This window comes from Molossus molossus, unplaced genomic scaffold (genome assembly GCF_014108415.1).
Source record: "Molossus molossus isolate mMolMol1 unplaced genomic scaffold, mMolMol1.p scaffold_m16_p_19, whole genome shotgun sequence".
Taxonomy (NCBI): Eukaryota; Metazoa; Chordata; class Mammalia; order Chiroptera; family Molossidae; genus Molossus; species Molossus molossus.
The window spans coordinates 20,761,302-20,904,605 of NW_023425354.1; the positions used below are offsets into that span (position 1 = coordinate 20,761,302).

General features: G+C 46.4%; 3 protein-coding genes across 9 annotated transcripts; 2 read left to right on the plus strand and 1 right to left on the minus strand.

The window, feature by feature from the left end:
• Positions 1–23,293: 23,293 nt before the first annotated feature.
• TRIM25 (tripartite motif containing 25) lies at positions 23,294–46,951 on the plus strand. Its single transcript, XM_036267840.1, has 10 exons — positions 23,294–23,934; positions 28,393–28,488; positions 31,336–31,569; positions 34,672–34,843; positions 36,362–36,427; positions 39,572–39,598; positions 39,925–40,005; positions 40,081–40,179; positions 40,830–41,493; positions 44,349–46,951. The coding sequence occupies exons 1-9, from the start codon at positions 23,341–23,343 to the stop codon at positions 41,360–41,362; spliced, it is 1,902 nt and encodes a 633-aa protein (XP_036123733.1). The 5' UTR covers positions 23,294–23,340; the 3' UTR covers positions 41,363–41,493; positions 44,349–46,951.
• A 14,744-nt stretch (positions 46,952–61,695) lies between these two features.
• Positions 61,696–90,747, minus strand: DGKE (diacylglycerol kinase epsilon). 7 transcript variants are annotated; one of them, XR_004960286.1, is made up of 14 exons: positions 90,682–90,744; positions 89,648–90,119; positions 83,113–83,272; positions 78,618–78,737; positions 75,802–75,945; positions 75,347–75,504; positions 74,458–74,509; positions 72,241–72,354; positions 70,807–70,878; positions 68,047–68,174; positions 67,712–67,823; positions 67,171–67,394; positions 64,196–64,314; positions 62,142–62,948 (listed from the first exon to the last, which is right to left on the minus strand). XR_004960286.1 is itself a non-coding variant. In XM_036268077.1 (13 exons), the coding sequence occupies exons 2-12, from the start codon at positions 90,100–90,102 to the stop codon at positions 67,215–67,217; spliced, it is 1,695 nt and encodes a 564-aa protein (XP_036123970.1). In that variant the 5' UTR covers positions 90,103–90,119; positions 90,682–90,744; the 3' UTR covers positions 61,696–62,130; positions 67,171–67,214. The 7 variants fall into 7 exon arrangements, 6 of the variants coding, with proteins under 6 accessions (XP_036123970.1, XP_036123968.1, XP_036123967.1 ...); XM_036268077.1 differs by lacking the exons at positions 62,142–62,948; positions 64,196–64,314 and adding an exon at positions 61,696–62,130; XM_036268075.1 differs by lacking the exon at positions 64,196–64,314 and having other exon boundaries at positions 62,143–62,948.
• Positions 90,748–106,333: 15,586 nt separating this feature from the next.
• Positions 106,334–118,820, plus strand: CUNH17orf67 (chromosome unknown C17orf67 homolog). Its single transcript, XM_036269423.1, has 4 exons — positions 106,334–106,422; positions 107,480–107,580; positions 116,440–116,576; positions 118,405–118,820. Exons 1-3 carry the CDS (start codon positions 106,368–106,370, stop codon positions 116,554–116,556), a joined length of 273 nt encoding a protein of 90 aa, XP_036125316.1. The 5' UTR covers positions 106,334–106,367; the 3' UTR covers positions 116,557–116,576; positions 118,405–118,820.
• The last annotated feature ends 24,484 nt before the right edge of the window (positions 118,821–143,304 follow it).

A 143,304-nucleotide genomic window follows, 5' to 3' on the forward strand; every position in this document is an offset into this window, starting at 1 on the left:
ATCAAAATAGATCCAGAGACATGGAGTAGGGAACAGACTGACAGACTTCAGAGGGAAGGGGGTTGGGGGTAGGGATGGGAAGAGATAAATCAAAGAACTTACATGCATATATGCACAATCAGCCCTGGCCAGTTTGGCTCAGCGGTTAGAGCATCGGCCTGCGGTCCAGAGAGACCCGGGTTCGGTTTCCACTAAGGGCACGTACCTCGGTACCTCGGTTGTAGTTTGTCCCCGACCCTGGTTGGGTCGTGCAGGTGGCAGCCACTCGATGTGTCCCTTCACATCAATGTTTCTCTCTCTCTTCCTCTCTTTCCCTTCCACTCTATCTGAACAAAAAATGGAAAAAATGTCCTCTGGTGAAGATTAAAAAAAACAAAAACACATATACACAATCAATGGACACAGACAATAGTTTGGGGAGGAGGATGGGAGTGGGGAGGAGGGGATCAATGGGAAAAAAAGAGGGGGACATAAATACTTCCAACAATTAAAAACATTTTTTTTTAGCCTGGCCTGTGTGGTTCAGTGGATTGAGAGCCATTCCATGGACTGAAAGATTCCTGGTCAGGGCTTGTGCCTGGGTTGCAGGCTTGATCCCCAGTAGAGGGCGTGCGGGAGGCAGCTGATTGATACTTCTCTCTCACATCCATGTTTCTATCTCTGCCTTCCTCTCTAAAAAAATCAATGAAAACATTAATAAATAAATAAATACTTTTAAAACAGCTTTATTGAGGTATAATTGATATGCCCAAAGCTGCACACGTTTAATGTATTCAGGCTGATGAGTTTGGACAGGTGAAACCATCAGCACAATCAAGAAAATAAACATCCATCACCTCCAGAAGTTTCCTCGAGCCTCGTTATGTTTCTGTGGTAAGAACACTTAACACTAGACCTACTGTCTCAACAAATTTTTTATGTACACAGCACGCACAGTACCGTGTTGTTAACTGTGCTGTACAGCAGATCTGGAACTTACTCATCCTGCATAACTGAAGTTCTATACCCACTGAACCACAGCTCCCCATTACCCTCCTGCATTCTGCAAACCACCATTCTCTGCGCTGGATTACTCTAGATGCCTGATACGAGTTGAATCATGCAGTATTGGTCCCTCTGTGACTGGCTGACTCCACTTAGCATGATGCCCTTTGGTTCATCCAGATGGTTGTGTATGACAGGATTTCTTCTTCTTTTTTAAGGCTGAACATTCTATTGTATATCTGTACTACATTTTTCTTTATCCATTCACCCACGGATGGGCATTTAGGCTGTTTCCTCATCTTGGCTATTGGAAGTAATCCCTCAGCGGCCGTGGTTACCACTGAATTCTGAACTGTTCTAGCTCTCCGACATTCAACTTTAAAAAGGCTCTGATCCTGGCTTAGTCGGTCCAGTATCCCACCAGATCCTTCCTCCCTTGTGAAAACTTCAAACTTCCCACCTCCCTTCGTCTCTCCTCTTTGCTGTCTTCATCTTGGACACTGTGCTGGTAACTTCATTACCAGTTAACTTTTGTTTTTTTAAGAATTTACCCCCCCCCCAAGATTTTTTCTTTTCTTTTATTATTATTATTTTTTCTTTATTGATTTTTATTTTATTTATTTTTTCATTGTGTGTTTTTTTATTTTTTAAATTTTTTATTAATTTAGTTTTGTTACAGATGTTTCTCCTTTTCCCCCCACTGATTCCCCCCATCCTTTCCCTCCCCACCCTGTCCCCAGCTTTGTTGTCCATGTCTATTGTTCATGCATATAAGTTCTGTGGTGTATCTCTCCCCCACCACCCCCTCTTCTAGGGATTGTCAGTCTGTAACCCACTTCCACGTCTCTGGGACTACCCCATTCCTCAGATCATGTGGTATTCGTCTTTTTCTGCTTGGCTTGTTTTGCTTAGGATAATACTTTACAGGTCCTTCCATGTCGTCTCAAAGGATAAGAGATCTTTCTTTCTTACAGCTGCATAGTACTCCATTGCACATATGTACCACTGCTTTTTTATCCATTTGTCTACTGATGGGCATTTGGGCTGTTTCCAGATCTTAGCTATTGTAAATAGTGCTGCTATGAACACGAGGGTACATATATTCTTTCTGATTGGTGTTTTAGGCTTCTTAGGGTATATTCCTAGAAGTGGGATCACTGGGTCAAATGGCAGTTCAATTCTTAATTTTTTGAGGTAACACCATAGTGTTTTCCACAGTGACTACACCAGTCTGCATTCCCACCAGCAGTGTACTAGAGTCCCCTTTTCTCCACACCCTCACCAGCACTTGTTGTTTGATGATTTGTTGATGGCAGCCATTCTGACAGGTGTAAGGTGATACCTCATTGTTGTTTTAATTTGCATCTCTCTGATGATTAGTGATGTTGTGCATTTCTTCACATGTCTCTTGGCCATTTGTATGTCCTGTTAGGAGAGGTGTCTATTTAGTTTCTCTGCCCATTTTTTAATTGGGTTCTTTGTCTTCCTTTTGTTGAGTTGTATGAGCACTCTATATATATTGGAAATTAACCCCTTATCTGATGTATCGTTGACAATTATGCTCTCCCATAGAGTGGGTTGTCTGTCCATTTTGGTGGTTGTTTCTTTTGCTGTGCAGAAGCTTTTGAGTTTGATGTAGTCCCATGTGTTCATTTTCTCCTTTGTTTCCGTTGTCTTAGGTGATGTTATCAGTGAAAATTCTGCTGCGTATGATGTCTGAAATTTTGTTGCCTACAGTTTCTTCTAGGATATTTATGGATTCATGAGTCACATTTAAGTCTTTTATCCATTTTGAGTTTATTCTTGTATATGGTGTAAGTTGATGGTCTGGTTTCATTTTTTTGCATGTAGCTGTCCAATTTTCCCAACAACATTTATTAAAGAGGCTGTCTACTCCACTGTATGCCCCCTTTGTCAAATATTAATTGAGCATATTGCCTTGGGTCCATTTCTGGGTTCTCTATTCTGTTCCATTGATCTATCTGCCTGTTCTTGTGCCAGTACCAGGCTGTTTTGATTACAGTAGCTTTGTAGTATAACCTGAAATCTGGGAATGTGATCCCTCCAACTTTGTTCTTCTTTTTCAAGATTGCTGTGGCTATTCAGGGTCTTTTTTGGTTCCATATGAACTTTTGAAGTATTTGTTCTAGTTCTGTGAAGTATATTGTTGGTATTTTGTCTTTATTGATTTTAGAGACAGAGAAGGGGAGAGGGAGAGAGAGAGAAACATTTATGAGAGAGAACATCAATTGGCCGCCTCCTGCATTCCCCACACTGGGGATGGGGCCCACAACCTGGGCGTGTGCCCTGACTGGGAATCGAACTGGTGACCTCCTGGTGCATGGGTCCATGCTCAACCACTGAGTCACACCGGCTGGGCAACAATTTACTTTAAAAACTTTTTTTCTTTATTGATTTGAGAGAGACAGAAACATTGATGAGAGAGAACATGGATTGGCCGTCTCCTTCATGCCCCCCACTGGGGATTGGGCCCACAACCTGGGCATGTGCCAGAACCAGGAATAGAACCAGAGACCTCTTGGTGCACGGGTCAATGCTCAACCACTGAGCCGCACCGCCGGGCCCAGTTAACCTCTTTTTAGCTACATCCAGACCTGGATTGGTTGGATCATTTGCTCTATTCCTTCAACTGTTCTGAAAGGATGATGCCACAGAAACTCTTCACAGGTGAAAGAATAATAACCCACTCAAAATGTGGGTACTATGTGTTTTCAACTTTTTAATTTATACCGAGAAGCAGTTGTTCCAGACTTCCTCCTTCAAGCTGTACCCTCCCCACGTCAGGCGTCCACAAAGATAAGGAAGACCGGCAGGAACACCCTTCCTTCCCTTCACAATAACAACTGCAGCGGATGTTTTTTCTGTTCTCAGCCGTGCTTGCAAACTAGATCCAATTAGGAGAGAGAAACCACAGTTATTCAAACAGGAAAAGCTTCAGGTGAAGAATTACTAAGTCTAACAAGGATTGGAGTGATGAGGGACTGGCTAGTAAGAAAGAAAGAAACTCTAAAAAATACAGCAATAGCTGATGGGAGGAGGAGCCACTACCCCCGGGGCTGAGATAACGCCCCCCGATACCTTCGCCTGAGCCGTGAGCAGACCTTGTTGGGAGCTCATGGCCATACCTCGCCAAGGGCTGGGAATTCACCGTGATGATGTATGGGCAGGACTTGCTGGGAACCTGCCATCTTTCAAACACTGACACATTTAAAGATTTTTTTTAATTGATTTTTTTTGAGAGAGAGAGGAAGGGGAGAGGGAGAGAGAGACACATTGATGAGCTGCCTGAAACCCAGTTGTGTGTCCTGACCCGGAATCAAACTGACAACCTTTCGGTGCACAGGACCATGCCCAACCAACTGAGCCACGCCAGCCAAGACCAAATGCTGACACATGGAATTATGTAGCATTTTATTTTTTAAATATGTTTTTATTGTTTTTTTAGGGGGAGAGAGAGAGATAGAAACATTGATGAGAGAGAGAAACATCCATCAGCTGCCCCCTGCATGCCCCCTACTGGGGATCGAGCCCACAACCTGGGCATGTGCCCTAATCAGGAATCAAACCAAAGACCTCTTGGTGCATGGGTTGACACTCAACCACTGAGCCATACTGGCCGGGCGAATTACATAGTATTTTAAAATGATATTTAGTAATATTGGCAAATATCTAATCAGAAAAGTCTTGCCCTGGCCAGTTTGGCTCAATGGTCAGAGCATCGACCCGCAGACCAAAGAGTTCCGGCTTCGATTCCGGCCATCTCGCATCGATGTCTCTCTCTCTCTCTCTCTCTCTCTCTCTCTCTCTCTCTTCTTCCCTCTCTATCTGAAGATAAATGGAAAAATATCCTCAGGTAAGGATAAAAAAAGAAAAGTCTCTAAGTATTGGGAAGTTGTCAGCTCACTAGAGCAGGCACAAGTCTTGCAATAGTCTAAGTTTTCCTTGAAGCATAATTTTTGCTTGAAGTTTTCCATTTGCAACCAACACTATCAGTTGTTCTTGAAGCAATAGGCTCCTTGTTCATTGTCAAGAAAAGGTCTGAATGACCACAGGTTTCCCGTCAGTAGTGATTTCAAGGGACAGAGATGTGCCACAAAAAATGCAGGCAGTGCAGCTCAAACACAACCATCCTACTATGCTGTGCAACAGGAGAGGTCCTGTAAGGGTCACATCATGATTTAGTAACAGTACTGTCACCGCTGCATCAAGGACATTCTTAAGTGCAGCTGGCTTTTTTCCCGACTGTGAGTGCCAGTCCCAGCGGCAGCACTGGCCGGGTTTGTGCTGGAGTGCAGCCACTCGTTGCTTTTGCAAACATCGATGCAGTGAAAAGAAATCACGTCTTAGTCGTCTGGACCTCCCACACCCCTGCAGATGTCTTCTTGACCTGCAGGAGTCCACAGATACACTTAGAGACTGTTGAGAGTGGAAAGAAAACGGATTTTAGAATCAGAGTTGAGTTCCCATCTGGGCTGGGAGACAGGGTGAATGGGCCTAACCCTTCCTCAGACTTACAATGAAAAGTCAAAATAGTGCTTGTAAAATATGACATTCAGAAAGTGTTAATTTGCTCTTTTTTATTATTATTATTTTTTTTATCCTCACCCGAGGATATTTTTCCATTTTTTGTACAGATAGAGTGGGAGGGAGAGAGAGGAAGGGAGAGAGAGAGAGAAACATCGATGTGAAGGGACACATCGAGTGGCTGCCACCCGCACGACCAACCAGGGCCGGGGACAAACTGCAACCGAAGTACGTGCCCTTAGCGGGAACCGAACCCGGGTCTCTCCGGACCGCAGGCCGACGCTCTAACCGCTGAGCCAAACTGGCCAGGGCAGAAAGTGTTAATTTGCTCTTAAGCCTCTAAGCAGACTCAAAAGAGGCTAATTAATAAACCAGGTCATTAACATTCAGGAAGAAAAATCACAATTAGCATGGGATAGTCTTCACCGTGGATTCATTTCACTTTGCAAAAATTTATATTGATTTATTCAAAAGGAATTTTGTATCCTGCTTGAAATGTTCACTCTAAAGTTTCACTGTCTTAAGTAAGAGTGGAGTTACTGTTAGCACCCGGCTCTTTAAACTATCCAGGTATGCTCTGACAGTGTTGCTCAGTGGTTAAGCATCGACCCACGCACCAAAAGGTCGCCAGTTCGATTCCCGCTCAGGGCACATGTCCAGGTTGTGGGCCCGATGACAGTGAGGGGCGTGCAGGAGGCGGCCAACTGATGTTCTCTCTCATCGATGGTTCCATCTCTCTCCCTATCCCTTCCTTTCTCTCTAAAATCAATAAAGAAAAAAATAATTAAAAAATGAAACGCATCCAGGTGTGCCCGTGGGAATGTGATGGTTGTGAGAAGGTCATCTCTCCTGTGGGCTGCTGGGCTCACGGGGAACATAAAGCTCTGGTCGAAGCCAGGAGTCCTCACTGGACTCTAAGCACCCAGCCTGTTGTCCCTGTAGGGCTATATGGTGTTAAAGCTGGAGCCACATTCAGAATAAAAAAGCCCAGTCTCCATTTCACTCGGAGACGACAGACCCAGGGGAAGTGAAGTAACAGAGACAGCCTGTGGTTAGAACATGGCTCTGGAGTCATGACCCAGGTGCAAGGTCTGCCTTTGTCTCTTCTTGTGCAGTTACCACTTTTTTATGTTCCTATTATGTGACGTGCTCGCTATCCTGCTCCAATTTCATCAGAGTTTGCATCCCCTTAATTTATTTTTCATTGGTTAGAAATGACTCATGTCATATTTCGTATTAGAGCTGCCGTGTTTAGACTTCCTCTAATTACATCTTTAGGTAGGAGGAAGCCAGCCTCCGAATTCTCATCAGTGATGCTTTTATTCTGGAATGGTTGGAGGTTTCTGCTCATGACGGCATCCATCCATTATCTCCAGACTCTTGTGTCTTATCCTAGTATTCAAGGGGTACAGCTTTTACCCCCAGGGCTCTGGCCACGACCCCCAGCTTCCAAGAGGTTATTAAGGAAATGACTCAGGGTTTTTGTTTATGTTTTTGTTTTCAGTCAACAGGAGAGAAAAAGCATTCAGAAATGAACCGGTGAGGGACTACAGGAAAATACAGTGAAACCCCAGAGAAATGCATTTGGGATGTAATGGAATTGGTGACCGGCCCTTGTCCTGTGCAGGACACTCTCCCAGACACTTCGTTAACTTTGCAGTAGTGCAACCCCACGTATTAAATGACTCAATCTGGGGGCACCATTCACAGGGTTTTACTACATGAAACGTAGTAATAAGTAATGTCTAATGTAAAAAACAAAAACAAAAACAAAATAACAAGCCCTGGTCAGATAGCTCATTTGGTTCGAGTGTCATCCCTCTAGACCAAGGCTGCAGGTTCGATCCCTGGCAGGGCACATACAAGAATCAACCAATGAATGCACAAATAAGTGGAGCAAGCTGACGTCTCTCTCTCTCTCAAGTCAATTTTTTATAAAAGAGTAAAGCGTTGAAAGGAAGTTCATCTAGCATTATCTTCTGTGAAATTATCCATGAACATGAAGACAAAATACAGACATTTTCAGATACAAGCGGAAGTGATTCGTTGTGAGAGGTCTGCACTAAGGACATGCTGACGTGACCGTGTGTCTCTAGGAAGGAATTCTTTTACTTTGAGAGGTAACTTTAAAACAAATGTAATTATATACAGTGATACTGAGAAAAGATAAACTGAGGCATATTACACTTTCGAAGAGCTTACGTAAGCAAACATTGATTCAAACCAGCCAGTACAGCCCTGGCCTGTTTGGCTCAGCGGTTGAAGCCTTGGCCTGCGGACCAGAGGGTCCTGGGTTTGGTTCCCGCTAGGGACACGTACCAAAAAAAAAAACTAAAAAAACAAAACAAAACAGCCAGTGCCACATCAGAAGTGGTTGGGGCTCTCTGGCAAGACCTAGGGGGAAGTCTTTTATTATTTAATTGGCCATAGCTTAAGCAGTTTTCCTATTTAGGAAAGCCTAGTGTGCTCTTTGTGATGATTGTTTTTCAGTTTTGCTTTCCTAACCTCGAGGTATTTACAGGAACTGACTCAGGTTTAGATTTTGGCTTGTTAACACTGGCTGCCCAATGTCAGAGTCACCTCAGCCTACTAACTTCCTTGTTTAAGGACTTTCACAATAGTGTGGGGTTTATTGTGTATGTATATGTAAAATAGACAACAACAATAGCAAATGAGATGGTGAATACAATTTTAATGTAATATTCTCCTATATTATATACATTAGTAATGCAATATTAATTCTAAATAGACCTGATAAGTTTGGGATGCACATTGTAATCCTAGAAGTGCTAGAAACATAATAAAAAGTATAGGTAAAAGGCCAATAAGAAGAAATAAAAATGAAATGTAGAGAATATATGATTAATCTAAAAGAAGACTGGAGCCCTGGCCTGTTTGGCTCAGCGGTTGGAGCATCGGCCTGCGGACCAGAGAGTCCCAGGTTCGGTTTCCGCTAGGGGCACGTACCAAGTAAATAAACAAACAAACAAATAAATAAAAGAAGACTGGAAAAGAGAAACACAGAAACAAAAACCAAAGACTGAGATGGTCAGACTCAACTATAAAAAAGCAAGTCCTGCTCTGGCCAGTTTGGCTCAGCGGTTAGAGCATTGGCCTGCGGTCTGGAGAGACCTGGGTTCGATTCCCGCTAAGGGCATGTACCTCGGTTGCAGTTTGTCCCCAGCCCTGGTTGGGTCGTGTGGGTGGCAACCACTCGATGTGTCCCTTTCACGTCGATGTTTCTCTCTCTCTCTCTCCCTCCCACCCTATCTGAACAAAATATCAAAAAATGTCCTCGGGTGAGAAAAAAAAAAAGCAAGTCCCAACTGTATTCAGTCTACAAGAGACACACTTAGACATAGACATGGAGAAGTGGAAGCAACAGGATAGAAAGCTACCCCAGAAACAGTAAGATGAGAAAGCTAGGTGGGCCCGGCTGGTGTGGCTCAGTGGGTTGAGCTTTGTCTCATGGACTGAGAGGTCCCAGTTCAATTCCTGGTCAGGGCCCAGTTTGCAGGCTCAATCCCCAGTAGGGGGCGTGCAGGAGGCAGCTGATTTTTATATCTCACATCAATATTTCTCTCCCTTCCTCTCTCTAAAAATAAATTAATAAAAACATATTTAAAAAAGCAAGTGTGACTATATTGCTATCAGACTAAGTAGATTTCAAGAAAAAAATTACTGAGATATATAAAGGGGGACTTTTCAGAATTTTAAAGGAAGTAAATATTTAAAAATATATAAAATCCTTAATGTGTATGTACTTGTATTAGTTTCTCAGGACCGCAGGCCGACGCTCTAACCGCTGAGCCAAACCGGCCAGGGCTACTTATATTAGTTTCTGAGGGTTTTCATAACAAAGTACCACAAACTAGGTGAAGAAAACAACCAAAGAAGTATTTTCTCACACTTCCCGTGGGTAGACGTCTGAATCAAGGTGTCAGAGCACATGCTCCCTCTAGAACCCACAGGAGGGACTCCCTTCTTGTCTCTTCCTGGCCTGTGGTCAGCCAGCCATCCTCAGTGGTCCTTGGCTTGCAGCGACTTCAATCTCTGTCTCCATAGTCACACGGTCTTCTCTCCTCGTGTGTGTTTGACCTCACAGAGCATTTTCCAAAGTCCCATTGAATTAGGGACTACCCCAATGACCTCATCTTAATTGATGATATCTGCTAAGACTCTGTTTCTGACGCAGGTCACATTCACAGGTACCGGGGTTAGGACTTCAACATGAATTTGGGGGGGATACACCAATGCAACCCATAAAACTACCTAAAAACAAAGCTTCACAATATATGAAGGAAAAAAGGGACAAATACAAAGTAAGACATAAGACAAATCCATTATCATATTGAAGAAATTAATATCTCCTGACAGAAGTTGGGAGAACAACTAAACAAAACTAAATGGGAAGGGTACAGAAGTTCTGAACCTTAATATAACTGGCATTTATACACTCAATTTCAATGTGCACTTTTTTTCAAGTGCACTAGGAATGGTCACTAAAATAGACCAAATGATGTCATAGAATATTTCAACGTATTTCAAAAGACAAGATATTAGATGGTAGAGCTGACTAAAATGAATTAAATGAGAAATCAATAACAATAAGGTATCCAGGAAAGCTCCAGATATTTGGAAATGAAGCTTACAAGTATATCCTTACAAGTACCTAATGTATCGAAGAAGAAATTACAAAAGAAATTAGAAAATAAGTGAAATGCTAATGAAAACACACAAATCAAAACTTGTGGAATACAAGTAAAGTAGTGCTTAAAGGGAAATGTATAGTTTTAAATACTTACATTAGAACAGAACCAAGTTTAACAATAATGATCTACTATTCCAACTAAAGCTTGAAAAAGAAGAACAAATTAAACCAAAAGTAAATGGAAGGAGATAATAGAAGAAATCAATGAAAAAAAGCAGACAAATGACAGAGAAAATTAAAGTCAATAGCTGGTTCTTCGAAAAAAACTAAAAAGTTAATAATCTATTAGGTACATTAGGTAGGAGAAAAAGAAATAAAACATGAATTACTTATACAGGGCATAAAAGGGCATTATTGCTACAGATTCCACTGACATTAAAAGTAATATGTTGGAATCTAAAAAACAATAAAACAAGCAAACAAAACAAAACAGAAACAGATTCATAGACACAGCAAACAAACTGATGGTTTCCAGATGGGAAGAGGTAGTGGGCCGGGTGAAGAGGTGAAGAAGATTAAGCATTAAACGTGGCCAGTAATAAAATGAGTCATCGGGATGTAATGCAAAGAAGGAGATATAATTGATAATATTGTAATAACTATGTATGATGACAGATGGGTACTAGACTTATAGTGGTGATCACTTTATAAGGTATATAAATGTACACCTGAAACTAATATAATATTGGATGTCAACTATAATTTAAAAACAAAATTTAAAAATGATTGCAGGAAGAGTTACTCCCAGGACCTGCAGGGTGCTGAAACACCAGAGAGGCCTGCACGACCCAGCAGGGACTGTGCTATCTAGTTACCCACGGGGCCCGTGGGGTGCCGAAGCACCAGAGAGGCCCGCGTGACCCAGCAGAGACTGTGCCATCCAGTTACCCGTGGGACAGGTGGGGTGCTGACGCACCAGAGAGGCCTGTGTAACCCAGCAGCTCATAACATAGGCATAGAGCCGGGTCCCCAAAGGGACTGTGCAATCCAGTTACCCGTGGGACCTGCAGGGTGCTGGGACACCCGGAAGGCCTGTGCGACCCAGGTGCACACAAGATAGCCATAGAGGATGTGAAAAACGGAGGCGGAGTAACTAGAAGCTACGCAGATGATCTCCCAGGACCAAATGGGAATTACAACTAACATAAAAACAAATCCTTGGAAAAAAGCAACAGAAAAACAGCAGGACAGGACCATATAACCAGGGACACTGGTAGGATCTGTGAAGGCATGAGAGGGTGGCGGGCTGGGAGCCCACGGACAGCAGCAGTCTTAGCTGTGAGCAGCACCCTTGGGGAATAAAGACCAAGCCTGCTCCACAGCGCAGAGCCAGGACAGAGCAATAAAATAGCCACAGCCACTCACCTGGGGGCTACGGCAGAGGGAGGGCAGACTGGGCTGGAACTCTGTGGGGACACGTGGGATTTGGAGGGCACTCAGAGTTTTTGCTGAGTTGTGGCGACAAAAAAATGATGGCCAGTGTGCTCCTTCCGCAAGCTGTGGGGAAAAGCAGCAGCTACCCCCCGCTCGGAGATTCAGCCTTTCCCAGGTAAGGCAACGAAATGCAAATTGAGGCTCATTAATAACCAGCATCTATCCCACTCTCTGGAAATCCTCTTATGCAGAATACCAGGGCTACATTCCAAGGCACTGAATAACAGACTTCTAGCCACCAAGAAAAAGCTAGAGGATAACTGAACCTTTCCTGGGCTTGCAAATCTACCCAGGAAAGTAAAACTTGACAGTGGTGTTTAACGTGGGCCCACCCAGGCTCATCCATACCCAGTAGAGGGAGCCACAAACAGCAGAACACCAACAACCACAGGGAAAATTTGGTAGGTTCCAAAACCCACTGAGATAGCTAAAATGGTGAAACAAAGAAACAAATCCCAAATGAAAGAACAAGAGAACTCTATTGAAGATGAGATAAATGAAATGCAGCTAAGCAAATTATCAGAGGTAGAGTTCAGAGCCACGATCTTGAGGAAGCTCAACAGCATGAGTAAGGACATCAGCACCATGAGTAAAGATATAGAAACATTGGAAACCAGCCAAGTGGAAATGAAGAATGACATAGCAGAAATAAAGAACACATTGGAAGGACCAACCAGCAGAGTGAGGAAGCTGAGGACCGGATCAGTGAATTAGAAGACAGGGTAGAAAAAAATCAACCAATCAGAAAACCAAAAGGACAAAACAATTAAAAAACAGGAAGACAGCTTAAGAGAACTGTGGGACAACTGGAAATGTAATAACATTTGCATCATAGGAGTCCCCAAAGAGGAAGAAAATGGGGAAGGGTTAGAGAATATGTTTGAAGAAATAGTGACAGAAAACTTTCCTAACTTGGGAAAGAAGAAGGCATTCAAGTTCAAGAAGCACAGAGAACCCCAAGTAAGAAGAACCCAAACAGGCCCACACCAAGACACATAGTAATTAAAATGCCAAAAATTAAAGACAAAAAGAGAATCCTAAAGGCAGCAAGAGATAAGCAACAGGTTACCTACAAAGGAAAACCCATAAGGCTCTCAGCTGACTTCTCAACAGAAACACTATAGGCCAGAAGGGAGTGGCATGAAGTAATCAAGGTCATGAAAACTAGGATCCGAATCCAAGACTACTCTATCCAGCAAGGCTATAATTCAAAATAGAAGGTCAAATAAAGAGCTTTCCAGACAAAAAAAGGCTAAGGGAATACATTAGCACCAAACCAGCACTGCAAGAAATGTTAAAAGGACTGCTGTAATTAGTAGAAGAAATAGGAAAAATATAACCACACTAAACAAAAATAGCAATAAATAAGTACATATTAATTATCACCTTAAATGTAAATGCTTTGAATGCTCCGATAAAAAGACACAGAGTAGCCCTGGCCGGTTTGGCTCAGCGGTTAGAGCGTCGGCCTGCGGTACAGAGAGACCCGGGTTCGGTTCCCGCTAAGGGCACGTACCTTGGTTGCAGTTTGTCCCCGGCCCTGGTCGGTCGTGCGGGTGGCAGCCACTCGATGTGTTCCTTTCACGTGGATGATTCTCTCTCTCTCTCTGTTCCTCTCTCTCCCTCCCACTCTACCTGAACAAAAAATGGAAAAATGTCCTCGGGTGAGGATAAAAAAAAAAAAAAAAAAAAAAGACACAGAGTAGCTGATTGGATAAGAAAGCATGACTCAGATATATGTTGTTTACAAGAAACCCACCTCACAACAAAAGACTCATATAGGTTGAAAGGGATGGAAAAAAGTCTTTCAAGCAAATGGAAAGCATAAAAAAGCTGGGGTAGCAATACTCATATGTGATAAAGTAGATTTCAAAATGAAGGCCATAACTAGAGACAAAGAAGACCACTACATAATATTGAAAGGATCTATCCAACAGGAAGATATAACCTTGGTAAACATATATGCACCCAATTTAGGAGCACCAACATATATTAAAAATCTTTTGGAGGACTTCAAAGGAGAAATCAACAGCAATACAATCATAGCGGGGGACTTCAATACCCCGCTGACATCACTGGATAGATCTTCTAGACAAAAAATTAACAAGGAAACACAGACTCTAAATGAAGCGCTATATCAAATGGATTTAATAGATATCTACAGAGAATTACACCCCGAAACTGCAGAATTCACATTCTTCTCAAGTGCACATGGGACATTCTCAAAGAGAGACCACATGTTAGGGCACAAACTAAGTCTCTACAAGTTCAAGAACACTGAAATCACATCCAGCATATTTTCAGATCACAATGGCATGCAACTAGAAATCATTTGCAAGAAAAACAGGCAAAGACATTTGAAAACATGGAGGCTAAAGAGCATGCTATTGAACAATAAAAGGGTTACCATGGAGATCAAGGAAACCAATGAAAATGAACACACAACAACACAAAATCTATGGGATGCAGCAAAAGCAGTTCTGAGAGGGAAGTTCGTAGCACTACAGGCCTACCTCAAGAAACAAAAAAAAATGTCTAATAGACTATCTAACCTCACAACTTAAAGAACTAGAAGGCAAACAAAAAGAAAACCCCAGAGCAAGTAGAAGAAAGGAAATAGTAAAGATCAGAGCAGAAACAAATGACATGGAGACCAAAAATACAATTCAAAGGATCAATGAAACAAAGGTTGGTTCTTTGAAAAGATAAACAAGATTGATGGACCCTTAACTAGACTCACCAAGAAACAAAGAGAGAGAACCCAAACACACAAAATCAGAAATAAAAGAGGAAAAATAATAACTGACACCACAGAAATACAAAGGATCGTGAACAAATATTATGAACAATTATACAGCAACAAATTCGACAATCTAAGCAAAATGGACAAATTTCTAGAAACACATAGTCTCCCAAAACTGAACCAGGAAAAGATAGAAAACTTGAACAGACCAGTAACAACAAAAGAAATTGAAGATGTAATCAAGACTCTCCCAGCAAACACAAGCCCAGGCCTGGACAGCTTCACGGGGGAATTTTACCCAACATCCAAAGAAGAACTAATACCCATTCTCCTCAAACTATTTCAAAAAATTCCAGAAGAAGGAAGACTTCCAAACTCGTTTTATGAGGCCAGCAGAATTCTAATTCCAAAATCAGAAGAAGACACTACAAAGAAAGAAAACAACAGGCCAATATCCCTGATGAACATAGATGCCAAAATCCTGAACAAAATACTAGCAAATCAAATCCAGCAATACATCAAAAAATTATTCACCATGACCAAGTGGGATTCATCCCAGGGATGCAAGTCTGGTACAATATTCGCAAATCAATAAATATGATACACCACATAAACAAAATGAAAGATAAAAATCATATGATCATGTCAATAGACGCTGAAAAAGCATTCGACAAAATCCAGCACCCATTTCTGATAAAAACGCTCAGCAATGTGGAAATACAGGGATCATATCTCAGCATAATAAAGGCCATATATGAAAGACCTACAGCCAACATCATACTCAATGGGCAAAATTTAAAAGCATTTCCCTTAAGAACAAGAACAAGACAAAGATGCCCACTTTTGCCACTCTTATTTAACATAGTACTGGAAGTCTTAGCCACAGCAATCAGACAGGAAGAAAAAATAAAAGGGATCCAAATGGGAAAGGAGGAAGTGAAACTGTCATTATTCGCAGATGACATACTATATGTAGAAAACCCCAAAGACTCCATAAAAATTTTACTATACTTAATAAATGAATTTGGCAAAGTAGCAGGATACAAAATTAACGTCAAGAAATCAATGGGGCCCTGGCCGGTTTGGCTCAGTGGTTGGAGCATCTGCCTGCGGTCCAGAGAGACCCGGGTTCCGTTCCCGCTAAGGGCGCGTACCTCGGTTGCAGTTTGTCCCTGGCCCTGGTTGGTCGTGTGGGTGGCAGCCACTCCATGTGTCCCTTTCACGTCAATGTTTCTCTCTCTCTCTCTCTCTCTCTCTCCCTCCCACTCTATCTGTACAAAAAATGGAAAAATGTCCTCGGGTGAGGATTAAAAAAAAAGAAAGAAAGAAAGAAAGAAATCAATGGGATTCTTATACACCAATGATGAACTCACAGAAAGAGAAACTGAAAAACAATCCCATTTACCATTGCAGCAAAATAATTAAGATACCTAGGAATAAACTTAACCAAAGAAATAAAGGACCTATTCACAGAAAACTACAGGTCATTGAAAAAAGAAATAGAGGAAGATATAAAAAAGTGGAAGCACATACCTTGTTCATGGATTGGAAGAATTAACATCATTAAGTTGTCCATATTACCCAAAGCAATCTATAGAGTCAATGAAATCCCCATCAAAATACCAATGTCATACTTCACAGAACTAGAACAAACATTTCATAAGTTCATATGGAACCAAAAAAGACCCTGAATAGCCACAGCAATCTTGAAAAAGAAGAACAAAGTTGGAGGGATCACATTACCACATTTCAGATTATACTACAAAGCCACTGTAATCAAAACAGCCTAGTACTGGCACAAGAACAGGCAGATAGATCAATGGAACAGAATAGAGAACCCAGAAATGGACCCAAAGCAATATGCTCAATTAATATTTGACAAAGGGGGCAAGAGCATACAGTGGAGTAAATAGCCTCTTTAATAAATGTTGTTGGGAAAATTGGACAGCTACATGCAAAAAAGTGAAACCAGACCATCAACTTACATCATTCACAAGAATAAACTCAAAATGGATAAAAGACTTAAATGTGACTCATGAATCCATAAAAATCCTAGAAGAAACTGTAGGCAACAAAATTTCAGACATCATACGCAGCAGAATTTTCACTGATAACATCACCTAAGGCAACAGAAACAAAGGAGAAAATGAACACATGGGACTACATCAAACTCAAAAGCTTCTGCACAGCAAAAGAAACAACCACCAAAATGGAAAGGCAACCCACTCTATGGGAGAGCATAATTGTTAACGATACATCAGATAAGGGGTTAATTTCCAATATATATAGAGTGTTCATACAACTCAACAAAAGGAAGACAAAGAACCCAATTAAAAAATGGGCAGAGGAACTAAATAGACACCTCTCCTAACAGGACATACAAATGGCTAAGAGACATATGAAGAAATGCTCAACATCACTAATCATCAGAGAGATGCAAATTAAAACAACAATGAGGTATCACCTCACACCTGTCAGAATGGCTGCCATCAACAAATCATCAAACAACAAGTGCTGGTGAGGGTGTGGAGAAAAGGGGACTCTAGTACACTGTTGGTGGGAATGCAGACTGGTGTAGCCACTGTGGAAAACACTATGGTGTTACCTCAAAAAATTAAGAATTGAACTGCCATTTGACTCAGTGATCCCACTTCTAGGAATATACCCTAAGAAGCCTGAGACACCAATCAGAAAGAATATATGTACTCTCGTGTTCATAGCAGCACTATTTACAATAGCTAAGATCTGGAAACAGCCCAAATGCCCATCAGTAGACAAATGGATAAAAAGCAGTGGTACATATGTGCAATGGAGTACTATGCAGCTGTAAGAAAGAAAGATCTCTTATCTTTTGAGATGACATGGAGGGACCTGTAAAGTATTATCCTAAGCAAAACAAGCCAAACAGAGAAAGACAAATATCACATGATCTCACTTATTTGTGGAATATAATGAACATAACAGTCTGAGGAATGGGGTAGACCCAGAGACGTGGAAGTGGGGTATAGACTGATAATCCCCAGAAGAGGGGGTGGTGGGGGAGAGATAAACCACAGAACTTATGTGCATGTATGCATGAACAGTGGACATGGACAACAAAGCTGGGGACAAGGCAGGGAGGGAGGGGGAGGGAGGAATCAGTGGGGGGAAAAGGAGAAACATCTGTAACAAAAATAAATTAATTAATAAAAAAAGAGAAAAAGAAAAAATAAATAAAAATGATACAGGAAGAAAAGAACGACCTCAGGCTGATGAATTTTTCATTTTCACCAGGAAATTTATTAATAGTGTCTTTTTTGGTTGTTATTTTTACAGATTTTTTTTCTTTTCATTTCTTTTTTTTTTTTTTTTTTTGATACGTGCCCCTAGTCAGTAGGGCCTAGCAGGAACTGAACCCCGGGACTCTCTGGTCTGCAGGCCGATGCTACAACCGCTGAGCCAAACCAGCCAGGGCCTATTTTTACTGATTTAATAACATAATATGATAAAAGGTTATTCTGAGGGGAAAAGACAGCAAAAATGGTAGAGTAAGGACCTCTGAAAATGTTGCCTCCATAAAAGAAAACGAACAAAAATGGTCAGGCTTGGCTTTTCGTAACTGGAAATTAGCAAAGACCTCGCAACAAGTTAAGGAATGCTTATCCAAGGAAAGTGGCTGAATTGGGGTAAGGACAGCAATCTCTGTGGTGGTTCTATTTCCACGACCCCAACCCCAGCTCATGGTAGTCTCGAAAACCAATAGTCTGCAAACAACTCTGAGACCTTAGAAAACACTGGGAAACATTGGTTTCTAAGCATTTAAGGAAATCTCTATCGGTCATTAACTGATCACGAGGCTAATGGAGCAGAGACTCTCATAGCAACATATGACAAAGAATACAGACTTCATGGATTTAAGTCAGAAAAGTCACTAAACAAACAAGAACAAAAAAAGCCACAAAAACTGATGTCCACTGTGCCACACTGTGTAATTTTATTTTATTTATTTTTTGTTAATCCTCACCTGATATTTTTCCACTGATATGTACATATATATGTATATATGTATATATATACACATATAATATAATTATTATTATTTTTTAATCCTCACCTGAGGATATTTTTACATTTATCTTCAGACAGAGTGGGAGGGAGAGAGAGAGTGCGCACGAGAGAAACATTGATGTAAGAGAGACACATCAACTGGTTGCCACCCACATGACCCCCACTGGGACCCGGGATAAACTGCAACCAAGGTGCATGCCCTTGGCCAGAATCAAACCCAGGACTTTTTGGTCTGCGGGCTGACACTCTAACCGCTGAGCCAAACTGGCCAGGGCTCCATTGATATTTTTAGATAGAGTGGAAGGGAGAGAGGGTGAGAGAGAGACACACACAGATGTGAGAGACACATATCGATTGGTTGCCTCCCTAATGACCCTTAACGGGGCTGGGCATCGAACCTGCTACCTAGGTACGTGCCCTTGACCGGGAATCAAACCTGAGACCCTTCAGTCTGCAGCTGACGCTCTAACTACTGAGCCAAACAGGCCAGGGCCACATTGTGTTATTTTAAATATCAGGTTTTGAACAAAAAAGAAATGATACATACAAAGAAACAAGAAAGAATGACCCATATGAGAAAAAAATCAACAGACATTGCTCCTGAGGAAATACAGGTATTGGACTTATAGACAAAAACTTTAAATCGGCTATTTAATTTATTTATTTAATCCTCCCCCGAGGACAATTCTCCATTTTTTGTTCAGGTAGAGTGGGAAGGAGAGAGAGGAAGAGAGAGAGAGAGGGAAACATCCATGTGAAAGGGACACATCGAGTGGCTGCCACCTGCACGACCAACCAGGACCAGGGACAAACTGCAACTGAGGTACATGCCCTTAGCAAGAACCGAACCCGGGTCTCTCTGGACTGCAGGCCGATGCTCTGTCGGCTGAGCCAAACTGGCCAAGGCTAAATCAGCTATTTTAAATACGTTCAAAGAACCTTACGGAACTATGTCCAAAGAAATAAAGGAAAGTCTGAGAATAATGTCTCTCTAAATAGAGAAGATCAGTAAGAAAATACAAATTATTATTTCTTAAAAAGAATCCAATATAAGTTCAGGAGTTGAAGTGTACAATAATCAAAATAAAAAACTCACTCAAGGGGTTTGACAGCAGATTTGAACAGGCAGAAGAACTAGTTGGTGAATCTGACTAGAGGTCAACGGAGATGATCCACTCTGTGAAACAGAAAGGAAAAACAACAAAGAAAATGAACTGAGCCTCAGAGACCTGTGGGACGCCAACAAGCATACCACCATACACATAATGAGAGTTCCTACAGGACAGGCGAGAGAGGGAGGGCAGAAAGAATACTTGAAGAAATAATAAAGGGATAAAAAAATGAGAAGTCAATAATAGAGAAGAACAGAAAAGATGTAAGGCAAAAATATATAGCAAATGGCAGATATAAATCCTACCTTATCAGTAATTTAATGTAAATGGATTAAATATTCCCATTAAAAGGCTAAGATAAGTAGAATGCATTAAAAATATGATCCAACTATATATAGATGGTTTGTAAGTGCCACACTTCAGATGCAAAGCCACAAATAGGTTGAAAATAAAAGGATGGAGCCCTGGCTGGAGTGGCTCCGTTGGTTGGGCGTCATCCCATGGACCCATAGGTGGTGGGCTGGATCCCTGGTAGAAGGTGTGCAGAAGGCAGCTGATCAATGTCTCGCTCTCACATTGATGTTTCTTTTTCTCTCTCTAAAAGTAAGCAAATAAAAATCTTAAGAAAATAGAAGGACTGCCCACATGGTGGGGCTCAGTGGTTGAGCATCATCCCACGCACCAAGAGGTCCTAGGTTTGATTCTCAGTCAGGGTACATGCCTGGGTTTCGGGCTTGATCCCCATTGGGGGTGTGCAGGAGGCAGACAATCAATGATTTTTACATCGATGTTTCTTTCTCTCTGTCCCTCTCCTTCCTGTCTCTCTAAAAAACCAATAAAAACATATATATAGGAAAAAACCAAAACAAAACATATATATAAAAAAAGAAAATACAAGGATGGGAAAAGAGATGCCATTCAAGCAGTAACCAATAACAAGATAGACCACATTCAGGTAATAAAACAAGTCTCCATACATTTTAAAAGATTGAAATAATACAAATAATATGCTTTAACCACAATGGAATGAATTTAGTCTACTAGGTCTTAGTAAATATCTACTACATGGAATTTGAAAAACATAAAGAATGCCCCTCCTAGTCATTTGTACTGTCTAAACAGTTCTTCTAGACTTATCTGGGAAACAGAATTCCACAAACATTAAAAAATAATAATACAATATAGTGCTTAGAATTTTAATAATGAAGCTGCATTTTAAAAATTCATAACATGCAGAAACAGACACAAAATGGAACAACTCATATTTCCTGTCAGCTTTTATTTTCATTAGATTCAGTTTTATAATTTTCCTTGATTTTAACCTTTGCAAAATTACAATCCCTAAGACCTTAAGTGCCTTTTAAAACTAAACAAAATGTTTCTGTATACACAAAAGTTAAGACTGCTGGATAATGCAGAATACTTGTCAAGAAAAATGATGACACAGAGTTTAACTTTACTCAGAGTTTCCTTGGTTCACAGGTGAACAAGTTGATAAAACTCTATGAAGCCTTAATTAGTATTTTTAGCATCCAGTGTTGGAACTAACAACCCATATTTTTAGCTTGTGCATCTATCTTTATCTATTAGGGCTAACGGTAATGCAACAGCTAACTTTCTGTGGATTCAGCTTCATTTTGCATGCCATGCAGGCCTGGTTGGATGAAACTTGAAACCAAAAGGTTTCGAGTTCAATTCTTGGTCAGGACACTTACCTAGGTTGTGGGTTCGGTACCCGGTCGGGATGAAACCAATCAATGTTTCTCTCTCTCTCTCTCTTCCTACTCTCTATAAAATAAACAAAAACAAAAACATATCCTCAGGTGAGGATTAAAAAAAAAAAGATATTGTTGAGCTTTTAGTTAAATCCGGAGCCATGATAGATGCAGTTTCAATCAACAACTCAACTCCTTTAAGTAGAACCATTGAGAGCTGCAGACTGGACACTGTCAAATAACTACTTAATATCAGTGCTAAATTCCAGCTGTTCTGCATGTGGTTATTTATTTAAGATCTGGAGTCCTGAAGCCACAACCACAGAGCTGATCAGGAAGAGAGAGCTGCAGAGGCAGGGGTTCACTTAGAGGTGGACTTTGAAGACTTCATGAAGCCCTTTCAGAAGAACATCACAAAGGAATCTCAAGCATTGGAAGCTGCTTTCCAGACATGATTGTGGGGGCTGGTTGGGCAGGCCATCTGGGAGGACAGGCTAAGCACTATTGGACAAGAGTTGTCCACAACTGGAATTTCTTCTTTCCACAAACATTCTGGCATGAGTCACCAGGCCACCTCACCCCAAGAACTAGGTCATAGGGGATTTTATGCTGTTTATTTCCAGGAAACTGCTCCATCCCTCCCCTTGAGAGGCAGCATTTTATAGTAGAAAATGCTTGCCCTCTGGAATCAAATAGCCTGGATGCCAATATCCATTGTCTTACGCAAGTTATTATTAAGTGTCTTCAAGCCTCAGTTTTCTCATCTATAATGAGATAATTATACCTAACCCATAAATTTGTTGTGAGAATTAAATGAAATACTATGCACAGATCTTAATTTCCTGCCCACCTCATCTTCTGTCGTCCTCCTCCCCATGCAAAACACAACAATGCAAATATGAAAAGGAGGCGGTGAGGCCTGGAGGAATAGATACAGGGCAATAAGGAATTAGAATGTTGAGCAATCCTGAGCTAGCATCCCAGTCTTACTTTGTATAAACTACGTGACCGTCTTCTGGAACATGGATATAAGGACTTCTGTCTTGTAAGGTTTAGAAAGGCTAGAAGAGATTATAAGAATGATAAGAGCTGACATAGGTGACTTGTCTAGCGCACAGCAGGTGCCCCGTAAGTGGCAGCTATTCCTTTTAGCAGTAGTCTAGGACACGGACCTTTTCCTCATTTTTTTCAGCTCACCCTGTCCCCAGTGCAAACTCCAGCTAACTTCTCTCTAAATACTGTCTTTCTTTTTGTCCCCCATCTCCTCTGTCCAACTCTTCTCTCCTGTGCACTCACGTTTCCTACTTCCTGGCCAGAGGGGGAAAACAGAGCTAGAAGAATGGAACTACATCTAAATAAACAATTTTGAAAAAAACGTTTAAGTGCCAACACTATTTTTGTGTGAGTATATGTGTGAGAGAAAAACCTTTGTTAAACCAGGACGCCACCAAACCCCAGTCAAGTAGAACTGGAAATTTTTTTTAAAAAATTGTTATATCGGGAGGGATGGAAAGTAAGTGCCCAGTTTCAGCATGAGGAGGTGGCTCTGGGCTCCACCTTCGGGGACCCAGCCGAAATGGAAAGCGCAGGATTAGGGACACGGAGGGAAGGATTAAAACAAAATAATAATAATAAAGGAAAAGGGGTAGTCGTTGAACTGCTCCTACGGTTATTTTTTAAAGTCCTGTCCTGATGAGCCTCCCTGGCGGATCCCTGGGGACTCGCGGTCCAGGTGAGTCCTCCAAGTCAGAACCTACTAGGTCCGGGCTGGACCCGGTTCTCCCGCCGCCGCTCGGGTTCCCATCCGCGGAGTGGCCGTGGGAGCCCCGAGTGGCCGCGAGGATAACCCGGGACCCGCCGCCACCCTCGGTCCCGACTCGGACCCGGGACCGCGGCTCCCCGGTCACGCCCAGCGCCGGCCCCGCCCCGCCCCGCCCCACGTGACTTCCCGGGGCCGCGGGCACCGCCCTCCCGCCGCTCAGTTTCGTTTCCTCGGCGATCGGGTAGCACGACCAGTCCGCGCACGACGGTGGGTCCCCGAGGAGCGCCATGGCGGACATGTCCCTGGCCGAAGAGCTGACCTGCTCCATCTGCCTGGAGCTCTTCAAGGTGCCGGTCACCACCCCGTGCGGCCACAACTTCTGCGGGTCGTGCCTGGGGGAGACGTGGACCGTCAAGGGCCCGCCGTACCAGTGTCCGCAGTGCCGCGCCGAGTTCCAGGAGCGGCCGCGGCTGCACAAGAACACGGTGCTGTGCACGGTGGTGGAGCAGTTCCAGCAGGCCGAGCTGGCCCGCGCCACGCCGCCCGACGACTGGACGCCGCCCGCCCGCGCCGCCAACCCCCGCCCCGCCGGCCAGGTGTCCTGCGACCACTGCCTGAAGGCGACCGCCGTCAAGACGTGCCTCGTGTGCATGGCCTCCTTCTGCGAGGAGCACCTGCGGCCGCACCTCGACAGCCCCGCCTTCCGGGACCACTCGCTGCAGCCGCCCGTCCACGACCTGTTGCACCGCAAGTGCCCCCAGCACAACCGGCTACGCGACTTCTTCTGCCCCGAGCACAGCGAGTGCATCTGTCACGTCTGCCTGGTGGAGCACAAGACCTGCTCGCCTGTGCCCCTGAGCCAGGCCAGCGCAGACCTGGAGGTAGGGGGTGGCGGAGGAAGGCGCAGAGGGGCGGCCTGAGCCTGCTGGGTTGTGCAGAGGGCGCCCCTGTGATCATCTGGGCGGAGGCATGAGCCTTGCAGAGCCTGAGATGGGGCAGAAGGAGCAGGTGATGTTGCTTGCCTTAAGCCTAGTACTTGTCTGATGGTGTTAATAGAGGGTTTCAAACGTCGAATATGAACCCTGGAGGTTCCCTCTGTTCCCTCGTTAAATCCTCACAACACCCAGGAAGTGGGTGTAATTACTTTCATTTTTCAGTTGAGGAGATGGACTTCCAGAGGAGTTAATTTAGCCTGAGTAACACAGTAAGTGGTCAACCAGGCATTGGGCTCTGACGATTTGACTCCACACGTTGCATTTCTCTCTGGGAACCAGCCTCATAACCAAGTCGACAGAGTCCAGAGCTGGGACGCTCCTGGAGGGTTGAGGTCATGTGAGCTAGAGTCTTGGAGAGCTGGAGAGTTCCAGGGACTAGGGAGGACCCCTAGAGGGGGAGAGCTGTGTGAGGGCGAAGAATTCTTGGATATGACCTGCAGGGAGAGCCAGCGCTCTGGCACCATAGCACCCTCCATCCTGGCTGTGTGATGAGCGGAATTTGGCCGCTGGGCCTAAGTCCTTATCAGTAAACTGAGGAGGTTGGGACTAGGTTGATTCCTAAGGGGCCTTCTGGGTCTGTGATGATTGCAGTGGTGTGGGGTTGTAACTTCCACCTGTAGACTTAAGGCAGAGGATGAAAATGTGTAATCAAACCATTTGTTATATATCAGTCCAAGCGCCAAAATGTACCCTGATGTCATTCTCAGCACTGTCATGGAGAACAAGGACTGTCTTTGTGTTGTCAAAGCGGATCTGAGGCCGGGGGAGGTTTTTAGTGGCACTAGGACCTGGGTGGCCTTGCATTTTTCTGGCCACAGCCCCTCCCCCACCTGGCCACCTTCTCCCAATCTGAGCTGGGTGTCTCTGGACTTCTTCCCGGAGTCTCAGAAGCCAGACTTTCAGGCATAGCCCGAGAGTTGACCTCTGACGTGCAACCATCTGAGGCCCAGCCACTTGGGTCTTCGGAGCCCTGCCCTGTTCCGTATCAGCTGTGGTTCAGGGCAAGTCACTGCAGTTCTCTGAGCCTCATCTGTAACATGGGGTTAGTAGCACTCCCTGCCAGCCCGCAGGGGTGGTGGGGAGGCTGCGGAGGGTGGAGCTGTGTGGGAAGCGCTTGGGAGGCAGGCCCCAGTGTGAGGAGTGGCAGGTTGATCTGCAGAGCTGGACGTTGAGACCTGTATTTGAATTCTGGCTCTGCTTCCTAGTTGGGAATCCTACAAGGGGATAATAATAATACTTATCACAGAAGGTTATTGGGAGGATTAAATGAAGCAACCTATACACAGTGTTTTACAGTGAATGCTCATCTGTTACTCCACCCAGGGAACAAGAGAGCTGGCTGGGCAGAGCTGCCCAGATATTTGCCTGGGGAGGGTGCCTGGGCCTGCCCCAGAAGACTGGGGCAGCCTGGCTCCTGCCAAAAGGTCCTTCTAGAAGTTATTATCCATGGAGGCAGAAGGCAAGTAGGAGCAGGAGGGCCCTTCTTAGCCTGTTTCTGAGCCACCGCTCACTCAGCCTCCAGGACCTGGAGCTGGAGTCTGCGTCCTGTTTGTGTGCCATACACATTTCACTGTTGTGTTTTTAATCCTCATCCGGGATACTTTTCCATTTATCTTCAGATAGAGTGGGAGGGGGAGAGAGAGAGACAGACAGACAGACATCGATATGAGAGAGAGACATCAATTGGTTGCCTCTCGCACGACCCCAACCAGGGCCGGGACCGAACCGCAACTGAGGTACGTGCCCTTGACAGGAATCGAACCCACGACTCTTTGGTCGGTGGGCCGACGCTCTAACCGCTGACGCAAACCGGCCAGGGCCACATTTCACTTTTGATTCTTGTAACAGGCCTTCTCCCCACCATCTCCCCCCTTTCCCCACTGCCCTGGCTGAGTCCTTGAGCCACTCTCCTTTGGCAGCCCTGGTGTTCTGCTTACTGCTGGTGGCCAGTGCCCGGCCTTGGACAGCTGGCTTGTCTCCATCACTGGTGTGGGGTAGACTCAGGACTCTGGTACCTCCCACGTGGAGGACCCAAGTCTGTAGTCTGTGAAGGGATCTTCAAAACTTGGAAAAGTTCTCTACTCTTGCCCTGGCCGGTTTGGCTCAGCAGTAACCTGCTCAGCAGTTAGAGCGTCGGCCTGCAGTCCAGAGAGACCCGGGTTCGGTTCCCACTAAAGGCATGTACCTTGGTTGCAGTTTGTCCCCGGCCCTGGTTGGGTCGTGCAGGTGGCAACCACTCATTGTGTCCCTTTCACGTCGATGTTTCTCTCTCTCTCTCCCTCCCACTCTCTCTGAACAAACAAACAAACAAGAAGTTCTCTACCCTTGGTTAGGGAATTGTTGTGGCTATTAAAGTCCTTGGACCACTTTCCTTTTATCTGGAGCCGTGTGGGCCCCTTTCTACCATCAGGGGACTATTATGCCTGTTTGATTAAAGGTAGATAAATGCTTTCAAAATACAGAGTTTGGGAGTTAACTACTAAGAATGGCTCTTCGAGGCAAAACAGTTGGTAGCCACCCACTCTCCGGCTAGGTGGGGCCTGCCTGGTCCTGGCCTTCAGTCTTTGGCCCAGTTTGTCTTGGCCACTCTTAGAGGCCGGGTCAAAGGACATTGTCACTGAGGTCGAGTCTGAAACATCATCAGTGACTTGGGCTTTCGGGGTCCAGTTAATGTGGCCTAGGACTCTGATTCTGCTCTTCCATGTGACTGCCACTGGGTTGTTCAAATCCTGATTCAAGGTCAGGTTTAGCCCCAAATACCTCTAGTGGCATGGGAGAGGCAGGAAAGAGGAAGGGAGGGTCAGAGTATGTTGAGCCATTTAATTAGGGGAAGTAAGTTTCTTTTTTTCTAGAAATTCCCAGTGGGCTCAATTTGGACGCATGTCTGTAACTGTATCACCAGTTAATAGCGACATAACCCAGGTCAAACCACTTAATTACTCAGTGCTTCAGTGCCCTCATCTGTAGAGGCAGGTGGCCCCAACTTCACGGGTTTGTTCTTAGCGTTAAGTAAGTTAATACAAGCAAAGCACTAGAGCAATGCCTGGCTCGTAGCAGGCACATAATGAACACTAACTGCTATTATTATGACGGTGGTAGCTAATTTCTTTCCCATTTCTTTCTTTTTTTTTTATCCTCACTCGAGGACATTTTCCCATTTTTTGTTCAGGTAGAGTGGGAGGGAGAGAAGAAGAAGAAGAGAGAGAGAGAGAGAGAGACATTGATGTGAAAGGGACACATAGAGTGGCTGCCACCCGCATAACCCAACCAGGGCTGGGGACAAACTGCAACTGAAGTACATGTCCTTAGTGGGAACTGAACCCCGGTCTCTCTGGACCGCAGGCCAATGCTCTAACCGCTGAGCCAAACCGGCCAGAGCTTCTTTCTCATTTCTGTGCCCCAGTGTTTCACCTGAGCACGGAAGTAGGGGCTCAGGTATTGATTAGGAAAATTTATAGAAATACTACGAGGTCTTGGATGATATTATCTTTCTTCGTGTGTAATTGACCTTTGTGTCTGGAGGGGGCTAGGGGCCTGGCAGTTCTGAACCACTGGAATTCAGTTTCAGGGACTGGGTTGACAGTGGGCTGGCCTGCTGCTGGTTTATTAAGCCTTAGGGTGTGGCCCTTGGCAGTCCCTGCCTGTGGGGCTTACCAGATGAGCCTTGGCCTCGGATTTCTGTGCCCCTGCCACCCTGAGGCTCCACAGAGGCTCTCCCAGCTGTGTTTCAGAATTGGCAGATGGATCTGGGCTCCGTAATCCGTCCCTGCCTGCTTTTCTGGTTGCTTGCAGCGGGAGGGTTGCTGTGAACGGCCTCATTTGCCGTTACTGAAGCAGCTGTCCAGTGTGTTCTGTCTCTGTGTGACCCTGGCCCCCTTGCAGCCCTCCTTGTCTCGACTTCATCAACTGTAAAATGAGTGCAGGGGGAAAAGCTCATAATCGTACAGGCTGACATTTACTTTGTCCTTACTAAGATCCGGGCACTGGGCTGAGGACTTCGGTTGTTTCAGTTACTCCTCCTATTGGCCCTGGGAGGTGGGGACAGTTGTATCTCTTGGGTTGGCAAAGGAGACCGAGGGGAGAGACAATCGGACAGCTGGGAATTAGGACTGGAACCCTGGTCTCTCTGTCTCCACATCCCGCATACGTAACTTCTTTACAGTACTGTTTCCCTAAAAGGATGAAGAGAGGTGGTAAATGTGAGAATGCTTTAAAAAGCTATAAGCAGGCAAGACTTGGGGTGGCGGAAACACCTGTGGGACAGACTCAGGTGGCGGTCCCTGGTGTTGGGGGCTGCTGGGGCCGGGGGAAGGTGTTCTCTCACCTGGTTTGTTTTCTCGGCAGGCCAAACTGAAGCATAAACTGACAGTCATGTACGGTCAGATCAACGGTGCATCGAGAGCGCTGGAGGATGTGAGAGCCAGGCAGCAGGATGTGCGGGTGAGTGACAGGCCTCTCCTCCACCAGCCCTGGCGCCTCCTCCCCTCCAGGCAGGACAGGCTCATGTGTGACCTCCACGAGGTCATGGTGGGTTCCTTCACAGTGTCAGAGTTAAATGTCAACCTTGTAAAACACGGGAGAAGCTATGTGCCCAGGAGGAAGCCTTCATAGACATAAACCAAAGACTAGCTACAAGCCCAACCTTGGGGAAGTCATGAAAAATTAGTGTTGAAAGGTAGTAAATTAGATAGTGATTATGATACAAGTGGGAGAAAAACGGGGAGCAAAAGGGTAAACCCACTGGAGTTGATCTCTTCGTAAAAAGGAAGTGCATTTGTTTTTGAGAGCTACCGTAACACATGGTAACAAACTTGGCTGACACCTACAGAAACGTGCTCTCACAGTCCTGGAGGCTGGACGTTCCTAATCCATGTGTCAGCAGGCCACACACCCTCCGAAGGCTCTAGGGAAGAATCCTCCCAGCCTCTTCCAGCTTTTGGTGGCTCAGGCACTCCTAGGCTTGTGGCTGCATCATTCCAATCTCTGCCTCTGTCTTCACATGGCCTCTTCCTCCCTTGGTGGCTTCTCTCTTTCTTTTTAGTCCTCAGGTGAGGACATTTTTCCATTTTTTGTACAGATAGAGTGGGAGGGGGAGAGAGAGAGAGAAACATCGATGTGAAAGGGACACATCGAGTGGCTGCCACCCGCACGACCAACCAGGGCCGGGGACAAACTGCAACTGAAGTGCGTGCCCTTAGTGGGAACTGAACCCGGGTCTCTCCGGACCGCAGGCCGACGCTCCAACCGCTGAGCCAAACCGGCCAGGGCTTCTCTCTTTCTCTAACAAGGACATTTGTCATTGGACTTAGGACATACCTGGCTAATCCAGGATGACCTCACCTCAAGAGTCCTACCTTAATTACATCTGTAAAGAATTTTTTTAAGTAGGAAGTATAGGAAGAGGGTAGTAGTGCAAGAATTAGAGTGGTAGCATTAGGGATGGTTTTTTGTCCCTAGTTTCCACAATTTTTATAAGGTTGCGTTGCATTTATGTCGAAAGAGGATTTGATTGTTAAATACCCTGTTCTGGAGCTGCAGCATCTTGTGGCAGCTGTGGCTTAATGAGACGAGATCTGGGTAAGAACACCAGCACGGTTGCATAGGAGCCTGTGATAAGTTGGTCCTGTCGGCAGATCTGTGAGCCTTAGAGTCTCTGCTCCACGTGATTATTCAGGGACTTGCAGTCTTTCCTTCATATTGCCTCACAGCTCCTTAGGGCGTTTTCCACATCTGTTTAGTTGAAACTGAGTCACTGTTCCATCTCTGTTCTAGCCTGCGAGAAGGGCAATAAGGAAGAAGAGTGGCCCATATGACTTCTGCTCATGCTGCCTTAGGAGCAGCTGAGTCACATGACCAAGCCTAACCACAGGGAGGCTGGGAAGTGTAGTCTGTGGCTGTGCAGACATGTGTCCATCTGAGACTCCAGGGGTGCTTTCTTACTGAGAATGAACACTGGGGCCATTGGTAGTCACACTGGCGAAGGCAGGATAAGTAGTTGGGTACAGAAATAGCTGAATTTCAGTCTTCCTGTGTACTGCCCCTCATGTATATATTTCTTTTTTTTTTTTTTTCCTTTATTGATTTTAAAGAGAGAGGAAGGGAGAGGGAGAGAGGGATAGAAACATCGATGAGAGAGAACATCTGTTGGCTGCCTCCTGCATGCCCCTCACTGGGGATGGGGCCCACAACCAGGGCATGTACCCTGACTGGGAATCGAACCAGCGACCTCTTGGTGCACAGGTTGACGCTCAACCACTGAGCCATACTGGCTGGGCCCATGTATATATTTTTGTCTGTCGTATTGATTTTGAGCTAGAGCAGTGCTGTGCAATAGAAATACACCGTGAGCCTTATTTGCAACTTTAAATTAATCTGCACAACATATGACATGAATTTTAATAATACATTTTATTTGACTCAGAACACCCCAAAATGATTATTTCAACATAGAACCCATGGAATGGATTACTGAGCTATTTCACAGTTTTTTTTTTGGACTGTGTGGAAGCCAAAGTGCGTTTTGCACTCACAGCACATCTGAATGTGGCCGAGCCTCGTTCCGCGCGCTCTGTCGCCATGTGCAGCGAGTCCAGTGCAGTTCCCGAGGCTGGTCGTCTCTAGAAATTTTCTAGAGCAGCTTCATATCCTCTCTTTAGGAAAAAAAATTACCCATGAGCTACTTCCCAGCTTAAGAAAGAAAAATATCACCAGTGCAATTGAAGCCCTCACTCTGCCCCCCTCCCTTTTATATCCCCTTCTCTCTTCCAGAGGTGACCATGGTCCTGCCTTTATTCATCTGTTTCCATGGGTTTCTTTATACCGCCATCACGCATGTGTGCATCCCTTTGGCAATCAGTACGACCATCCTGTTTGTTTCTAAGCTTTACATAAAGAGCACCCATGCTGTGTGTCTTCTTCTACAAGTTGTTTTTCCCTCATGGAGTTTATCCGTGCATTGCCCCAGTTCATTAATTTTTACTATTGTTTGATATTCCACCCTATGAATATTCAGACTGGACATTCAGTCTCCTGCCTCCAGGGTTTTGCTAATTCAAACAGTGCTGCTTGTGAATGTTCTTGTGTGCGTCTCTGGGGCAGGTGTCCGTGGATTTTTCTAGAGTGTATTCCTTGAGTTGAGTTGTTGGGTTGCCTTCAGATCCGCTAGACATTGTCAAATGGCCCCCAGCGCAGCCCTGCCCCTTCGTGTTCGACATCTCTCCAGCTCTTGGTCCCATGGGCGTAGCTTTGTGCCAGTCTGATTGATGCTCTTTTGTCTTGGCTTCTTAGGAGGCTGCACAAAGGAAGCTGGAACAGCTTAGACAAGAATACTTGGAAATGAAGGCTCTCATCGACGCCTCGGAAGCCAGCTCCACACGCAAGATAAAGGAAGAGGAGAAAAGGGTCAGCAGCAAGTTCGACACTATTTACCAGATCCTCCTCAAGAAGAAGAGTGAGATCCAGACCATGAAGGAGGAGATTGAAGTTGCCCTGACTCAGGGGGGCGAGTTTGAGTTTCTGGAGGTGGGTCTCGATGAGGACATTGTTGAACAGTCTTCTTGCCTAGAGTGGCGATGTTGATTGTGGGGGCAGTGGGACCTCAGGGAGTGGAATCTGAGAGGTCACTGAAAGCATCCCTGAGACACATGCTGTATTAGTTTTGTTTTTTTATATCCTCACCCTAGGACATTTTTGCATTCATCTTCAGACAGAGCAGGAGGAAGAAAGAGAGAGCAACATTAATGTGAGAGGGACACACCGACTGGTTGCCACCCACACAACCCCAACAGGGGCCGGGGACAAACTGCAACCGAGGTACGTGCCCTTAGTGGGAACCGAACCTGGGACTCTCTGGTCTGTGGGCCAATGCTCTAACCACTAAGCCAAACCAGCCAGGGCACTGTATTAGTTTTTTATGCTGTGTGACAACTTACCACAAACATAGTGGCTTAGAACATACATTTACTATCTCACACTGTCTGTGGCTCAGCAGTGTGGGCATGGCTTTGGAGGTTGTCTTCTTAGGGTCTCTTACAGGCTGTCCTCTGAGTGTTGGCAGGGCCACATTCCTTTTGGAGCTCAGATTGTGTTTACCAACAAGCAGGCTTACTTGGTTGTTGGTAAAATCCGGTTGCTTACTGTACAGGACCAAGGGCCCTGCTTTCTTGCTGGCTGTGCACTCACAGTTCCTAGAGGCTGCCACAGTTCCTTGCCACCTGGTCCTCTTCCAACTTGGCAGCTTACTTCTTTGGAATCAGCAGGGGAATTTCTCTCTCCAGGGAGACCCGGTCCCTCTTTTCAGGCTTTTACCTGATTAAGTCTGGCCCACCCAGGAGACTCATTTTTTTTTTTAATCCTCACCCTAGGATATTTTTTGCCCCATTTATCTTCAGATAAAGCAGGAGGGAGAGAGATAGAGAAAGAGAGAGGGAGAAATATCAATGTGAGAGAGACACATCGACTGGTTACCTCCCGTACAACCTCTACCAGGGTCGGGGACGAACCGCAACCGAGGTATGTGCCCTTGACTGGAATAGAACCCATGACAATTTGGTCTGCGGGCTGACGCTCTAACTGCTGAGACAAACTGGCCGGGGCGAGACTCATCTTTTTGATGAACCCAAAATCAAGATTTGGGCCCTAGCCCACCCAACGTGGCTTAGTGGATTGAGTGTCGTCCTGTGCACCGAAAGGTCACTGGTTCCATTCCTGGTCAGGGCACATACCTGGGTTTCAGGCTCAATCCCCAGTATGGGTGTACAGGAGGCAGCCGATTGATGTTTCTCTCTCACATTGATGTTTCTATCGCTCCCTTCCTCTCTAAAAAATCAGAAAAAACATATTAAAAAAAACCATCACTCCTGGCCAATTTGGTTCAGTGGTCGGAGCATTGGCCTATGGACCAAAGGGTTGTAGTTTGATTCCTGGTCAGGGGCACATACCTGGGTTGCAGGTTCGATCCTCAGCCCTGGTTGGGGTGTGGGAAGCAACTGATCAATGTGTGTGTCTCTTTCCCTCCCTTCCACTCTCTAAAAATCAATGGAAAAAATGTCCTTGGGTGGGGATTAACAAAAACAAAAACTCAACGGATTTGGGATCTTAATTACGTCTGAAAAATGTATTCAATTTTGCCATCTAATGTAATCTAATCACTGGAGTGACATCCTCTCATGTTCACCATCCTACTGGTTCTCAAGGGAGGGGACCATGTAGGGTGTGTACCCTGGGGAGGGGGTGGGAGTCTTGGGATCCATCTTAGAATTGGCCTGCGGCATACACCTCTGCTCTCTTTCCCCCATCCCTCCACATGGCCCTAGAAACGTCTTTCTAAAGCAGAGCCCAGCCACCCTTTCTGACTTCGTGGCCCACAGGCCCTTGAGGACCAGGCCCTGCCTTTGCCAGCAGCCTCATGTCTTGCCACCACCCCAGTCCATGCTTCTTGCTCTGATCGCAGCAGGACACTCACCTTCTCCAGACACACCGGGCACTGGATGGGAATGCCATGCTGACCTTCTCTGCCTGCTGAATCCTCTTCTTGCCAGGACAACTCTAGTTTCTTCCACGCTCCTTGACCCCTTTATTTCACCATCACCGGGAATCCAGAGCACATTCTGCCACCTCTGCTAACGCTCTTGACGACGTTGTTCTCGATGTGTTTGTTTCCATGCCTGTTTAGGCTGTCAGCTCCTTTCGGGTGTGGCCCTTCCTTTACTACCAACCCTACTTCCTGGCATGTCCAGCGCCTGGCAGAGTGCCTGGCACGCACTGGGTGTCTGGTGCGCCCATTGACTGGGTGACGTGCTGTGACCCCTCAAAGGCCCAGATTCCTTGTTCAGGTCCCTGGGAGGGTGCAGGAGTGACCGGTCCCTCCTAGGCTGGATGGCAGTAATTTCCTTCTCACCTGCGCATCCCAGCTTGTTGGAGTAGCTGCCTTGAGCTCTCCGAGAAGGCTCTGAGTCCACGTCTGGGCCTCTTGGTACTGTGTGCCCTGATTTTTGTCTCAAAGTTTGGGACATTCCATAAGACCCTTTAAAAAAATTAATATTGCTGAATTTAAAAAATTGATTTTAGAGAGACGGACTGAGAGAGAGAAAAACATCGATGTAAGAGAGAAACATTGATTAGTTGTGTGTTGTACACACCCTTACTGGGGATTGAACCCACAACCTTTCAGTGCTCGGGACGATGCTCCAACCAACTGAGCCACACCAGCCCGGGCCAGGCCCTTCCTTTTCCTCAGTGTGCCCTGGCTGAGTCCTCAGCCTTGAGACTTCCCCGTCTGTGTCTAGGACATGTGTTCAGGGCTGGTCCTGTGCCTCCTGTACTTCAGCCACAGCCGGGGGAGTGGGGAGAGCATTATCTATGGGGTCAGGAGACCTGGTCACTTGTCATTTCTAGACTTCAGTTTCCCCATCTGTCAGGGGGGCAACCTCTGAGGGTCCTTCCATTTCCAGATCGCTGTCTGAAAAGTGACCCTTGAATCCCCAGTGGCCTCTGGCCTGTAATTTGCGAAGGCTGGTTGGACTTCCCACCTGCGGGCACAGGGAAACTCCTCCGGGGTTCATAAGGCCCGAGCCAGGCCCTTACGTCCTGGAGCCTCTGCACTGACCCCCTGGCTTGTTCCAGAAAGCGGCAAAACTGCAAGCGGTCTCAACGAAGCCAGTCTACGTCCCCAAGGTGGAGCTGAACCACGAGCTGGTAAAGGGCGTCTGCCAGGGCGCTGCGGACCTCAAACACGAGCTGAAGCGGTGCCTCAGGCAGTCCCAGGAGAAGAAGCCCGAGGAGCCCGCTGACCCAGGTGACCGGCAGCAGCCCACCCTCACCATGCCCCACTGGGACCCCTGAAGCTGGATGGGTCCCCTCAGCATTTTGGGCTGCAAGAGAGGGTCTTGATCGCAAGCATTGGGACTTAGTTGCAGGGGTCCTGGCACATCTACCCTCCATTAGGAGGTACTGGGGAGTCTGCTTCATCCTAAAACATTTTGGGAGCTTGATGTTATGATGGGAGTTGCTGGGCAGCCCCTTTTGGTCTGTGATCTTGAGGCTGACTCAGATGGGTTTTGAATGGACTCTGGGTTGTCAGTGTATTTGGTGGAGGAATGGCTAGTTTGAGGGTCAGAGAAACCTGGAATTCCTCCTAGACGCCCCCTTTTCCTTCCCCCCGTATCCACATATCTCCTGACTCAGTCCACTGCTCCCATTCCGGCCACCACCGCCTGACCTCCGTTGCCATGGGCTGCGGCAGCGTCCTGCACGGTCCCTCTGCGCTCATCCTGCCGTGCCCAGCGAGAGCTTTCCAGGAGGCAGATCTGATGTCCGGGGGCCTTTCCCCTCACCCTCTTCAGGGGGTTTCCGTTGCTTTTAGATTACAGACTGGACCCTTGACCCTGGCCTACAAGCCCCTGCCTGGTCAGGCCCTGTTTCTCCAGCCCTGAAGTGTCCCCTCCTCCAGCGCATCTCTCTGTGTTCAGTTCTTCAACTATGCTAAGCCTCCTGCCACTGGGCCTTTGTACATGCTCTTTCCACTGCCTGGAAGCCTCAGAATCCACCGTCCTCACCAGTTAACACCCCCTACTCTTCGAAGATCAGTCAAAGCAGCACAGTCTCAGCAGCCTTCCCAGCACCACTCCCATTCCTCGGACCAGGTCCCAGGATCCTCGTCATCGCGCGGCCCTTTGCCCTCTGGCATCTGGCTCTTGCCATTCCCGGCTTCTCCCTTCCGGATCATGATCTCTGGGAGGGCGGGGCTGGGTCTGGTTTCCATCCACCTCTCTCCCCAGCGCCTGGCCCAGAGCCGGGCTCAGTGAGTCTCTGCTGTGGAACCCAGGGGGTGGGCTTGAGTTTCAGCGTGGCAAGCCAGATCTTTGCAGAAGGCAAAGTGGAGGAGGGCCCCGTGGAGGAGGGTAAAGCTGTTGATGAACTTGCCACCCTGTGACCTCAGTGCTCTCTGGTCGGTGGGACAGGGAGGGGTGAGAGGAAACGCGGAGGGGAGGAGCTCCCAGGCATCTCTCACCACGAGCAGGAGCCGCATCCCTGTGGTGCGCTGGAAGAAAGCGCAGAGAAGGTGGAAGTCAGAGCTGGGTACTGGCGGGAAAAGACTCGGCCCCAGCTATGTTGTAGGCCAGAGAAAAGAGGGAACCCCCAAACTGGTCCTCCCATGAGTCGGTTCTAGTCAGTAAAGGAGGGGATGGCGAGAGTGGGTGGGACGTGCACATGGCTATCTTCGTAAACCCACTGCCTGCCCGCCTGTGGCAAAGCTGGCTCTTGGGGTGGTTTGGAGGAGGCACATAAATGAACACCTTCTTCCTTGGCACAGGGGACTCTGCAGAGTATGTCAAGGCGCCCACGCTGAAACTCCCACGCCCTGGGAAGAAGGTCGTGAGTAAGTAGTCCCGTGTCCCTATGGAAGCAGCGTGGCTGTGGCTGACCCGGGGCTCCAGCAGAGAATCTTGCAGGTGTCGCCGCTCCTCCAGATGGGCACAGACCCTCCCAAGTCACTGCAGGGCTTGAGTGGAAGTTGAAGGGACTGTGGCAGGAGCTCTGCTGGGTACCTGTGCTATCTGGCCCACGAGCGTTAGGTATTTGAGCTGCCTGGAACAGCAGGATTAGACACTCGAGCTGCCTGGAACAGCAGGATTAGACACTCGAGCTGCCTGGAACAGCAGGATTAGACACTCGAGCTGCCTGGAGCAGCAGGATTAGACACTCGAGCTGCCTGCAGCAGCAGGATTAGACACTCGAGCTGCCTGGAACAGCAGGATTAGACGTTCGAGCTGCCTGGAGCAGCAGGATTAGACACTCGAGCTGCCTGGAACAGCAGGATTAGACACTCGAGCTGCCTGGAGCAGCAGGATTAGACACTCGAGCTGCCTGGAACAGCAGGATTAGACACTCGAGCTGCCTGGAGCAGCAGGATTAGACACTCGAGCTGCCTGCAGCGGCAGGATTAGACACTCGAGCTGCCTGGAGCGGCAGGATTAGACACTCGAGCTGCCTGGAACAGCAGGATTAGACACTCGAGCTGCCTGGAGCGGCAGGATTAGACACTCGAGCTGCCTGCAACGGCAGGATTAGACACTCGAGCTGCCTGCAGCGGCAGGATTAGACACTCGAGCTGCCTGGAACAGTAGGATTAGACACTCGAGCTGCCTGGAACAGTAGGATTAGACACTCGAGCTGCCTGCAACAGCAGGAGTAGACACTCGAGCTGCCTGGAACAGTAGGATTAGACACTCGAGCTGCCTGGAGCGGCAGGATTAGACACTCGAGCTGCCTGGAACAGTAGGATTAGACACTCGAGCTGCCTGGAGCGGCAGGATTAGACACTCGAGCTGCCTGGAACAGTAGGATTAGACACTCGAGCTGCCTGCAACGGCAGGATTAGACACTCGAGCTGCCTGGAACAGTAGGATTAGACACTCGAGCTGCCTGGAACAGTAGGATTAGACACTCGAGCTGCCTGCAGCAGCAGGATTAGACACTCGAGCTGCCTGGAACAGCAGGATTAGACACTCGAGCTGCCTGGAACAGCAGGATTAGACACTCGAGCTGCCTGCAGCGGCAGGATTAGACACTCGAGCTGCCTGGAACAGCAGGATTAGACACTCGAGCTGCCTGCAGCGGCAGGATTAGACACTCTAGCTGCCTGGAGCAGCAGGATTAGACACTCGAGCTGCCTGGAACAGCAGGATTAGACACTCGAGCTGCCTGCAGCGGCAGGATTAGACACTCGAGCTGCCTGCAACGGCAGGATTAGACACTCGAGCTGCCTGCAGCGGCAGGATTAGACACTCGAGCTGCCTGCAACGGCAGGATTAGACACTCGAGCTGCCTGCAACAGCAGGAGTAGACACTCGAGCTGCCTGGAGCGGCAGGATTAGACACTCGAGCTGCCTGCAACGGCAGGATTAGACACTCGAGCTGCCTGGAGCGGCAGGATTAGACACTCGAGCTGCCTGCAGCGGCAGGATTAGACACTCGAGCTGCCTGCAACGGCAGGATTAGACACTCGAGCTGCCTGCAACGGCAGGATTAGACACTCGAGCTGCCTGGAACAGCAGGAGTAGACACTCGAGCTGCCTGCAGCGGCAGGATTAGACACTCGAGCTGCCTGGAACAGCAGGAGTAGACACTCGAGCTGCCTGGAACAGCAGGATTAGACACTCGAGCTGCCTGGAACAGCAGGAGTAGACACTCGAGCTGCCTGGAGCGGCAGGATTAGACACTCGAGCTGCCTGCAGCAGCAGGATTAGACACTCGAGCTGCCTGCAGCGGCAGGATTAGACACTCGAGCTGCCTGGAGCGGCAGGATTAGACACTCGAGCTGCCTGCAACAGCAGGATTAGACACTCGAGCTGCCTGGAACAGTAGGATTAGACACTCGAGCTGCCTGAACAGCAGGATTAGACACTCGAGCTGCCTGGAACAGTAGGATTAGACACTCGAGCTGCCTGGAACAGCAGGATTAGACACTCGAGCTGCCTGGAGCAGCAGGATTAGACACTCGAGCTGCCTGGAACAGCAGGATTAGACACTCGAGCTGCCTGGAGCAGCAGGATTAGACACTCGAGCTGCCTGCAGCAGCAGGATTAGACACTCGAGCTGCCTGGAACAGTAGGATTAGACACTCGAGCTGCCTGGAACAGCAGGATTAGACACTCGAGCTGCCTGAACAGCAGGATTAGACACTCGAGCTGCCTGGAACAGTAGGATTAGACACTCGAGCTGCCTGGAACAGTAGGATTAGACACTCGAGCTGCCTGCAACAGCAGGATTCCCAAAGCTGGCTTGTCTTGGTAAATATGTACTGACACCGTTCTGACACTTGGGCGGAACCCCCTGGGGGAGAGGGCAAGGTCCCAGAGGAGCAGAGGCTAACCCTTCTCAGAGGTGGCCTTGAGCCGTCCCGGCGCTTCCCCACCTCTTCATGATTGCCCTGCTCTCCCCTCACCCAGCCCGGTAGGAAATGTTTTTCCTAATTGCTCCCACCGATGAAATTTTATTATTATTATTATTATTATTATTTTGGGATGTGCCCCTAGCAAGAACCGAACCCGGGACTCTCTGGTCCGCAGGCTGACGCTCCAACCATTGAGCCAAACCAGCCAGAGCGCACTGATGAAATTTTAATATCACAGATATATGGTGTATATGTTTATATACTGTACTTTTTTACATAAAAAGAGATTTAAAAAATTTTTTTCTTTATTGATTTTAGAGAGAGAGGAAGGGAGAGGGAGAGATAGAAACGTCGATGAGAGAACATTGATTGGCCGCCTCCTGCATGCCCCCCATTGGGGATCTGGCCCACAATCTGGGCATGTGCCCTGACTGGGAATCGAACTGGCGACCTCTTGGTGCGTGGGTCGACCCTCAACCTCTGAACCACATCGGCCGGGCAAAGCATCCTATTTTTATTGGTATGGGTCACATTCATGCCAGTAAATGTTAGTATGTCATTGTGTTGAAAGTGTCATTGTGTTGTGCTTTGCAATGTTTTAATTGTGGATTTTTTTTTTTTTTTCAGAAGAAGAAAAGAAATCCAAGAAACCTGGTAAGTTAGACATCCCTTTCCTGATTGTTTCTTGTGACTTCCTGAGCACAGAACTAAGTGCTGGCGTGAGGGCCGCGCTGCCCCATCGGGGTTCGGCGATGGGGCCTCAGCTCTCGGGCTGCATTCTGTAGTAGCCGGCAGGCCTGAGGTTGGAGGGGAGGACAGGTGTAAACGAATCAGATGAGCGTAGCCCTGTCTGGACTCACCTGTGTTGCCCTGGCTGTCCAGGTGTGTGTCTGTAGAAATAACTCTTGAAAATCAGCTTGGAAAGGAGTAGAGGTCACTCTGTGTTGTGTCTCCAACACATGTTCCTTCTTCGTCCCTAGCCACTGCTGTCTCATCCAACAAGTTCTCCGCCTCTGAGGAACTGGAAAAGTTATCGGATTTAGAACAAGCTCTCTCAGAGGGTGAGTTATTGTGGGCAAGGGGCAGCGGGGTGTCCACTCTGAGTTTGTTCTGAAGATGGCTGTTTGCTCACCCAGCTGCAGCCAAAGCCACCACCACGAAGCCGAACTCGGCGTCTCTCAAGGCCAAGGTGCTGGAGAACTTCTTGGCCAAGTCCAGACCAGAGCTCCTAGAGTGTGAGTAGCACCTGCAGGCAGCGGCTGTTGCCAAGACACCACCGGCCCCACTGCCGGCTCTCGCTCTGGTTTTCCTTCGGACTCCCTGCTGTCCCAAGCCTTTCCCTGCTCGTCTGCCCCGTCCCACCCCACCTCTCCTGCGTTACAGAGAAGAGAGGCGCTCCAGAAGGGGCTCCCGCATTCTCGTCGTCATCTCACTTGAATCTCTACCCTCTCCTTTTCCGTGTGCTTCCCCAAGGCCAGGTCCTCGGCCAGGACTCAGTCTGACCCCTCTTGCTCTCTCTGGAACTTTGGGTTCTCAGTGAGACCTCAGTTATAGATGGATGAATAGATAGGTGTATGGATGGAAGGAAGGATGAACTGATGGATGGATGGATGAATCGATGGATAGATGGATGCATGGCTGGATGGGTGGCTATGTGGAGGGATGCATGGATGGATGGACAGATGGATGGATGGAAGGAAGATGGACTGATGAATGGATGGATGGATAGATGGATGGATGCATGGGTAAATAAATGGATAGATGGGTAGATGGATGGAGAGGGGGATGGATAAAACAAATGAATAATGCTACCAGTTGAGGAAAGGTTTTAAAGTGAGCTCCTTGGACTCCTTATAATTGATTACTTGGGCTAATGCTTTTTTAGATGCTGTGAAGGTCATCCTGGACTACAACACTGCCTACAGCAAGGTGGCCCTGTCGGAAAACTACACTGTAGCCTCTGTGGCTGACACACACCAGAACTACCGGCCGCATCCCCAGAGGTTCACATACTGTTCTCAGGTGCTGGGCTTGCACTGCTACAAGAAAGGGATCCACTACTGGGAGGTGGAGCTGCAGAAGAACAACTTTTGTGGGATGGGCATCTGCTATGGCAGCATGGCGCGGCAGGGCCCCGAGAGCCGGCTGGGCCGCAACAGCGCCTCCTGGTGTGTGGAGTGGTTCAACACCAAGATCTCCTGCTGGCACAACAATGTGGAGAAAACCCTGCCCCCGACGAAGGCCACACGGGTTGGTGTGCTTCTCAACTGTGACCACGGCTTCGTTATTTTCTTTGCGGTTACTGCCGAGAAGGTCCACGTGATGTATAAGTACAAGGAGGACTTTACCGAAGCTCTGTACCCGGCCTTCTGGGTGTTCTCTGCAGGTGCCACCATCTCCATCTGCTCCACCAAGTAGTCAGCCACGGCCACTGTGGCCGACTGCCTGCGGAGTGCCTGGACTCCAGGGAAAATGCTGAAGGGGGGCTCTCAGAGAGCTTCCCCGAGAGTCCCGGGGCTGACAGGACGGCGGGGTGGGGGTGATGGAAGGTGAGAGGGCGGGGAGATGGGATAGGGGAGGGATTTGGCCAGGGAAAGGTGTTTTAGGCAAGGAAGCGTTTCTGCCTCCTTTTGCCCATGGAGGCAGGATAGCCCCCTCCCCTTGTTCTGCTAGAGACCCAGGCTGCCGGGTGCCTGGCAGGGCTCTGTGGGTAACGTCATTACTGCCCCTTTCCTCTTGGAGAACATTGCTAGATATTGCAGGTGCCTTCCCAGGCCCCTCGGCGGGTGTCCGTGCTCCCTTCAGATCGCGGGGTTTGGATTACTCTCTAGAGGGCTATTCAACTCTAGAGAGCAGCGACTTTCACAATTTTTCCTCTCGCCCTGGCCGGTTTGGCTCAGCGGTTAGAACGTCGGCCTGCAGTTCAGAGAGACCCGGGTTCAGTTCCCGCTAAGGGCACGTACCTAGGTTGCGGTTTGTACCTGGCCCTGGTTGGGTCGTGTGGGTGGCAGCCACTCGATGTGTGCCTTTCACGTCGATGTTTCTCTCTCTCTCTCTCCCTCTCTATCTGAACAAAAAAATGGAAAAAATGCCCTCGGGTGAGGATAAAAAAAATTTAAAAAAATGTTTTTTTTCATCTCATGGCACACAAGAACTAATTGCTGAAATTCTACAGCACACCAAAAAATATATTTTTTGCTGATCTGATAAAAAAAAAAGTATAATTTTGATTCATTCATACCAAACGGTTATTGTTGTGTTGGCTGTTGTCATTTTTTAATTTGACAGTCTAAGGGAAAAGAGGTCAGTGCCCCTGGCTAAATAGTCAAATATTGCTTGTTTTTTGTTTAATTAAAAATATGTTTTTATTGATTTGAGAGAGTGAAACATTGATTGATTGCCTCCTGCACGCCCCCTACTGGGGATCTAGCCCACAACCCAGGCATGTGCCCCAACTGAGAATGGACCTGGTACCTCTTGGTGCATGGGATGATGCCCAACCACTGCGCCACACTGGCCAGGGCAGGTATTGCATGTTTTAAAAATTCTTGCAGCACACCTGTTAAAACCGCTGCTATAGATGGAAAAAAAATTCCAAGTTGTTCAATTTCAGTATTATTCACCCTCCCTCCCCACCAGTATCCACCTGTGAGGACTCAGGATGAATACTCAGATTCCTGGTTATTTTCTGTGCTTGAGGGAAGCCATCCAAGGCAGGTCTCCACCCAGACCAGAGTTTTCCAAAAAATTGGGTCCTCATCCTCCACTGGAAAATAGCCTCATCTTTCTGTCCTCATCACCCCATTGAGATATTTTGTTGTTAATCCTCACTTGAGGATATTTTTTCCATTGATTTTTTACAGAGAGTGAGGTGTGGGGAGAGAGAGAGTGAAACATTGATGTGAGAGAGACACATTCATTGGTTGCCTCCAGCATGCACTCCTGACCAGGCTGGGAATCAAACCTGCAACTCAGGGATGTGCCCTTAACCGTGAATCGAACCCATGACCCTTTGGTGTGCCTGCTGACTCTCTGGAGCCACACCAGCCAGGGCCCTATTGATATTGTTTAAATGTTTAATCCAATGTTTTCTTTTTTCCTTTCTTTTTTTCTTTATTGATTTTAGAGAAAGAGGAAGGGAGAGGGGGAGAGAGAGAGAAACATTGATGAGAGAACATCGATTGGCTGCCTCCTGCATGCCCCCTACTGGGGATTTGGCCCACAAATTGGGCATGTGCCTTAACCAGGAATCAGACTGGTGGCCTCTTAGTGCATGGGTCGATGCTCAGCCACTGAGCCACACCGGCCGGGTATCCAACGTTTCCTTCAGACTTCAGACCATGATCTGAATCAGCCTATGTCGGATTTCTGATGCAGGGTCTAGGTGATCCAGGTCCCCTGTGAAAGGAAACCTCTCCTGTTCCCAAGTAGTATGAAAGGCATCTCCTGGCTGCAGCCACAAACCTTGCTGGATGCCTTCTTTCCGCAGCCCTGGCTTTGGGGCGAGGCATTCCATGGAGCAAGGAATCCTGACCTAGTTGCCAGTAGGGTGGTGGCTTTGCTCTTGTTAGAGTATCTTGCCTTCTTATTGGTAACTCAGTGATAGCTGCCTCTCCCCAGGATTGTGGGATACTGGACTGGTTGGAGTAGACGCCAGTGTGGCCAGAAAGTTGAGAGGATGGCTAAGCCCCACATCTGAAGCCTGCGATCACACGACAGGTTGGGTGAGGCAGCCTCAGGGACCATACTAGGTCACCTACAGCCAAAAGCACCTAGTAGGTCCCACGGGAAAGAGCCCAGCCACAGGCGGCTGACCACCGCAGGCTCTTGCATGAGTCAGAGGCCTGTCACTGGCCCTCGCCCCTTTTGCTGTCTTCTTTGTTTGAGCCAATTCCAGATGGAATTGACCAGACTAGGGCCCAGGAAGACATTAGGGATCGGCGAGCGGACAAGCTACAGGACTCGAGCACAAGGGACTGTTTTCCCTGCAGTGTTCTGGGCAGTGAAAATAACCCCGGTCCACGAAGGGGCGGCGGCAAATGGATGGCCGGAATTCCCGAGCTCTCTGTATCCTGATGGCAGGATGTAAGTGGAAGAAATTTCACCTCTCGTGTGAAATAAGTCCTGCTCTGGGTTTGCCCAAGAGAGGAGCTCTTTGTGGTATGAAAACGGTCACTGCTGGGGACTTGGGGATATTTGAGAACTTTGAGGCATCTCTGGATTCCTAGTGCTGGAATTCCAGGACACTAGTCAGGCTCAGAGACTCGGTGTCCCAGATGCGTTGATTGGTGTCAACTCCCAGCAAGGACTTCCACTTCCCTGGGAGAGAGGTCATCTTCGTAGGGAAGACCTCCCTGCAGTGGTTGACATGTGTTTATTAAATGTTTTCTTCCCTTGCTACCAGGAAGAAAAGTTCTTTGGTGATTCTTCTCTGCTTTTGGAGATGGCCCAAAGCATCTTCATTGACCTGAAAAAGTAGCCTTGTCTGAAGCCAAGTCATCCTTGGGAAAGAGCTGGGCTTCGAGGAGAATGCCAAAGATGAGCCCCAGGGTCCTACTGCGGCTCTTCTCTGCAGAAAAGGGGGCAACAAGAGGGTGCTTCCCTGGCAATCAGCAGCTCAGGAGAGGGGAGCATGAGCCCCTCTGTTCAGAAGAGAGGCAAGTAGGTAACCCCAGCTCTGTGCAAGGTGCGTTGGAGATGTAAACGGAGGCGCACACCCTTGCTCTCTCGAACCTTACATTCCCTTGCCTTGTAGGGCTGCTGCCTAACCCTGGAGCCCTAGGGTTGGAGGAAACTTTGCATTCATCCGACTCCTCACTTTGCAGAATAAGTCAAATGGGGAGATATGGATGACTTTGCTTACCGTTCTTGCCAACCTATCATTGAGGAGATGCCTCTTGCCTGCCCCCTGGTACCCTGGGGAAGTGTCAGAAATTCCCAGAAACCAACAAAAATATCATCGCAGACCTGGGTATCAGGGACTGTCTCAGTCACTGGCATGGTAGCAAAGGTCAGGGTGAAGTTTTTGTACTATTGAAGACTGGTTGGCTGGTTTCTCTTTCATGACTCAGAAATGGACTTGTGATCTACAACTGCGATGTTATCTCTTACCTTATGCTGCCCTCCATTGATTTTAATTAATTAGAAGTATCTGAGCTATTGTTTCTTGAGCCTATTTATTTTAGAGTTGATTCTTTAGGAGATAATCAGGGCTGTAGACATGGATCTTTAGAAACCTGTGAGAAATAGGAGGACTAAAGCTGGCTGACTCACCTTAGAAGCTTGGAATGTAGTAGAACAGTGTTTGGTGTTCTTTCTCGCATCTCGGGGTGTACAGACGATGTTACTTACCTGCCGTGCTGGGGTGAGAGAATGAGGTGCCCAGGGGCCTCTGGCTGCCCAGGCCCCACCCAGCTGCTCCCGGGGGTTGAGATTTCAGCAGATGGGTAGCCCATTAGAAGCTGGCCTTGGACGAGAGTTCTCGATAAAGAATTCTCAGCCCGGTAGGATGTCCGTCTGGGCTTTGCTTCAGGATGATCCGAGCATGGGTGTACGGAGAAGGAGTCAGGGTAGGAATGAAAGAGTGAGCCACAAGCAGGTCATCAGTGACACAGTGATGGATATGACCGTTCCTTAAAATATTCTTCCTACTGATGCATGTTTTGAAAATTTTCAAAATAAAACGATTTAAAAATGAAACCAAACACAGCTGAGGTCAAGGATGGGCCCTGCTGGGTGGGTTTTATCCTTGTTTGCAGAGGGGTAGGAGTTGTGGGTTTGAGTTTGTTATGTCAGGTCATCCCCCTTCTCCATGGGGCATCTGTTCCAAGACCCCCAGTGAAGGCTTATAATCAAGGATTGTACTGAACTGTATGGATACCGTGTTTTTTTCCTCTATGTACATACTTATGATAAAATTTAGTTTATAAAATTAGGTACAGTAGGAGATTAACAATGACAACTAATAATGAAGTAGAACAGTTATAACAATATACTGTAATAAAGTCACGTGACTGGGGTCGCTCTCCTGTAACTGAGGCTTCTGAGTACCTGATGGGCGGGGGTGCCGGGCCAGGGGACGTTCGCTTACTCAGGTAGATGGAGCGGGACAGATTTCCCCACGCTACTCAGAACTGCGCGCAGTTGAAAATGTATGAATTGGTTCTTTCTGGAATTTTTCATTTACTGTTTCTGGACGACCACTGACCAGGAGACACTGAAACGGTGGAAAATGAAACCACAATAAAAGGGGACTATTGTAATACAGAGTCTGACTGGCCCTCGCCCCGGGTTTCCAAAGGGAGGTTCCAAGTCCTCGGCCTTTCCCCTGGAGAAGTCATGACTGTTCTTCACTAGCCCCGTGGTCAGACCGGAGTCTGTGCCAGGAGGTGAGGTGACCCAGGGTGGGGGCTGGTTATCAGAAAGAGCAACCGTGAGATCAGAGAGTTTGGACTGGAGCCAGCGTGGCCTCTGTGTCGCAAGAGGGGCTGGAGAGGAACTCAATCAGTTATGCCTTTGGCAGGAATCCCTGAAAACAGCCTCCGGACACAAGCTCTGCGGAACACAGCGATGAGCCAGGAGGCGGCGCACGCCGATGCCACAGGGAGGGGCGCAGAAGGTCCGCATGGGGTCCCTCTGACGCTGCGCTCTGTCTCTTCATCTGGCTGCTCTCGGTTTGCATCTTTATAGGAAAACAGTAATCATAAGTGGAGCGCTTCTCTGAGCTCTGATTTCTAGTGCATCCCCGAACCTGAAGGAGGTCATGTGCTACAGAATGGATGTTTGTGTAGCCCCAAAATTCATATGTTGAAACCTACCCCTCAGTGTGATGGTATTGGAGGTGATTAGGTCATGAGGGTACAGCCCTTATAAGAGACCCCACGAGCCCCCTGGCCCTCTGCCCTGTGAGGGCACAAGAAGACAGCTCCTTCCGAGACTGAGTCCGCCAGCCCCTGGATCTTGGACTTCCAGCCTCAGAACTGTGAGGAATAAATGTTTGTTGTTTAACCACCCAGTCTGTGCAGTCTGTGTTTCTGGTTTTGTTTTCTCTTTATTGATTTTAGAGAGAGAGGAAGTGAGAGGGTGAGAGAGATAGAAACATCGATGAGAGAGAACATCGACTGGCCGCCTCCTGCATGCCCCCCGCTGGGGATCGGGCCCACAGCCTGGGCATGTGCCCCGACCAGGAATCGAACCAGCGACCTCTTGGTGCATGGGTCAGCGCTCAACCACTGAGCCACGCCGGCCGGGCTGTGGTGTTTTTGTTATAGCAGCTCAGACTCAGAAATCATGGGAACCTTCTGGATTTGTGGCCTTTGCCGAAGTGTAGGTGGCCCGGAAACCACTCACGTGTGGCTGGTGTCGGAAGTGAAGGCAGTCTGGTTGGGACTGTCCTTCCGCCTGCAGAGCCTGACCGACTCCAGTGGTTAACCCCAGGGTGACCGTGTCCCAGTGTCCCAGTGTGCCGCTGCTGTCAGACAGGGGGTGGGACTTGCCGACTTTGAATAAGCCCTTCCCAAGCCACCTGCCGGAACAGAACACACTGTTCTTAGAGGAGCTTCCCATGTTTTCTACCCCCCCCCCCCAGTTTTTCCTTCCTCACTGCCCCCAAACACACTCGGTATGTCAGTGATAGGCTTGTCCTCTCATTCAGAGATGCCACTTAAATTGTCATGGGATACTCTTCTGTTCCAATAGAAAGTTCTGGCCAGTAACTGTGGACCCCTCAGTGGAAGTACACCAAGCCCCGAGGGTGCGTGTGTGTGCGGCTGGTTCTCAGCTCACCTGTGTTCTGCAGGGACCCCGACTGATACTGGATTCTCTCATGGGTCTCACATCTGTCTTCTTGCCAATTCCCAGGTCTTGAAAATGCCATTGAATCTGGAATAATTGACCCTGGAGCAGCAGTATACCTGAGTTTTATTGTGGAGTAATATTTTTTTTCATCCTCATCTGAGGACATTTTTGCATTTATCTTCAGATAAAGAGGGAGGAAGAGAGAGAGAAACATCGATGTGAGAGAGACACATTGACTGGTTGCCACCCACACGACCACAACCAGGGCCGAGGACAAACTGCAACTGGGGTACGTGCCCTTAGTGGGAACCAAACCTGGGACTCTGGTCCGCGGGCTGACGCTCTAACCGCTGAGCCAAACCGGCCAGGTCTTGCGGATCAATCTTAATACATAAACTATAAGCAGGTCTAAAAGGCAGGACTCAGAGAGAGGGGGAGGGAAGGGATAGTAATATACTAAGAAAGTGTAGTTCAGAGGAGGTAATTTGGGTGAAAATGCCTCATGACCAATGGTTTCCCCTGCCTGTCTTGTGTGACAAGATTTTCTGTACCAACCAGTTGTTTCCAAAGTTCAGGCACTTGAGTTTTTTCACTTTTTACCATGTGCTCCTGGATTTTCTTGAGTGAAAACACGTAGATGGGGCACGTCTCCCCCCAGTGGGGCCGTAAGAAGTTCCTGATGGAGCGTCCTCGCCTCTCCTGCTGGGCAGCCCTGGCCCGTCCGTCTGAAGTTTGCCGATGAGATGCTGATGTGCGGGCCACGTGCCTCCAGGCTGCTAGGACGTCCAGTGTGTGCTCCCTTCGGGGGCTGCCGGTGTCGAGAAGTCATGGGACGTCCAGGCCCACTGGCTTCTGAAGAGTCTTGGAGTCTGGATACTTGAATCTCATCCTATAATTAAAAAAATATATATCTATTTCTTTCTGTCTATCTCTGTCTATCTATCTATCTATCTATCTATCTATCTATCTATCTATCTATCTATCTATCTCTCTGTGTGTGCATGTGTGTTAGTGATTTTAGAGAGAGGAAGGGAGACAGAGAAAAACATCAATCAGTTGCCTCCTGCACGCACCCCAACCAGGGCAATCTGGGCACATACCCTGACTGGGAATCGAACCAACAACCTTTTGGTGCAGGGGAAGGCGCTCAACCAAACAAGCCACACCGACCAGGGCTCCTCCTAGATTTCTGAGGGGTCCTCGTGACTGACTTGGTGGGTAGACACAAAAGTAGGATTCTAGGTCCCTTTCAGGTGGTTGGCTCTGGAGGGCTTTCCCGGAAGGTTGATGCTCTAACACCGCGTCTATGGATGGAATGTGAGTGTAGGATGTGAGAACCTGCTTCAGGATAACTAGCTCTCCACCAGTAGCCACACACCGTTTCTAAACATTACCATTAGTGACCAATGATGCATTTAAAAATTTTTTTTTAATAATTTTTCTTGATTGATTTTAGAGAGAGAGGAAGGGAGAGGGAGAGAGAGAGAGACGTTGATGAGAGAGAACATTGATTGGCCGCCTCCTGCATGCCCCCACTGGGGATCAGGCCCACAACCTGGGCATGTGTCCTCACTGGGAATCGAACTAGGGACCTCTTAGTGCGGGGGTCGATGCCCAGCCACTGAGCCACACCGGCTGGGTTTCCATGGCACCATTAATCATCAGTTCAGCTGATTAAAGCATCCTTGAAGGCCCGGCATTTGTGCTCATCTCACCTGTGTTTTCCACAAGGGTCCCGTGACCTTGAAGGATCCCATTCCAACTCAGCTTTCTCAGAGCTTTCCACGACAAGAGAGATTTCTCACTCTTCTTGTGCCCTGAACCCTGGCTTATCCTCACTGGGTCCCTGGCAGCAATACCATTGTGCCCACACCCAGGCTAGTCCTCCCTCTCAGGTCACACGCAAAAAGCAGCTCTTTGCCCGATGAGCATAGTTGATTCCAGGACAGTGCACAGGACCTCTGCCGCTCCCCTGCACCGATAACGCCACCTCCCTTCAACAAGAGCTAATCCAGCTGCTGGAAGTTGTAACTTCCTGCCCAGCCTTGACACCAGTTCTTCCAGGCAGCACGTGCCCAGGCCAGTCCCGCGGGGGCTGGGAGCCCAGTGGAGAGATGGCCAGGATTCTGAATGCTCTTCTGTCATCCTGAGGTTTGCTCACCACCAGGATGCCCTCCTTGCTGGCTGGATTGGCCCGCTCTGGGCCCGGACCTCAGTGTTTCAGAGCCTTGATGGCTGGAAGCAGGGTCAAATGTCCATTCTAAAATCACCTGAAAAACAGGTTCGACAGCTAAGATACTTTCCTTGTCTGGGGCCAGAGAGTCTGGGTGAACTCTGATCATCGATGAAATAATCCAAGTGCAAACACTTCAGAATGGGTTGCTTAGTGGTTATCAGATATGCGGGCATGGAGTTGTTCTTTGTCCTCCATCATTTATGTTTAATGTCCGTAGGATCAGTGGTGGTGTCTCTTCTTTCGTTTCTGATGTTAGTAATTTGTGTTCTCTCTCTCTCTCTCTCTCTCTCTCTCTCTCTCTCTCTCTCTCTCCCTCTCTCTTTCTCTCTCCCCCCCCCCCCCCGGGCTAGGGGCTAATTGATTTTATTTTTATGTTTTCAAAGAATCAGCTTTTGGTTCCATTGGTTTTCTCTATTGATTTCCTGTTTTCAGATTCACTGATTTCAGCTCTACTTCTTTTTGCTTCTTTTGCTTGCTCCCTTTGGATTTAATTTGCCTCCTTTTACTAGTTTCCTAAAGTGAGAACTTAGATGATAGATTTTAGATCTTCTTTTTTAATAAATGCATTCTATGCTACAAATTTTCGTCTAAGCCCTGTGTTCACTGCATCCCACAAATTTTTTTAATTGCTTTTTTTTTTTAGAGAGAGAGAAAAGGAGAGGGAGAGGGAGAGAGAGAAACATCTTGCCTTCCACACACACAAGAACCTGGGATAAAACCCGCAACCTGGGCATGTGCCCTGACTGGGAATCAAATCAGTGAGATCTTGGTGTATGGGTCGATGCTCAACCACCTAGCATCCAGCCGGGCATCTTTTTTTTTTTTTAAATATGCTTTTATTGATTTTAAAGAGAGAGGAAAAGAGAGGGAGACACACACACACACACACACACACATTGATGTGAGAGAGAAACATCGATGGGTTGCCTCCTGCCCGAACCCCTACCAGGGATGGAGCCTAAAACCTGGGATGTACCCTGATGGAGAATTGAACCCATGACCTTTCAGTACACAAGACATCACTGAACCCACTGAGCCACACTGGCCAGAGCTTGAGATTTCTCCTCTGACCCATGTGTTATTTAAAAGCGTGATGTTTAATCTCCACATTTTGGGTGGAGGGATTGTCCAGTCATCGGTTACTGATTACTAGTTTAATTCCACTGTGCTCTGAGAGCAGACGTATGGTTTCGATTCTTTTAAATCTGTTAAGGTGTGTTTTGTGGCCTGGAATGTGGTCTATCTTGGTGTATGTTTCACGTGTTCAGGAAGAATGTGTATTCTGCTGTTGTTGGATGAAGTAGTCTATAGAAGTCAATTACATCTAGTCCATTGAGGGTGGTGTTGAATTCAGCTAGGTCCTTGCTAATATGTCCATTTCGGACAGAACGGTGTTGAAGTCCCCAACAATGACAGTTTTGCCTCACATAGTTTGACACTGTTAATAGGTGCACACACATTAAGAAATGTTATATCTTCTTAGGAAATTGATCCCTTACTCATTATGTAAAGCTTTTCTTCATCTCTGATAACTTCTCTGCTTTGGGGCCTGTTCTCTTTGAAACTAACATAGCATAATGTTAGCATGGTATATTTTTCTCCATCCACTTACTTTTATTTTATTTATTTATTTATTTATCTTCACTCGAGGACGTTTTTCCATTTATCTTCAGATAGAGTGGGAAGGGGAGAGAGAGAGACATCACCTGGTTGCATGGCCCCAACCAGGGCCGAGGACCAAACCCCAACTGAGGTACGTGCCCTTGGCCAGAATCAAACCCAAGACTCTTTGATCCGAGGGCTGATGCTCTAACCGCTGAGCAAAACAGGCCAGGGCTCCATCCATTTACTTTTCTTTTTTTTTTTTATCCTCACCCGAGGACATTTTTCCAATTTTTGTACAGATAGAGTAGGAGGGAGAGAGAGAGAGAGAAACATCGACGTGAAAGGAACACATCGAGTGGCTGCCACTCGCATGACCAACCAGGGCCGGGGACAAACTGCAACCAAAGTACGCGCCCTTAGCGGGAACCGAACCCGGGTCTCTCTGGACCGCAGGCCAACGCTCTAACCGCTGAGCCAAACCGGTCAGGGCCATCCATTTACTTTTAATTTATGTGCATCTTTATATTTAAAGTGGGCTTCTTATAAAAAACATATAGCTAGGTCTTGTTTTATGATTCACTCTGACAATCTCTGTGTTTTAATTGGTACATTTAGACCATTGATGTTCAAAGTGATTATTGATAGAGTTGGAATTATAGCTACCATATTTATTAGTGTTTTTTATTTGTCACCCTCATTCTGTTTCTATTTTTGTCTTCCATTCTTTTTCTGTTTGATTTTTGTTGTGGTGTTAATTTGTATGATTCCATTTTCTCTCCTTTCTTAGTTTATTTTATATATATATATATATATATATATACATATATACATATATATATACATACATGCATATATATGCTTATATATAAGCATATATAATAAAATATATTATTATTAGTAGTAGTATTTTGAACAAACTGTTATGTGAGGTGAATTAAGAATAAGAAAAATTAAAAATTTTAAACCTCACTTATTCCTTCTTCAATATTCCTTATTTTATGTAGATCTGAGCTTCTGACCTATATTATTTTCCTTCTCTCTAAAGAATCTTTAAAACATTGCTTGAAAGGGAGGTCTATTGGCAACAATTCCTCTTGATTTTTTTTTGTCTGAGAAAGCTTCTATTTTTCCTTTACTTTTGAAGTATAATTTCACAGGGTAAAGAATTCTAAGATGCTGTTTCTCTTGGTGCAACTCTAAAAATTTGACTCCTTCTTTTCTTCCTTGTATGGTTTCCAGGGAGAAATTGGGTGTAATTCCTATCTTTGTTCCTCTGTAGAGAAAGTGTTATTTTCCTCTGGCTTCTTTCTAGATTTTTGCTTTATTATTTTTCTTTTCTTTTTTTCTTTTTTTTTTTTGTAGTTTGAAAATGATAGGCCTAGGTGTAGTTTCTTGGACATTTATCATGCTGATGTTCTCTGAATTTCTGGATCTGTGTTTGGTATCTGATATTAACTTGGGAAAAATTCTCACTCTTTATTCTTTTTTTTTTTTTTATCCTCACCCAAGGACATTTTTCCATTTTTTGTTTAGATAGAGTGGGAGGGATAGAGAGAGAGAGAAACATCGATGTGAAAGGGACACATTGAGTGGCCGCCACCCGCACGACCCAACCAGGGCCGGGGACAAACTGCTACCAAGGCACGCGCCCTTAGTGGGAACCGAACCCGGGTCTCTCTGGACCGCAGGCCGACGCTCCAACCGCTGAGCCAAACCGGCCAGGGCTCTCAGTCTTTATTCTTTCAAATAGTTCTGTTCCTCTCTCTTTTTCTTCTCCTTCTGGTATTCCCATTAGGCGTATGTTATACATTTTGTAGCTATACCACAGTCCTTGGATATTCGGTTCTATTTGTTTTTTCTGTCTTTGATCTCTTTGCTTCTCAGTTTTTGGGGATTCTATTAAAACTAAACTAGAGCTATACCCTCGAGCTCAGGGATTTTTTTCCCTCATTCTTTATTTCTGTTACAGTGTATTTAACCTCTAGCATTCCTTGGATTTCCCTCTCTCTGCTTACATTTCCCGTCTGTTCCTGCATGCTGTCTGCTCTCAGCATCAGCTGTCCTGCCATGTCTGGTTCTGGTGCTTGCTCGGACTCTTCATGTTGTGTGTTTTGCCTTTGGTATGCCTTGTGGCTTCTCTAGCTGGTCAGACGTGACGTGCTGGCGAAAGGAGCTGCTGGAAGTGGCCTTTGGTAATGTGGTTGAGAGGTGTGGGGAGAGAGGGTGCTCTGTAGTCCTTGGTTGGTCTCAGTCCTTTGGCATCCTGTGCTTCAGGAGTGGGGCCTCCACAGTGTTTCAGCCTTTCTGCTCCCCTCCCCACGTGGGGCAGGCTGGTCAGAGTGGGCTGGGATGGCGCCCTTCCTCTCCCCCGGTCCATCAGGCTCTGATAAACCCAGCAAGCTAGGCTCTGGTTAACCAGTTTCTCCTGGAGGCAGGCCTTGCTAAGAACAGACGGCTCCGGGGTTTCTCCAAATGGCTTCTTTTCTCCTCCCCCAGCCGGAAGCTTGAGGGGATTTCCCCCGGATACTTACTGTGGGAACCTGGCTGAGCTCTTGGAGGTAAATCTCACAATATGATGGGGGCTGCCATCAGGGGCTCCCCCTGGGGTTTTCCTTTTTAAATTTCTTTTCTTTATTGGTGTTTTTTTTTTTTTTTTTTTTTTTTTTAGAGAGAGATGAAGGGAGGGGAAGAGAACATTGATTAGCTGCCTCCTGCACGGCCCCCACTGGGGATCCAGCCCACAACCTGGGCGTGTGTCCTGACCGGGAATCGAACCCGCGACCTCTTGGTGCATGGGTCCACGCTCAACCACTGAGCCACACCGGCCAGGCTCCCCCTGGAGTTTTCACTTCTCAGAGTCATTCACAAGGAGCCTCAGCAATTCGCCCATCACACTTCAGGAGTTCCTACTCTGCCTGTGGTTCCAGGAGTGGCTTCAGCTCGCCTCTCAGGTGAATCTCCGCTCTGGGAGGCTGTGATTTCCTGGGTTTGTATGTCTGTTTCTCCAGTCTTGGGAGCAGCAGTTTGCCCTGTGTCCTCCTTCTTACATATCCAAGAAGAGTTGTCGATTTTTCAGTCTGTTCAGCTTTTTGCTTACTGCTTGGATGGAGTGGCAACTTCCAAGCTTCTGTGCTCAGCTGGAAACTGTTATCCATGATTTCATTTTCATCCAGTTCAAACCGCTGCTCGTTTCTTTTATTTAATAAATAATTACTTATTTATTTTCTTTTTCAATTACGGTTTAGATTCAATATTATTTTATTTTAGTTTCAGGTGTACAGCATAATGGTTAGACAATTACGTAATTTATGAAGTGATCCATCCCCCTGATCATTTCATACCTGCCTGGCACAGTCCACGGTTATTACAACATCACTGACTATATTCCCTGTGTTGTACTTTACATCCCCAGCCGGCGGTTATCTAGAAGTGTTGTTTAGTTTTCACATATTTGGGGTTTTTCCAGATGTCTTTCTATTGTTGGTTTTAAATTTAATTCCATTGTGGTCTGAAAATATACCTTGCATGGTATGAACTGTTTTAAGTTTATCAAGTTTTGTTCTATGACTCAGAATGTGATCGAGCTTGGAAAATATTATACATGCTCTTGAAAAAAGGTGTATGCCGCTGTTACTAGGTGAAGCGTTCTGTAAACGCCAACTGGTCACGTTGGTTGATAGTGTTGTTCAAGGCCTTTACACCTTGACTGATTTGTGTCCAGTTGGATCCATTATTGTGAGAAGGGTGTTTAAATTTTTGACCAAAACGGTGGAGGGTATTTATTTCCCCTTGAAGTTTTACCTGTCTTTGTTTAATGTGATTTGAAGCTCTTTTATTATTAAATGCATAAAAATACTTAAGGGTATTTATGTCCTTTTGGCAAATTGATCTCTTTATCATTATGAAGTGACTCTTTTTAGCCCTGGTATTGTTCTTTACTCTGAAAATGACTTTGTCTGATATTACTATAAACATACTAGTTTTCTTTTGATTGATGTTACCATGACATACCTCTTTGTCCATCCTTTGGCTTTTAACCAGTGTCATTATATATTTAAAATGTATTTTTTAATAGTCATCATATTTTGGGTCTTGCTCTTTTATGCAGTCTAACGATCTGTTTTTGAATCGGTGTGTTTAGACCATTTACATTTAATGTACCTGGAGGGGGTGAGAACAGCCCTCCTCAGGATGTGTGCTTTGGCGTGTATATTATTTTGAGCTGAGGTATTTGAGACCCTGCTGGTTTGTGAGAAACTTTTACATCTCCCTTAAAGAATTTAAATTCGGGGACTTGCCCTAATAACATTTTATGACCTAGTTATAGGGCAGGGCAAACATCTAATCACTGAACATTTGCTCATCTTATCTTCCTGTGAATGACCTTCCACCCCTTGAAGTCCCAAGGTATCTGCCTCATCCTTACCCTGGATTGCCGAATATACCTCATTTTAACTTTCTGTCTCTGCACCTGTCATGTATATGGGGTCTCTGACTCGCATGTACATGGGGTTCCCAGATGTTCATAGGAAATTACATTTGGTTATTTTTTCTTGTCAATCTGTCTCATGCCAATTTGATTATTAGACAAGCTGAAAAAAAAAACAACCTAGAAAAGTAGAGGAAAATGTCTTCTTCTTTCGCATAACTAAGCATGTAGAATAATAATCCTGTGGTAATATTTGGAGGGAAAAAGCCATAATTCTCAAACCATTTTTTTTCTCCTTGAGCACTTACATACTAGTTTCAGGTTGGCCAGCATTTATGTTCATTTACCGTTGCTCTGTGAAGTTACTGTTGTTCTACTCTTGAGGATAAGGGAATGTTCATATGAAACAAAGCTGGTCTGCTTACGATTTTACATATATTTCTCTCCATGGAAAAAAGTCAAGGACATACAAAACAGCATTTGAACTTCAATACCCATATCCATGAATAATACTGGATTAGTCACCACCTGATGCTAGTGGGACCACCAGATATAATAATCCTTGAAAAGACACAAGTAGTATCACTTGTTTAGAGAACAGAAACTCAGTTCTTGTTTTTAAATTTTTTTCTTTATTGATTTTAGAGAGAGAGGAAGGGAGAGGGAGGGAGATGGAGAAATATCAATGAGAGAGAACATTGATTGGCCGCCTCCTGCATGCCCCCCACTGGGGATCGGGTCCACAACCTGGGCATGTGCCATGACCGGGAATTGAACCGGTGACCTCTTGGTGCCTGGGTCGACACTCAACCACTGAGCCACACCAGCATGGCAGAAACTCAATTTTTAAAATAGCAAACCAAATAAACGCTTCTTTCACATAAGTTGCTTCTTTAAGAAAAAAAATCTTGAACACTTCCCCCCCCCCCCCCCCCTTATGGCCCATCTGTAAGAAGTGATGCCTCTTTATACCTAATGGAAAGGCTGAATGCAATTTGTGCTGTTTCATTTTTGGAAAGTTTTAAAATATAAATATAAATTTATCACTGATGTAGGAAGTGCCAATTATCTTTAGTTAGAAATAGGTATCAGCAATGTAATCTTAAAAAAAATTCTGTGAAACTGCCCTGGCTGGTTTGGCTCAGCAGTTAGAGCGTAGGTCTGCAGACCAAAGGGTCACGGGTTCGATTCCAGTTAAGAACACGTACCGTGGTTACAGTTTGTTCTAGAGGCAGCCAATGGATGTGTCTCTCTCATGTCGCTGTCTCTCTCTCTCCCCCTCAGTCCCTCCCACTCTATCTGAAGATAAATGGAAAAATATCCTTGGGCGAGGATTAAAAAAAAAAAAAAAATCTATGAAACGTAAACTACAAGCTTCTGCATTTATTTCCCTGTTGTGGGTTTCCACACAATTTTGATCTATTCTAGGAGAAGCCCTTTGCTCTATTAACAGAAGCCCCACCTTTTAGGTGGCGTGGTTTCTGTTTTGCTTTTCTATTCCTTAATGATTCAAAATGAGATACATTATGTCTAACTGCTTGATGTGCATCAAGTCAGATTTCGTCAGCTTCTTCTAACAATAACACACAGTGACCTTTCATCTGTCACCTCTCTGGAAGGTAGCCAATAACCAGAAATGAAACATAGCAGTACCGGGCACCATTGCACACTATCAGGAAACAGCAGTCTCTACCATGGGCAAACGGAGAGAATACTGGAAGTGATTATGCCCAGCCTTTGGGCAAGGTGGAGACTAAAAGAAGGTGCAGAGTAGATGCTGAAATTCTCTTCCAGTTATCTCTTCTCTTGTGTATTATTATTTTTTTAATCCTCACTGAGGATATTTTTTCTATTTATCCCAGATAGAGTGGGAGGGAGAGAGAGGTCGAGAAAGACAGACAGAGAGAGAAACATCGACTTTAGAGGGACACACTGACTGGTCACTTCCCGCATGACCTCAACCAGGGCCGGGGATGAACCCCAACCAAGGTATGTGTCCTTGGCCGGAATTGAACATGCAACTCATTGGTCTGTGGGCCGATGTTGTACCACTGAAACAAACTGGCCAGGGCTCCTGTGTATTTAAAATTTTTTTTTTCCTTTTTCCACGAGGCAGTTCTGTCTCCTGCACTGCCAATCATGCCCCAGTGTTCCTTAACAAAGTAACAATATTTAACAAAAACCCCCACCAACTTGCTTAGTCTGATGTAGCTCTAGGTCCTGCCTCCCCAGGTCTCGGATCATCTTCTGTTGCTGTGCTTGGGATGACTGCTCCGCTGCGCACCTTGTCCTATCGCCCCTCTTCCCCAGGGTTGGCACATGCAGACCCAGGGAAGGACCCCACCTTTGTAAGCAGAGGACTGGGAAAGACCAAAGAAAGAGGCTGGCCACCCGAGTCTGGTAATAGAGTTACTTAAGGGAAACTTACATGCAAGGCACATCTTGGGCAGCTAGAAAATGAAATGGATCCTGGTGTTACTTGGCAGGTGCCAAGGAATAGGATAAAAGGAGGGCACAGTCGCTGGTACTGATACGTGAATGCTACCAGGTACAGAAAATTATGTGCTTGACGAGATGAGGCATCATGCCTCTTCCAGAAGCCAGCATGTAGTGGGGAGGGGTGTTGATTTATGTCAGAATAAACTTCGATTATGGTCAGACAGTCTCTAAGGGCAACTTTGCAGGCGAACAATCTCTGTTCTGCCCGGGGTCCAGCTTGAGGGTCCAGCAACGGTCACGTCACAGAACAGTCTCTCCTCCACAGCTTTTCAAACCATCTGTGGTGAAGAATCAGGTGTTTTGTTTCATTTTTATATTTTAAAAAGTCCAATACATCATGTATTGATATTTTTATAAAACACAATAGAAGAAAATGATACAAAATACAAGCCACGTTTTACTGTGATTAGATTCAGTGGTTGACTGTCAAAATAGCTATACTAATTCCTAAACTCTTACTCTCAATTTTGTACTTATTTCCTGTGGATGGAAAACAAACAGTTCCTGGGCCATACTTGGAGTGGGGCAGCTGTAAAGGATAAACAAAAACCCAAGCCCAGCGGAGACTCCGATTGGTTGCTGGTCAATCGATGGGCTCCCTGGGACCAATCAGCCACAAGGGAGGAGCGATCACATGGTATAAACACGCCCCTTCAGCAGAGTCTTTGGTTGGGGGCACCTCCCAGAGGATGGGGCAGGAGCCCTGGCCCGTTTTGCTCAGCGGTTACAGCGCCTGTACCTGGGTTTGCAGGTCTGGAGGCAACCAAGCGATGTGTCGCTCTCTCTCCCCCCTCCTCTCTCCCTTCCACTCTATGTAAAAATCATGGAAAGATATCCTGGGGTGAGGATTAACAACAGCAAAAAAGACAGAGAATGGGGCCATATAGGCAGGCATGCTCCAGGAGCACACAGCTTTGCTGTTTGCCTGGCTTCCCTTTGAACGCAGCAAGTAATTTATTCAGGTAATTTATTCAGACTGCTGAGTGCCGTCCCCACCCATTTGCTGGAGACTGGAGGCAGAGCAAGTTTCCATCACACACATGCAAGAAGTGCTCATTAATCAAATATCAAATGCGAGGACGAACAAGGTTAGCTCTCCGCCTTCAAGAGCTCAGTGTTCAGAGCTTTCACAGACTTTACTTTTCTCTCTACTCACATGAGAAAAATGCCGTTCCTGTTTCCTAGTCCCAAACCCTACTGAAAAATTAAATTCTTCGCAGGCGCTGTGTAACAGGTTCAGCCCATCAAAATCTCTGAATTCCTCACACAAGTAATTTATCTTTGCATGTATATGATCAGTTTCCTTGTGTGGGGCGTCCCCTTGAGGGCTGTATGACAAACCCTGGCATTCCTAGTGCCCAGCTCTGTATCATGTCTGCCTGTATTCAACATGGTTTTCTCCTACTGTGAGTGGTGGTTGTGCTGCTGGTGAAAAAGCCCCAGGGATGAGGCTTTGGGATCAACATCTAGTTCCTAGTTACCAGTCTGTAAAATGGGGTTAATAATGCCCACCTCACAGAACTGTACTTGCTATGAGACAAAAGAAGCATCTGACGCACACCCAAGTGCTCACTAAATGTGTGTTAAAGCTGCTTAAGAAGTCAAAACAAACAAACAAACAAACAAGAAAACCCCAAGCAAATAAAAAAAGAAGTCAGAACACGGAATTGTTAGGGGTTGCTTAGGTAACAAGAGAGCCTTCCTTGTGAACTTGAGTGGGTATCACAGCCAAGTAAGATAATTTATGTTTAGAATTTTTGATCAAGAAAAGGCACAGTATGCCTGGCATCATTTAAAAAATAAAGCAGGAAAGTGAGCAGTGATTTTTTATGTTATTTTACAAAATTTGTAGAAACAGACTTCTGGATAAAGATGACCGAGTGAAGCTGGACCACAGAATCTCCTTCCTCTAATACCCAATGAAATGAATTAAAAATTTTATATGCTGCAAAATGTTAGGTGAAATCCAGATCACAGCTGATAAAACCAAAATGATTTATACAAATTCAAATGGAAGGAAATGCACATTTTTGCCAGGTGTATGAAAATGCTTTCATTTCCCCTGCCCCCCAACTATAATCATCATATAACCCTGTGGGGAGACTACAGGTAATCAGTTGTGGCCAACCAGTATTTAAAAATTAGATGACAGGAGTCCAAGTTTCTGTCTTTTCTAGGAAAATGAGTTCTGTTCACACTGTCCCTGATTTCCTGCCATCAGCGGCTCTCTGGTTTTACACGGTCCCCCACACTCCTACCTTGGCCACCTGCCCTGTTATCTTAGCATTTGAGTTTGCAACCCCTAGTGGGCATTAACTCCACGTTTATAAAGGAAATTGAGGTTCGTGCAGAACAAGTAACTTGTCCAATGTTAAATAATGGCAGAGGCTGGGTTTTTAACCTGGATATTTCAAATACATTCTTTCCACTGTACTGACAGAACATGAGATGAAATCGCGTCATTTATTTCATTCCACTTCTCTGCTGTGCCAGGAGCCAGTCTGTAAGCATGTAAATGTATGCCTCTCCTGTGTGTTACTCAGGTGGATACACATGCTGTCCTCCCAGGCTACAAGAGCCATACAAAATAAAATTTTCTGTCCCGTCCAAAAGTATCTGACCCAAAATTTGCCACATATTGTTTGTCCAAGGACTGTCTTCTGTGAAACTGACTCAAAGCTACTTATTTTTTCATTGTCGTGTCCAAAACAAGATCATATATATTTTAAATATATTTTTATTGATTTTAGAGGGGAAGGGGAGGGAGAGAAACATTGTGAGACAGAGAAACATCGATCAGCTGCCTCCTCCTGCACAACCCTTTCTGGGGACGATCCCTGACCGGAATGTAACTGACACAGACCATGCTCAACCAACTGGGCCACACTGGCTAGGGCACGATCATACTTTTATTTTTATTGACTTTTTAGAGAGAGGGGGAGGGAGAGATAGAAACATCAATGTGAGAGAGAAACATGGATCAGCCGCCTCTTGCATGTCCCCTAATGGGGATCAAGCTTGAAACCTGGGCATGTGCCCTGGCTGGGAATGGAACCGGGACCTCTCAGTCCATGGGACGACGCTCATTCCACTGAGCCACACCGGCCAGGCAGACCATACTTTTTCATTGCTGCACTTTCAGTTTTATTAAAAAACAAGCAAACACCTTCAACATATCAAACACTTTAATTCACATTTCTGTCTGTGGGCAATGACCACAATATAGACCCAACACAACAAAAGCAATGAATACAGAGTAATTAAGTGGTAGGTACCCGGTATGGTGGCCAGAGCGGGAGAAAGAGAGGCCAGCTGGCCGCATAGCTGGAGCCTTACCGGTGTCCTGGGTACTGTGAACTCAGATCTGGTTCTGTCAGTTCTCCTGCAAGAGTATCAAGGCCAAGGACCCCGGCTGCTCTGAACTTGCTTAAAACCGAATTACACGAGTGCCAATTGCCCGCAGGGCTCACTTAAGCAGATCAATGTCAAGAGAAAGACTCTTGCCAGAGCCCAGAACTGGAGTAATGAGAACAAATGTCCTTATGAGTCAGTGTCATCCAACTGCACAAAGGCCCTTTCTTCCTCCGCATCTGATCTGGATGCCAGCTTGCCTGGGCAATGCTGGGGGAACAAGAAAGGCAACCTAACTTTCCAACTCTCTCAACATTCCGTGACAGTCATCAGAAAGTACCGCGTGGTGACACTTCCTAGACCATAGTTGATCTGGTAGGCGCGCCCTGCTGACACGGCCCTTCAGTGGCCAGGCGGCCGGGGCGTCCTTGCACACTGAGGAAGTGCCCCTCGTCTAAGACACACTCCAACTTCCGTGTGAGAGGGTGACGTCTGCTTTCCCTAGAACCCTGGAATGTGCCTTCCTGAGGCCTGCCAGCCGCCCTGGCACAGTCAGGGCCACGGGGAGCGTGCTGAGCATTTGCACGGCTGAGATGGATGCACCGGCGTTTCTGAGCCGCAGTGAGATGGGAAAGCGCGGACAGCGGCCGAGCAGTGCTGTCCCACCTGACAGACGCTCTGAACCTGCGACATACCCGGCGACCGTATTCTGAGCAGCAACCGACACCGAAATATTATTCTCACCAAAAACATGAGGTTTCTGAATACGTGAAAACCAGTAGAAAATTAACCAGGTAACAGTCATTAGAGCAATGGCCACCAAACCCTTTGGAAAATAGTGGGATCTTTTATCCTTCTGTTGAGAAGGACGTTGTCCCCGGAACTCCTCTGGGCGGCATGGGCGGCAGTGGCTGCGGTGATGCGGGAGCCCCAGGGCGTGGCGTCCACCCCAGTCCTCAGAGACCCGAGGGCCAGGGGCCAAAGCCTGCGGCTCCACGTGAGAACCGGAGGCCACCAGTTTTTGTGACAAGAGTTTAGAAAAATATGTCAGTTTGGACAGGATACAAGCAAGTTTTCCCATGGACTTTCTGTAAAAGAAACATTTGTGGGGAGGAGGGCAGTTAGTGTAGTGAAGAAACAATTTTCTTTTTCTTCAGATAGAGTGGGAGGGAGGGAGGGAGAGAGAGAAACATTGATGTGAAAGAGACACATTGACTGGTTGCCTCCCGCACAACCTGGACCAGAGACGGGGACGAACTGCAACCGAGGTATGTGGCCTTGACCGGAATCGAACCCGCAGCTCTTTGGTCCATGGGCCGACATTCCAACCGTTGAGCCAAACCAGCCAGGGCAGAACAAACAATTTTAAGAACATCCAATTAATTCAATTTTTCTGCATGGTATCCATCTGGCAGAAGCCCCAGGTGAGCACATGCGTACAGGCCAATAGCTTTAAACTGTGTGTTCATCAGAAGCGCCCCAAAGGCTGGTGGACAAAGCCCGAGATGCCCATGTCCCATCTGCAGACACACTGGTTCATGAAGTCAAGGGTGCTGGGCTTAGGCGCCCAAGCTGCCCACGAGCTCCCAGCTGGTTCTGAGGCTGCAGACAGCCTGCATTCTCCTTCTCTCACACACAGGAAATGGGCCTTACAAGGAAAATTTGAGAAAGGCAGGGGCACACTTTGAGAAAGCAAAACCAAAACAGACGCTTCCTTTTTGTTGCTGAGAAAACGCCTTCATTCAGATTGGGAGAGAGTAACAACTACTTTTTCTTTTACAATTTCTAGATTTTTAAAATCAATCTACCCACATTCCATTTTCCATAATTCGGTAGAGTTAAAAAAGTTCTGAATATAAAGTGCTGGTTCTTGCTTCCATATGATCATTTCAAGGGAAAACCACACAAAACTGCCACCCATTCTACTGAGCTTTTCAGCTGAACAAGTACAGATTATGTATTTGGATCCACATGAATCTGTAAATTAATATAACCTTCAAAGTTTTCTAGTTAGTGCCAATTTAAAATTCCTTTATGTTCGTTAAATACAATTTTACTTTGTGTTGCAAACGCAGACTCTCTTTTTGACATGCTGGTAGTGCTCATTTTCACAGTGCAAAGAGGACTTCACAATTTCTGAGTCACAGCATATTTTACAACTCTAAGTAGGCAAACATATTTTAAAATGCAAATACTATACATGTTCCTGACACACCTTAAAAAGTAAAAATAAATACTTCTGACTATAAAACTTTTATAAACATTAGTGACATTAAGGGTTCACATCTAATTGTTGCAGAAAACCTAAAACAAACTTAAGGTCACATAATCTTACCATTAGACAACCTGTATTATAAAACACAAGTCAGCTGGATTTTTACTGAATGCAACCAAGCATGGAAGTGATCACGGTTTACTTATAGAAGTGCTGCCAGGTATTCGGTATTGAAGCCACTACATTTATCAGGAGTTAGGAATGCATGAGGACAGTAAAAGAGGAGAAAAATCAGAACAGACATGGAGATATGCTTTACTTCATATATTTCTTCCTGAGAATATAGAAGCTATTATTAAAAAAAAAAATCAAGACAATTTCAAATGCAACGTGGAAATTTGGGGGCAAATTATCTTTTGTAAAGTGTAGAATTTCTGGTAATGTAAACAATTGCTACCCTAATATATAACTTGCAAACATGAGTCTTATAAATTATAATTATTTTAAACTAGGCACATGTCTATATATTTGAAATGCTGGGAAAATGTGCCAAAAACGTGAATTTTGGCCCAGCCATTGTGGCTCAGTGGACTGGGCATCGTCCCATGGACTGAGAAGTCCCGGTTTGAATCCCAGTCGGGGCACATGCCCAGGATGCTGGCTCCGTCCCCGGTGGGGGGTGTGCAGGAGGCAGCCGATCGATGTATTTCTATCCCATCGATGTTTCTATCTATCTCTCCCTTCCTCTCTCTAAATAAATCAATAAAGACATTAAAAAAAACCCCACATAAAACAGTGAATTTTGCTAAAATGTTTTATAATATGGTATTTTCAAATAACTTTCTTAAATAAATATTAAGTCTGAATGAGTAAATAAGGCAACAGAAAAATTTTACTAAGGGTCAGTAGAGAAAAATAAAACCTCACTAGTTTATGAAAACTGAAAATCCAATTTGTTTAAATAAATGAGTGCGCTGTATATAAACCTGTTATAAATTCAATGTAGTATTATGGTAAGAGTTCAGTTTTAACAATAAAAAAAACTACATAGCTATTTTGATTATTTTAATTCTGGTATCCCAAATTAACCACATACTTTGATTCTATAATTAGCACTATGAATTATAGATAAAATAATCTAAAGCAAAATGAATTTAACAGTATACAAGGGTGGGAAAAAGTAGGTTTATAGCTGTTTGTATGGAAAATAATACAATAAATTAATAAATAATAATACAAAAAGCTTCCACATACTCAACTGTAAACCTACTTTTGCCAACCAGTATTTGTAAAAGGTGGTATCTGTAACAATTCTGACCATGAATTAAAGAATAAAACTCATTATACTCAAAACATGATCAGCCATAGAGAAAATCCATACACTCTGTCATCACTGTCCAGGTGTATGAACATTGTGAGAACAGACCTGCTCACAAACCTCTCTCAGTACTAGCATTTAGCATTTCCTGTCGAGATGGGGAAGAGTTTAATTTAAGCAGAACGGAAGTATTTTATATATTGTCCTGACTACTGTATACAGTCCTAGGTTATTCCTGGGCCTGCAGGTGACTGAAATGGAAGTTTACAGCAATTCACGAATGACAGATTCATAACAGATCCTTAAGGAGAGCTAATATTGTTTTGAGGGATACATTTTAATCTTTCAGAGATTAATGTTATATAAGACCAGCAAGCACACAAACAGGCCATTTGTTAAAAAACACCAGGGTAGAGGCCCAATGAGTCTGCTTAACCCCTGCACGGAGGGAGCAGTTTAGTTAACAACAGAAGAGCACCCCCTAATGGGTAACCACGAGACTAGCCCTTCAGTAAGTGTTTGGCAATTGAGGGTCAAATAAAACGACGAAACAAGACGAGTAGTTATCCAAAAGTATTTGCCAGTGTTTTCACCCCCCCTTTAAATTGAGGAATGTTTCTGAAGAACACCTGTTAGGATAATTAAATTATAGGATTTTATTAGTCAATAGGCTACATGTCTATCTAATTATGACTAGAATTTATGTGATTAATTTATTAAATAAAACCGTATCTTTTAAACACTAAACTTAACAGGTTACTACAATAAAGAAAATAAATAAGTAAAAAAATATATCTCTCTCATTCTAAAATAAATATGATAGAAACATTTTAGCAGAGGATTTTGTCACTTCCCCAAAGGGAAATTCTGTTAAGTACTTTGGCTATAAAAGACTACTGTATTCAAACTACTAGACCACTGACTTTTTACAACTTATCAGCCATTATCAAACTGTTTTTGTGAAATTAATATGACTAGTAAATTTTCTTTAGTACATTTTTTGAATTGCTGACATTTTCTTTTAAATCGAAAGAGAAGTTGGTGAACTGTCCAGCTTGGAAGCCATAACTCTCAATCCGAAGGACCTGAGTGTTCGTTGTTGCCAGCTCACCATGTGGCCATCTGGGTTCTAAACAAGATGCTGGATCCCAGCAGCCTGACATGGTCATTACCAGGGTTACCAAACAACAATCGGGGGGTCTGAAAATGCTCCTAAAATAAACATCATTAATACAAATTTTCGGTATTGTCTTTCTTTTACATTTCTCTTTTTAGGGTTTCCTGGAAAGAAATATTTCTGGATCCACTTGGTGCTGGGCTGTAGGAAATCTTAGGAGAAGCATGCTGCAGGAGGGTGCCTGGCATTAACCACACTGGTTGGAAACTAACCATCTCCCTTCAAAAAAAAGTTAATATTTAAAAATTCAAATGGAAGTGATTTTCCCACCCACACCTTGTTGGATGTATACTATGTCCATCAAACATGTGGTTCAAGAATGAGGGGCGCCCTTCAGTGTGAGCCTCACTCTCATACATAAAGCAAAAAAACAAACAAAACACTTCACTTTCATGTAAAGTTCTGTGACTTTTTAAAACAAGTACTATATGATCAAAATGTTTTGCTAAAACACAAAAGACAAAACAGGCATTAGTAAACAACTGGAAGTTTGGCTGTTTTTTGGAATGCTATTTACAGAAATATATACTTATTCTACTGGTGAAATAAAGACTAAAATGTTGATAGAGAATTTCTACTTTTGGATGAACATGTATTTACTTGTTTGTGAGAACTCTATTGCAAGTTTTCATTTCCTCATCCAACTACTCAGTATCCTTTATGTCCTCTTGATCCGAAGTACTGGAGACGTCATCATCCGTTTGTTCTCCGGAGAAATATAACATCAACGCATGTGTCTTGTGAGTGATGGTGACAGTGCAGGGCCCTTGGGCCCACGGCTCCCCATCCACCTGCATTGGCATCATCGAGCACTTTAAAATCAGCTGGTGTTAAGGAACAAAGAATGAGAAAAGTCAGTCCCCAAAAGTTGAGAAAGGTCTTCCTTAATAACATCACTCCTTTACCTCTCCTTAGGGACATTTCTTAGCATTTCATTCTGAGCAAATTAATCTGAATTGTTGAATGCTTTATTTCTTCAACTGGATTGAGTGCCTCATTTCCTCCCACCCGAGCCCCTGGGAAGCTGATCTGCAGCACGGGCTGTAAACCACTGTTTAAGGAAAGCTAGGGTGCAGATTTCCCTACAGATCAAGGGCTTAGAGATGCTTGGGCCGATGGGCCTGCTGGAGCCGTCACCCACCCGCACTGTATGTGCCTGTCCTATTCGGAAAGGGTTTGCCAGTTTCACTTGGATCTGAGCGCAGTGGAAAGACCCATATACTCCAACGACTTCCAGTAAACCATCATCATGCCTAAAATGAGAAAAAGGAAATATGGATTATACGGTGCAATAAAATAAAATCAGTCCCGTTAGGACAGTTATTTCTTTTAACATAGGTAGACCATCAACTTATTAAATATTTATATTAATGAGGTATACAAAAAAGGAAATCAGAGAAAAAAGTGATTATAAAGAACAATAGACTGCTCAAAAGTAGAAAACAGTGACATAGAACAGATCTCAAATGTACATACCTGGCCAGGGGGTAAGTCTCGTCTCCCATCCCTTCCCACAGTCTGCAGCCGCCTCCCCAGTAGCCAATGTTCAGAACTATAATACCTTCCAAATTAGGCAGTTCTACTCGCTCGCCGTCCAGTTCTAGCTTTAAAGAAATCCAAGCAGTTAGTTACTACAGGGCACAAGATTTGAAGACACGTCCACTTAGAATTCACGTCTATTTTCATGTACACGTGATGTGAGATACACATGCAAGACCACTTCCTCACTCAAGGTGATCTGGCCTTTCCCGCCTGTTCAATGTTTATTACGATAAACAAATGACAACAAATAAATCCCCCCCAAGGTCAACAATTACATCCTTTTTTTTTTTTTTTTTAATCCTCACCCGAGGACATTTTTCCATTTTTTGTTCAGGTAGAGTGGGAGGGAGAGAGAGGAACAGAGAGAGAGAGAGAAACATCGACGTGAAGGGACACATCGAGTGGCTGCCACCCACACGACCGACCAGGGCCGGGGACAAACTGCAACCGAAGTACGTATCCTTAGCGGGAACCGAACCCGGGTCTCTCAGGACCGCAGACCGACGCTCTAACCGCTGAGCCAAACTGGCCAGGGCACATCCTTTTTGTTAAACCCCGTTGTTTTTTCAGGCCTCTTTACGTTGCCGTTTGAGCGGCTCCCTCCTTTGCTGAAATACGCTCTCCCTTTGCTGTCTGGGAACCAGACTGCTTCTCTGGGTTTCCCGTCATGACTGAGAGCTCCTCTCCTGCCCATGCTGACCGCTTCCTAACCATTTACTAACTTCCTTTCTCTTCCCATCTACAGACTCTGAGGAAAATCTCGGCCACTTTCACACCAGTGGCTATCTCTGTGCTGACAGCTCGGTTCTGCTGGTCCAGGAAAGTGAACTGGGCCAGATCTGTGTGTCCAAATTGTCCATGCAACACTTCCAATGGACTGTGGCACCTAAACGCCCATGTACAAAACTGAATTAAGGATCTTCTCTGCAACCCCCTACCCATCGACTTTCCCGAGAAGAGTAGCATCAACCTCTGAGTTGCTTAAACCAGGAACCAGGGAGTTCTCTTTGACTTCTCTGCCTTTACCCTCCATATCCAACTAATCACTAAAGACAGCTGATGCTACTTCTAATCCTCTAGATTATCTAATCCTCTCCATCATTCCTGGTGGTTTCCTAGTCCAGCACCATTTAACTTTCCTTTCCTTACTCATTTCTCACAGAGCAGTTGGATTGACACATGAAATGCAAATATGTTGCCCGGCTGGTATGGCTCAGTGGTTGAGCGTTGACCCATGCACCAAGAGGTCTCCAGTTTGATTCCCAGTCAGGGCACATGCCCAGGTTGTGGGCTTGATCTCCAGTGGGGGGCATGCAGGAGGCAGTCGACTGATGTTTCTCTCTCATCAATGTTTCTATCTCTTTTCCTCTCTTCCTTCCTCTCTCTCTAAAAATCAGTAAAATAAAATGCAAATATGTCATCCCCCAAACACAACCCTTCAATGGCGTGCCTTAGTGCTCATGATGAAATCCAAGTTTCTTAACAGGCCAATAGGACCCCTCTGTGATTTGGCCTCTGTCCATGTCTCCAGCCTCAGCTCGTGTCACTTTCCCTTCTGCAAGCCATGCTGCAGCTTGAACTCACTAGAATATGCCATGTTCTCTCTTGCCGCTGGGCCTTGCATATGCTGTTCTTAGCCCAGAACAATTTTCACCTCCTTCTTTACTTAGCTAACTCTTACTTAATTTTCAGATTCCAGTTTGTCACTTCCTCCAGAGAGACTTCTTTGTTACAGTCACTTTCCCTAGACAGTTTTGCCAGGTCCTGGGTAATGTATCTCTTATTTATTCCCATGAGATAGCATGCTTTCCTTATCACATACCTTCTCATATTGTATTTCGATGTGGTTTAAATGTCTTTCTTCTCTACCAAGACTTCTACCAAGACTATAACTTCAAACAAGCGATGTATCATTGTATCCCCAGTTCCTAGGACAGTGCCTGGCATTTTGTAGGAGGCTTCACAAATATTTTTGTATAAATATATATCAGACAAAAAAATAAAAGGCTACCTCCCATGCTTTACTCTACCAATGCTATCAAAGCCCAAGACAAAGGAAATATGACAAAGCAGAAGGAAGCTTTTTAAATGGACAATCTTGCCATTCTTCTGTGCCATAGCTACTAACTGTGAGTCTTTTTTACTTATTTTGCTAGTTCTAGGTTTTTCTGTTTTAATGTGTTTGTCAGTGCTATTGACCATTATAAATTCTTTTTGTAAACAAGCAAGGAATATATACTAGACTTTGCCATATTATGATGTCAGAAATATTGTAGCCGTAAGCAATCGTTAATATCCTATTTTTACTGCTTAGACATTTTTACTTTGTAAGAGAGATGTATCACCACCATAACAGGAATTAAACTAGGGTTTAAGTCTCCTCTGAGAGTCCACGATGAGTCAGGCACTGTGTCAGATACCTTCACACCAGTCAGCATGGATGAATGGAAACTGTTCAGCATACGAATTAAACAGACTCTGGAGTTATACAAACCCGATTCAAATCCCAATTATGTGTGTTTTGGACAAATTACTTAATTTAGTGAGATAATGTATATAAAGCAGTTAGTAAAGTATCTGACACACAATAAGTATGCCATATGTGTTGTTAGCAAAATGTGTGAATTAAATTCAGCATTTCTGTTAAAAAAAAATGTTCATAATCCAGAGACCACCTAAACTTTAAAAGCTTACCTCAACTTTTTTATTCAAATCTTTACATTCTTGCACTAAACAATCTTTGGTTCCATAGAATAAGTAAACAGCCTATGAGAAATGAACAGAAAATATGATATTAAAGCAATCTAACGACCTGTAAGCAAGAAAAAGACACAGTACCAAAGCTCCCTGACACGAGTGCTGGGCTGTTTCCCTAAAGTAGACTGACCCTGTGGGAAGAAGGGCAACCATTACTTTTGAGTTTAGCCTGTTTTTCAGGCAGGATATGGGATAGAGGTGGTTTGTACCTAAATGGTGTTTTCTCCCAATTTATCAAAAAAGCTACATTTTATAAAGAAACATATATTAAAATTAGAAAATGCCACCTTTTTCTAGAACTTCAGATCACTTAAGGATAAATCTAGTGAACATTTTATAATCACCTTTGAATATAAATAGGTTGATTGGAAGCACTGAAAATGTTGTTAATTACCAATTATATAAACAGCAATACTTACTGCCTTAGTACCTACATTAATAAGAGGAAACTATTTGTGAATTTGAAATAGTTGTAAAATAGAACCAGGAACAAAACTGTTTTGCATTTATTTTTCACATTCTACTCCTCAATGACTAACAGTCATGAATCACCTGCACTAAAAACCAGAGCCATGATCTTGGATAAAAGCCGTGGAATAGCCTTGGCCAGTTTGGCTCAGTGGTTAGAGCATCGGCCTGCTGTCCAGAGAGATCCAGGTTCTGTTCCCACTAAGGGCATGTATCTCGGTTGCAGTTTGTCCCTGGCCTTGGTTGGGTCGTGCGGGTGGCAGCCACTTGATGTGTGCCTTTCACGTCGATGTTTCTCTCTCTCTCCCTCCCTCCCACTCTATCTGAACAAAAAATGAAAAAAATGTCCTTGGGTGAGGATATAAAAAAAAAAAGCCATGGTAGAGCCCTGGCCAGTTTGGCTCAGCGGCTAGAGCGTTGGCCTGCGGACCAGAGAGTCCTGGGTTCAGTTCCCGCTAGGGGCATGTACCAAAAAAAAAAAAAAAAAAAGCCATGGTATACACATGGCTCCTTCTCTGACCTTACCTGCTTTTTCGAGTTTTTTCAAGCCAATGGAATCTATTTTTCCACTGACTTGACCAAAAATGTATCCTGCCTAAAATTTCTTTCCAATATCAGTTGCTATTTAAGTAAGATAAGCTATTGTATATTCCACTTAGTTGCCCTCTAAGCAAATATGCTATAAAACACGCCAACTTTAAATAAAACATTTTGCCATAGTTATAAAATACTTTAATAAAACACACCTAAGTATCTACTTTGACAGTCTTCCACAAAACAGAGCAGGTCAGTGTTTCCCTAAGTTAGTTTTGTCTGAGTCTGAAAGGGTGTTAGATATAATGGAACTATAGATATTTACTGTACCTTCAGTCTAAGCAGGAAATGTTATTTTATCCAACACACCTTATTAAGAATTCTGCTAGAAAACAGAGATGGCGACTTCTCACGATGAGCATGAAAATTGAGAGCCATGAGAGCGTCAGGTCCCACAGAAAAATAGTTGTTCATTGTGAACTCCTGTGGAAAAGGATGACAATAAGCAACAGATTCTTCTTCAGTCTAAGCCTGTGTCATGTATTCAATACGCAAATCTTAGTCTTTATGTTCATTGTGACAATTTAGTACTTTCTGCGTTTACTCTCCACATAGAGCTGTTTGATGCTATCTAGTGACGTTTCCAGAAATAAACCTTCAGTTCAAAGGCTGATACGTATAGATATGAGTCTCTCCCTTTCCGTCTCTGTTCAGTATGCTGCATCGCAGATCTTATCATCTGGAATAGCTCTGCTTTGCACCTGGGCTTTCCACCCGTGTTCCTAGTACATCTGCTTTTATAGTCTCAACCCAGGCTACTGGGACCCCCCTGGTTGATCTGACCTCCCGGCCCAGCCTGGATTCCTCAAACTACATCCCCAGCTCTGTCTTGTTCCTGAGTAATAAGCCTGAATGTCCAACTTCTTGTTCAATGCACCACAGCCTCAAGGCTCAAAATCTAACTCATTTTCTTCCTACTCAAACACGAAACTCTATTTTTCTTACCTTATGTCATTTCCACACCTCCAGTCATAAAACTAGAAACCTGGAAGTAACATGTATTTCCTGTCTTCCCCTAATACCAACCAGGTGCCAAGTCTTGAGCAGTTCTACCCCTAAAATGCCTGAACTATCCTCATCCTAACATCCCCCTTGTTTTGCCCTCGTGCAGGTTTCTACAGTTTTCGCACGAGCTCCAGAGCACCTCTACACCCTCACTTCCCAAACTTTATTCATGAAGAAGGAATGATGGTAAATCGCTAGAACATAATCGATTTTCTGGGATTCCTCCCTTGAAAATGTGACGTTTGATTCTGAAACACATACCAGGGCATACATGGTCCCCAAATGTACTAAGTAGGCAAGAGGCTGAAATCCCAGTGTTCATCTTTCAACTTCCCCCGTCTGAGGGCTGTCTCTGGATGGGCAGTGACTGCCTGCACAGCTGCCCCGGCCTTACTGGCTGCCGTCTGTGGCTCTGAGCTCTTCTACACGCAGCAAGAGGTGGAGCCGCTCCATTCAGAGCTGCATCTCCTGTGTCAAAACCAAGGATGTGCTCGTCTGAAGCAACGTAAGCCCTCTTTTGTGCGATTTGCTTTAGCAGTGGTGTCTTATGTTCCGCGCTCCTGGACCAAAACTCAAGTTGCCTTAAGCGTTACCAGGTCGTCATTGTGATGCTGAATCTGAAGGTCAGCCAAAGCCATTCCACCAGCCTTAAAATCAGGATTGTTTACATCCAAATTGGTCAATGGCTCTGCATTGTTAGCTGCATTGTTGGCATTTTTGTATTATCAGGAACTGAGTCCTTGTATTTTTTAGCATTCTCTCCCATTCAAGTCTAACAGCTAAACCAAGAAGCCAGCCAACTGCTTCTTGTTGATCTTGAATCTTGAAAAGATAGTTAACATCTGTAAGATACTGTTCAAAGAGCTTGGGCCAGTCGCTGCTGTGGATGTTTCTTAAATTACCTCTGTCTTCAGTCTTGTAGTGTTTGGTTTTCTGGTCTTCCAGCCAAACAATAAAGTTTCTAAATTCTGTTTCACCTTTGCAGTGAAGCCAGCAGGGTTGCGTGGGAACGTGGTCCCGGCTTCTCGCCGTCCCCAGGCTTTGGCGGGGAGAGGAGAGGCGAGAAGCTGCATGCGGCGCAGGCACTGGCGATGTGGTGAGAGCCAGAGCATCTTTTAAAAATGCAGATCTGCGCTCTCTGTATGATTTGCTAGTTGCTAACCATGATTTGTACCCTCTAGTCTCTATTTCTTTTGCCTGGAAAGTCCTGATCCTTTCTTTGTTGATCTAAATTGTATTTACCTCTTAAGGACCAACTCACATGTGACCGCCCCTGAAATCCTCCAGCCTGATCTCCCAGGCCGAACTGGGCACCCCCCTGCGCTGGCTCTCCCACGGCTCTGTACGGTCCAACCTGAGAGTCGTGCTCAGCTCCGAGTCCCGGGGTGTCTCTGCTGCTCCATGACAGCTCGCTCAGGAGGAGCGCCGCGTCCCAGTGCCCACCATGGTGCCGTGTCTCGTACTGGGAGGCACTCCCTCATGTTCCCCGGAACACTCCCAGCTGAAGCCCTGAAAACGTACCTTGGGTTTTCTCAGGTTGTAGTATCCTTTATTTGTTACTTGGACTTTCCATCTAAAAAAACAAGTTAAAAAATTCATTATTTCTAAATTAACTATAATTATTACCAATCAACTCTGGATACCTGGGAGATGAGGGCCTTCTAGTAAAATAACATTTGAAAAAATAAGCACATCTAAGTGAGTATGTACATTTTGAGATCAGTATTCAGCCTAACTTATGACTTCAGTCCTTTTTTTTTTTTTTTTTTTATCCTCGCCTGAGGACATTTTTCCATTTTTGGTCAGATAGAGTGGGAGGGAGAGAGAGAGAAACGACGGCGCGAAAGGGACACATCCAGTGGTTGCCACCTGCATGACTCAACCAGGGCTGGGGACAAACTGCAACTGAGGTACATAGCTTAGAGGGAACTGAACCCAGGTCTCTCTCGACCTCAGGCCGACGCTCTAACCACTGAGCCAAACCGGCCAGGGCTGACTTCAGTCCTTATATAACAAGAAAATAATACAGCAACAAAATAAAGCATGAGCATCAATGTATAAGTACAACTCACACAGTCTTTCACTTTTTTTTCTTTATTGACTTTAGAGAGAGAGGAAGAGAGAGGGAGAGAGATAGAAACATCGAAGAGAGAGAACATCGATTGGCAGCCTCCAGCATGCCCTCCACTGGGGACTGGGCCCACAACCTAGGCATGTGCCCTAACCGGGAATTGAACTGGCAACCTCTTGGTGCATGGGTCGACGCTCAACCAGTGAGCCACACTAGCCGGGCTAGTCTTTCACTTTTCAATTACATTTAACTTTATAACTTACAAAAGACTTCATTTATAAACCAAACAATATTCTCAAAGCTCAAAAATCTACTTTTTTTTTGGAAAGTGTAACTTACCTGTCCAGTTTAATTCCTTCTGCTTCCATCACATTTCTTAAAACCTGTGCGACTGGGATTTCTCCCGCATAACTTGTGCCCCAGCCCAACGTATTGGAGAGGTCATTGCCTGTTCCCAGAGGCAAGATGGCAACTTGTGGAATGTATTTTTCTTGTCCCTAGAATATGGAAGATAGAGTTTAAATTTTTCTCTTCTATTTGTATGGTAATAGCATTTGCTAACACTTAGAGACCAAAGCAATGAAGATATAAATATAGTAACTGTATGTTGTTTTGCTAAAGTTTATGCTAACTGCTTAATCATAATATTTCAAATTGGTAATGTCTTCTCATCTTCATCTGAATAACAAAAAATAGAACCAAAAATATTGTGTACTTATCTTAGAAATGCTTCTGTGAAAGGCAAGTGGTCAGCCTAACTTATGACTTGTAACTTAGGTCTTAAAGGCTGATACCTTAATCTTCATTTCATCGACTGCATCCAGGACCCAGCCCACAGTCCCATCCCCTCCACAAACAAGTACTCGAGCTGAGTAACAAGGAAGAAGAGTACAAAGTTGCAGGGCTTTGATAGGGGGAGTTTTTGTTATATCAAACACCTAGAAATGAAAGAAAAGAAAACAACTGTTTTTATCCCATACTGTCCTCCATTTGTGAGCATGACTTCCCTCTAGATGGCACAGACACGGCTAAATTACAAAACTGGCTGCTGTGCATTTATCTGTAACAACATGCCAGGCTCTATGTCAGACCTTTTTTTTCTATACATCCTTTTTACTTAAAAAAATTAATTTATTTTCCTATTACAGTTGGCATACATTATATTAGTTTCAGGTGTACAACATAGTGATTAGACATATATAACTTACAAAGTGATCATCCTTGTAAGTCCAGTACCCTCCTGACACCATACAGTTTTTACGATATTATTGACTATATTCCCTATGCTGTACTTTACACCCTGATGACTATTTTGTAACTACCAATCTGTACTTCTTAATCCCCTCACCTTCTTCACCTAGTTCTCCCAACTCCCCTCCCATCTGGTGGCCAACAATTTGTTCTCTGTATCTATGAGTTTGTAATTCTGTTTAGTTTGTTTATTTTGTTCTTTAGATTCCACATACAAGTGAAATCATATGGTATTTGCCTTACTCTGTCTGACCTATTTCACTCAGCACAATACCCTCTAGGTCCATCCATGTTGTTGCAGATGGCAGGATTTCACTCTTTTCTATGGCTGAGTCATATTCCATTGTACATGTGCACCACTTCTTAATCCACTCATCTATTGATGGGCACATAGGTTACTTCCATATCTTGGCTATTGTACATAATGCAGCAATGAACATTTGGATGAATATATCTTTTCAAATTAGTGTTTTGAATTTCTTTGGATAAATACCCAGAAGTGGAATCATGCCAGACTCTTTATATTCACTGTTGCTCATCCTGGCACCGACCCCAAAAAGCATGAGTAAGCTTCATTCTATTGACCAGGAAATCGAGGCAGAGCAAAGGTAAATAACTTGCCTATGATTACCTGATAATTAAGTGCTGACATACAAATGCTGTCCTATAGTCTATCTATTCTACAACTCTCCCTCCTCTCCATTCACTTGAAACCAGAATGTGCTAAGTACACCTTTAACTAGTGCTTCATATTTTATTCTGAATTTTTAAGAACCTCACTAGTGCAAGTTAGTACACATTTCTGGTAAGTAATTTTGTGATATGCATAAAATGACAAAGACGCAGGATCCTTCATATCTATAATTCTGTAAATGATCTAGGAAAATATTTTAAAAGATGAAAATATCATATAAAGGTATTCAACATGGTGCTATTTATAACTGTACAGCCTCAGAGACAAACTCAACCTCCAACAGCAGGAGACTGGATAAACATATATGATATATCCATTTGATTAATTATCTTAGTCAATACATATATAATTATGAGGACTATGTTACAACATGGAAAATATACCTTTAAGTAAAGAAAACTATGCAAATCTGTATTTAAAGTACTGTTATAGTCATGTTAACATGTAATGCATAGGCAATTCATGGAAAGAACACAGACAAATGAAAACATCTCATGTATTTTTGTGAAGAAACTACAGGTGATTTACTCTTTCCATTTTTTACTTTTATAATTTAAAGTTGTATAACGTTGAAATGGAAAAATACATATCAGAAGGAAAAAAGTTTGTGCATTTCTGATTGTTGCACAATGAGTTGTTTAGCTTTTCGAAGCAGAAGCTGCTGGCATGTAACCTCAATCTCAATGGCGCAGTCCTTTTAGCCTTATTTTAAAGTTGAGGTATAATTTATATATTATGAAATTCACCCATTTCGAGTGAACATTTCACTGATTTTTAGGAAGTTTACTGAATTGTGCAACTACCACCATAATGCAGTTTAAAACCTTTGTGGCTCCACCCTGGCTGGTTTGGCTCAGCGATTACAGGGTCAGCCTGCAGTCCAGAGAGACCCGGGTTTGGTTCCCGCTAAGGGCATGTACCTCAGTTGCAGTCTGTCCCCGGCCCTGGTTGGTCGTGTGGGTGACAGCCATTCAATGTGTCCCTTTCACATCGATGTTTCTCTCTCTCTCCCTCCCACTCTATATGAACAAATAAATGTCCTCGGGTGAGAATAAAAAAAAACCCCACAAAAAACCTTTGTGGCTCCAGTAAGACCCTGGTATCCATGTGTAGACACTCCTGATTTCCTACCTCAGGCGACAGTATAGAAATCTATACTGTTTCTATAGCTTTTCTGGGCAGATCACATACATCAAATCATACGATATGGGCCCCTTGCATCTGGCTTCTTGGACAGTTGGGTTGTTTCTACTTTTTGGCTATAATGCTATGAATATTTGCATAAAAGCCTTTGTGAAACATGTTTTCATTTTTACTATACAGGTTGTATAGTAAATATATGTTTACTTTTTTTAAGAAACTACCAAACTGGGGGTTGGGGGGGAAGGGAGCCAAGGGATGGACATTTTGTCATTTTTTTTCCCTTTGAATAAATGTCACTTTTTGAGGCAAAAAAAGAAAAAGAAACTGCCAAACTGTTATCTAATGTGGTTGCACCATTTTCTATCCTCATCATGAGTTCCTCTTTCTCAATATATTCGAATGGTTTGAAACTTTTATAATTATTCTTCTTTCCTATAATCAGGTGATTTAAAGTATTAATAACCATTACAATTTAGGGAAAATGAAAAGACTAACACAGAAAGAAAGTTTTCTCTTGGTTACCTGGACTGGGTTTAGAAGAATCCTGAATTCTCCCAACAGCCCTTCTCCCATGTTGGTCCCACTACGAGAGTTGGCCAGGATTATCAACGGAGTCCACTGCTTTCCAAGCTTATAGGCTAGCTACAAAATTAAGGTGAATGAAAAAGGTTAAATATCTCAAAACTGGTGAGCAATAAATCTTTCATTTCTTTTTTCCCCCTTTTCATTGAATTTATTGGGGTGACACTGGTTACAAACCTATACAGGTTTCAGGTGTACAATTCCACAACACATCATCTGTATACTGTATGGTGTGTTCACCACCCCAAGTCAAGTCTCCTTCCACCTCCATTTATCAATTTTTCATTTCTTTAAAAAAAATTTTTTTTTATTAATTTATTTTTGTTACAGATGTTTCTCCTTTTTTTTCCCCATTGACAGCCTCTTCCCCATCCCCTCCACCCCATACCCGGCTTTGTTGTCGGTGTCCATTGGTTATACGTACATGCATATAAGTTCTGTGGTTTATCTCTTCCCTCCCCTCACCACCCCCTCTTCTGAGGGTTGTCAGTCTGTACCCTACTTCCATGTCTCTGGGTCTACCCAATTCCTCAGACTGTTATGTTCATTATATTCCACAAATAAGTGAGATCATGTGATATTTGTCTTTCTCTGCTTGGCTTGTTTCGCTTAGGATAATACTTTCCAGGTCCCTCCATGTCATCTCAAAGGATAAGAGATCTTTCTTTCTTACAGCTGCATAGTACTCCATTGTGTACATGTACCACAACTTTTTTATCCATTTGTCTACTGATGGACACTTGGGCTGTTTCCAGATCTTAGCTATTATAAATAGTGCTGCTATAAAAATGGGGGTACATATATATATTTTTTTATCCTCACCTGAGGACATTTTCCCATTTTTTGTTCAGATAGAGTGGGAGGGAGAGAGAAAGATCGATGTGAAAGGGACACATCAAGTGATTGCCACCCGCACGACCCAAGCAGGGCCGGGGACAAACTGCAACTGAGGTATGTGCCCTTAGTGGGAACTAAACCTGGGTCTCTCTGGACCGTAGGCCGACACTCTAATCGCTGAGCCAAACTGGCCAGGGCCGTATATTCTTTCTGATGGGTGTTTCAGGCTTCTTAGGGTATATTCCTAGAAGTGGGATCACTGGATCAAATGGCAGTTCAATTTTTAATTTTTTTGGGTAACACCATAGTGTTTTCCATAGTGGTTGCACCAGTCTGCGTTCCCACCAGGAGTGTACTAGACTTCCCTTTTCTCCACACCCTCACCAACACTTATTGTTTGATGATTTGTTGATGCAGCCATTCTGATAGGTGTGAGGTGATACCTCATTGTTGTTTTAATTTGCATCTCTCTGATGATTAGTGATGTTGAGCATTTCTTCATATGTTTCTTGGCCGTTTGTATATCCTGTTTGGAGAGGTGTCTGTTTAGCTCCTCTGCCCATTTTTTAATTGGGTTCTTTGTCTTCCTTTTGTTGAGTTGTATGAGCACTCTATACATTTTGGAAATTAACCCCTTATCTGATATATCATTGACAATTATGCTCTCCCAGTGGGTTGCCTTTCCATTTTGATGATTGTTTCTTCTGCTGTGCAGAAGCTTTTGTTTGGTGTAGTCCCATGTGTTCATTTTTCCCTTTGTTTGTTGCCTTAGGTGATGTTATCAGTGAAAATTCTGCTGCGTATGATGTCTGAAATTTTGTTGCCTACATTGCCTTCTAGGATTTTTATGGATTCACATTAAAGTCTTTTATCCATTTTGAGTTTATTCTTGTGTATTGTGTAAGTGGATGGTCTAGTTTCATTTTTTTTTGCATGCAGCTGTCCAATTTTCCCAACAACATTTACTAAAGAGGCTATCTTTACTCCATTGTATGCTCTTGCCTCCTTTGTCAAATATTAATTGAGCATAATGTCTTGGGTCCATTTCTGGGTTCTCTGTTCTGTTCCATTGGTCCATATGCCTGTTCTTGTGCCAGTACCAGGCTGTTTTGTTTACAGTAGCTTTGTAGTATAACCTGAAATCTGGTGATGTGATCCCTCCAACTTTGTTCTTCTTTTTCAAGATTGCTGTGGCTATTCAGGGTCTTTTTTGGTTCCATATGAACTTTTGAAGTATTTGTTCTAGTTCTGTGAAATATGTTGTTGGTATTTTGATGGGGATTGCATTGAATCTATAGATTGCTTTGGGTAATATGGACATTTTAATGATGTTAATTCTTCCAATCCATGAACAAAGTATGTGCTTACACTTTTTTATATCTTCCTCTATTTCTTTTTTCAATAATTTTTCATTTATTGATAACAATAGTGCTGGAATTTGCTGAGAGAAAAACAACTATCCCAGTAAATCAATACAATATAAAAATCAAAGACTTCTAAGAATGGAAAGGGACCTTAGAGATGAACAAATTTAACTTCCACTTAATGTACAATTCTCTTCTACTTTATTCTAGCTAAGTCCTCCAGCCTATGCTTGGATACTTATATGACAAGGAACTCACTAATAAGGCAGCCCATTCTGCTAAATCAAATTATTAGAAAGTTTTGAGTTAAATTGACAAATATTTTTCAATAACTTTTATTCATTGTTCTAATTTTGCTTTCTGAAGCAATTAGAAATACTTTTATTTGTTTTTCCAAATAATTCCCATGCTCAAACACCTGAGACACAATATCTTTTACTAGTTTTGTCTCCTGGACAATACATTTCAAATTCTTTCAACCATTCGTAGAATGGACATTGACTTTTTCTGCTCTTTTACCTTGACTGTCCTTTTCTGGATGTAGTCTAATATATTTTAGTTTGCAAGTCCCTCCCTGCCCCAAATGGGGTACTCAGAAATAGATTCAAGAATCCAGCCTTGTACAAAGCCCAAGGTCAAATGAAATTAATATTTTTGTAAGTGAACAGTTTCTTTCCTCTCCCCCGCTCCTTGTGGATGTAAACACTAATGGAGTTGTTCTGTGGTTTTTCTTAGTGATTCTACCCTTTTGTGATCTCAGATTAAATTCAGATATATACATAGGGGTTGTATGTTTACTTATTTATTTTTAAAACAAGACTTTATTGTTTTTTTGTTTTTGGTACATGCCCCTAGCGGGAACCGAACCTGGGACTCTCTGGTCCACAGGCCGATGCTTCAACCGCTGAGCCAAACCAGCCAGGGCCATTTACTTATTTTTATTATAATAAAAAAAAATCCTCATCCAAGAATATATATATATATATATATATATATATATTATATATTTAATTCCAGGGAGAGAGAGGAAAGGAGAAGGGGAGAGAGAAAAAAAGAAACACATTGATATGAGAGAAAAATGTTGATTAGTTGCCTCCCGTATGTGCCCCGACGTGGGATTGAACTCCATAACCTAGGTATGTGCCCTGACCAGGAATTGAACCTGTGACCCTCCGATGATGTACAGGAGATGCTCCAACCAAATGAGCCACACTGGCCAGGGATAGGGGTTGTACACTTAAAAATATGTATCATGCCCTGGCTGGTGTGGCTCAGTTGGTTGAGCACCGTCCCATGCACCAAGAGGTCACCAACCAGTTCAATTCCTGATCAGAGCACATGCCTGGGTTGTAGGCTGGATCCTTAGGAGGGGGCATGCAGGAGGCAGCAGATCAATGCTTCTCTCTCTCCCTCTCCCTTCTCTCTAAAAAAAATAAATAAATAAAAATATATTAAAAAAATATGTATCACAACATTACACGTTTTTAAATTTTAAAATGCCTCTTTTGCAGGGATATTGACAAAGATGACATTTAAGATGTAAAATCCTAACTTGGAAAAGACACAATTTAATTTTAAAATAAAATGGTTCAATTATTTTGGCATATTCAAGTAGAAAATAAATACAAAATTTTACGTTATTCCTTGAGAGCTACATAAAGACTGAGAAATAAATTTACATCCATTTTCATATACAAGCATACTGCAAAGTATTGTCAACAGCTTTAATGTTCAACATTATCTGTGGGACCATATAATGTGCAATGTAAACGCATCTCTAGGCATCCTATCGAAAGTTCCAAATGGAAAGTTCTTTTAGAACAATGTGTGAGGAAATCTATGTTTTCTCTTCACTGACAACAATCATGTACCCCAAACCTGGCTGTTTGTCAGAATCCTCTTGAGGACCTTAAAAAAATATAGATTCCTGGGACCTACCTACTAATTAAAACATGGTGATGGAGGTGGGTTCAAGAACCTGTATTTTTAAAAAGCTTCCCAAGTGATTCAGAAGCAGGAAGTGATTTAGAAACCACTAATATAACATTTCCAATTTCCTTTTAGACATGAAAGAACTCGAGAGCCAAAATTTGTGGCACACCTCTAGGAACTGGGTAGGGTTGTATGGTTTACCATAATGATTCTTCTTACATACACACCGCTGTAACTGTCACTCACTGACCTGAACAACTTCCTGAAAATCAATTACAGAAGGACAAGTAAACTCTGATTACCATTGCATAATCTGTTTTTTTGTCTTTACGCATCTGATTAATAGAGGTTAAATAACTTGGTGGAATGATGAGGTTTTTGAATTCTCCAAAATCACACTTTTCATTCTTTAAGCTGTTTTTCATGCACTCATCATGGACAGTTTTCTGACACCAAATGCACCTGAGGGACGGAAGGAACAGAGAGAGTAATGCATTTAAAACCATAATCTTCCTGATCTTCAGACCAAAAAATTAAAACGGTAACTTCATCACTATTGAGCATTAAATCTGGCAAGCAAAATATTTATAATTGTATCTGAATAGGAACAGAGCAATGAAGTTTGAACATACTTGGCAGTTTAATGGTGGTTCTTAAAAGATGGTCTAGGGCCCCAGATCCCTTCAGGGCATCTGTGAGGTTAAAATCATTTTAATAATGCAATGTTATTTTATCCTCATTCTCTCAAAAGTGTACAATGGCGTTTTCCAGATGCTGTATGACATGTGCTACATAAATAAACTGAATGCAGAAGCAGATAGGAAAATCTGAGCTGGCTTCTCAGCCAAAGAGATATACCAAAAATATAAAACTGTCACTCTTCTCATTAGATTTTCATTTATTTTATTTTGATTAAAATACAGTATTTATGTTACCACGATCGATCTTTTAAAAATGAATATTTAAATAAGTTCTCAGTTTTAATTTATATCATGGTAAATATCAATAGATATGACCCACGTAAACAAAAGCTGATCTAGAACAATGGCTCTGTGTATTATTTATTTGTGCTTTGGTTGAATTAGGTTTGTGAGGCCTAAAGTCCTTACTGATTAAATGCCCCACTGCCCTGGTCCTTGAAGCATTCCTCAGGGTCCAATTTGAAAACATCTGTGAATACTAGTCAATATAGTAAAAGAGTCCATTTCTAATCGGCAGTTAGCACAAAACTAATCTAATGTTTGCATCTGAAATACAGACAGAAGACGAGTACGTTCAGATCTGCCTCCCGTCTGGGTGCTGAAAGCAGCAGGGAGTAGTGCTGGTACAGGCCCTGGGTCTCTACCTTTAGTCAGCTCCCTGGTTAACCTCTCACAGACAAGGCAGCTCTGACCACACAACAAAAGCAGGCAGGCTGAACAGAACGGTCCTAGTTAAATGAGTAAGCGAAAGAAAAGAGGATAATTACTCTTTCACCCCAAGATCAACAATCTTGGCCTTCTATTTTAAGATTGTTTTTTTCCGGTTGGATGTTCAAATTTATCAAGGTAATTACTGCTATTCACTAATGAAGGAAGAGTTATCTGCATGATCTGTTAAAGAGAAAACTGCAAAATAACTTGCAAGATAACCTTTGTTGATACTTGCTTTCAAACTAAAAAAGATGGTTTATGTGGCGGATGGTACCTCCGCCCACTGCTCTACTATTAACTTTAAAATAGTGTGCTATCATTGAAAATAATCTGAAAGGATACTCACTGATTTATTTCACAGTGGTTTCCTCTGGGAATACAAGTGGGACTGAGGGATGACAACATTCACTTTTTACTCTATATTCTTTTGTAAATTGCTTGAGTTTCTAAAAACCAGAATATATTCATGAACTACTTGTATAAAATTTTAAATTGTATTTAAAATGAGATAATATCAATTTAGGCTTGAGAAAGACATAAAATAAAACTCATTCAGAGATAGTTACTCTTAACTTTTTGATCTACTTACTCTTGGTTTTACAGTGCATAAATGTTTGGTTTTCAGGTTAGGGATATGATGTATAAATATCTGGATAGGACTGCTTTCTTCCCACAATATATCATGAATATGGCCTATACTATTAAGCATTTTTTAAAAACATGGTTTGCAAAGAATGAATAATATCATAAGGATATACCATAATTTACTTAACCCTTTTCTGTTTTTCTTCTCCAAAACACTTAGATAGTTTATTGTCCTAAGTATAAAAACATAATGAGCAACCTTAAACATAAATGAGACTATTTTTCTGGACTCATAGAAATCAAGTTACTAAATTGCTGGCTATGTATTTTCCTAAGGTTCTTGCTATGTCTGTCCAGTATGCTTATCAGTGCATGAAGGTATCCACCATATCTAACACTGGCTAATATTGCTCATTAAGACTTAACACTTTTTTTTGATAATTTGATAGAACAAAAAGTATTTGTTTTCATTTGGATGCCTCTGATCATCAGGTGAAGTTGAATTTTTTTTTGGGGGGGGGTCTTCTTTTGTGAATTGATTTATGTCCTTTATTTTAATAAGTATATGCACTTTTTATTTATGCAAGATATCAACCTCTTTCCTGTCATATTTACTGCAAACTAGTTTCAGTTTTCTTTCAAAGTTATTTTTAAATGTACTTATTTTTTGATAGACGGATCTATACTTCCCTTTGTGGTTTATTCAATGCTTTTATGCTGTGAAGCCCTATACTTCTGCCACCTACTTTTGTGAATAAGTTTTATTGGAAAACAGCTATACAATTCATTTATGTATGTCCATGGCTGGCTTTATTCTATGATGGATAGTAGAGTTAGGTAATTATGACAGACCATATGGCCTGCAAAACCTAAAATAACTTAGTTTTGGCTCCTTACAGAAAAAGTTTGCCTACTTTTGTTCTAGATGATTTGCTATCGTTCACTGTTTCAGATAATTAGTAAAATGCATAAACACATACCAACAGAGCACAGACATATAAAATTGAAGATCAAAGCTGAGACTAAAGCTGCCAATGTAATTACCTTCTAAGAGTCAGAAGCTTTGTTTTATGAATCACAGTGTGTGTGGGGGGAGCTGGGGAGTGGAGTGGGAGATAATGAGGAAAGGCTTATAAATAAAGAGGCACCTTACCTTTTCCTAACGAGACAAAGCACTATAAGGAACAAAGGTTTATTTGATAAATGTGATGACTATTTAAAAATATAACCAAATTTCCTATTTTAGTTTAGAGAGAAGTGAGAAGACAAAAAGGAAGTAAGAGAAGGGAGTGATAGCATGCTGGGTGCAGAAATACCTTGTGGTCGTTGGGAGTAGAGGCAAGAAAACACACAAAAAAGAAAAATGTCTGCAGGAAAGTAAGAATCTAGCACAGTGTGTGGCATAAAACTGATGCTTACTATGTGAAAACTAAGTAATGACTGATCGAGCATAAACTAAAGGGCCTTTGTCACTTATCTGCAGAGTTCAACTGGGCTGCAGGCTTCAAAATCTGGTTTCACTTGTCATTACCGCCCTTTGAAATGCTAACTTGCTGTACAGTCTTCATAGTTCATTTAAAATCTCAGATTTCCCAAGAATAGGAGCCCCCACCACCACCACAGTGCTTGATAAAATCCAGGGACAGAGAGAGACAGTCTGGCCTGTGTTTAAAAGCTCTACATAGATATTTATCTTGTTTCTCTTTCTAAAATATTTCATTCCCACAGAAGGTCACAGCTGACTGTAATCCTGAATAAAATGACTGGCTAAAATAAATCAGAACAGTGCAGAATACATACCACTTCAGGACACTGTGCTCTTTTCTCCTAGGAATAATAAACCCTTCCTCAATTACACAGAGACAATTTCAATCAGGATGAAGGGTTCTAGCATGCCTGGAACAGACTGCTCAGTACTAGTAAGAACAAGCTAAAGAGGAAAAGGAGATCTATCAGCATAAACATTCACTGTGCTCAGGGGGGTGGGGAGGGGACACAGGCTTAAGGATAGAGGCTCATGTTTAAAAAGCTACATAAATATAGCGGTGGTTCTCCAACTTTAGAATTACCTGCAGGGCCTGTTAAAACCAAGATTGCGGGTCCCCAGCCCACTTTTCTGATTCAGTGGGTCTAAGGTTGCCAGGAAAAATAGAAGGTGCTCAGTTAAATTTGAATTTCAGATAAATAATTTTTTGGTATGTTCCAAATGCAGCAAAAATTTTTGTTTTAATTTGTTCCCTAAATCTGGCAACCCTAGAATTTGCATTTCCAACAAGTTTCTAAGTGCTGCTACTGCTGGTGGTTCTGGGGACTTTGAGAACCACTGAGAAACAGGATATTATGTCATCAACAAGAGGGAAAAATTTGGGGGCAGAGGTGAGCGGAAGATCAGGCAAGGGATCCTGGAGGAAAGGGCTCGAGGTGAGTCTTTGAGGATGCATGGAAGCTAACCAGGAGCAGGATGCTTAAGACAGAGAGGAAAGCCTGTAGGAGAAAAAGGGCAGAATGAAAAGGACAGCCTGCCTGACGTTCCTAGTACATAAAAGTTTAAGGTAGGTGGTGCCAGGTGAGACTTAAAGGACAGGCAGGGTGCAGAGAGCATGAAGGACTATGTTCAGCACTCTGAATTTACACTGAAACACCATCAGTGTATATGATGGGAACAATGGAAGGGTATTAAGCAGAGCAGGTGCTCCGTCTGCTATGAATTTCTAGAAAGATCACGTGGGTGGAGGATCAGCGCACTATGTTTGTGAAGGAGTATATGAAACACAGTTAAGATACTTATGGAAGCCATTTTTATCTAATTCTGCACAGACACAAAGAAGGGAAGGAAATAAAACTATGCTAGATTCATGTCTTCTTTTCAATGAATCCCAACTCCTGAAGACTAAAACTTACCTACAGAGAGAACTACACAATTTAAAGACATTGGGCCTGCCCTGGACGGTTTGGCTCAGCGGTTACAGCGTCGGCCTGCAGTCCAGAGAGACCTGGGTTTGGTTCCCGCTAAGGGCGCGTACCTCGGCTGCAGTTTATCCCCGGCCCTGGTTGGTCGTGCAGGTGGCAGCCGCAGGTGGCAGCCACTCGATGTGTCCCTTTCACATTGATGTTTCTCTCTCTCTCTCTCTCTCTTCCTCCCACTCTATCTGAACAAAAAATAGAAAAATGTCCTCGGGTGAGGATAAAAATAAATAAATAAATAAATAAAAGACATTGGGCCCAGTTGGTGTGGCTCAGTGGTTGAGTGTCAACCCACGTACCCATAGGTTGCTGGTTTGATTCCCAGTCAGGGCACATGCCCAAGGTGTGGGCCCGGTCCCCAGCGGGGGGCATGCAGAAGGCAGCCAGTCTATGTTCTCTCTCATTGATGTTTCTTTCTTTTTTTTCCCTCACCTGAGGACATTTTTTCCATTTTTTGTTCAGATAGAGTGGGAGGGAGAGAGAGGAAGAGAGAGAGAGAGAAACATTGATGTGAAAGGGACACATCGAGTGGCTGCCACCTGCACGACCAACCAGGGCCGGGGACAAACTGCAACAGAGATACATGCCCTTAGCGGGAACCGAACCCAGGTCTCTGGACCGCAGGCTGATGCTCTAACCGCTGAGCCAAACCAGCCAGGGCTCTCATTGATGTTTCTATCTCTCTCTACCTCTCCCTTTAAAAATCAATAAAGAAAAACAAAAACAACAACAACAACAACAACAACAAATAAAGACATTGGTAACCTTGCTCTCTTGGATGCGAACAGGACAACGTGTAAATTTCAAAGAATCCCAGTAAAAATGAATAGTATCAAAACTCTGTGGTTGTTTAAAATATATTGTTTTAGGAAAGTTTTCTTAAGTCTATATCTAATGGGTAAAACTACTTAAAAATAGGTGTTGACCTAACAATGCTCACACTAATTTTTAAAAAAGGATTTTTAAATAAGGAAAAGTCACTTGCTATTTAGTGCTAACTTCCTGTATCAGTTCTTAAACAGGTTTAGGGGCCTTTCTACTTGTCAGAAATAAAACCCATTACAATGAAGATATCCAGATTTAAGGCTGAGACAAGGCTATCTATTAATATCATTCCTAACCCTGTCCAGGGGGTTAGAATTCTATTTTATCACTGAGCACAATTCTCTCAACTGTAAAATGAGTTAGGAATAGATGATCTGCAAAGCAGTATCACCTCCCCCCTTTCTAACCAATCTCTAACATGACCTTTACTTGTTTTCAGATAACATTTAAGAAGATAAATATGTTGTTCAGTGTCTATTTAAAAGCCATTAAAAGTCACTTTTCTAAGATGCTACCTGACGGGAAAGACCACTGACAAAAGGAGTATATTTTTAAGTGTCACATGTCACTATAGCATAGATGCCTATATTTGAAGAAGTACTTAAAGTGCTGCTTTGGAATGACAATTGTCTTCCTTGTACATTCGTAATACAACACTGAGAATGAATCAGTTTTGTGACTCTAGGGAAAAGTTAGCTTGTTCATACTTCCTTTTTTTCTTACATAAAATGTAGATAGTAGCACAAGCGCTAAACTATAACACACAGTGGCCATGAAGTACGCTGTAGAGACCTCTGGATGAAAGCTGAGAGCCCACACAGTGGCAGATGAAAAGGCAGCTTGGCTGAGGAGTGAGGCTGGCATCATCTCAGCATAGGACTACTGCAAAGCTGCCCTGCTTGTACAATACCAGGAATGTTTATCAGCTTGTTTCCTCCGAGCGGGCACTGCAGGCCATTTGCAGAGATCAAAGCAGGCCTCTACGCTCATGCCCTGAAATCCTGACTCCTACCGCACATCGCGGGACGGCCAGGACCCACAACCACCATACCTGTAGTCACAAAGCTTAGGCTGACTGCCGCACTGCTGCTTGCAGACCGCACAGAGGCTGCACAGGGGGACGTTGCCCCGGATCCAGTGGTGAGGCATGGCGTCCAGGGCCCTGCCGTCACTCTTGAGCATGATCTCCTTGCACTGGAAGCGCTTGTCGGCCTTCTTGAGGCAGCCCTCGTCCACGCGCAGCCCGCAGCAGTCGCAGAAGGCGCCCTGCAGGATGTGCTGCGCGCACACGCAGCAGTACGTGGGGTGGCCGAACAGGTCCGTGTAGTGCCACCCGTGCTTGCTCTTGCGGAAGATGTCCCTGCGGTGCAGCTGCCGGCGCGACCGCTGGAGGCTGCACCAGAAGGTGATGAACACGGGCAGCAGCACGGAGCACAGCGTCCACAGCACCAGGTGCCCGTCCGCAAACAGGCCCGAGGAGGGCGCCGGCCGCTTCTCTCCGTCCATCTTCCCAAGGATGATGCCTAACCAGAGAGACAGACGGGTCCACCTCGGGCTCGGGCTCGCCGTGCCCACCGCTCCCTCCTTCCAGCTTTCAGGGCACACCAAGGGCGTGGCCTGCCCAGGTGGCGCCCCTCTCCCCAAGGAGGGGCGCGCGCACCGTCGCCGCCGCGGCCGGACCCAGAGCGGAGCGCCGGCCCTCCCGGCCCGCGGACCTGTCGCGCTGAGGGGGCGGTGCCCGCGCGGTCACGCGCGGTCCCCTACCTCCTCCTCCCCCTCGTGGCCTCCTCCTCACCTCGCCCGCACAGGGCAGGGCGCAGGAAATATTTACTGCCTGTCCTCCGCGGGGAGCCGGGGCTCCGGCGCGATGGCGCACGTGGGCCGCGCGGCGCCAGCGGGCAGCCGTAACCGTTATCCCACGCCCGGCCCTCTCCTCCCGGCCGCCGGGTCGCCCACAGCAGCGTCCAGACGCTCCCCGCCCGGCTCGGCCCCCGCCCGCCGCCGCCGTGCGGCCTGCGCCCCGCGCCCCCACCCCTTCTCCAGGCCTGGACCTCGGCCTCCGCCCCTCCCGCCCCTGGGCCCTACCTCACGCGGGGCGGAGGCGCGGTTTCGGGGTCAAGCCTCCGTCCGCCTTTCCGCCCTCGCGCGGCCGCACGCAGGAGCCCGATTCCCGGCCGGCCGGGGGTGCCGACGTCAGTGGAGAGCCCCGGACAGTCCGCACGCACTCGGAGTAGCGTGGGCAGGGGCCGCGGGCCGGCAGCGCGAGCCCTGGGGCGGGGCGGGGCGGAGGTGTGAGGTGGTTGCCAAGGCCTACAGGCCTGAGGGGGCGGGGCCTTGGGAAGAGGGTGGGGCTGGCTAGAAGGGGCGGGTCCCCGAGGGCGTGCCTTAGGGAGAACGTTGGGCGGAGTAACAAGAAGGTGGGGTCATTCCAGAGGGTGGATGATTGGGCCATATTAAGTCTGCAACCATATAAAGTCTTAGTAAGAGTTAAGCTTATCTATGACTTTCAACCTTCCTTCCTCCTCACTGTCTGGGGGAGGCGGGAACTGGCACAGTTTTGAATGTTGGGAGTTCTGAAAGTGCTAAGCCCTGGTAAAATGGGGTAACCCAAGTCAAAAACTGAGAGATGTCACCTGAGCTCTTGCTAGTTATTTATTAAACTCATACTGACAGAAGGCTTACTATGTGCCAAGCCCTGTGTAAGGAGCTCCATCTCTCACAGAGTGCCAGGCCTTTTGAAACATGCCTAAAAGAAGCATTTATTAGCCCTGTTTATAAAGGCCAGTTTCCACCTCTGCACTTGCTGGGCACCGTGCTGTGTTTACCATCCCCACTTTACAGATGAGCAGAACCAAGGCACAGAGTGGTTGAGAGACATGCTTGATGTCACAAAGTCAGTGAGTGTTGGGACTGAGATCGCTTTATTTTAATTTGGTCCCCCAAGTTACCTTCCATCTAAATTGAGCCATCAAAGAGACACTCTTTCTTATTTTGTTATTTCTCTAAGAAATTTGCCCCAGTGATCTTGTTAACAGGCAGCTTCTGATTCCCTTTCTTGGGGAAAAGGCCTGAGGGTCGGCATTTCTAACAAGTGATGCTGGTTTTGCTGGTAAAGTATGTAACAATATAGATTGCAAAGATCGAGGGGCAAGTGTGATGAAATGAGAAAAGTGTTAGATGGCATGGTAAGACCTGGGATCCGGTGCCAGCCCTCAGCTGTCTCTGTTCTCTTGGGCTTGTAGTTCGCCTCTCTGGGCCTCAGGTTCTTCATCCGTAGCATGGGAGGACCGAATGAGATCTCTGAAGCCTCTCTTCTTCTTCTTTTTTTTATCCTCACCCGAGGACATTTTTCTTTTCTTTTCTTTTTTTTTTGCATTATCTTCAGATAGAGCAGGAGAGAGGAAGGAAGAGAGAGAGAGAAACATTGATGTGAGAGAGATACATAAAGTGGCTACCACCCACACAACCCCAACCGGGGCCAGGGACAAACTGCAACTGAGGTATGTGCCCTTAGCGGGAACCGAACCCAGTACTCTCTGGTCCGTGGGCCGACGCTCTAACAGCTGAGCCAAACCGGCCAGGGCTGAAGCCTCTCTTCTGATAGCCTGCACTGTATATGGAAATGTTATTGTCTTTTATGAATTCTAATTGAGGGCAGAGTCCTTAAATTAGTTTGGATTTGAAAATATAACGAAAGAATTTATCTTTTAAAAGTGAGAATAGCCCTGGCCGGTTTGGCTCAGCGGTTAGAGCGTCCACCTGCGGTCAGGAGAGACCTGGGTTCGGTTCCCGCTAAGGGCACGTACTTCGGTTGCAGTTTGTCCCCGGCCCTGGTTGGTTGTGCGGGTGGCAGCCACTCGATGTGTCCCTTTCACGTCGATGTTTCTCTCTCTCTCTCTTCCTCTCTCCCCCTCCCACTCTATCTGTACAAAAAATTGAAAAATGTCCTTGGGTGAGGATAAAAAAATAAATAAAAGTGAGAATAGCCCAGGCCGGTTTGGGTCAGCGGTAAAATGTCGGCCTGCGGTCCAGAGAGACCCGGGTTCGGTTCCCACTAAGGGCATGTACCTCGGTTGCAGTTTGTCCCCGGCCCTGGTTGGGTCGTGTGGGTGGCAACCACTCGATGTGTCCCTTTCACGTCGATGTTTCTCTCTCTCTCTTTCCCACTGTATCTGAACAAAATATCGAAAAATGTCCTTGGGTGAGGATTAAAAAAAAAAAAAAGTGAGATTAAAGCCCGGCTGGTGTGGCTCAGTGGATTGAGCGTCATCCCATGGACTGAGAGGTCCCATTTCCATTCCCCAGTCAGGGCACATGCCTGGAGCTTGTGGGCTCATTTCCTAGTAGGGGGCGTGCAAGGAGGCAGCCGATTGATGTTTCTCTCTCACATTGATGTTCCTATCTCTCTCTCCTTTCCTCTCGCTCTAAAAAATAAATCAATAAAAACATATATATTTAAAAAAAATTTTTTTTTATCCTCACCCGAGGACATTTTTGCATTTATCTTCAGATAGAGCGGGACAGAGAGACGGAGGAAGAGAGAGAGAGAAACATCCATGTGAGAGAGACAGACTGAGTGGTTGCCACCCACACGACCCCACCTGGGGCTGGGGACAAACTTCTACTGAGGTACATGCCCTTAGCAGGAACTGAACCCAGGACTCTCTGGTCCATGGGCCGATGCTCCAACCACTGTGCAAAACTGGCCAGGGCTAAAAACATATTTAAAAAAAAAAAAAAAATGAGATTAAAGAAAATTCCGGTTATAGAACATTTGCAAAATACAGAAAAGTAAAAAGGAAGAAAAAGTAGTCATCCATCTCTCACCCCAAAGACAACCTATGTTTGAACATTTTGGCCTATTTTCTTCCATTGTTTTTTATGAAAAAATTGGTTTACTTTTTGTATATGTAATTTTGATTATATGGTAGATATAGTCTCTGCCTGGCTATTTTTTTTTTTTTTTATCCTCACCCGAGGACATTTTTCCATTTTTTGTTCAGATAGAGTGGGAGGGAGGGAGAGAGAGAGAGAGGAACATCGATATGAAAGGGACACATTGAGTGGCTGCTACCCACACGACCCAACCAGGGCCAGGGACAAACTGCAACTGAGGTACGTGCCCTTAGCGGGAACCGAACCTGGGTCTCTCTGGACTGCAGGCTGATGCTCCAACCACTGAGCCAAACCGGCCAGGGCTCTGCCTGACTATTTTTAAAATTTAACATTTCAAAGGAACTTTTACATGTTTTATAAATTTATCTTTAATGGTTGCATAACATTCCATTCTATGATAGTTCACAGTATGTGTAATCCCACCTCTATTGTTGGCTAATATTTTACTGTTATATATAACTCCTCTGTTTAGGGTTTTCCCCTTAGATTCTCACATTTCACTAAAGGATATGAAAAGTTTAAAGCTTATGGAAAAGTTTTTTTTTTTTTAACAATACTAGTCTCTCTTTGCTAAGTGAAAATCATCAGGAAAATTTATCTGTATAGGGACAGATTAATAGATACTACTACATCTGGGGACAACACTCCACTGAAGGCAATACTAATAATAATTATTATTATTATAGTCAACCTGTGTTGTCTACTCAGTAGATCCTAGGCATTGTGCAAAGTTTAGCATCCTCATTTTACCGTGAGAGGGGACTTGCCCCAGACAGCCAGGAGTCAGCTGAGTTGGGGCGTTGAACCCAGTCAGTCTGATGCCAAACCCTGTGATCCTCTTAACCCAGGCAGGTATCTGAAGGTGGTCTTTGGCCACCTGCATCAGCATCATCTAACTAGGTCTTAAGCAGGTCTCCTGAATTAGAATCGTAGTGGAGCTAGGAATCTATTTGCCTTCTGAACAGTTCCCCCACATAGTTCTTTCATGTATTTATTAAGATTTTTTGAGGGGGGGTTAACTGGTGAAATATATCACACATCCAATAGATTTTATAAAGCATATGCACAGTTAAAAAATAATAAAATAAGCCTGTGGACCCACCACGAAGATGAACCTATACTGGACACTGGGAGAGCAGGACGAGGAGGGGACAGGACGGAGGGCAGCCTGGTAGGAGTGGGCTGGGAGGAGACGGTGGGTGCCCTGGGTGCCGCCTGCTGCAGGGGCCGCTGAGGAACCCTGGCTCGGGGAAGAGACAGCACACAGCAGGAAGGGGTCTGGAGAACCGGGCGTGACAGCCAGGCCCATCAGCCAGGAGGGGGTCATCTCAGGCAGCTGCTGCCACTCCGACTATGAAGACTCTGGCTCCAATTCAAAGGAAACCTTGCTCAGAAAAACACAACTGCACACAGACTCTCACGCACCGCCGCCACGGGGTCCTGACTGTGAACATGCTCAGAGCCCCAGAGGTGATGTCATGGGTTCCTGGCTCCCTCAGCAGCCCAGCCTTATCTCTGCTTTGCAAGGCCTCCCGGGCCGAAAGAGGAACAGTCAGCTTCTCTTCAAGACAGGAGAGAACCATCTAGATGACTGCGACTTTTCCCGGCAGCCTCGGCCCCTGAGGATTTCCCGGGAAATGTCCTGAAGCTTATACTTGAGTCTTCAAGGCACCTGAACTTCCCAGTTACTGGGAAAACAATATCAAATCACCTTAAGAGGCACCCATTTCATTTATTTCTATTTTATTTTTTAAAAATCCTCACTTGAGAATATTTTTTCTATTTTATCTTCAGATAGAGTGGGAGGGAGATGGAGAGAGAAAGGGAGAGAGAGAGAAACATCGACGTGAGAGGGACACATGGACTAGTTGCCTCCCGTATGATCCTGGCCAGGGCTGGGGACGAACTGAGACCCAGGTATGTGCCCTTGAACAGAATCGAACCTGAGACTCTTTGGTCCTCGGGTGGATGCTTTAACCGCTGAGCCAAACCGGCCAGGGCAAGAGGCACCCATTTTAAAGGTACAATTGGGTAAGTTTTGGCAAATATGTACACCTGTCTAATCAGACTCAAAGTCTTCCAAAATGCATACTCTCTGTGGGTTTCGATCCTACGAGTTGAAAACATGACATTGCCACGCTGTCCAATCGGCGACAGCTGCCAGGGGAGATCGGCATTAGCTGGCTGGGCTGTCTCGGAAATCTTTGCATAGTTGGCGGGTGGAGCTGGAAGGGAGCCCATGAGTTAGTGCCGCCCGTTCTCTGTTTGGATCCACATATCTAACTGAAGTGCCTTTTCAGTCGTCAAAGCCGGGAAACCAAGTATCGAGAGAAAATGAACGCGGAGCCAGGCTTCTGAACTGCTGCATTGAAAGTGTTCATCGATTAAGACTTTCAAAAAGAATGAAGCACATTTAGTCACATTGCCACTCATTAAGAAGATCATAATTAATATTTGGGTGACAGCAAAATGATTGTTGTTGTTAATAAATATGTTATTTTAAAAAAAATGGGAGCTTCCCCCGTGCCTACCTGATGGCTCCCCCTCCTCCCCGTCAGGAAACGACCACCCTAATTTTGGTGTTCTTCATTCCCTTGCTTTTCTTTATAGTTTTACCACCCCAAAAGTATCCCTAAACCACAGAGTGTTGTTTAGAAAAATAAGCCCACACACACCCCATCAGGAAGAAGCCATGAAACCATGAATACATGGAGGCTCCCGGAGGGGATACGCTGAGTGGGGTCTGGGTCAGAGTCTGGATCCAGCTCCCCAAGAAGACCCCCCTGAGGAAATCGGTGGGCACAGTCCTGCGAAGACTAAGGACAGTGGCGACCAGTGGGCAGGGCTGTATTGGAGCGTCAGGCAGAAACATGGCTGGGAGAGAGGTTGCTTTTTACTTTGCCCTCTTAGCTCGTTAGGACCTCTGTCAAGGTCTCCGGAAAAGGTGAGCATGGCACGTCCCTCGGGGAAGAATGAGGATCTTCCGTGGCGCTGGGGGTGAGGGGAGTGGAACCTCATCAGCTCATGGCCGTGGAGATAAACAAACCACAAATAATCTGCCCCAGGCTCACCCAGGCCGTCTGTGCTCAGGGTGTCTGCGCCTCATGTGCCAGTCGGAGAGCCTGCCTGCTATGTGGGAGCACCGTGGTCACCCTGGGTTTCCCGCCACCCCTCTCCTGTTTGCATCTTCTGTTTCCTGGGCTTGTGGCTTCCCCTTTCTTGGTGAATTCTCTTGTTGTTGTGGAGTACATCTGTCAGTGTCTTTTAGAGCAAGGGTACATGGGAGGCATAACTTGGAGGCCTTGCTTGTCTACACATTTTTTTATTCTACCCGTCACACCCGATTGTTTATCTGGTAGAGAATTCTAGGCTGGAAATAATTATCCTTCGCCACACGGAAGACATTGTTTCATTTCTGCTGCTCTTAATGTTGCCGCAGGGATGTCTGAGGTTATTCTTATCCCGATCCCTTGAACGGGACTGGTTTTTGCTTTCTGGAAGCTTGTAGAATCTTCTCTCTTTCTCTGGTGTTCTGAAAGTCCACAAAGGTGTGCCTGGGTGTGAGTCTGACTTCCTCTGTCCTGCCAGGTTGGCGGGGTCCCTTCAGTCCAGCAGACCATGTCCTTCAGTCCTAGGATCACTTTGTTGACTTCCTCCTCTGTGTTGCCTGTGTTCTCTCTTTTGATACTTCTGTTGTTTGAATGTTGGACCTAGACAGTCCTCCCTACTTCTCCCTTTTCACAAAATAGACTTTATTTTTAGAGCAGTTTTAGGTTCATGGTAAAATGGAGTGGAAAGTACAGAGTACCCATATATCCCTTGTCCCCCCACATGCACAGGCTCCCCACTCTCATCTTGGGGCACCAGAGGTACGTTTGTCACAACTGATGAAACTTCACTGACACATCAGTATCACTCAGAGTCCATAGCTGACAATAGGGTTCACTCTTGGTGCTGTAAATTCTATGGATTTGGATAACTGTATAATCATGTCCGCACCATTGTCGTGTTATACAGAAGAGTGTCACTGCCCTAAAAATCCTCTGTTCTCCAGCCATTCATGCTCCCCTCCCTTCTAACCACTGAATCTTTTTACTGTCTCAATAGTTTTGTTATTTCCAAAATACTGTATAGTTGGAATCACATAGTACGCAGCCTTCTCAGACTGGCTTCTTTCACTTAGTCATATGTTGTTAAGGTTCTGCCATGTCTTTTCATGGCTTGATAGCTCATTTCTTTTTAGTGCCAAATATTCCATTGTCTGAATTGTCTGTTTATCTGTTCACCCACTGAAGGACATCTTAGTCGCTTCCAAGTTTTGGCAATTATGAATAAAACTTCTGTAGACACCTGTGTGAAGATTTTTGTGTGGATATAAGTTTTCAACTCATTTGGATAGTTGTACTCTTTAAAAATGTTCTTTCTTTTTTTAAAAAAAAAAACACTTTTCTCTTGCTCTCAATTTTGCTCTATTGATTTTAGAGAGAAAGGGAGGGAAAGAGGCAGGGAGGGAGGGGAAGAGAGAGAGAGAGAGAGAGAGAGAGAGAGAGAACATTGATTGGCCGCCTCTTACATGCCCCCCACTGGGGATCAGGCCCACATCCTGGGCATGTGCCCTGACCGGGAATCGAACCGGCAACCTCTTGGTGCATGGGTCGACGCTCAACCACTGAGTCATTGGCTGGGTTTGCTTTATTTTTCTAAAAATTTTCATAGTTCTAACCATGAATCTTTTTATTTTGGTTGTAATTTATATCATGGTTTCAAATTTCTAAACACTTTTTTTGTTGATTTGTTTTCTGAGTATGCATTTTTATAGCATCCTGTTCTCGTGTCTCTCCTGTCTCCGAAGCTACTGCTGGTTAGTTGTTATGTTCGCTGTTTCAGCTTGCACCAGCTCCCTCCCATTGCGCTTTCTCAGGTGTCCGGGAACCTCCAGGAGACTCTGATGTACCTTAAGGTTTGAGAGCCGTTGCTAGGGCGTCTCTTAATCTCTCTGAAGCTCATCGCGGCTGAGATTCCACAGAGGAAAACAACATAGATTTCAGTACTTTTCCCCTAAAGAACCAGAGCCTTTCTCTCCCACTGAAAGGCCCGGCATTTTTCCTGAATGAAATGTAATGTGACAGTAGCCTTAGAGGTGGTTTCACAAAGTATTCCATCCATGCCCCTCTCCCCCAGCGTGTTTATTTGTACCACCTCGCATTCCTACACCTTTGCCATTGCTCCTGTCATGCCTGTTTGGGTTGGAGAGAAGCCTGGCACCGGCCATCAGGGACCTGACACTGATCTTGGCTCTTCTAACCTGCTGGGCAGGCTTAAGTTGAGGCCAATGCCCTGGCCTAGAGCAGAAATGCTGGCCCCCTTGGGGAAGCATGCCGCAGGCCGGAAGGCGCCTGTGCAAGGCCAAGCCATCTTGCCACTGTGTCGCTGCTCCAAACAGGAAGCAGGGTGTTTGTGTAGTGTACTGAAGGCATGAAAAGGCATGGGGCATGGACACACGGTGGTAAATCAACTCATATTTAGAAGGGGCTCTATTTTCTTTTCAAATCAAAATGTATTTTTATTTCAGCAACATGTAAAATTACCTATCTTGAGATGTGTTTGATTAATCTCTCTATCCTTTGGTTATTCAAAAGATATTTACAGACTTTCTATCAAGTGTCTGAGAATGGGGTGGGTATGCACATATAAATAAGGGTGATTTCACAACCAGAAGAAGGAATAATAATAATAACAACAACAACAGTGGTTTCCAAGCATTAGACCCTTACCATACCTGTCAAATAATTTACGAATGCTTTCTTTTTAAGTCTCAAAATCCCTTAAGAGGTAAGTTTTATTATAATTATTATTCTTTTCTTTATAAATGAGAAAACAGTGATTTGGACAGTTTGCCCAATGTCACGGCTTTAGTGTAACACAGGCAATAAGTTTCAGAGCCAGGACTGAAGCAAGCCCAGGTCTATTGATGACTCTGTAGCCCACAGTCTTGACTATTATACCACACGGCCTACAGGATAGATTTTTATTCACTTTGAAAGGACGCTTCTATCCGAACCTCCTGTGTCAGTTAGTTGTTGTCAGAGTAATGTTGTGTCACAAACCACTCCTAGGCCCAGTGGCTTAAAATAACAGTGGTTTAATCTCAAGGGTCTGCAGGGAGATGGTAGTTCTGCTTTAGGCTGGGGTAGCTGGGGGTCCACTGTCTAGGCTGGGCTGACTTGAGTGGGTCCACTGTAAGCCGCTCACTGTGTAGACTGGGTTCCTTGCTCAGGTTGACTTTCCATGTGAGTTGATTCTGAGACCCAGCTTGAAGGGGCAGCAGCTGTCTGGGGGAAGCTCTTTTGGTAGTAATGGCAGAAATGCAGAAGGGCGCGTCTAACTGCAAACACACTTCATACTCCTGTGTCGGCATCTGCTCCCCTCCCATTGTCCAGAGCAAGTCACTTGGTTGAGCCCAAGGTCAAGGGGCAGGACTGCAAAGTCATATGGCAAAGAGCATGGATATGCAGGGGTGAAGAATGGATGCTAATAATTCAATTTATCACGGCTGCCCACACCCACAGTATGCCTGCACAGTATGCTTGTGAGTTAATGTGTGTGAGTGTGTGTGTATGTCTGTGCACATGCAGTTTGTGGAGTTACTATTATAAAAATTATGGAAGAATTATATGCATACTGTAAAAATAGAGAGTTTATGGGCCAGTGGGAGAGATAGGCAATACAAAAAGGTAAAAACAACTACAAAAAGTGATGTTAGAATTTATTTAATTGACTCTGGGCCTAAAGAATGTGGACACATTATAAGTCTCTTGGGGGCAGATCCAACATCTTTCTATAGTTAAAAGCTATTCCCTTGTCGCTGAGGTTTCTTTATCTCACAGAATTTGAAATCACGTCTTATTCTTTTAAAACAATATTCAGTGTGACCACGTCGGGAGCTCGATGATGTCAGCTTTATCGCTGATCCTTAAACATTTGTGTAACTTGAGAATGCCTCTTAAAAAGGATGGGAAACCCATGCAAGTGGAAATATTAGTTATGTTAGGGTGCTGTGGATATGGACGGAAGCATTCTTCCTTTATATTTTCTCAAACGTCAAATTGGCAATGCAGTGATGCTAGGCCGGAGCGTTTGATGAAGGCCTTCAACTCAATTCACATCACAGGAAAATAGTCTCTGCAGCACCATCTCTTTCCGCATCCAGTGGATTCCCTGGGATTCCTGGCAACCTCTAGAATAGTTAACCTTGATGGCCTTGAGTTTCTTTTTCTTGACCTTGGTTGTCCCGGGTTCTGCTCTTTACTCTGCCACCTTGTGGATTTTTTGGGAATTGCACCTTCTACTATGAGCTCTATTGACTCGCCCAATTGATCTGGCTGCTAATTTTGCTGGGAAGGAGGGTAGTGGGTAGAGGAGAATTCTTCCCACCAGAGGGACGCTCACAACAAGGTGACTTTGCTTTTGCAGTTTTCCTATAGTCCCCCCTTTTGGGACAATATCCTCAGAGGCCCAGCTGGAGGGTATTTGAATAGCCCTATTGGTATGACACTTGAAGGGCCCTCTCCACCGGAGACCTTGAACCAGCATTTTAGGGTGGGATACAGGCCCCTGACTCTTTCCAGCAGTGCTTCTCCAGGCCACTAGAGGTTCACTTAAAAAAAAAGTGTGTGTGTGTGTGTGTGTGTGTGTGTGTGTGTAAAAGTAATATAAGCTTATGTAGAGCTTACAGCCAGTGGAGGAGACTGATTTAAAAAAAGTAAACAAGTAGCCCTGGCCGGTTTGGCTCAGCGGTTAGTGCGTCGGCCTGCGGTCCTGAGAGGCCCGGGTTCGGTTCCCGCTAAGGGCATGTACCTCGGTTGCAGTTTGTCCCCGGCCCTGGTCGGTCTTGCGGGTGGCAGCCACTCGATGTGTTCCTTTCACGTCGATGTTTCTCTCTCTCTCTCTGTTCCTCTCTCTCCCTCCCACTCTACCTGAACAAAAAATGGAAAAATGTCCTCGGGTGAGGATACAAAAAAAAAAAAGTAAACAAGTAAAGACAGTATTTCCACATTACGGTGCGTGCTATGAGAGGGACAATAATAGTGATGGGGCAGGGGTCCTTCATTAAGTAGGCTGGTAAAGGCAGACTTGCCTGAGCAAGAGAAATTTCAAATAGAAACCTGAAGGATGAGACAGGTTCAGTCATTAAAAGAGGGAGGAAGAGAATGTGCAAAGGTCCTGAGGTGGAAAAGAGCTTGTTAAGTTGAAAGTAGCTAAGCATGGCTAGATTTAGCTGGAGGGGAGTGGTCTGAGTGGGGTTGGAAAGGGCAGCAGGCACAGGTAATACAGGATCTTTTCTTACTTTATTGAATGTATTGGGGTGACATTGGGTCACAAAACCATACAGATTTCAAGTGTACAACTCAACAAAACATCATCTGCACACTGCATTGTGTGCCCATCGCCCAAAGCAGAGTCTCTTTCAATTAAACAATACAGGGTGGTGCACACTAAGGATTTTGATTCTGTTCTGAGTCCAGGGAGAACACAAAGAAGGATTCTTTTCTTTCTGTTGAAAATAGTTTTTATTCTACGACTGTAAATAAGGGTAATATTCAAAGGAGATTAGTAAACCCCATTCTGATAAAGCATTTCAAACTCTAGCAAAGAAACTTCCATCTTTTGTACATTTGACTATACTTGGTTAATGTTGCCCTCATTGGGTTTACTCACAAAGTTAGTTCAATGCTGCCCCTTTATTGGCTATTGTGCTTTCTGAAGTTTGTAGTGGTCAATAGAAGTCCAAAAATATTAGATGAAAAATTCCCCAAATAAACATTTCATAATTTTTATTTGACGTTATTATTTTTAAACATGTAAGATTTATTTTTTCTTTCTTTCTTTCTTTCTTTCTTTCTTTCTTTCTTTCTCTCTTTCTTGCTTTCTTTCTCTCTCTTTCTTTCTTTTCTTCCTTCCTTCCTTTTTGTTTTATCCTCACCTGAGGACATTTTTGCATTTAACTTCAGATAGAGTGGGAGTAAGAGAGGGAGGAAGAGAAAGAGAGAAACATCGATGTGAGAGAAACACAGCGACTGGCTGCCACCCACACAACCCCAACCAGGGCCGAGGACAAACTGCAACTGAGGTACGTGCCCTTAGCAGGAACCAAACCCGGGACTCTCTGGTCCACAGGCTGACGCTCTAACCACTGAGCAAAACAGGCCAGGGCTCTCCTTTTCTTTTTTAAAGTTTTATTTTATTTTTAAATTATAATTTGCATTTAACTTCTTTTGTATTCGTTTCAGGTGTACAGCACAGCACCTAGACATTCATAGAGGTTACAAAGTGAAGAGGGATTCTTCAGCAGAGAAGTGATGAGGTCCAATTTATATTTTATATTTTGATTTTTTTTTTCTTTTCTTTTCTTTTTTTTTTAATCCTCACCGGAGGATATTTTTCCATTTTTTGCACAGATAGAGTGGGAGGGAGAGAGAGGAAGAAAGAGAGAGAGAGAGGGAAACATCAATGTGAAAGGGACACATCGAGTGGCTGCCACCCGCATGACCAACCAGGGCCGGGGACAAACCGCAACCGAGGTACATGCCCTTAGCGGGAACTGAACCCGGGTCTCTCCGGACTGCAGGCGGACGCTCTAACCACTGAACCAAACCAGCCAGGGCTATATTTTGATTTTAAGAAGATCTTTACTGCCGTTGCATGGAGAGAGGGGTGGAGTGAACAGAGAGAAGCGGGGAGACCATCTGGGAGCCTGGTGCAGGGAGCTGGGAGAGGCAACGGTAGCTGAGACTTGGTGGTGGCAGTAGAAATGGAAAGGTCTAGACCCACACTGGTCAGTGTGGTATCAGCCAACCACCTGTGGCTACTGAGCACTTGAAGTATATAAGTGTAAAATCCAGATTTTGAAGAAAAAGAATGGTAAGCTATACCATTAATAACGTTTATCTTAATGACATGTTGAAATAATAATATTTTGAATATTTCATGTGAAATAAAATATAATAGGAAAAGTTTCATCTGTTTTTTCACTGTAAATATGTTTTTATTGATTTTTTTAGAGAGAGAGGAAGGGAGACAACAGATAGACACATTTATGTGAAAGAGAAACATCCATCAGCTGCCTCCTGCACGCCCCTTACTGGGGATTGAACCCACAACCCCGGGCACGTGCCCTGAGTAGGAATCGAACTAGGACCTCTCAGTCCATGGGGTGACACTCAATCCACGAAGCCACACTGGTCGGGCTCTATTTTCACTTAAAACATTTTGAAAAATTTTATTTATCAATTTTTAGAGAGAGAGGAAGGGAGAGGGAGAGAGATAGATACATCGACGAGTGAGAATATCAATTGGTCGCCTCCTGCATGCCCCCCACTGGAGATTTGGCTCACAACTTGGGCATATGTCCTGACCGGGAATCGAACTGGCGACCTCTTGGTGCATGGGTCGATGCTCATGCACTGAGCCACACTGGCTGGGCTCATTCACAATTAAAAAAATAAAAATCGATTGTAGAGAGGGAGGAAGGGAGAGTGACACACACACACACACACACACACACACACACACACACACAAATTGGTTGCCTCAGGCACATGCCTGACCTGGGATAAAACCGCAACCTAGGTATGTGCCCTGACCGGGAATCAAACCTGAGATCTTCTGGTGCACAGATGATGGGATGATGTGCCAACCAACTGAACCACACTGACCAGGGCTGTTGTTTTACTTAAAAAAAGAATGTGGCTACTAGAAAAATGTGAACAACACATGTGGCTTGCATCTACGGCTCACATTATGTTTTTATTGGACAGTGTCGATATAGACAAAAGTTACTGAATGAAAAAAATACTTTGTAGTGAAATTACGTTGGACACTAGAAATTTCTAGCTAGGTCTAAGTTGTTTTTTTCTGGTCTACAAAAGATATTTATTTGATTTAACAAAACAATACATTTAGTATTTGATTCAATCACAAAGAACAGAAAAAATAAGTTGACAATGTACATAAAAAAGTCCAAGATGTTTAATGTGACAAATATATGTTTCTAAAATAAATCCCCTAAAATTCCTTAGTTATTGAAAATTGTACAAACACAAAAAAATGTTAATAGCAACCCAATACATAAAACCAAACATCTAATTTTGGGCAAATTAACATAGTAGGCAACTTTGCTAACAATGCATAATTTTTTTCCTGCTTATAAGCTCTTCAGACTATCTTTATACCAACAGACTGGGCAGAACATTCAGGTTTAATATCAGTTACACAGCATTAGCATAAACTCAGACAACTACAGAGAGAGTATTGTGTTCTTTTCTTTTTTGTGTTAATCCTCATCTGAGGGTATTTTTCCATTGATTTTTAGATAGAGTGGAAAGGAAGGAGGGAGAGAGACAGAAATGTTGATGTGAGAGAGACGCATCGATTGATTGCCTCCCACACAACCCCACCCAGGGCTAGGGGTTGAACCTGCAACCCAGGTATGTGCCCTTGATTAGGAATCAAACCCTTGACCCATCGGTCTTCAGGCCAACACTCTAACCATTGGGAAAACCGGCCAGGGAAGTATTGTTTTCTTTTGAGCTGGCAAAGTAACCATGGAAACATCAGATCATTTTTTTTGAATTGAGAATTTCCTCCCAAATAAATGTCACATACCTCCCACGCATAGTTTACTAATACATCTAATAATTTCTTTATGTGATATTGGTAGGTGATTTAAATGTAAAAGGCCTTTAGTTTATGGAGATTTTATTGTCTTTGTAAAATAACCTGTGGGTGAGGCTGCCTACAGTCTCCGGATAGCATACAGCAGGAGGCCCTGTGGGGGCTGACCAGGAGGAGCACCAGGCTTTACAGACAGAGGACGAGGCTGTACTTCTTCTTCTTTTTTTTTTTTTTATCCTCACCCGAGGATATTTTTCCATTTTTTGTACAGATAGAATGTGAGGGAGAGAGAGGAAGAGAGAGAAACATCGACGTGAAGGGACACATTGAGTGGCTGCCACCCACACGACCAACCAGGGCTGGGAACAAACTGCAACCGAAGTACGTGCCCTTAGCGGAAACTGAACCCGGGTCTCTCAGGACCGCAGGCCAACGCTCTAACCGCTGAGCCAAACTGGCTAGGGCACCCGAGGATATTTTTCCATTTTTTGTACAGATAGAGTGGGAGGGAGAGAGAGGAAGGGAGAGAGAGTGAGAAACATCGACGTGAAAGGGACACATCGAGTGGCTGCCACCCGCACGACCAACCAGGGCCGGGGACAAACTGCAACCGAAGTACGTGCCCTTAGCGGGAACCAAACCCGGGTCTCTTCGGACCGCAGGCCGACACTCTAACTGCTGAGCCAAACTGGCCAGGGCGGGGCTGTACTTCTGCATCCATAATGTGTGAACTTGGACGTGACTTCACCTGTCTGGACCCACCCATCTGTGAGATGGAGATGGAGAAGGGGCTTCGGAAAAGCGTCATGAAGTACGCCAGTGCCAGAGCGCGTTCATCCTCCGAGACAGCGGCGCGTGCTGGCCCGGCAGGTGACCCCTCAGCGCCGCTGGACGACATCTGTGCACATCTGTTCAAGGGGCAGGGCTCTCACTCGTTGCTCCCTCAGATTCAAGGTTCTCAGTAGGACGGGATAACTTCCTGCCGCAGGACGAACGTTTGCAGGAATTCAGAGGAAAATATTTTCAAGGTCATATTAAGAACTCGGGGTCAGATGCACTTAGCATCACCCCGGGAGTGCTTTAGTCCAAGCATAAACAAGCCGAGGGCCGGGCGGCTTCCTTCAAATAGGCTGGCTCACCGGGCGCGCGTCATTCTGCACCGGCGGCGGGGATCCGGGCGGGAGAGGACCCGAGGAGGCGGGATGAAGAAGTTCCTTGTGCTCGTGCTGTCTCTCTCCTTGCTGACTTTCTTCGCAGGTGAGCATTCGCTCCCCAAACAGCCTGTTCCTACCCTGATAAACTGAAACAAGCCTGTTATAAGATGTGTATGGTTTGTATAAGTACATATACGCGTCTAATAACTCAGTGCTTTGTTTTTCCAAGAACAGGCTCCTGGAACTGCTAGCATTAGGGATAACTTCTTTAAAAAATGTTGGCATGCATTGGAACACTGATTCTCAAAAATGCTGACATATGTTCAGCCGTGCCTTCTTTCGGAGTTCCTATGAGATCACTCAATCTGGGAGACTTTTATTTGCTGCTATCCTTTAGAGTTTGTGTGTGAGTATCAAAACAATAGGGTTTTATAATCATAGTATCTTCTTGGATAAGTTCAAGAGTAAGTGTAACATTCTCTTGTCCTGGGGTAGCTTCCAATAACAGTTTTAACTCGATTTAGTGTCTCGAGGATTTAAACAAATCCCTCAGAGCAAACCTAAGGGATGAGAAACACACTGACCAGAGACCTGGAGAGAATGTGTTTTAAAAGCCCCGAATCAGCCCTGGCCGGTTTGGTTCAGCGGTTAGAGCGTCGGCCTGCGGTCCTGAGAGACCCGGGTTCGGTTCCCGCTAAGGGCACGTACTTCGGTTGCGGTTTGTCCCCGGCCCTGGTCGGTTGTGCGGGTGGCAGCCGCTCGATGTGTTCCTATCATGTCGATGTTTCTCTCTCTCTCTCTGTTCCTCTCTCTCCCTCCCACTCTACCTGAACAAAAAATGGAAAAATGTCCTCGGGCGAGGATAAAAAAAAAAATAATAAAAAAAATAAATAAATAAAAGCCCCGAATCAGCACCCACGCGGAAGGGACAGCCACTGCAGGCGGGGAGGGTGTTTGGCTGTGCCAGGCCGGCTCGGAGGTAAGCTGTCGGGAACAAGCTGGGATTCCTCCGCGAGCCGCCTGCCATGCCATGTCCTTTGGGACAGACCCTGTGAAAGAACTCCTGTGTTTACACTGAAATTGAACTTGCTAATCACTTGCCTTGCGCTGTGACCTCATGTGCCCCGAGAGTCCCTGAGGCCCTGTCCTGACTTTTTCAGGGGCCTCCCCGATCCTGACGGAAAAGCAAGCCAAACAGCTCCTGCGGTCCAGGCGCCAGGACAGGCCAAGCAAACCCGGGTTCCCCGACGAGCCCATGCGGGTGAGTGGGGCTCAGGCTACTTGAAGGGAAAGTGTGATCAGTTCAATGTCCTGTCAGTATGAAACCAAATGGGTGCTGGGCCCAGCCTGGCAGGGGCTGTGGGATGGAGGTTCTGTTAGAGACAGGTGACAGGTGACCTCCATCTTTCACCCCTGCCTCGCCTCCTGGGGTGGGGACAGCAGCAGCCTTCACTTACTGTTAGCACAGCATTTAAAATGCAGACAGTGGGGCCCAGGGTGGAGTGCCAGGGTTCTGAGTTGGCTGCTGGGTGTCACCTCGGAACGGGGTGCTGGGGAACTGTGCCCTGTGGCTGGTGCCAAGCGCACTGTCTACCTCTTCCCTTGGGCTCTGAGTGGACTGGACCAGCGTCCTCGGCCTACGACACCCTTTCGGGGCAGGAAGAATCTCTGCTTCCGCTGCCTGAGGGTTCTGTCCTTACCTTGTGCCTCTGGTTTTGGTCTTTGGTCTCAGCTCTGCCCTGTGGGTTTGTGGTGTCCGTCTGCCTAGTCTTTCTGAACCAGGGCCCCCGCCCTGCCTCCATCCTGTGACTCGTGGTGGGTGTTACTAGAACCTGCCATGCTGGCCCCAGGCCAGTTTGGGTCTGGCTTGCCCTCCGCACTCGTGGTGGAAATAATGACATTCCTGTTATTTGTGTCTCATCCAGGGGAGAGTAAGTCGCAGCGACCCAGGCAAAGTTATTATGTCTGGGAAGCCATGCCTGTGTCCAGGCTATCTTATCCCTCTGTGCCCACTTCAGCTGGGCTCCAGGTTCGTCCCCTTTGCATGTGTCTCCATGTCAAGGTCTAAGGGATCTGCAGCAGCATTTACGTTCACTCCCTGCAGAATCATGTGAATAATTTGGTTAGTTCATTTAAAAGGCTCTTATTGCCCTGGCCAGTTTGGCTCAGCGGTTAGAGCGTCGGCCTATGGACCAAAGAGTCCCGGGTTCGGTTCCTGCTAAGGGCACATACCTCGGTCGTGCGGGTGGCAACCAGTTGATGTGTCTCTCTCACATTGATGCTTCTCTCTCTCTCTCTCTCTCTCTCTCTCTCTCTCTCCCACTCTGTCTGAAGATAAATGTAAAAAAAATATATATATCCTCGGGTGAGGATAAAAAAAAAGAAGCTGTATTGCACAGTGATGAAGACTGCTGACTGTCTGGGTTCGAATCTTCCAAACTGTGTAACCTTGGGGATATTTCCTCTCATTTCTGCACCTCACGATCCTCATCTATGAAATGGGGGCAACAATAAATGTTATTGTACACATTATTATAATAATACATAGCAATGTAAAACACTGCTTTAGGAGCGAAATATAAAGTAAGTCATAGGAAGGCACTTAAACCAGTGCTCCGCAAACAGGAGCTACTCTGCTGAGCACTGAGCACCAGGGACCGGGCGAGGGGCAGAGGCTGCGGACGGTCGCCTGGGTTTCTGCTCAGACTTTGGTGGACACGGAGAGCGCAGCCAGAGGCTATCGTACAACGTGGCTTAGGAAGGAATCGAGGGCGCTAGGCTGTTGGGGGGTACGTGGCTGTTCCCTTTGGTAGGAGAAATCAGAGGAGGCTGGGATACTGAGCGCAGGGGGAAGGGCACCGGGAGGTGGGCCGGGGCGAGGTCAGCAAGGATTGCAGGACGCGGAAGGGTTTTCAAGTCCGGCAGTGCAGCGGGGGCTAGACAGATGGTTTGAGGAGCACAGAGACGAGAAGAGACCCCGGACTGAAGTCTGAGGACACCAGTGCTCAGAGGCGGCAGAGGACGAGGAACCTGAAGGGGCTGAGAAGGCTTTGGGGAGATTTAGGGGGATCCCAGGGAGTGTGGGATCGAGCATGAGAGAAGAGGGTTAGGAGGGGTGGGCGTGGGTGTGGGCAGGATGCCTGGCTCAAGGGTCTCTGGGGCTCTAACTGGCCAAGGCAGGAAGGTGTGGTTGCCCATGAACCAAGGGGCTTAGACTCCTAACGCCTTGGTCCCTGTGCTGTAGGATGTGAACAGCCCCTGACCTCCCCCGTCTCCACTTTTGACCTTGACTTAAGTGTCCTGGGCTACGTGAGACGGTGATGGCCACCGAAGGTCCTCTCAGAGCCTGGTGGGCAGGCCTGCTGTCACAGTGGCGCTGGCTTTCAGTCTGCGCTCCGTGGGAGCTGTTAAAGGACTCTGCACAGGGAACCATGTGATCAGAGCTGGTGTCCAGGAGCCATTCAGAGGCTCAGGACACAGCCTCTGAAACGCTGGCCTTCAGACAGCCGTACACGGGAAATGGGCAATGACAGCTTTGGACATGCTGTTGCACCTCCTTGCCATGGTGCCCAGGAGACAGACAGGTGGGCTGGGACGAATCAGCAGAGGCAGCGATCTCTGGGGACGGAGTGTGCCCTTGGGAGCTGAGCCTAGAGCCTTGTGTGCTCACCACTAACTTGAAATTACAGGGAGATGACTAGTTGGGTTATTTCATTTTGCTTCTCCCCTCTGAGGGACTGTAAAAAATAAAACCCTTTTTGAGAGGAAGAGGCCACTGATGAGGGTGAATGAATGGTGCCTTGGGGAAGTGTTAAGAATTCAAAAGGAGTCCGGCTGGTGTGGCTCAGTGGATTGAGCAACGTACTAGGGACTGAGAGGTCCTGGTTCGATTCTCCGTCAGGGCACATACCCAGTGGGGGGGCATGCAGGAGGCGGCCAGTCGATGTTCTCTCTCATTGATGTTTCTATTTCTCCCTCTAAAATCAATAAAGAAAAACAAAAGTAAAAGAATTCAAAAGGAGCCTGGCCAGTGTGGCTCAGAGGATTGAACAACATCCCAGGGACTGAGAGGTCCCGGTTCAATTCCCAGTCAGGGCACATGCCGGGGTTGTGGGCTCCATCCCCAGTAGGAGGTGTGCAGGAGGCAGCCAATAGATGTTTCTCTCTCACATCAATGTTTCTATCTCTCTTTCCCTTCCTCTTTCTCTAAAAAAGCAATAAAAACATATATAAAAAAAAGAATTCAAAAGGAGAACATATGTGAAGATACGCAGTAGCCTGTCTCCAAGAGTATCTGTTAAGCAATGTTTATCATTTTGACCTTGGCTTAAATACTGGCCAGCATTGGCTTCCGTGGCTTTATAGGCTTTTTGGAAGCAGGTTCAGGGATAGGGCTATTTTGACCTGATGTATTTCATCAATTCACTGCAACAAGTATTCTTTTCTTTTTTTTCTTTTTTTTTAATCCTCACCCGAGGATATTTTTTCCATTTTTTTGTACAGATAGAGTGGGAGGGAGGGAGAGGAAGGGAGAGAGAGAGAGAAACATCGACATGAAGGGACACCTCGAGTGGCTGCCACCCGCATGACCAACCAAGGCCGGGGACAAACTGCAACCAAAGTACGTGCCCTTAGCGGGAACCGAACCCGGGTCTCTCTGGACCGCAGGCTGACGCTCTAACCGCTGAGCCAAACTGGCCAGGGCAAGTATTCTTTTCTGACTGTGTGGTGGGAAGGACAGCATGCTGTTGGAGAGATCACTGGTGTGCCCTGCATTTGGGAAGGGCTGGCTTGCACCCAGAGGAGTGTGGGCACCGTGTTGGCACCCTTGATGGGGGAAGGTAATGGGATGGGGAGAGAGACCCGCAGGGAGAGTGCTCTGGGGAAGAAAGCAGGAGGGGTTCAGAAGGCATGGATGCAGCTGGGAGGAAGAGGATGAATGGTCCAGTGGCGGGGAGGAGGAGAGGGGTCAGAGAGAGGCGGATGGGAGGCCAGGGGCCCAGAGCACACACCGCTGAGACATTCCCGGTGGCAGGAAGTAGCGGATACATTGATTTCAGCCTCGTGTTGCGTGTGAAGTTGTTTTCTGCTTTGTGCCATTATCATCCTCTGCAACCCCAAGCCTGAGGAAGAGCCAGCTGGACACAGTGGCCTTGTGTGAGTGGTCCTTCGTGGAGATGCGGGCTGGCGGGCGTGTGTGGGTGAAGGAGGCTGGTAAAGACGGGGGAAATCACCCCCATCTGGACGCTGTGGTGGTGGAGACGCGGGCTAGGAGGTGAATTTAGGAGAAACGTGGCCCCCGACTCTTCAGAGATTTTGGGGAGCAGGGATCTGGATGGCACAGGAATGGGATGGGCACTCCCGGAAGAGTGGGGTTCCACTGGGCCTCTCATCGGGGACATCGAGGTCTCAGCTTGGTGGACTTCAGGCCCAGCTTGGGCCCTCTGGGTCCGCGAGGACGTGGTGGAGAGCTCCTGGGTACGATGAAGCCTCTGCCCGGGGCAAACTGATGGAGACGGGGCCGTGTGGAATGAAGGGCTGCGTGTGTGTTTAGAGGGAGGAAGGTGGACAAAGTATTCTGAACTTACCCTGAATATTTCCTCCATCGTGACTGTGCTTATGTTGATTTTCAGAGTGTGGGTCCAAACTTCTGCTGCTTCAGACGTGGTCCCAGCCCGGCCTCCAGGCTTGGCAGAACCGCAGGCTCCTCGCCGCAGCCTGCAGGCGATGCTGCCCAGCCCTCCCGCCTGCCAGGGCCCGTGATGGGGCACAGACTATGTTTCAGAAGGGCCGTCCTAGCCCAACCTGACCAGTGTGGCTCAGTAGATTGAGTGTCGTCCCATGGACTGAGAGGTCTTGGTTTGATTCCCCGTCAGGGCACATGCCTGGGTTTCAGGTCCCTTTCTCTCTCTCTAAAAAATCAATAAAAACACATTAAAAAAAAAAAAAAAGTGCCATCCTAGACAACTACAGAGGTGCTTCTTAGCCTGTGTTGCTGGCATCCCGGGGACAAGGAGCCGGCCCAGGTTGCTCTGTTTTGACACAGTTGATCTCTCTTCCTCCCTGTGGACACTCTCCCGGGACACCTGGCCCCCCACTTCTCCTCCGGCTTCGTGGTTTCTGCTGCCCTGTCTCTTTTGCTAGAATCCTAGCCCCTGCCAGTCCTTTAAATGTCGAGGGCCCCAGAGCTCTGTCCTCCAGCTTGTCTAGTCCCGGGAGTTTATGCATTGCCTCTACGCTGATGGCTGCACACTGCTGTCCCCACCCCGACCTCTCCCGTGAGCTCCAGACGCCTGCAGCCGTCCCCTGACAGTTTGCTTGGGGCCATTTCATAGGAAGGTCAGCCCCAACTGCCCCTAGTGCAATTCCTGGTCACCTCACAACAGCTTCTGCCCTTGCCTTCCACATGGTGGTAAGAGGTGCCGCCTCATTGCATGGACCCCAAATCCAGGATCTGCCCACCTCTTGCCCTTCACTGCCACCACCAGAGTTCCTAGAGTGGGCTGAGCAGAACTGTCGGACCCTGTCTCCCGCTTCCTCCCTGGACCCTCAGCATCTATCCTCAACGGAGCAGCGGGAGTCAGTTCCCAAAGACATACACCGGATGCCTCCTCCCCTTGCAAACCTTCCTAGGACTTCCTGTCTCACTCAGCATGAAAGCCCTGGTCCTGCAGTGGCCTGCAAGGCCCTGGAAGTCTGTCTGCTCCCTCTGTCCCACCTTGGTCTCCACACGCATCTCGCCACCCCCACTCTGCCCTTGGCAGGCTCACCTGCTCCTTCATGGGGGAAGCTCCCGGAGTCTTTGTATCACCTCTGTGTGGAAATTGTGTCACAAATAACACCCTGAACCTTTTTGTTCTAAAGTGCTTTTGATGTTTTTAATCATTTCTTAAGGATATAGCCCCAGAAAACAAGTGACTGCTCCAAGGATATGAATAGTTTCAAAGCTTGTAGTATACATCATCCGGTTGCTTTTCAAAAGGTTAAAAACAAAACAAAACAACAACAAATCAATTTACTCTCTTGTCCTCCATGAGAGTGTTCCGTGGTGGTTTTAAGGTAAAACCTTATGATGGGAGCGAGATTATAGTGCCTTAAGTTGCAGACCCGTTGGCCATTTCTGGGGCAGGATGAGTGGGCTCAGCGGGGGAGGAATAGGGATCAAGAAGGACCTGTAGGTGTCTGTCTGAAGGGACACCTTGGGGCTACTCACTGGCACTGGAAACCTATGGGAAGAAGCCGGTCGTCTGGAATGATGGTGTGTTTGGAGTTCCTCTACAGCATGGAGATTCCTTGTGCTTGTTTCTCTTGTTCCTGTTTGCCTGGTTCACTTATTCATTTGAAGAACTCACCCTCAATAATGCCTTTTTGAGAAGCCTTCCGGATGCCCCTGCCCTCCCACCATGAATCAGAGCATCACTGTCTTTGTTGCTATTTTTGACTTAAAAAAAATCTGTCCTGTTAGATTGCTCTAAACTACTTGAGCAGATGGGCTGTTTCTTTCACTCTGGGTCCCCAGCACCAAGCACAATATTTGACATTTCCTAAATGCTCATTATACTTATTTCCATTGCTTTCTTTGCTTCTGTCCTGGGGAGACATTTTACAGGACAAGCCTCTACTGCAGAACCTAGAGATTGTTTCCTAGAAATCTTTTCTATTGCCTCTCTTAAATTCATTAAATTTCTCTTAATCATCTCAAATTTTAGGGAAGAAATTATTTGCCAACTGCTGGGGTGAAGCATGGAAATTCTTCAAAAAGATGACATCTCTGCTAAAATTATGTTTTTCGTAAGCATTTGTGTGTCCTGGGAATGTACTTTCCATTTTGGCCTGTCTTCCTTTAAGGAATGTTCTTGTTGGGCAAGTATAAATCACATTAGCTTTATTGTATGTCATCTTTGTAAAATACGCTTTCATGTGTAGCTCTCGACAAACGTATGCAGTAATTCCATTACCTGTTTGTTCCCCATGATCTCCGAGACCAGGTTGGAGTGGCTGAGATGTAAATTGTAGGCATCACTGATCCGCCTTCTTTTAGGGCTAAGGCGGCAGGTGTCCCAGCGTGGTTAACGTCAGAGCCACCTTTCTGTCTAGGTGATTACCTGGCTTTCACTAATGAGCAAATTAATTCCTCCAATTGTTGATGGACCTTTAATTCCATGCAAATGTCTCAGGAAGGGCTTTGCCTCCTCGGGAACAGTTTGCTTTGATAGATTAACTGTCCAGTTTATGATTCTCACCTTAGATTAGGTTCTGGTGGGTATTTAACTTCATTATCACACCACTCCAGAGCCATAGGCAGGGCCACTTCTACTTCCTGCTCTAATTACTGAGAAATCAGTTTCTTCTATGATTACATTGAACATGGAGCATAGATACTGGGTTTTGTTTTGTTTTCTTTCTTTTTTTTCCCCCACGAAGAAGGAAATCTAAAAATATTAAACATTTATTTTCCATCTTGCTCTTCTGTCTTGATCCAGGAACATTTGAGATGATCATTAATGCCGGGTCATTTCTAACTCAGCCAACACAATTGTTGAATTTGTGGTTTTCAGCAGATTTGCAGTTTGGCTTTTCATCTTTGACTAATGATTGCTTGTCGGCCTTTGTGGCATATTTATTTTCCTAACATTTCAAATAAATAGTGAAATGTCATGGAAACCAGCACTCGTTTCTTTCTCTCTCTGTGTGTGTTTTGGTTGTTTTTCTGCAACCATGATTTTAGCGGCTGTTCAGGAGAGTGAAATACGTGTGTGCGTTTGGACAGGGCCGTTAGAATGAGCAGACTGGCACAGATGCTGGGAAGCCTTCCAAGGAGGATTTGGTAAGACGGTGGAGAAAGAACAGTCAACTCATTTATTCATTCACTCATCTATGTATTTCTCCAGTGAGTTCTCTCGAGGTCCCATTATGTGCCATGCACTAGGTACACCTTGGTCACTACCATCAAAAAGGAAGTTGGGTGCTGGTCGGGGGGGACAGGGATTAAATGTGTAAGAATGCACACGAGCACGTGATAATAAAAGGTGTACAGAGGCTGTGTATCAGTGGTGACATTTGTTAAGATTGCCACCGACCTCGTCAGAAAAGTCCGTAAGTAATGGGAAAGCTGCCAGGCTCATGGGAGTAAATGCAACTTGGCTAAAATTTGAACTTCCCCTCAGAAGCTCAAATTTTATCATTTTGTGACAAGTCCTGTCAGTTGTTTTCCTCAACAGGCTCACTTAAAAAAAAAATTGTTTTTATAGAGCGGGAGGGAGAGAGAGATACACACATCGAGTGGCTGCCACCCACACGACCCCAACTGGGGCCAGGGACAAACTGCAACCGAAGTATGTGCCCGTAGGAACTGAACCTGGGGTTCTCTGGTCCACAGGCCGACGCTCTAACCGCTGAGCCAAACCAACCAGGGCTCACTTTCTTCATTTTTGAGAAGATGTCTGCCAAACACGCACATAAAACACAGCTAGTTCAGTCCTTGACACCAACAATCACCAAGGGCTTTTCCGCAGGAAAACCATGCACTTGGCTGTTCAGCCCACGCGATTCCTGTTGGGTCGTTTGATGGGTTCACTGGGGCGTTCTTCAGTGAAACTGACATTGAAGAACAGGTTACATTTGTTTATCTGTTGTAAACTGTGACTGTGTGATGATGGTGAAGGATACAGTAACTTCTTTATTTTTATTGATTTTTTTTTAAGAGAGCGAGACAGAGACGTGTGATAATGAAATTAAATACCCATCAATAAGTGGAACACCATCACTGTGTTGTTCCAGTTATTTATGCATTCACTGGTTGATTCTTGTATGTGTCCTGACGGGAAATTGAACCCACAACCTTGGCTTACGAGGATGTCACTCTAACCTACTGAGCCGCCCGCAGCGTATGCGAGTTCCCATGGATATGCCTCCTCCTGGCACTTAGGGTTGTCAGATTTCCTTGTTCTGCCCATTGAGTGGGTCCGTCTGACTGGTCTCTCCAGAGGCATGGGGCCTGAAGGGTTCTCCTCCCTCAGTGGGCGGCACCCTGTCTCAGAACCACAACCACACCGCGCATCAGCAGCTGGGCCGGCACCGTGGGTAAAAGCCCCTCTTCTGGGTGGGTTTGTTTTGACAGGAGTACATGCACCACCTGCTCCGCCTGGAGCACCGGGCCGAGGAGCAGTTCCTGGAGCACTGGCTGAACCCTCACTGCAAGCCCCACTGTGACAGGAATGTGGTCCACCCCGTGTAAGGGGCTCGGACCAGCCTCCGGTACGTTCCTTCTCCCAGGCCTTCTGTTTTGGGGAGACGGCGGTGGACAGCACCTGCGGGGGCTTTGAGGCCTTCCAGAGCACGGCTTCGGGGAAACAGCTGCTTAGCTGGCTAGGGGTTGGGAGGTTGAAAGAGCGAGGCAGGAGAGACAGGTGGCAGCCAGGTGGAGAGGGGTCCTGGGGGACACACAAGAGATCCCAAACAGGGGAGGGAAGTGACCCTCTTTGCTGCCCAGAAAAGGTCATTCTGGAATACAAACTGGAGACATGTGGCTTACTGGGGTGTGAGTCTGTCCAGGGGGGGTCACCATCCATGGGCTCAGCCAGTGGCATCCATCACCATCATCACCACTGTCCCCAGGAACAGCGACTCCTTTACTGCCTTCCAATAGCCCTCCAGGCTGGGAAAGTGCCTGGCCCCTCCTGTCTCCCTCGTCCTCTGGGTTCGTCACCAGCCCTGGCATTTCTGCATGCCCCCCGGCACCGAGTTCCTACACGAGCTGTTTACCTCTTCCCTCACTGTCTGCGTTCATCTCCTTCCCCCTTTCCAAATCCGATTAGCTAAGGTAGCAAATCCCTTCAGAGGTTAAGCCTCCCGAATGTCATTCCTCTGGAACGTGTATGGGCGAAGCAGGACAGGACGTAATTGGGCAGTCTGTCACCTTGGTTAGGAGAGAGCTGTCTTTGTTGTTATTTTGTGCTACTGTGAATGAGCACAGGGACACTCCCCTCAGAGCAGCGCTCTTCGTAATTTCCAGGGTGCCAGCACCTGAACCCTCTCATTTGATCCTCTTAAGACCCTGTGGCATTTCAGGGCGTGCATCTTCACCTCGCTTTGTAGAGGCGCTGGCTGAGCATGACTAAGCTGCTACCTGGTACGTCAGCCTTCTGACCACTCCAGTCCCGCACACTTCATGTGGATGGCAGTGCGGGGTCCTGTGGGGGGCATGGAGTCCCCTGGGGGGCTCTAACAGACAGAGGAGCATGTGCTTCCAGGGCACAGAAGTTCGGCCTTGGAGGGGCAGGGGAGGGCTGACATCCCTGTTCTGGTCCTTCCAGCCTCTGGAGCCGGTTCCTGCCCTTCCACAGGGGACCGTGGTCCTCCGGCACTGGAAGTCCTCACTTGGCTTCTTCCAGAAAATAGAAGTGTGGAGTACTTAGGAACTCAGACTTCAGAATCAGGCAGACTTGGGTTCAGCCATCTGCATTCCCGCTGTGTGGCCTTGGGCAAGTCGCCTAACCTCTCTGAGTCTCCATTTCTGCGTCTGTAACCTGGGGCACTAACGGTTCTGTGGAGCCCGGCGCACAGTAAATGCCCCCGTGATCGGAGGCACTTAGTAGCATCGTGCAGTCCAGGCAAGAGCAGAGGTTTCGGGATTGAGTGAGCCCCGAGGGCAGCAGCCTCCAAGGGGCGGCTGAGGCCTCTGCCTCCAGGTAGCACAGGCCTTGCTGGTGAGCTGGAGGGGGTGGGGGTGGATCCTGGAAAACACAGGGCTCCACAGAGGCCTCCCTCCAAACAGCTCCATTTCTGAGAAGACGAGGGAGCTTGGAGGGACGTATCAACTTGGGATTCGGAGTCCGAGAGCATTCAGGGGGTGACTCGGGAATAATTGCCCGGCTCTCTCAGCTTCCTCATCTGTAGAATGAGGGCAGTAAGAGCTCCTCCCTCACGTACAATCAGAAAGTCAGTGCGTGGAAAGCAGGTCAGGAAGTGAGAGCCAGATGTCTGTCTCCCTCCCGCCACCCGCTTCTGTCTTCTCTCTCTCCTCCTCACCCTCCCTCCTTCTTTATCAACATCACATTAACGGTATTTTCTCGTTCTTTTCCAGCGAGCCCTTTGATCCTCATCGACCTGGATGGTGTGGACACCGGAGGGGGCGCCTTTCATTTTTTTCAGCTGCGGAAATGGATGTCTTCAGACCTGGTGAACGGTGGCCGTGGCGAAGGTTGCCTTGGGGATCGGTGGCAAATGCATGTGCTGCTTTATTTCACTAATCTGCATAATCACTGAAACCAACAGCTTGAAGTATAGACCCCCTCCCCCAGGGCCTTCCTGCCAGGTTGGAAGGGTGGGCAGAATGAGGATCTCCCGGGGCGGATGGAGCTGGGCCTCCAGAGCGTGGGACAGGCTGCCCGAGGACTTCGAGAAGTCCCGTGCAGCACAGTGAAGCATCACCTGGGGCCTGGGGGTGTTTGGTCACTTACTTTTCCCCCCTTTTCTTTTCTGCTCTAATAAACATCAGTGTTCAGCCTGCTTTCTGTGGTGTCTCCTTCCCTTTCTCTCTAAGAGGAGCAGAGAGACCCCTCCCATTGTTCATCTTTGTGAATCCAGAACCAGAGAGCCCCCTGTTCTCGGAATAAATGAATGGAGGAAAATACAGATGCCCAGCAGTTTTTCACGAGAGCCGTCTTTTCTTTGGTGGAGAGATTATGTGCCCCAGGCCCGCTCTGGACACAGCCACCACGCCATACCAGGTGCCCCTGGGTCTGCTAGCCGAGCAGACGTCTCCTGTGGAAAGTGGGTGGCAGCTTCTGTATCCCAGGGTCCTTCACCTTCCCACAACCCCGGAATCACAGATTGGACTGTCCAAGGCCAACCAAAGCAGTGATCGGGAGGGCAAGTGGGCTGCAGGGTCTTAGGGAGAATCTGTAGGAAGAGGTGCTCATACTCCCTGAGCTGCAGAGGAGGGCCTGTCTCAGGGAGCCCAGCGGGGCCTGTCCGGCAGGAAGCGATGGGGCGTCTCAACGAGGACGATACCAGAATGTACTGTATGTGCACTGTGAGCCCAGCCCTGCACCAGGGTGCCTGCATGCGGCAGATGTACGCACTGCACCCGCGCTGTGCGGTAGCTGTGCTCATGATTTCCACGTTAAGATAGGAAACCGAGGCTTACAGAATTGCGAGAGTGTATTAGTTTTCTATCTGGGCTATAACTAAAAACTTAACGGCTTAACGCAGCGGTTCTCAACCTGTAGGTTGCGACCCACAGATTGAGAACCGCTGCCCAAAGGGGTCTCGACACACAGGTAGAGAACCACTGCCCAAAGAGGTCATGACCACTGTTTGAGGAAACCTTGTGTAAGGAACCCTTGGCTGGCAGTTCAAACCCCAGCCTGCAAGGTGACCCTTGGGCCTAATGAGTCGCGACCTACAGGTTGAGAAGAGCTGGCTTAAAGCAACATGAATTTATTACCTTCCATTCTGGAGGTCATGTCCAACATGGGGTGCACTGGGCTAAAATCAGGCTGTTTGCAGGGCTGTGTCCCTCCCTGAAGGTACTAGGGGTGCATCTGTTTCCTTGCCTTTTCCAGCTTCTAGAGGCTTCCCCAGTTGTCAGCGCATGTTCCCTTCCTCCATCTTCAAAGCCAGCAATGACAGGTTGAGTCCTTTTCATGCCGTGTCTCCCACCTTTATAAACCTCTGATTACATTGGGCCCATTCCGATAACCCAGGACATTCTCCCTACCTTCAAGTCAGTTGATTAGCCACTTGTAATTCCACCTGCAACCTTACTTCCAACTGCCAGGTAAGATGACATATTCATAGGTTCCAGGGGCTAGTATGCGGGTATCTTTTGAGAGGGGGCATTATTCCATCTAGCACAGGCAGCTTGTCCAAGTTCACACAGCTGGTAGGTGGAGAAGCTGAGATTTGAACCTAGGGAGCTCCTCATGCTCTGGGCCTCCCAAGTGTTCGGCACCTGCGCCCTACCTGAAGTCCTTCTGCCTTAAATCGAATGGCTTGCTCCACTGAGTTCCTTCAGGGCTCCAATGTGCCTTTACTGACGCTGTTGTAGTCTCAGCTGGTGGGGGCATTAGTCGTGTGCCAGACCCTTCCCAATAAAAATGAATTAAATAAAAATCGACAACTCAATTTTTGTGTGGTGTAGTTTTCAGGCGGTTCAAATCTCTTTCTCTTTTAATTAAATACGTGCCCCGTCTTTCCTCCGCCCTGCTCGCGTCAAAATTCTTCTCCTCCGGTGGTTTAACAGATAATAGAGAGCAGTTACTCTCAGTGTGGCCCCTGGGGCCAGCAGGGAGCTTGTTGGACATGCACGTTCTCCGGCTCCTCGTAGATCTTTTGAACTAGAAACTCAGGAGCTGAGGCCCAGCGATCGGTGTTTTAGGGAGCCCTCCGGGCGATTCGGAGGCCCCGAGAGTTTGAGAACCACTGGACTACAGCTTCCTGGTGCATCCTGACGCTGTGGAAACAATTCGAGACTGAGTGAGAGCGGAGCGGCCCGAGTTCCGGTCCACTTCATCCATTTCTCCAACAAATATGTTCTTAGTGTCTCCTGGGTGCCTCAGGCTGTTCTAGGCCCTACGAACTCAGAGATGAACCAGACAGACAAGACTGATTTAAACAAAACTGTAAAATGTATATAACATATAATTAACCACTCTACATTTTAAAGTATAGAACTTGGTGGAATTTAATACAGTCAGGTGCTGCATATCAGTATTTCATAGTGGGCGCGTAAGATAATAACGAGCTGCAAAGTTCCTCTTGCCTGGTGACATCATGGCACCGTCGCTGGGTCACGGGGCAATGCCTTCCTCCCGTGTTGGTGGTGCTGCTGGTGTAAACAAACCCGCCGCACCGCCAGGCATGCACAAGGGTAGCACTTACAATCACAGTAGTCGGCTACACCGTCTGCGGTTTGTGAAGTACACTCTGGGATGTTCGCACAACGACGAAATGGGCTAATGGTGCGCTTCTCAGAATGTGGGTGCTGCGGTCAAGCAGTACCCGAATGCACATTCACACTGTGGTGCAATCATCACCGCTATCCGGTTCCAGAACATCACCCCCAAACGAGACTCCGTGCCCGTTAAGCGATCACTCCCCCTTTCTCCCTCCCTCTCGCCCCTGGCAACCACTACTCTGCTTTCCATCTCCGTGGGCTGGCCTATTGCAGACACTCATGTCAACGGAGTGACACACTATGTGCTCTTTTGTGTCCTGTTTCTTTCATTTAGCATTTCAAAAAATCCTCACCCAAGGATATGTTTATTGGTTTGAGAGAGAGAGAGAGAAAGAGAGAGAGAGAGAAAGGGAGAGAAACATCAATCTGTTGCCTCCCATAGATGCCCTGACTGGGGATAGAACCCACAACCCTTTGGTATACGAGATGACCCTCCAACCAACTGAGCCATCCGGCTGGGGCAGCATTTTTATTTTTGTTTATTTATTTTTTACTGTGAAAAGCTTTATTGTTTCTGTTTGAGCCAATACCTGGGAGAGGGCTCAAGGTGGTTAAAGGGTGCCTAGTGGTGTAGGGGAGGGGCTCAGACAGAAGCCAGACTCCGGCAGAAGCAGAGGAGCCCTGCAAAGGCCTCTGCGCTCCAAAGGCTCCTGGTCCTGATCGGGGGCGAGCCTTTCGAAGAGACACTCGCCCGGCCCAGCCTGGGGGCCGCCAGCCAGTGGAGGCGAGGCAGGTGGCACCTGTCTTCTTGATGAGTTTCACCTGCTCACCCAGGAAGTGGTTCTCCAGGAAGCCACAGGGCTGAGGGTCTGCGTGGGCAGAACCCAGGGCCTGCAGATCCAATAGGGCCCGGTTCAGGTTCCTCTCCAAGGCCATGGCGGCTTCCGTGGAGCCTGAGTTTTGCCCCACTCACCTTGGGAAGGCTCCAGCACGTCCTGGAAGAGAATGCGGCCACTGGTTTTGCATCTTTAAGAGACACTCTGCGCCCTCCAGCTTCTCCTCGGCCAACTCTCAGAAGAAGCGGCCCACGCCCTCCAGAGCCACGTGGTCGTGGAAAGCAAGCCCAGAGCGAGGTAGGTGCGGGCGGCTGTGCACACCGGTTGGCCAGGCAGCTGACGGCAGCTTCCACCTCGAGGGAATAACTCTGATGAATCTGGGAGCTCATGGTTGTTTGGCAATAAGGAGTGGTCAAAAAACTGTTGGCTGGTCTTGGAGGCTGAGGATGGCTGAGGTGGTTCTGAGAAAAGAGGTTGGAGGGTGATCAGAGGCTGAAAGAAGGGGCATTCCTGGGTCTGCTCCGTCCGAACACTATTGAAGCAGAAGACAGATCTGGGACCACTGAGGGCACTGCTAGCATGTGTCTTTAAGAGTCACCCATCTTGCCCTGGCCAGTTTTCCCAGTGGTTAGAGCGTCGGCCTGCGGTCCAGAGAGACCCGGGTTCGATTCCTGCTAAGGGCATGTACCTTGGTTGCAGTTTGTCCCTGACCCTGGTTGGGTTGTGTAGGTGGCAACCCCTCGATGTGTCTCTCTCACATTGATGTTTCTCTCTCTCTCTCTCTCTCCACTCTATCTGTACAAAAAATGGAAAAATGTCCTCAGGTGAGGATAAAAAAAAAGAGTCACCCATCTTGTATCATGTTTCAGTACTTCATTCCTTTTTATGCTTAATATTCCATTGTGTGGATACACCACATTTTGTTCACCCACTCATCAGTTGATGAACATTTGGGTTCTTTCCACCCATTGGCTATTGTGAGTAGTACTGCTATGAACATTTAGGTACACGTTTTTGGTTTTGTTTTTTTTAATCCTCACCCGAGGACATTTTTGCATTTATCTTCAGATAGAGTGGGAGGAAGAGAGAGAGAAACATCAATGTGAGAGAGACACATCAACTTATTGCCATCCACACGACCCCAACCAGGGCCGGGGACAAACTGCAACCGAGGTACATGCCCTTAGTGGGAACTGAACCTGGGACTCTCTGGTCTGCGAGCGAATGCTCTAACTGTTGAACCAAACCGGCCAGGGCCACGTTTTTGTTTTGAGTCTCTGTTTTCAGTTCCTTTCGATATATACCTAGAAGTAGAATTGCAGGGTCACATGGCAATTCTACGTTTAACTTTTTGAGAAACCACCAAACTGCTTACTACAGTGGTTGCAGCATTTACATTCCCACCGGCACTGTACGAGTGTTCCAAGTTCTCCGTCTTTGCTAACACACTTTTAAATTGTAGCCCTGGCCGGTTTTGCTCAGCGGTTAGAGCGTCCGCCTGCGGTCCGGAGAGACCCGGGTTCGGTTCCCGCTAAGGGCATGTGCCTCGGTTGCAGTTTATCCCCGCCCCTGGTTGGTCGTGCAGGTGGCAGCCACTCGATGTGTCCCTTTCACATCGATGTTTCCCTCTCTCTCTCTTCCTCTCTCTCCCTCCCACTCTGTCTGTACAAAAAATGGAAAAATGTCCTCGAATGAGGATTAAAAAACAAAAATTGTAGCCAACTCAGTGGGTGGGAAGGGGTATCTTATTGCGGTTTTGCTTGCTTTGTCCTAATGACTAGTGATGTTGAGCATCTTTGCATGTGCTTATTGGCCATTTGTGTATCTTCTTTGGAGAAATGTCTCTTTTTTTACCCATTTAAAAATTCAATCGTTGTCTTTTTGTTGTTGAAGGGCTGATGCTTTTTGTAGTAGCTAAGTGCAGCGCTTACTGAGGGTGGAATCTTGGACAAGTAACTGAATCTGTCCTGCCTCAGTTTCCTCTTCTGTAAAGTGAAGACAATAATAGAACTTACGATAAAGGATAGTGGTGAAGATTAAATGACTTACGGTGTGGAAAGCTCTTGGAACTTGCTTGGCCCATGGTAAGTTCGTGCTATGTAATCGATAGCCCTTATTACACATGAGATGAGACTAACAATAGTAACTAAGCAAGAAATCACCAGATTAATAACCACTGGGAAGAAAATACGACAGTGATGCAACAGAGAGTGACTGGAAGGCTATTTTAGGTTGGGTGGACAAGGAAGGCTTTTCGGAGGAGGTGACACTTGAGCTGACACCGGAATGACAGGAAGGAGCCAACTGCGTGGAGATCCACGCACAGGAAGAGCATTCCAGGCGGAGGGAAGGCTAGGGCACAAGTCTTAAGACAGGAACAAACCCAGCCAGTTCAAGCAACTGCTTGAGAGAAGGACAGGGCCTCTGGGGTGGTGTTGGGGGAGGGGCGTCTGGGCTTTCCTGTGTGGGGGTCCAGCCTGAGAGCTCTGAGCTTTGGGGTCAGGAAGCCTGGTGCCCAGGTCTCCACATATTAGCTGGGAAACTTGGGACAAGTTACTTAGCCCATTTGGAAAAGCCCTCTGTTTTTTCATGGTAAAAGTGGGGCTGGTTATACTTACCTCGTGGGAATGCTCTGTATCAAAAAGGAGACAAAATACAAAGTGGGGCACACGTGTTTTTTTTGTTGTTGTTGTTGTTTTTCCATTGATATTTTTCCATTGATATTTAGATAGAGTGGAAGGGAGGGAAGGAGCGAGGCTGGGGGTGGGGTGGGAAGAGATCCATTGGTTGCCTCCCCCGTGATCCAGAGGATTGAACCTGCAACCCAGGTAAGTGCCCTTGACCAGGAATCAAACCTGCGACCCTTCGGTCCATGGGCCAACACTCTAACTGCTGAGCCACGTGGGCCAGGGCAGGGGCACACATTTTTGATTTAGCAATCATAGGAGTGTGGCATGGGGGATGTTCAATTACAGTTTAGCTAGGTACCTTGTATTGGTCAAACAAAGTATGGGTGTGTTTGAAAACACCTGCTCCTGGGGTGCAGTGGAGCATGACTTGTGCTTTTCTACCTCAGCATCCTGGTCCACGCAGCCCTCTTAGCCTCCCTCCCTCCTTCCCACCTTCCTCGAACCTTCCTTCCCGGCCCAGACCAGCTGGGTTTTCACTGAGCACCCTGTATGTGCCAGGCACGAGGCTCTGAATGGCCCTGCCTGGGACTTCAAGGAGCTCTAATACCACTTCCTCCATAAGGCATCTTCCTTCCTTGGCAGTTAGAGTGGCAGCTCCCTCTCCCGCTGCAGCTCGTGTCCCTGGGGATAAAGGAGGTATGGAGAATGGTTTGGGTTTGGAACCCTGGAGAGATTCCCAAAGAACATTCTGAAGCCAGACTGCCTGGGCTTAATGCTGGATTCACCACTCACTGGTCACTTAACCTCTCTGTGCCCCAGCTTTCTCATCTGTGAACCGGAGGTACTTATCTCACAGAGTTGTAATGGGGATTCAATGTAGGTCATTTGAATATAGGTAAAGTGCTGGAAGAATGCCTGGCAGGTAAGTGCCAGGTAACTATGTGCTTAAAACCAGTAAAAACATTAGCTTTGTGACCTGGACGGAGCCTCAGTTTCCAAATCTCTGCACCCTGGGGCTATTTTAGGCTCCAGTGGGATAACGTGTGTACAGTGCCTGGCACCAAGCGGTCTCTCCACAAACGCCAGCTCCCTTCCTCCCTCTCAGCTGTGAGTCCTCCTGCGCCTCTGCCTGCCTTTCCCACGACTTCTCAAGACCAGAGAAAAACTCCGTCTCTGTAGCCCAGGGCCAGCTCCTTGAGGCTTTAGAAAATCAGTGCGCTATGGAATTGGACAAGGAGAGAAGAAATTGGACACGCGCGCGTATGCGCGTGCGCGAGCGTGTGTGCACGAACGAGTGTGCGCGCGCGCGTGTGCCCGTGCGTGTGTGTGCGCAAACGAGTGTGTGCGTGTGCTGGGGCAGGCCGTGGACATCTAGCACCCACCACGCCCCCAGCCCACACAGAATTGCTGCTCCAGAGAGAGCGATTTTCTCTGGCCCGGGAGGGCGGGGCGCAGGGCCTGCGAGCACCCGGCCGGCCACTAGGGGTCAGTGTGTCTCCGCCGCAGGCGCCGCGGGCCGCTTACCTGATTGGGGCAGGCGCCACCGACAGTTCCTGACAGTTTGCAACATCTCCTGCCTAACGTTAAAAAAAATTAATTAATGTATCTTTCTCCGTCGTGGAGAAGGGAGCCCAGACAACCGAAATAACAAGCCGACTCTCTTTGCAGGAAAAGGCAGAAGGTGGTTAAACCGTCCCGTCCTTCGCATTCCTGGGCTGAAGGAATAAGAATCCATTTGTGGTTTCTGCTCTGGTTATCTTGGTGCCGCCGAGGGTGCCACGGGGGAAAATCTGCTGAATTCTTCCTTTTCTATTTTCTGCCTCAGCGGCGAGGAGGAGGGCGTTAATGCCGCCTGGCAGTTACATGAAACTGAGATGGATGGTAATGGGGTGTGTTAACAAACAAGGGCAGGAAATAAAGTGTCATATTTTCTGGAGGGTGAACCGCTCCCTGGAGACTGAGCGGCAGGATTCTACTGAGGAGACACTTAGAAGGAAAAAAAACAAAAATACAACCTCTGCATAATTTTCTCTGTCTGTCTCTGTGTCTCTCTCCTTCCCTTTCTGGGGCCTCTTTGGTGAGACATAAATTCAGTCTCATCTCTGGGCTGGCTAACAGGCAAATAACTGGGCACCAAAAAGAAAAAAATAATAACCCACTTAGATTCCTGCTTAAATGTTCAGTTATTTCCCTGTCTCAGGCTGAGTCTGGAGATAAAGAAGACTTCAGGACTTGGAGGTGGACTTGGTAAGATCAGAGCTGCCTGCCTGGACCCAGTCCCTGTCCACAGTCATCACCCATCCTCAAGCCCACCCACTACCTTGCAGATTGGATGCCTTGAAGGGGCCCTTACCAGTGCTTTTGTACATGCAGAAAACTCCCTCACCCTGTTGCCCAAATTCTGTCGCCCTCTGAACTGTCACCTTCTCTGATTCCTTCTGCAAGGACCCCAGATTCTCACCAGCCTTGTGCACCTCTTGTCCTGCTGTCCTTCATGTAGGCCTGGATCACAGCCTCTCCCAACAATGCTTACTCTCTGAAGGCCTGGCTACTATCTCTTCTTGTAGCCCAGCACCTGACGCAGCAGCCTCCAGTACACTGTAAGGAGGAGCTTGATATATGTTTGTGAATGAATAAATGTTGATGACCGGACTTTGCTGCTAGAAATTATAATGGCTAACGTTTACTGAACACATTCCCTGTCTCAAATGCTTCGCACGCTTCCTCTCATTTAATCCCGACACCATCCTGTGAGATTTGAACTAGCATGTCGTCGTCATCCTCATCATCCCCATTTCACAGATTTGGAAGTTGAGCCTCAGATGAGGAAACTGACATGCCCACAGGCAGAACCTGGCAACCACAAGCCAGGGATGTGCCCAGTGATCGGTGCTTCAGGACCTCTGCCTGCTTGGATGGCTCGCTGGCTGGCACCTGGATCCCTGGAACGGCACTTCACACCTGCTCATTGTGCTGTTGTGACCCATGTGTGCTCCTGAGTCCGGGCTGTGCTTGCGGCTTCTCTGTAGCCCTTAAGAGAGAAAAGACCAAGTCAGGGCAGGGGCCTGAGTCTTCTGGAAGTGGGTCCTTAGGTTTGGCTTTGGTTTGGACTGAATGAGTCCCCACAGGGCCTGACTACTCCTGGACTCTGGAGCCAGGCTGCCTGGGTCGGATTCCAGTTCTGCCGCTTACTAACTGCTCCCATCACAGAACCTCTCCAGCCCTTGGTTTCCTCATTTGCAAATGGGGATAATAGTAGCTCCTGCCTCTTAGAGCTGTTGTGAGGGTTACACGAGTTAGTGACTTACGTTGAACGGTGCTTGGCACAAGTTCTCCTTGTTTGAGACCCTGGACACAGAATCTGCATTCTTCACCGCCACTTCTGCTATCTGTTTGTTCCACACAGCCCATCAGATGTCTGCGGGCCTCCAAACTCCCTCTTTTTCATTTAAAAAGTAGTCCCTCCATTACAAACAATCAATACACCACACCCACAACCTTGCGCCTTTGAGATGACAGGGGAAGGCAGGCAGTTGGCCTTCTGCCTTAGCCATCCACTTCATGTCACTTACTAACAACATATGAATCAACAAGGGGTGCCCATATAAGGCCTGGTATTCAATACATTCGGTGTATGGCTGCTTTGGGTGGACATACGCTCACAATTAATGAAGCCAGCCGCTTCTCCGGATGGCTATAAATACTCTAGGAAGAGAAACCCAAGACCAAAGGCTCGGGACACCCCGCGCCAACGGCACCAGCTCATGCCCTTCCTGTGCGGGATGCAGCATGACTTGATACTTACTCCTTCCTGAGAGCTGGCGACCCCACCACGGCCACATTTTTGTCAGTGTGCCCAGTGGTGTCATCAGACACCACGTTCGCTAAGAGCAGAATGCCTGCCATTGAGTTTTCTTCTGAAGGTGCACCAAGAGGAGCGTGGGCGGGGTCCTCAGCCTGCTTGGGAGTGACTCTCAGCACTCAGTCCCCGAATATTTGAGCAGCACTTGCTGTATCTCCGGACCCTGCACCAGGTGTGGGGATATTGTTGGGCCACTGACTCCATGGAGGGTGTAGCCTGACGGGGAACCGATAGGACAAGAAGTGCTGTGATGCTGAGCGTGGTCAAGTAGAAGGCCGGGGTGCCATGGAGTTTGTATGAGGAAGGGAGCCCTACTTTGGTCTGGAGGTCAGGGAAGGCTTCCCAGAGGAAGTGCTATGTAAGCTGAGTGGTGAGGAATGAGCAGGAGGTAGCTAGGCAGAGTGGAGACAGCCTGTTCCAAGCTGGTATAAGACTGCAGCTGAAGAGAACATGGCAGAAAGCCTTGCAGGGCTGGAGTGGAGAGGACAGCCGGGCAGGTTCACGGTGGGGACGGAGGCTATGCAGAGCTCTGATAGCCATGCAAGGAGCGGAGGGTTTATTACAACAGCAATAGGGTGCAGTTGAAGGGTTTTAAGTGAGGAAAGTAAGGTAATAAGATTTACATTAAAAAATAGTTGTTTGTGCCCGGCCGGTGTGGCTCAGTGGCTGAGCATCGACCCATGCACCAAGAGGTCATGGGTTCGATTCCCCGTCAGGGCACGTGCCCAGGTTGTGGGCCCGATCCCCAGTGGGGGGCATGCAGGAGCGGCCAATTAATGTTCTTTCTCATCAATGTTTCTATCTCTCTTTCCCTCTCCCTTCCTCTCTCTAAAATCAATAACGGAAAAAAAAGTTGCTTGCACCTGGCCAGTGTGGCTTAGTGAATTGAGCATTGTCCCATGGACTGAGGGGTCCTGGTTTGATTCCCGGTCAGGGCACATGTGTGGGCTGCAGGCTCGGTCCTCAGTAGGTGGCATGCAGGAAGCAGCTGATGAATGTTTCTCTCGCATATCGATGTTTCTATCTCTCTAAAAAATCAATAAAACATAAAAAAAAGTTGCTTGTATTTGTGACGTGGATTAGAGGTTATAGAGAAGCAAAAGTGACCCTGGGAGACCAATTAGGAGCCTCAAAACTGTGGTAGGCTGGGGGAGGGTTGTGGGTAGACTGGAGGAGGGTAGATGGGATGGGGATGGAGACGGTGGATAATTTCTACAAACATTTAGGTGACAAAATCGATAAGATTGGGTGTGGGGAACGAAACAGAGGAATCATAGAGGCTGCCCAGGTTTTGCCTTTGACAAAAAGAGTGGGTAGTGGAGGGGAAATGGGTTTGGGGCAAAGCAGATCATGTGTTCAATTTTGAACACTTTTAGACGTGCTGCGTTTGAGATCCAAGTGGGGGTCTGAAGCGTAGCAGATAGGCAGAGCTGGTATTATAGGTTGGCAGTCCTTGGATGTGGATAGTATTTGAGGCCACAGAATGGATGAGTGGCCCAAGGGAGTAAGCAGGCCAGTCCGGGAACAAAGAAAGTGAGGGGCGCTCATGAAATTGGAGGGGTTGGTGAGGGGAGACTGTAGATAGTGGGGTTGGGCTCTCCTGCAGCCCAGGTAGGCACTTGCTGGGGAAACAGCCAGTTTTTGCATTCAAATGGCTTTGAGAGAAATAGCTGTGACTTGACCCTTGACTTTTCAGCCGAGATGAGTCTTTTTTTTTTTTATCCTCACCCAAGGACATTTTTGCATTTATCTTCAGACAGAGTGGGAGGGAGAGAGGGTGGGAAGAGACAGAGAGAAACATCCATGTGAGAGTGACACATGAGTGGCTGCCACCCACACAACTCCAACCAGAACCGGGGACAAACTGCAACCGAGGCACGTGCCCTTAGCGGGAACTGAACCCCGGTCTCTCCGGTCCACGGGCTAATGCTCTAACTGCTGAGCCAAACCAGCCAGGGCACGAGGTGAGTCTTTACAGTTGTTTCCTAGTCCGCTTTGGGGAGCTGCCTGAACTTTGTTGGGGTCTGAAAGTCACAGGTCCTTTGCTGCTGCTTTGCTTTGGTGAAATTTTTCCCGCTGATCTTGTTGGAACAAAGAGGTCTCTTGGGTGCTCTTTCTGTCTCTCTCTTCACTGTAGTTCTCCCAGGCAGCCTTTGGGGCAAAGTGGGGATCCCTGATAAATGAAAGGTTGGGGGTTTCCCTCTCAGCTGGTGGCCTGTCTGATTTGGTATTAACTAATGGTTAAGAGCTGCCTTGGAGGGACGAGGTGACTCTCTAAGATCTGAGCATTTCAATGCATGACCTGGCCCTGCCTTCTCACTTTTACCTTCTCTCCAATTCTGCCGCTCTGTGTTTGCTGGTGGCGTGGGAGATGATTTTAAGGGGCAGATGGACATGACATTAAATAACGTTAAGTCACAGGGTGATAAGCTTACTTCGTTTTCAATTCTGCTTAGGCAAAGGAGAAGATCCCAGGATGTTTTTCACCCCTGACTAATTTTTCCTTTTAACAAAGGGTGAGCAGGTCCCCGGGGCTGGGCAGCCACCAGCCAGGCCCACTATCACGGGCCAATGCTCTGTTTTCAGTGAACTTTATTTTTCCTTCTCCTTATGGCTCAGGCTGCTGGTTGGCTTGTACAGTTACAGCGCCGCTGACTGCCTGTTTCCAGCTCTCTGTTTGGTGGGGTTATTTGTCAACTCAGCGAACTGGGCTTCTCCTAACTGCTGCAGCAGTAACGTGAAATATTTGTTTGGAAAGAAATGTATCTGAGTCCTTTTACAGTTGAAACACAGTGATGGTAAACATACGAAGATGATTACATGAGTGACAAAGTTTGATGGCGATTATATAAATTTTTTTTTTTTTTTTTTTTAAGAGACTGACCTAATTCGGGTGATCAGCTGTCCTTGATTTCCTGGGATTGTGTTTCTGGGATGTGAAACTTTCAGTTTCAGAACCAAAAAAGTCCCCGACAAACTGGGACGAGTTGGTTAGCCTCGTCCATGGTGAAACTAATTATCTTCACCAGTCGGTCTTAGTCAAAGTTGGGGGAGTTTCCAGGGGTACAGGGTCAGGTGAGGGCATCAGTGGGTCTTTGCCCAGCCTCCCCCACCCCATGTGGTTTAAATCCCTCGCCACACGGACGAGGAAACTGAAGAGGAGCGAAGCGACTGATTTGGTCCCGGCTGCGCGGACAGCGAGGGGCAGAAGGCAGAGTAGAGCCACATCTCCGAACTGTAGCTTCCAGTTAATTTCCCTCCTCCTGGACCATCACCTGGAGCCCTTTGCTCTCCTGTGTCCTTCCTCCTGTAGCCTCTGTTTGCGTTCAGATGCCTCTGTAATACAACACGTCCAAACAGTGAACACTTAGATGGCCTTCATTACAGGTGAGACTCGGTCCTAAGAGCTTTCTATATATTCATCATTGATCTTCACAACAATCCCATAAGGGAGGTGCTATTATTATTATCCCTCTTTACCCAGGAGGAAATCGAGGCATGAAGAGGGTAAGTCATGTGCCCAAGGCCGCTGGCTAGGAGGGGCAGAGAAAAGCCCTAGAAGCCAGACTCTTTGGCTCAAGTGTCCAAGGGCTTCACTCCCGAGCCTTGTAGCGCTGCCCTGATGAGCTCAGGGCAGGTCCGCCGCCCCTGGCTCTCCTTTCACCTCCTACATTCAGAAAGAGACAAACTAACCCCACCGAGTGCTCAGCACAGAGCCAGGCACCTGGGGACCCCTCCGTCAGCGTTAGCTATTATTAATGGTGGAGGTGCCTATTTTAAAGCGAACCAACAGTTGCTACACGGAAGGTGGTGATGCGGATTTCTCCATCTCCACCGCGATGCTGGGAAGAGTAGGTGAAGGAGGTCGTGCGATCTCCCGCTGGTCTCCAGAGGCCCCGGGTCCTTTCTGGAGGCAGAAGGATGCCTGTCAAGACCCTGCGTTGCCTGTCTTTGACTCCAGCCCATCCTCTGGCTCTGAGTCCTTCTTTCAGTCAGTCCTTTAGCATCTTCATGTTTTAGTGAAGGGCTAGCAGATACAGGGGTGAGTGTTCTCCCAGATGTCCGCTCCTTCCCTTTTTTTTATCCTCACCCAAGGACATTTTTCCATTTTTTGTTCAGAAAGAATGGGAGGGAGGGAGGGAGAGAGAGGAACATCGACGTGAAAGGGACATATCAAGTGGCTACCACCCACACAACCCAACCAGGGCCAGGGACAAACTGCAACCGAGGTACATGCCCTCAGCGGGAACCGAACCCGGGTCTCTCTGGACCACAGTCTGATGCTCTAACCGCTGAGCCAAACAGGCCAGGGCTGCTCCTTCCCTTTAAAAACTAAATGTTTGGTGCTAACAAAGTGTCTTTCAGACACAGAGGCCAGAAAGCCTGGTGGCTGGCCACGCGAGCTGGCTTCTCGTCTTGGGGGGCAGAGGCTGTCTCACCCTCCCCCTGCCCCACCCCCTCAGCATGTTATCTATGGCGATTGGAAAACATTATCAAAACAGGCCCCATCTGTTCCTGAGGTCGTGGAGGAATACTTGTGTGATAAATTTACAGGGTCACTGGAAGACCCTCTAATTTTCTGGGAAATGACAAGGCGTCTGTGGCCACGTTGTGTAAAATTTCCTCTTTTATACCCAAGTTACATGCCATGGACTATTTACTTGGAGTCTGAGGGTATATTTACCATTCAGGCAACATCACAAGCCGTCAAAGAAATCTACTCAGTAGGATGTGTTGGGTGTCTCGCCTTTCTAAAAATGACACTCGGCTCCTCTTTTTTTTTAATAAATCTTTTTAGGCGCTATGTTCACAGTGCAAATAGCTCAGGAAAGACACCGGTAGGGAGTCAAAGTTTAAGTCAGGGCAGACGTCTTGCATGGAAACAAGACTCAATCTGACAGCCTTGCCAAGAAAGGAAGCTGGCTCGATGTTGGATTCCCTTTCCCGGGCTCTCCCAACGTGGGTTATTGATCTATTGATCTGCTGAGTAAGCAGTTCACGTGTTTGAAAGCTCGGGGTGTCATTCAGAGCAAACTTGGGACAGCCACGTGATACAGAGAAGTTGCCTCCAAAGTCAATAGCTGAAGGAATGCTTTGGGGAGAGATTGAAGAACGTGTTTTTCCAAATTTAGAACCCACTCACATTTCGTGGGTTCTGCCATGGATATTGAACTTGAACATGAAGTTCTGGCAAAATACAATTTCCTGATTCAAAACGAGACACCCTCTCAGGGAGCCTGCGAGGGTGTCTTGGAAGTCCTCGGTCTCTTACGAAACAGCCTGTCTGATGATTCAAGTGTGAATGAACCAGGACCAGACTGAGTCCATTTCCCTTGAAATCCATGTGGCTTTTGAAAACGAAGCAGCAGTGGGGAGGTAGTGGGGGCGTGGAGAGTAGGAAAGAACTCTGGAAAAAGTGCATTTGAGGTTTTGTTGACCTGAAGACATTTGAAAACGAGTTTGAATCCTTCTGCCAGCGCCTGACAGTCCATGAATCTAGCAGACGTTGTTTGGGGTCTGATAACAAATCCCCAAGAGGAGTTGGTGGAGAACAGAGTGGGTATGAGGCCACATCCCCAGGGACACAAGGACAGCCACCCGGGGCTCTGCCTGTCTGTGTCCATCACAAGGCCTGGCCCCAGGACTGAATCTGTCTGGTCTGACTTCCTCCTAGGGAGGGAGTGACTGCTGCCTTGTGATGAGCAGGAGACTCCTGCAGCCTTCAGGCTGTGATCGCGTGACCCTTACCCCGGCCCCTGCAATCTTTCTAAACTCTCAGCAGCAGCAGCTCTGTGGCAATGGCTTCAAGTTCATAGTCCTCAGCATGAACCATCCAACCCTTTATGGCCTCGCCCCTGCCTCCCTCCCAGCGGCTCTTCGTACTCGATTCTCTAGCCCCGCTGAACCAATTCTGTCCCTTGGAAATGCCCATGCCTTCTCTGACTTCTTTGTCATTTGTTCTGCTTGAAATATGCTTTGCTGACCTCCCTCTCCAGCTAGGATCCTTCCCAGAGCCCACTGCGAGGCTCCTGGCCCGGGCATCCTGGGACTGCCCTGTGGCAGGGTTTCCGTTCTGATGTTGTAGCGGTCCATGTATGCAAGCTGCAGCATGCTATACTCCCTGGTTCCGGGGACAGCCAACAGTCCTGGGGGAGGCGGCAGGGTAGGGAGGAGGACTACATGACACTCCCAGGGGGTTTGCAGTGGGGAGGGTCCCAGGTGAATCGCTTGGGCTTTGGGGAGATGGAGGATTATTAGTGAGAAACCAGCGAGATGGTGGAAGGCTGTAGAGTGTAGCACACGATCCTTCATGTTCACTCCTTGGGTCTGGAGTCAAGTCACCCAATCCACAAAATCACCACTGGGGTTGTATTTCTCATGGAAAAATAGAAAAGGGGCCTAAGGCCTTGTCCCACTTGGCTCATGGTCATACTGGGATGACACCCATGGACAGGAATGGAGACAGCATCCTGAAGAAAAAAGTGGGAGTTCGCGTGAATTGTGGGGAGGGAGTGTGGATTCACATAGGTCGTGAGATGGGGGGTTTGAGCTATGGTGGTACCGGTTTGTCTTCCGCTGGACCGTGAGCTCCCTGGGGAGGGAAGTACGGCTTGTGTATCTCTGGATCCCCAGTGCCTATTCAATACCTGCCATGTCGCACCCCGGGCTCAATGCATAGTTGTTGGATGGATGGATGAATGGATGGGAGGAATAAAGGATGGATAAGTGGATGGATGACAATTCCAAGGCTGTGGCTAAACTAGTCGTGGTTTTCCCTCTGCCTCAGATGCCTTTCCTTATCCTTCTCCCTCCTCATCTGGCTGACTTGAAGTCACCCTCCCTGTAACACAGCATCTGAGGCAGAGGAAGCGGCATCAACGGAGACCTGGAGGCCAGAGGGAGCAAGTCCCCGTTGGAAAATTGCAAGAAAGTATGTGTGGTCAGAAAGCAGGTGTTGAGGAGGGAGCAGAGGTGGGCAGTGCCGCTGGAGGGGCCCCACCCCCAGTCTGCACCTCTGGACTCTTGCCGAGAGCAGTGGGATCTGTCGAAGGGCTTCAGGCAACAGCTGGAGCATTTTCATTCCTCTTCTGTGTCTACATTGCTTCTTAAACGGATGCGTAGAACTGCCCTGCCAGGGCTACAACCCGGAGCAGCGCTGCAACCCAGGCTGGATGCTGGGCCGACCCTGTTTCCACAGCAGGCAACCTGCACCCGCAATGAGAAGGCCCGGGTTTGTTTTGACGCTTCTTCTTTTTTTTTATCCTCACCTGAGGACATTTTTTCGTTTTTTTTTTTGTTCAGATAGAGTGGGAGGGAGAGAGAGGAAGAGACAGAGAGAGAAACATCGACGTGAAAGGGACACATCGAGTGGCTGCCACCCGCACGACCCAACCAGGGCCGGGGACAAACTGTAGCCGAGGTACGCGCCCTTAGCGGAAACCGAACCCGGGTCTCTCTGGGCCGCAGGCCGACGCTCTAACCGCTGAGCCAAACCGGCCAGGGCCTGATGCTTATTCTTTCAGCTGCTAGCTGAGTTGCATCGGCAGGGTCACCCAGCTTTGCGCCCCAGGCTGGCTTCATGAGTGTCCGACGTTGCGCAGCAGTCGCCCAGGGCCCCATCCTTACTGCAGCCCTGCCCTTGGTTTAATGCTCTGCTGTCACTGGCATGCACTTGTTATTGATTTTTGAACAAAGAGCCCATTCATTTTGCAGAGGACCCCACCAATTATGTAGCTGGTCCTGAATCTACCTAACAGAGACAGTGTGAGAATAAAATAAGATCCAGTGTGTGAAAGATCTTTAAAAATGATACAGCATTAAACAAGTGGAAGGCCTAATTGATATTATATAAAGAGACAAGATCATCCCGAGCTTATTCATCCTCCTCTATGCCAGGTGCTGGGGACCCACATATAATTAAACCTAGTCACTCTCCTCAAGAAACCCTGGGTTATTCCGTTAAAGGCAGAGCTGGGACTTGAACCTGTCTTCAGTACCCAAGTCCAATAAACCATGGCTGTCCGCTCCACTGGTCTGTAAGAGCCTTAGTGCCCAGGGCAGATTCCCTGTCCTCACAGTGCCCAGCACAGCGTTTTGTACATACAAGGTGCCCAGTAAGTGTTTGCTGAATGAATTAATGCATTTGAGAGAATGACAAGATTATGTTCCAGCATCCCTGCAGAGATCACCTTGAAGGCTTGCTACTATTCTCAGGATAAAACCCAAACTCTTTATCTTGGCACAAGGTCCTCAATGATCCGGCCCTACCTGTATTTCCGTCCTCCTCTCCAGTTGGGTCCCTACCCTCTGGCAGTCACTCTGGCTTCCTTTTGGTCACTCGTGTTCTCCATACCCCTGTGACCCCAGGACCTTGGCATTTGCTGTTCCTTCTGCCTGGAACATCGTGCTTTGCTCTTATCAATAGTCTGCTTACCCCCAGCTCTTGGTTCCCATTCCATCCCAAATTTTACTTTCTCAAGGGGGCCTGGGCTGATCTCTGCAGCCAGATCACCCTCCTCCTGATGGCTTCTCAAAGCACTGGGAACCTCCATGACTAGCACTTGTTGCAATTGCAACTTGGCACTTCTTCGTGTGGCTTTGTCACAGCCCATCTTGTGTGCTGGCAGGACCACATTTGATCTTGTTCCCTGCTGCATTCCCAGTGATTAGTGCAGTGTCTGTCACAGAATAGGTGCTCCATAAATATTTGGCGAGTGCATGCATAAGCACAAAGTGTTTGCAGTATTTATGCATGGGCATTTCCTCCAGCATGATAGGGGAAGCTCTTTGGAACGTGAGGCCCATGGATGCAGGGCGGTGGGCTGTCTTGCTCATTGCTGTACTTGTAGCTCTTGGGAGGGGCCCGATGAGTACTGCTTGACTGAAAGCATTGAACAATTGATTGAATGAACGAAGGAGTACATCGTTCTGCACCCTCTAAAGCACTAAGGAGAGGGACATAGCAGGGATAGAGGTCAGATAAGATCAGGGCCACTTGACGCCATTGTCAGAAGCCCAGCACCAAGCAGTGTAACTGCCCAATAAATGGTCATTAAATACATGAACTCAGTGAACCCGGCTGGCTGGAGCATTCTTTTGTGCTGGCAAACCCAGTACAGATGATCCCGGAGAAGGATCACACGTCCAAAACGGCCCGGATGAAGGGCCGCCTGCTGCTCCCGCCCCCCACCTTTCGCTCTTCAACAGGGGTGTCACCTGCCTGTCTGAGTCTGACCTGTCATCCAGGTAGTTTGTGTCAAAATTTCCGGGGCGTTTTCCAAAGCTCTCAGATGTTCTGCTGATAGAAAATCTATCGCTCTCCAGGGTACCGAGGATTCACATCTGATACTTGAAAATGTCCCACAAGGTGAAGAAACGGCACTGCCCCACCCACCCCTCGCCTGCCCCACCCCCTCCCCGCCTCACCACCCACTGCCCACCGCCCTGGCTTACCATTTGCTGCTTTGGGTTGCTCAGGGACTGGAGAGAAGTGGATTTTATTTTATATCCCACAGTTGTTTCAAAACCAGAGTGATTAAAAATATTTAAAAGAATAAAATGTCTTCCAGGCTAAGAATCTTCCTTTCTTTTTTTTTTTACTTTTTTTATCGGATGGAGTGGGAGGGAGAGAGAGAGAGAGAAACACTGACGTGAAAGAAACACATCAAGTGGCTGCCACCCACACGACCCAACCAGGGCTGGGGACCAACTGCAACCAAGGTACGTGCCCTTAGCGGGAACCGAACCCGGGTCTCTCTGGACCTCAGGCCAACGCTCTAACCGCTGAGCCAAACTGGCCAGGGCCTAAGAGTCTTTCTTATTCACCCTTTGAAAATCTGGAGCCTGCTACCCAGTGACCCATCACTGAAAATAAAAAGTAAAATGTGAAGGCTTCATCCTTCACCTGTCACTCCCAAGCACGTCAAAGCAATTTAGATACAGCATGGTGACTATAGTTCATGATACTGTGTTGCATATTTGAAAATTGTTAAGAGAAGAGATCTTAAAAGTCCTGATCACAAGAAAAATGTGTGTGTGTGTGTGTGTAACTGTGTATGGGAACGAATGTTAGCTAGACTTACTGTGGTGATCATTTCTCAATATATACAAATATCCAGTCATCGTGTTATATACCTGAAACTAATATAACATTATATGTCAATTATACCTCAATTAAAAACATTAATGAGCAATTTAGGCAGAGATTAATATTGGCTGTCTTCACCTGCTTTCCAACCAAATATCCATCCAGAAAAGTGAGAAAAAACTCCATTCTTAGGCTGGAAAGTGCCTCCCAGGGCCGGAAGAAGGGGCTTGAATCCATCGGGGTCTCTGTGTCGGCCCCGGGCTAGCCCTCAGTGTGCGGCTCCGAAGAAATAAGCATCGAAAAAGTTGGAGAGAAGGCGATTTCACAGTCTCTCTGGGAGTCCTCTTTCAAGGTCCAATAAGCCCTTACAGTCAGGAAGTCATCTCTGGGTCTGATCTCTGGCTCTTATGCTGCACTAAACCACGCTGATCTTAAAGACACCGTGTTTCCTGGGTGGCACCTCGCTTGGGCCTTCCAGGGGCCCACGAAGGTCAATAAGCTGCCTTTAAAGGCATGTTTCTGAGGACATCTGTCTCCCGCCGTCTGATGTCTGGAGGGCTCCTGCTGCTGGAGTCTTTGATGATTTCCTTGCTGACCAAGGCTCCTGCCCCATAGCAGGGAGGCCGCCGAGTCCGCGGGGTCCTGGGGATGGTCTCAGAGGCGGGGTTCAGCTGCGGTTCACTGCGATGTGTCCCAATCCTTAACCCTCCTTGGAGGCCGGCGCTGAGAGTGTCCTTAATTTTGTTCTTTAATTACTTTACTAGCCCACCGGCTCCAACTCATTCTTCACGCTCCTCTTTAGGATACCCCAGCTGGAGAGGGGTCTCAATGGAGACTCTGCCTCCAGGCCGTCCTCACGGGACATCTTAGACGGGAGGCACCGCTCCTGATCTAAGCACTCTGGCTGCCACAAGCTCTCCTTTCCAGTTTGAGTGAAGCTTCTAGACCCGAAAGCCCGTGCGCGGCAGCCCCGTGCGGTGGGCCGGCTATAGGTATTTGTGAATAGAGAGATTAAGGAATGAATGAATAGGTATTTGTGAATGGAGAGATGAATGAATTAATGAATGGGACAGGGCATTGCCGGATACCAGAGCAGACATGTTGGCATTTTTTCTTTTCGGTTGTTTCCCTGTTTCACAATGGGTTTTGTGCCCCCCACTAACTGAGATCACAAAGCACAGTTAGTATGGGCAGGGGATATGCCGGTAACCCAGGACAGGGGAGCTCCGGCTGGAATCCTGAAAAGAGTTGGACCATATTTTGGCTTCAGCACTTAGTCCCGAACCAGGCAGGACACAGATCTCAGGAGACAGAGCCGCCTCTTGTATGGGTGGCATCTGCTCCCAGGTGCTAGTACGACTCTAGCTTTAAGATCCAGTAAACTCTTTTGTCTACCCTCTCTGAGCCCCACCCCGGCCTCAAGCCTAACAGAGCCAAATTGAAGAAGGTAGTATCGCGTTCAAGGTCCTCCGAACAAAAAGGTCAGCTCACTTTCCTGGAATTCCTAACAAGGGATATGCTATAAATATTATTTCTGCATCTCCCTGTCCTCCCCTGACAAAGCGGCTCCTGCAGCTTGGAAGTCTGGCTTCTAGAACAAAGTGTAATAATGGGAACTGTTGGACTGAAAGAGTTGACACTGTTTTGCCAAAGCTATGAATGAGCATTGAGCTTGGTAACTGATTGTCCCAGGAACCAAATCCTACTCCACATGGTAAAAAGGAATTTCAACCAAGAACACTTGTCTCTTTAACATTTTCTGTTAACATAATAACTCCTCTTCTTCAGCACACACCCTGCCCTCCAGACCAGCAGGGGGCACTACAGCCTCTTGCTCATGAAATCCATGGACTGAAGTGAGTGGCCCTCCCCCACACCTCATGTAGGAGCATCCTCAAGAAGCAAACCTTCATATCAGCCATGGCTCTCAGACCAAATATCACCCCCAAAGTCACCAGAGTGCACACAGTGAACCAGCAAATTAAGTCAAGGAACTAGTAAATGAATACAACTTAAACTATGTGCTCCCTAGTTAATGGAGCTAATTAATTTATGATTCTCCTCAGCTTTTTGCAGCTTAAAAAACAAAATAAAACACAATTAGGTAAATCTTGAGTTTCTCTTTCTTGGACGGTGCTTTCAACTCCTTGTTTTCCCCCCACCCTGATTTCCTCTCCCTCCCGGGAAACAGAACACGGCCCTTAGGATATGACGCCCTTTCTTGAAATTCACATGAGCTCCCATAGGCCTTCCTTTTTAATCTCGAGGTCGCTATTGAGTTCTCAGGCCTGCGGAAAGTTGTCTTCACTGCAGGAGGATTTCTCCTTCGGAATTTTTGTCCTGCTCACTGTGCTGGATGGCCCCTAGGAGAGAGGCTGCCTTGCCTAACACAGCAGCATCTTTTAATGGCACACCTCACCCTCTTTTCCTCTGTGCCTTGGTCACCGGGCAACTCTGAAGCTTCTTGCTCAATGGCACTAGTTTTCCTTAGTTTAAGCTTTTTGATTCTGGTGCTTCTGCCTGGGTTTTAATCATTCTCCTCTATTTGTTAAGTTCTACCTTTGAGTCCACTGAAATGCAGGTGTTGCTCAGGCAACTTGGGGATGGGGATCTGGGAGGGTTCTTGGTGAGAGCTAACTGAGAAAGTTGGAAGAAGTCATGCATTGTTGGACAGAATTATAAAGGAGAGAAGACCAAGTCAGAATCAGGAAGATAAGGCAATGTTTTCACTTTCGGGGGGCTGGAGCCAGGGTGGGGCCCAAGGTAGGAGGTTTCATTCAGAAGGTGGGTTCAGGATCTTACTTATAAGTTTGTCCATCCATCCATCCATCCATCCACCCACCCACCCACCCACACACCCACACACCCATCCACCCATCCACCCATACACCCACACACCCATCCACCCATCCACCCATACAATAAATATTAATTAAGAACATATTCCATGCAAGGGACCTTTCCAGTCACTGGAAACACAGTGAACAAATCTGACAAAGATCCTTGCCTCATGGAGCTTATCTTATGTTGGAAATGGAAGACAATGAACAAACACACCAAAAATGAAATGTATCATGAGGAGACAAATAAGACAGAAGATGTCGATGAAGTGGAAGGTTTGCAATTTCATTTGGGGTAGCGTGGGACAATGGGGCCATTGAAATGAATGGAAAAATATATGTCAGGGAAATCCATTGACATGGTACCAGGCATGAGCCACGGGAGTTGAGGGGGTATAGCCAGTCATTTCTGGAAGTAGAAGGGACGATACTGAAATAGTGATTACTATGGAGAGATTGCCACACCTACCGTAAGCACTCATCTGAGTTTCCACCCACTTAGAAATTGCTTCCCATCAGCTCCTCTGTCTCCTGCCCTCAGAGTTTCTGAGCAAGGGGAGTGTCTATTACAACCTTTCAATCGGACAAAATGTCTCCTAAAAAAATGAAAGGTGTGACGAGAGAGACAATATCTTCATAAGAATTGTGGATTTTTTGGTGCCTAGAGTTGAGCAAAATACACAGAAAACCATATTGTCAAAACTGCCAGCAGACGGACCTCAAAGTGAATGAGACTTGGAGATGTGAACAGGCTCTGGGCCCCGCCTCTTTTCAGGTAGGAAGCAGACTGGCAGTGCTGCTGGCCACTGAGAAGGATGCATCCCAGTGACACCTCAGAAGTGGTGAAGGCCGATGGGAAGGGAGGACCTGCAGAGGGCAGAGCTAGGGGTCCCAGAGAAGGAAGGACTGGGGAGCTAGTCTGAGAAGGTAGAACAGGGGCCATATCAAGGAACGCTTCTCCACTCCCAGGTTACTTCCTTTTCAAACGGGAATGTTTCTGCAGTGATCCTGTCTCTGTTCCATCATTGTATTTTGGGGGTACTCAGGCAAAACAACTTGTCTTTTTGACTTTTAGGTCCCTGGATCAAGAGGGCCTCAGTGACGTCTGATGTAGATCACACGTTTTTAGACTTCTAGTTTAGTGTCAGGGTCGTGTAAGATATTTGGAGGGTCTTTGGGATGGAGTGAGTATATTTTGCATCTGGGAATGGAGTGAATATTTGTGGCTAAAAGGGCAGAGGGTGGGCATTATCTGTCAGTCTTCACTTTCTCCCTTTTCCATCCATCTCCAGGGGGCAAGTACATCTCCCTGCCCTCGGCGTGGGGTTTCATTATATTTATGAATATGAATATGTTTTGGCAAATGGAATATTAATGGATGTGATATGAGCTGGGGCTTGAAATACGCTTGTGCTGTGGAACTTGCTGTCTTATACTTCTGTCATTACCATGAGGAAAATGTGTCACGGGCACCCCAGAATGAGAGAGATGCGCAGCTGGCTGGGGTGACCTATAGACCCGTAGCCTGAAGTGAAGCCACCTCAACTGACCCCCATGCATGTGGTGAGAAATGCTTATTGTTATACGCCCCTGGGATATTTGTGGTTGTTACACAGCAGTAACTGACTGAGACAACCCACGGTAGCATCCGGGAGTCTCATGGATTCCTGAAAGGTAGGAAGTGGACAAATAATTGACTAAGAAAGTGGGAGTGGGTGTTAGTGCCAACAGAAAGGAGAAATGATGTAGCCTTGGGATGAGCTGAGAAAGTTCTCCTAATTGCTTTGAAATCTCAGCCTGAGGAGTGGATTCTGGGAAAGATGGAGGC

Excerpts from the sequence above, each read along its gene's own strand:
- CUNH17orf67 (XM_036269423.1), top strand. The coding sequence starts at position 106,368 with ATGAAGAAGTTCCTTGTGCTCGTGCTGTCTCTCTCCTTGCTGACTTTC. Across the intron at positions 106,423-107,479 it reads CTTGCTGACTTTCTTCGCAG|GGGCCTCCCCGATCCTGACG; the intron begins GTGAGCATTCGC and ends TGACTTTTTCAG. Across the intron at positions 107,581-116,439 it reads TCCCCGACGAGCCCATGCGG|GAGTACATGCACCACCTGCT; the intron begins GTGAGTGGGGCT and ends TTGTTTTGACAG.
- TRIM25 (XM_036267840.1), top strand. The coding sequence starts at position 23,341 with ATGGCGGACATGTCCCTGGCCGAAGAGCTGACCTGCTCCATCTGCCTG. Across the intron at positions 34,844-36,361 it reads CGAGGAGCCCGCTGACCCAG|GGGACTCTGCAGAGTATGTC; the intron begins GTGACCGGCAGC and ends TCCTTGGCACAG. Across the intron at positions 39,599-39,924 it reads AAAGAAATCCAAGAAACCTG|CCACTGCTGTCTCATCCAAC; the intron begins GTAAGTTAGACA and ends CTTCGTCCCTAG.
- DGKE (XM_036268077.1), bottom strand. The coding sequence starts at position 90,102 with ATGGACGGAGAGAAGCGGCCGGCGCCCTCCTCGGGCCTGTTTGCGGAC. Across the intron at positions 72,355-74,457 it reads ACAACCTGAGAAAACCCAAG|GAGTTCACAATGAACAACTA; the intron begins GTACGTTTTCAG and ends CCTTTTCCACAG. Across the intron at positions 67,824-68,046 it reads GAGACTTACCCCCTGGCCAG|GCATGATGATGGTTTACTGG; the intron begins GTATGTACATTT and ends TTCTCATTTTAG.